Source organism: Conger conger, chromosome 3, assembly GCF_963514075.1.
Source record: "Conger conger chromosome 3, fConCon1.1, whole genome shotgun sequence".
NCBI classification, from domain to species: domain Eukaryota; kingdom Metazoa; phylum Chordata; class Actinopteri; order Anguilliformes; family Congridae; genus Conger; species Conger conger.
Genome location: NC_083762.1, coordinates 14,802,106 through 14,946,284, shown reverse-complemented (window position 1 = coordinate 14,946,284; position 144,179 = coordinate 14,802,106). Strand labels below are relative to the sequence as shown.

Sequence of the window (144,179 nt, the reverse complement as noted above, 5' to 3'; positions counted from 1 at the left end):
GGAATCTAAGGAATTCAGAAGCAAAGTTCAGAAAAGAGTTGAGTTGAGATTAAAGTCCTCTACTTCATCACTTTAGACTGTAGCTAAACAAAGTATGGGGGTTATCCTGATGATAGAAAACAAAATCTTTGCTTCAACTGATCATTCTGTGTGAGTCAATCCCCCAACCAATGACAAATACCAAGCACTCCCACTTGTCGACAGTGACCTATGCTACACAAACATTCCGCAGTTCCCTCGAGTTGTACAATTCACGTGCATCTGCCTGATGGCAATTTTGCTTTAGAGCAGGGGTGTCAAACCCCAGTTCCCAGGGGGCCACAGTGTCTGTGGGTTTTTGTGGCTTCCCTGCAATCAGCTTCCCATTGAGGCCTTTAGACAAAGGCGTGTGTATTCTTTAGGCAATCATTGACTTAAATAAGCCACTGCTGAGAGCACCACAAACAGCAGAGGATACCGCGGCCCTCCAGGCCTGTTTGACATCTGGGCTTTCCAGGCTCCATCTCTGCAGTAGCTTCTCCTTTATTCAGCAGAACTTCATGTACTTCAGAAAATATTCTATGTGTACATACCATCCATCCATCCATTATCTGAACCCGCTTATCCTGAATAGGGTTGCAGGGTGGCTGGAGCCTATCACAGCATACGGGGCGACAATGGCTTGGGTGGTAAGAGCAGTCGTCTGGCAGTCGGAGGGTTGCCGGTTCGAATCCCACCCTGGGTGTGTCAAGGTGTTCTTGAGCAAGACACCTAACCCCCAAATGCTCCTGACAAGCTGGTTGGTACCTTGCATGGCAGCCAATCGTCGTTGGTGTGCGAATGGGTGAATGAGAAGCATCAATTGTACAGCGCTTTGGATAAAGGTGCTATATAAATGCCAACCATTTACCTTTGGGTGAAAGGCAGGAATGCACCCTGGACAGGTCGCCAGTCCATCAAAGGGCACACACACCATTCACCCACACACTCATACCTACGGGCAATTTAGACTCTCCTGTTACCGGCTCAAAGTAACAAAGAAAACGGCAGGAGAGACTTTGCAACTGTTTCACTTTTAGGGTTTTAATTACGTGAAAACATATGTATTTCAAACTCCAATCGGCCTAACCTGCATGTCTTTGGACTGTGGGAGGAAACCGGAGTACCCGGAGGAAACCCACGCAAACACGGGGAGAATATGCAAACTCCACACAGAGAGGCCCTGGCCGACCAGGATTCGAACCCAGGACGTCCGTGCTGTGAGGCGATGTTTACAAACCAAACAACAACAAAAAAAACAGAATTTAAATGTTTAAAGCAATGCAAATTCAGGCTGAGAGATGTTTTACTTTAACGGACTAGGTTTACCCCCCAATGCAGGTCAGATTTAACCCAGATAATGTCCTATCTGGCTATGTCCTAGTTGTAGCCATGCTTTCACCTGAACACATAGGCATTTCTCTGACTTTTCATCATAAAAATATCCACTGGGTGGGTACACTAATGTCTTTCACCAGCCCTGGTGCAGAATATTTGTCATCTGGTCTAGCTGAGTATGAGCTGGTCAACCAGCATGGCCAAGCTGGTAATAAAGTCAGTCTAGCTGGGTCAGGCTGGGAACTGGTCAACCAGCTAAACCATGTCAAGCTGGGACCTGGACAACCAGGTACCAGCAGTTTCAAAGCCTAGTTTGAGCGGTCTTAATTTTTTTGCCAGCCAAACAACAAGTAAGCAGAGTTCAAAAGTTTAGTGCACATTTCTCCACAGACTCAATCAGGAACCTGCAGCGCAAACTCCCACAGTCAGCAAGGGACTGCTGAGCTGGAAAGGCCTTCTTCGGCGATACACCTCTTAAAGTATAACCTCTACTTTACAACGCATATTAAAAATATCCTCATATCTCCGCATATAGCCCTGAGCGGAGACAGCGGGAGGCCCGGCTGCCTCCCACCACCCAGGCTGAGGGGAGCTGGGGGGGTGGGGTGTGTAATGGCACCGCAGGGATTTCTGAGTAGCGCGTCGCTAATGCAGATGAGGATGTCTGGAGGATACGCTGGGGGGGGCTGGAGACTCTTCATCTCCTTCTTCCTCATGACACCTCAGCCGCACTCTTTTTTTTGGGGGGGGGGGCATCAGTTTTTTCCTTGCAGTGAAAGTATTACTGTTGCTCTGACATCTACTGACTGCATTTGTGTGTAACATACTGTAAACAAACACACACATACACACACACACACACACACATGCACACACACACATACATGCACACACACATGCACATGCATACGTGTGCACACACATGCACACACACACACACACATGCTCATACATGCACACACACACATGCACACACACACACATACATGCACACACACATGCACACACACGCTCACACACACACATGCACACACACATGCACATGCATATGTGTGCACACATGCTCACACACACACACACACACACATGCACACACACACGCTCACACACACACATGCACACACACATGCTCACACACACATGCATGTACACACACATGCTCACACACACACTTACATGCACACACACATGCACACCCACACACACACACACACATACATACACACATGCACATGCATATGTGTGCACACACACACACACACATGCACACACACATGCACATGCACACACACGCACACACACATACATGCACACACATGCACACACACACACACACTCACACACACATGCACACACACATGCACATGCACACATGTGCACACACATGCTCACACACACACATACATGCACACACACATGCACATGCATACGTGTGCAAACACATGCTCATACACACACACATGCATGTACACACACATGCTCACACACACATGCATGTACACACACATGCACACACACACATGCTCACACACACATGCACGCACACACACACATGCACACACACACACACATGCACACACACACACATACATGCACACACACATGCACATGCATACGTGTGCACACCCATGCTCACACACACATGCACACACACACATGCTCACACACACACATGCATGTACACACACATGCACGCACGCACACACACACACCCACACATACTGTCTCCGCATCACTGCATGGAACCCCCACAAACTGGCATTTCCATCACTGACCACTAGGGGGCTATGTCTCCCTCAGTTAAGTTCACTCCACTTATTTGCGCAGTGCTTTTTACAGAGACAGAAACATTTCACAGAAAGAAAAATGGTGACGTTAGAAATATAGGAAAGGCTGGGCTTCAGACAGAGTAAAGAAAACTGCAAGAGAGGAAACTGCTGAGTTTTGTACTCAACAGGTTTTTCAGAAGCTAAATTATGTGATCATTTCAACCAACCTGAGCTGAATGATGGTGGCCATTTAAAGGACTGCAACTTTTCCTAGATTTTTTTTTACCCTTTCAGCAGATGCTTTAATCCAGAGCAGCTTGCATACAGTCCATTTCCACAGCGGGATATCGTGTTTACTGCAGTGATTCAGGTTAAGTACCGCGCTGAAGGGTGGCCTGGCAGTACCCCACCTGGAAATCAAACCTACGCCAAAAGTCATACGTGTCAGGTTCGGTACACTCCCGCCATGGGCAGTGACCAAGGCACTGGCCTCAGAACTGGAGTCGGTCCCCAGGCACTGCACTGTGGCTGCCCACTGCTCCTAAGTAACTAAGGTGGGTCAAATGAAAATGCAGAGTCAATAAAGGCACAAGTTTACTTTACATATCTTGGCGTCACAACATCAGTAACGGCACAGCAGAGTAACAGCACAGCAGAGAGTAACAGCACAGCAGAGTAACAGCACAGCAGAGAGTAACAGCACAGCAGAGAGTAACAGCACAGCAGAGTAACAGCACAGCAGAGTAACAGCACAGCAGAGCCGGTTGGTTTGGAGGTTTCCGCAGGGGCTGGAAAGGGCAGCTGGTTTCTTCTCCACCAAAATGCCTCGTCTGCCAATATCCCTGGGTCAACATGTCCGTCACTCTGTTTCTGAGGTCCGTGTTTGTATTGTGCGCAGGTGCTCGGTGACCTGCTGTTCTGACTCTCCCCTCTCCTTCCCTGGGGGGGCATTTTTCCATCTTCCTTGCCCCCCCCCACCACCTTCATTTATCTGCCCTCCCACCAGAGCTGAATGCAATCATGTCTGAATTCTCTCTCCTCTCAAAAGGTCGGCCCAGTCCTAGCCAATGTGCTCAATTTACCACTGATGAGTAATGTTGCTCGATAGCATCCCTGTAAATGGTGTCTGTGTGTGTGTGTGTGTTTGTGCATGCAGAGCATATGTATTTGTCTGCACATAAATGCAGTACATAATCTCAGATTTATATAAGATATTGCATAATAATATATTGCATGCATGTGTGTAATAATAATGTCCTCATTTCGTCTTTGTTGTGTGTATCATTACATTACATAACATTTTATTTAGCAGACACTTTTATCCAAAGCAAAGTTCAAAAGGTCATACAACAAACAACAGAACATAAATCATAAACACGTAAAAGTGATTTTTCATTTGTATTTCCGTTCACATACAAGCATGCCAGATCGAGATTAAGTAAAAAATAAAATAATTGGCACTTATTCCAATAATACATTTTTGGTTTTCATCAAACCGTCAGGAAGCCCAACCAGTCATTCTTCAATTTCTCATCCCGTTATTTTTCCTTTAATTGCCTTCATTATAAGTATGGTTTGCGTGTTTAAATATTAATCCTAATTTCACTGATGTGATACTAGGCCCATTGTGTAATGAATACCATCATGAGGTTACGATTACACTGTGATGATTACACAGTCAGCGCTGTGATCGAGGAAGAAAGAGCATTCTGCTGTCTTTTCATATTCAAACTACAACTGTAATGAGCCCCTGTCTGCTTTTTGCAGATGACCTTACTTTAATTACTGGGATTGCTCAAAGGTGATGTGTTAACCCCCATTGGCCCATTGCCATCGGCTTCTAGCAATGTTCAAAGTTTTGTAAAACAAAAAAAAATGTGGTTTTGGAGATTGTGATAGATGGATTAAAAAACTGGCACCTATAATCTTGTAGAGTGCAAACCTGCGGGGCTTTGGTTGCTAATATATGAACAAAATATGTATTCAGCAGTATCCCTTTTATTCATTTTTGTAAAAACAAAAATCTAATACATTCGGTGCCCAATGTCTGCAGGCATTTGCTTCAACCGTGCACTACACCACCTGATTTCACTAATTAGCTTATCTGAACCAAGCAGGTAGAATAATTAGTGAAATCAGGTGTTGTGGCGCACGGTGGAATCAAATGCCTGCAGACACTGTGGCCCGCAGGCCGTGGAGCTGAGTAACGCTGCCCTGGCCAAAGCGATCGCCAATTGTGCGTCACCTACTGGAACTACCAGGCACAATTTCATCTCAGACCGCGGGGCTCATCCACACACCACTGTGTGGTGCCTCAACCCAATGAGCCGTCCAGCAGCCTCTGGACCCCTGCCTCTCCTTCCATATGTTCTGCATGTCATCCTGGCTGCAGGAAGCTCAATATATCTGTAGCTTACGTGCCTTTGCAACTGTAACTGTTATTAAAGTTCCACCCGGTGGGGGCTCTCAGCAAACGGTAAACGGTTGGCATGTATATAGCCCCTTCATCCAAAGCGCTGTACAATTTATGCTTCTCGTCCACCCACTCACACACACACTCACACACCGACGGTGATTGGCTGCCATGCAAGGCGCTGACCGGCTCGTCAGGAGGATTTACAGGTTAGGTCAGGGATACTTTGACAAACCCTGGGCGGGATCGAGCCGGCAACCCTCCGACTGGCAGACGAACCCTTCTTACCGCCTGAGCCAATATCGCCCCAGCAAGGCCTCTGGTGTCCCTCTCTGAGTGCACTACAGCACAAAAAGGATTATCTCCACTACAGACATTTTGTACTGTTTCTTGTAATTTCGGAAGAAACGCGGTCAGCTTCCTCCAAGTCCTCTCACCCTGCAGTCTGCCACGGGCTCAGCTCCATGGTTACTGTGCCGGAAGACTGCACAGCCATGTGTAGCTGCTTCGTGTCTTACGCCCGACCAAAGGCATCGATCACTATTGTCCAACGAGCCAGAAAAACACATTCCCTTTCCCTGCAGAAATGTAAGGTCAATTACCGCTTGATAGGAAGTATATTGCAGGAATCGTGACCGCAGCTGGCAGTAGTATAACAGTACGGCAAGGATGCAAGAATGTCCCCCTAGCTTTCGTCTAACACGCTGGATTGCATTTTCATTGCACCATCTGTGCGGCTGTGCTCGCACCCAATAATTTCTGACTAATGCCCTGATATCCTTGCGCTTCCTCTTGAGAATGCTCTTGAAATTGTGTTGTTTTTTTTTTTGTTCGTTCCAGGTTCTGCATCCCTAGCAACGGGCCGACGCTGTGTCCCGATCCACAATGTTCGCCGCCGTCTTCGGTGCTGTTACCAGGATTTGTCACTGAAGTGACGGGAAGGCCGTTGGTTAAATGGTGACCTCACCCCCCGCCGGGAATCTCTGAATCAAGCTTCCGGAACAAACCATCATCCAGAGGTGGGAAACAGCCTTAATAGTGTTTATAGCCACCAGCACCTGAAAATGAATGATATATACGGGTGACCGACTCAACAAATTGCCCCAAGGTAACAGCAGAGAGGCAACAGCCATTTTAAATACATCTCAGACAGGCCTTTTTGTAACCGAAGGATGCTCATTGCGGTTACATTGCGGTAATTTAGCTGACACTTTTAACCAAAGCAACTTGCAGTTGATTAGACTAACTAGGGGACAATCCCCCCAGCAGTGATGTGGGGTTAAGGGCCTTGCTCAAGGGCCCATCAGCTTGAACCATAAACTGTCCGGGGTCCCAGTCATGTAGCTTAGCCACTTCAGGCTGCCCCAATACTCAATGTGAAGGCCTTCACAAAATAAAGCTACCCTATTGCAGATGCATGCGCAATGCATGGGCTCATTGATTTTGCAGGTGAATGTCACATAGTTATCAGTGATAGTTTCGCTTTTTGACATCAGGACAACAAAAGTCATTACAGACAAGATTCCCCGCCAGCTATTGAAAAACTTTCTGCGAAACGAAATGCACAAAACCAATAAGTGTTTACCTGAGAGAGAAACAAATGAACCACGAATGGTTGGTTGAACTCTTATTGATCACTTGATCACTTGATACAACGCATTTGTGCAGATGGATAGACTCTGCGCACTTTCCCTCAATGGTTTTGCTTTGCTGCAAAGTGCTTCTTTGAGATGTCTGTATACCGATGAAAAGATATTGACAGAGTCGCTGACAGCTTAGCCCCGCATGAAAAATGTATGATTCTTTTCACTTTGAGAGTGCAGTGCTTTTCTGAACAACAAACCTCATTTACTTTGAAATTGCACACCTGGGATATTGATTTCACAATCATTCTGAGTGGTTTGATTGACACCAGAGTAATCAATCTATCATTCAAAAGGGTTGATGATTTTTTTTTGCTTGTGGAAATTTCCATTCGCGTGTAAAAAAAAAAAATTTCACGTGATTTTTTTCTTAATGGATGGCTGCTGTCCGATTGGTTTTATCTGTGTCCATATCTACAGACAGGGAAGCGACTGACGGCCCAGTTGGCGACTCACCCTTACATGACTGACTGAGCTGGCGAAGGCAACAACAAACCAGGAGCCAGCATGTCTGTGAGCAACGGGACGGACGAACCCCTGTTCCCGACGGGGGAGCCCCCAAACTCCTCGCTGGACTATGAGGACTTCGAGCTGGAGCACGACGCCAGCAAGATCGTCATCCCCTCCATCTACGCCCTGGTGTGCTGCGTGGGGCTGACGGGCAACGCCATGGTGATCTACGTCATCCTCAAGTACGCCAAGATGAAGACGGCCACCAACATCTACATCCTGAACCTGGCCATCGCCGACGAGCTCTTCATGCTGAGCGTGCCGTTCCTGGCCACCTCGGCCGCCGTGCGCCACTGGCCCTTCGGCTCGCTCATGTGCCGGCTGGTCCTCAGCGTGGACGGCATCAACATGTTCACCAGCATCTTCTGCCTGACCGTGCTGAGCGTGGACCGCTACATCGCCGTGGTCCACCCCATCAAGGCTGCCCGCTACCGCCGCCCGACCGTGGCCAAGGTGGTGAACGTGTGCGTGTGGGGGCTCTCGCTGGTGGTCATCCTGCCCATCATCGTCTTCGCCGACACCGTGCCGGCGCAGGACGGCGGCGTGGACTGCAACTTCCTGTGGCCGGAGTCGTCGTGGTCGGCCGCCTTCGTGGTCTACACCTTCCTGCTGGGCTTCCTGCTGCCCGTGGTGGCCATCTGCCTGTGCTACTGCCTGATCGTGGCGCGCATGAGAGCCGTGGGCCTGAAGGCCGGCTGGCTCCAGCGCCGGCGCTCGGAGAAGAAGATCACCCGCATGGTGCTGCTGGTGGTGGCCGTCTTCGTGGTGTGCTGGATGCCCTTCTACATCGTGCAGCTGGTCAGCGTCTTCCGCCGGCCGCCCGACCCCATGGTGACGCAGCTCTTCGTCATCCTCAGCTACGCCAACAGCGGCGCCAACCCCATCCTGTACGGCTTCGTCTCGGACAACTTCCGCCGCTCCTTCCAGCGGATCGTCTGCTTCCGCTGGCTGGAGAGCGGCCTGGAGGCGGAGCAGGTGGACTACTGCGCCGTGGCGCTCAAGCGCCAGGCCACCTGCGGCCCGCGGGACTTCCCCCGCGACTGCCTGGCCTCGGATGTGGCCTACCGAAACGGCACTTGCACCTCCCGCACCACCACGCTATGATCCCGGCCCCAGGTCGGGGGCAGGAGAGAGCAGACCTGGGTTGGATAATTACGTAATTGTGTTGGATTCAAATACTTGTCTTCTATTGAGCCGACCAAGAAGACCAGACGGCGGGGTTTGCCTCACTGCAATTTTTGAGAGTATTTCACGAGACAAGCTCAGAAAAGCGTTGGAGAGTATTTAAATCTAAAACATTTACATAATTGACCCAGTTCCAGAGAGAAACCCCACATCTTTTTAAGTGCACCTAGAAATAAGGAACATCAAGCATCGCAATGAACGAGGTTCATGTTTTATTCAGCGTGCAAGTTCAGTGCTATTATGAACAACTGACTTTTTATTTATTTCGGACTTACAAACCTAGTGTATACATTTGACATTTTCTTGACATGGGTGCAGCCCCTTAAGAACATTTTCAGTGATTTCAGAGTATAGCAGACTGTCTGAATGTCATCTATTTGAAAGGGTTGTTGATGATTCAATGTCCGCCCTCTAACAGAACTTATCAACGCTACTAGCCTGTTGATCAGCTTTTGTGACCATGTGCTGTAGTGTAATCTTGTTCACTGAAGTGGGGAACAACTTTTTTTGCACTCCAGCCCTTCTTTAAACCAAAGCGCAGCATCAAGGCCCCAAAACACCAGATTACATTTACAAAGTCATGAATCTCTGCATTTCCGTTGAGTTCCAGGAGGGACTGACTGACAGAACAGATCAATGATAACCAAATTCCCCAAAGAAGAAGCCCATGCCGCAACATTCGTCTACTTGTATATTCATTTATTCATTTATTTATTAATGTGCTTTTATGTGTTTGTTTATCTGGGTAGTTAACCAGCAGTTTGGAATATTCACAGTGAGTTTAATTGCCGTATGTTGACCCAGCGAACCAAGTCCATGAAGTTCAGATTTCTGGCTGAGGCTGGAGTGTGTCTGAGTTCATTAAATAGAAAACGAAAATTCCCGTGGCTGGGAGGCAGGTTGAGTGACAGCCACACTGTCCTTGAGCTGGGTCCCGAACCATAATTTGGCAAAGAACACCAAGTTCCTGGAGATCTACCATCATGGAGATCTTCATTTCAACAATAATTTGGCACAGCTGTTTCTACTAATTAGCAGCGCAAGCTGTTGAATTATGTGGGGTTTGTTAGGGTTGGAGTGAAAAGATGGTAGACCTCCAGGTACAGGGTTGGGCGGCCCTGTTCTAGCTGTTGAATGAGGTGTACTTTGTTAGGGTTGGAGTAGTAGTGGTAGTAGTAGTAATTTATTTTAAATTTATTTAGTCTTTATTAACAATTTTACAGAATGAATGCACTTAGAAATAATGAATATCAATATTGACCGAAAAGGTGTAGGCTGAAGCTTTAGCTTATTATACCTACCATTTTTACATAACATATTCTAATAGTCAACCCTTTCAAATAGTCGACCCTTTCCAGTGAAAACCTACAGGGTGGTAGACCTCCAGGTACAGGGTTGGGCAGCCCTGCTCTGTGTGCTTAGTTAGGGTTGCTTTGTTGAGGTTGCAGTGAAAGCCTACAGGATGGTAGACCTCCAGGAACAGGGTTGGGCAGCCCTGCCCTAAAGGGGCAGTACTGAGACGTGATAGCAATGCAACAGTCCGGCATGAAATAAACATCTGCTCTGCTGGTCCCTTCCCCTCACTGGCCAGGACATGTGTATTTCCTGCTGTAGAAATGTGCATTTTTACAGCATTACCTTCCTGCTGGTCTCACTAGGGCTGTGGCCTGCAACATATGGGACTGAAATTGCCTTCCTGAAAGGTACAATAGGTAGGATTCTTATGTTAAAACATTGTTACAAGACCACTGTAAATCCCTTCATATCATTGAAAAAGGCTCACTGACAAGTTGACTCACCCTCTGCCTGTGTTTATAGTACTTAAATTCGGGTTTAAAAATACCCAGTTGTCGTAGTGCATAGGTTTGTGCATAGGTTTGTACCAAAACATTATACTGCTGTACTATAATTCAAGCTCATTGGTTGAAAATGGGTTCTAATCGCCACAGCCAATGGCATTTCAATGTCAACACGTTCACAGAGAAGGGGGAGGGATAAACAGTGTTGTGTTTCAGGGTGTTTGTTGCTGCAGTTCCTCTCTTGACCATTAGGAGTCCGAAATGACCTATTGTACCTTTAAATCCTCTTGGATTATTGATTGTCATGTATTCTGTGTGCTATGTTTACAAGCAGAGGCCTGAACAGAAAGCACGCCTGGATTAAAATCTCACAAGCATTTTTATAAATTTGTTTTCTCACAATTCTCCCTGGGGTCCCCATCACCGACACCCTCTGCAAGCAAGTATTATCTGTGTCCAGACTGGTTCTTTTATTTCCGTTTACCGTGCTGTTTTTCAGGAAGCATCGGATCACCGTCTTATTTGGCAGATACACTATGATTTTGCTGGCCAAGTATTCTCCCTCAGACTCAAAAATTGCCTCTTCAGTTACTGTCGGAGACCCTAGAGAGGGTGTCTGTCCACAGGTATGTCCTTGAATAGCCCAGCTAAGCCTGGGACACTTGAAGTTCGAACACAAATCCAATATTTTCCTCTTTTCATCCTGATTAAGGGGGAAGACATCCTGGCAGTCTCATCCCCCCACCACCCCCACATACACACACATGCTAAAGAATAACCCAGTCTCATGCTCCAGCGCTTTGGATCCAGTCCTCCATCTGGCATAGCTTAGCTGCTGATTCAGCGAAATCGAGTTCAAAGCCTCGATTTAATGTACTTCAGAGATATTGCGCAAGGGCATCACACTAATATAAAGCACATGTTGCACTGCCTTACTCTGCATTATCACCTATCACCATGTAAGCAGGTGTTGACAGCGTGCCACATGTGGCTTGGTGTAGCGTCACATGGTACCTTTAACGCTTTTCCCCGTAAACTACACTGAACATTTGCAACATTGAATACAATAAAACAGGGCTGCCAAACCCTGTTTCTGGAGATCTACCATCCTCTAGGTTTGCACTCCAACCCCAACAAAGCACACCTAACAAACAACAATAACAAAAATGAGCAAGATTTCCACTACACGTTTAATTTCCATGGGAATATTGAAAACATGAGGGAATACAAAAACATTGCTGCTTATTCACCGGTCACAGTTTACAATAAGGTTCATGAATTGGCATTAACTAATACTAGTTGTCAACATGAATTATGTATGGGCAAAACATTCATTCAGTTTTTCATTTGTTCACTAATTTGTAACCACTAACTAATGTATTTGTTGCATGACATCGCACATTAGCAACAGAATTTACTTTTTTATTCCAATATGACTAATGTAGTTGTTAACATGAATTAATCATGTACAAATACATGAACAGAGCCGTACAGATTAACTTCTCAGTACTAGTTAGTTAACAGCTACACTAGTTCATGCCAATTCGCGAAACCTTATTGTGAAGTGTTACCTCTTTCCTTATACATCATTTCCTTGTTTTAAACAAGTGGCACTTAAATCCATTAGACAGCAGTGACTTTGAAGTGTTTGTCCTAAAATGCATTCCCCAGTAAAAGCAAAACTGTAATGTCTGTTGCTTTGTAATAATTGTTTGACATAAGTGTTTTTTAATGCCATTCTTATCTCAAAGCTTATTCTTGCGGGATCGTTTGGCTTCCATGGTGTCCCCTTAGAGTTTTATTCAATGCAACTCCTGTGGAATAGAATGAATTGTTCTGTTAATCTTTGCCTTCATTAAAGCAAACATTGAATGTCTCGACTGAGCATATGTCTGTTGTGTTGCCGACATTGGCTTGATCCCAGAATAGACTACTAACCATGTACTAATTATTGACTAAACATTACTTACAAATAATTTAATTTGAATCTGAGGATATTTATTAGCTGCACGATGTAGAAGGGCATAACAATGCCAACTGCTACCCATAGGCTACAGTGCAATTCCTTGAATTCGTTAGTCCCAATGTCTTTACAGGTGCCCAAGACAATATAGTGGAAAAATGTAGTTGTTAAATAAAACATTTGAAGTAGTTCCATTATTGATCACCACCATTAGAAATTATGGAATTCTTGAGAACAAAAAGTTTATAAAAGCAGTGTGAAGTTCTGTTTAGGACATTACAAAGCAGGCACTACAAGCAAAAAGTACACAAACTATTGCAGGCAGTAGTCCCATTCAGGACAAACCAAGCCACTATCAAAGTTTATCACTCATAACACTATCCCTCTTAACACTTCAAAGACAAGTAACACGAGCATTAATGTTCAAAGTTCCCCTCTGGACAAGGAACTCAATCAAACCCCATCCCAGATGAGCCACCATATACATTCAGTGAGCCCTTTATTAGGTATTTACTAGACTTATTTTTTAGACTGATTGGTATTCTGCTTAGAGGTTTGACACATTGTTTGTTCAGAGATGCTCTTCTGCATACCATGGTTGTAATGTGTGGTTATTTGCGTTACTCTCACCTTCCTGTCAGCTCTGACCAGTCTGGCCCTTCTCCTCTGACCTCTCTCATTAACAACATGTTCCCGCCCGCAGAACTGCTGCTCACCGGATATTTTTGTTTTCTTTGCACTATTCACTGAAAACTCACAGGAGATCAGCAGTTTATAAAAATACTCAAACCACACAATCATTCCACATATCACATTTCTTCCCCATTCTGACATTTGGTCTGAACAACAGCTAAACCTCTTGATGTTTGATGTTCCTTAATGTCTGCATGCTTTTATGCATTTTGTTGCTATCATATGGCAGATTAAATATTTGCATGAACAAGTTCTCACTGAGTGTTTACTCCCCTATACATTATGGCCAAAATGACAATGTCTGTTTGATCGTAGCTCTTTAGCTCAATTGGTGGTTGCCTGACAATGTTAAATGCACCATTTGTCAGTCACTGTGATTAAAAGAACCTGACAAAAAGTGCATTTTAGCAATGTTAAATGGTTTCTGCTGATTGTCTAAACTGTTAATTGAGGGTATTAAACCACTGTACAAAAACTGATAAAGTTTTACTGAAGCTCCAAGTGCCCTTGGGTTTGCATTTAGATTGCATTCACAGGGGAAATAAAAGCGCCCCAAATTGATTAAGAGAGCCCAAAAGGATTGCTTCAGATAACCTTAAGGTAAACATAAGGCTTTGGTCCATTTCTACGAAACTATTTCTGTAACGTTTCCTTAATACAAAATGTAAAGATTCATGGAGGGGGAACGGCGTAAGGACAAAGATCAAGCCAAAACCGGCTGAAACCAGTCAAGGACCAGGGCAGAGAATAACAGCAGGCACGTATCTGGAATGTTTGTAGGATTTCATAACATGCCATTATCTCATTGCCTCACGACAAATTATGTGTAGAATGGAGAATTTAATGGGGTTGCTGTGAGGGCCCCCTCCTTTTTTTGGTGGAGAATGGCCTGTAACAGAGTTTCAATGAGAGCATAATATAGAGCTTTTACCTGGCTCAGTATGCTTCTGAGCTAGGCTAATTAAACACCAGTACCTTCTCAGCTAGGCTAATGAAACACCAGGAGCATCTAAACTGTCCTAATGAAACATCAGTAGGTCCTGAGGTATTATTATCATTCAAGCAAATCTTCTCACAGGGGCCAACTTTTCCACAGGGTCACACTTTGTTTCTCCTTGTTTTAATTGGCCATTTTGTATTCAAAATAACACCAAGAGGCACAGTGCAGTGTAGACAATGCGGGCAGTTCACGTGATAACATTGTTGTTCCCCGAGGCTGGACTTTGACAATAAGACAATTTGACTATAAAAGAAAGCAGTTGATGCGCTGTCTAGAGAACCAGAAAATATTTGCTAATGCCCATGTTCTCCATCATCAGGTCTTTGCTGTGTTTATTGTACACAGTGGAGGTGAGCCTGGGTGCTGTGCTCAAAAATAACCACACTGTGTGTGATTGAGTGTCTCTGTGTATGTGTGTACGTTTTGCTTGCTTGAGAGTGTGTGTCTGAGTGCTTAGGGATATATATGTTGTATGTTGTGTGGATTTTGTACATATACGAGCATATGCTGTATGTTTTTGATTTCATGTTATGTGAATGTGTGTCTTTGTGCAGATTTTATGTGAGTTTGTAGGTGTTTATGTAGGTGTATTTGTGTTGGGAGCGATTTTGTGTCTGTGTGCATGCGTGCGTTCATGTGTATTGTGAAGTCAATTTTTCCTCACAGACACAATTGCGGGCTGCTTCAGTCAGTCAAGGAGCTAATGTATTTAAACTCTACTGCCGTTTGCTACTTCCCTTTCCTCAAATGGTTTAGTTTCAGTGGACATGTCCACACTTTTAGCAATTAGCATCTGATTTAAATCCATTAAAAATATAACTTCTTTTTATAGCCATACAGAATGTTAAATCAATGCATTAGTTCAACTGGCTGATGGAAATCCCAGGATGTGAATATTTATTTGTGGAATGTACAACTATTTCTGGTGTAAAGTCCTGTATGAATCATCCCACAGTGCCCATTAAAACTATATAATTAGGAACAATGAACAGCTCATTGTAATTAATTGGTTTTAAAATATTTGGTGGAACAATGACCAGTATACACATTCTAAGAAGAGATATATCATTCTTAGTGCACATATGCTGTGTCAAGAGTGCTTTGCTGCTTTGGTGTTCATTCACTGTGTTCAACACTTTTCACACACATGTGCAAGAATACTCACTTTTACATGGCCACTCAAAAAAAAATATATATATGCGAGTAATTCTTATGCATTTGTATTTAATGTGTACTTTGTGTGGGTGAAATCTATATTTTCCAATTAAAATATATATATTTTTTAAACGACAGACCTTGTGCTGTGTTGCCCAATCACAGTTGTTGAGCGCATTGAAACAAATGGCTTACATATTTACTGTCAACACAACATGTGTTACCCTGAGCACACTCTCTAGATGCGTCACAATTCTACACAACTACACAACACAACAACACAGCTCTTCTGAGAGTGCCCCAGGGGACCCCAGAGCAAAGAGTTATGGGAAGTGGAGCTGCGGTATTGTGTAGAATCAGGATCTTATTTTCTATTTGTACAGTAGAAAATGCTGCCTGTTTGCACAGGCCAGAGGAAAGGAATCCCCTCAGACAGTGTGCTGTAATAGTGTGGAATAGTGAAGTAGTGTAACAGTGTGATAGTGTGGAATAGTGAAATAGTGTAACAGTGTGATAGTGTGGAATAGTGAAATAGTGTAACAGTGTGATAGTGTGGAATAGTGAAATAGTGTAACAGTGTGATAGTGTGGAATAGTGTAACAGTGTGATAGTGTGGAATAGTGAAATAGTGTAACAGTGTGATAGTGTGGAATAGTGAAATAGTGTAACAGTGAGATAGTGTGGAATAGTGAAATAGTGTAACAGTGTGATAGCGTGGAATAGTGAAATAGTGTAACAGTGAGATAGTGTGGAATAGTGAAATAGTGTAACAGTGTAACAGTGTGATAGTGTGGAATAGTGAAATAGTGTAACAGTGTGATAGCGTGGAATAGTGAAATAGTGTAACAGTGAGATAGTGTGGAATAGTGAAATAGTGTAACAGTGTAACAGTGTGATAGTGTGGAATAGTGAAATAGTGTAACAGTGTGATAGTGTGGAATAGTGAAATAGTGTAACAGTGTGATAGTGTGATAGTGTGGAATAGTGGAATAGTGAAATAGTGTAATAGTGTGATAGTGTGATAGTGTGGAATAGTGAAATAGTATAATGTAAACGTGTGGAATAGTGAAATAGTGTAACAGTGTAATAGGGTGGAATAGCAAAATAGTGTAACAGTGTAAACATGTGGAATAGTGAAATAGTGGAATAGTGAAATAGTCTGAGAGTGTGATGTAAAAAGTGAAATAAAATGAAATATTGTAACACTGCAATAGCGTTTTAGTCGAACAGTTTGAAGGTATGAAATTGTGCTAAAGTGTGGTTGTGTTGCTCTACTGCTTGTGTTCATTTAGCAGGTAAGGATCTGGTCTTGCAACTTCAAGGTTTTTGGGTTGAGCCAGTGCCATTATATCCTTGAGAAAAACACAGCACAGTAGTTCAGTAGATATCCTGTTTAAATGGATTATACTGTATGAAAATTAACACAAGCTGTATAAATGGCTCTGGATAAGAATACGTGCTAAATGCCTGTAGTGAATGTTTCAGAAACCTCAATTGATCAAGAGGTTCACTGTAACAAAAAGCCCAAGAGAGCCCAAGAGAGTTAAAGCCTTGGAGCGTCCTCAAGTCTCTGCTTCCAGATGGCACAGTCCCATAATCCCGTCTCAACAGCGACAAAAAAATAAATAAAATAATAAAAAACACATGGCACCTCAAACAATGAAAGTTAGATTCACCAAGCACTTTATTATGAGCATTTTTACTTTATTACACCTACTTATTCATGTGATTATCTAATCAGCCAATTGAGTGGCAACAGTGCGATGCAGACAATCATATAGACACAGGAGCTTCAGTTAATGTTCACATCAACCATCAGAATGGGGGAAAAAAGGGACTTTGACCGTGGAATGGATGGCTGACAGGTGGTTTGAGTGTCTCTGCTGGTCTCCTGGGATTTTCACGCACTCTAGCCTTCAGAAGCTGGTGCAAAATAAATAAATGAATAATAATAATAATAATAATAATAATAATAATAATAATAATAATACTAAATCCAGTGAGCAGCAGTTCTGCAGACCGAAATGGCTTGTTAATGACGCATCATAATTCCAAGTGGATAGGCTACAGCAGCAGAAGTCGAATAAATACCTAATAAAGTGCTCACTGAGTCTATATTCCAATATTATGAATCACCTCAGGATGATGTGAGATGTCAGAGCTGCTCATCTGCAGTCTGAGAGTTTACACAGCAAAAGAGTTGCTTTTGCGGCGCAGTGGTTAATATAGCGTGTGTCTATAATGTCATGCGCTTCACGTAATGTGAAATGTGATTCGTCCTCTACAGCGGTTCTGTGCCGCAGGCTGCTAAGCAGTATCTCGGCGCTCGAGATATAAAATGGCTCCTCTGAAATCTTGGTTTAAAATGCTCATTTTCGTCGAGGTCTTATGCGACAGTTCCGTATATTTCTCAGTGCCCTCGGAGACTTGTCTGTCGAGCATGCTATTTTAAGGAGTCATTTCATTCATTAACTGTCAGCACTTTAACTCTCGACTCGACAGTCTTGCTTCTAGGACCGTAAATTAATGAAACATATGCCGATCCACATGTGTTTTACTGAGCATAACAAGAACGCAGCCGACTGCTGTTTTTGTCTGATTACGCCGGTCAATCACAAACTTCCTCCCCGCTGATTTTTTTTTTTACAAATGAAAATAATGTGACTCATTTCAGTTCAAAGCGCCGTTTTTTTGCTCCAGTGATAATGAAGCCAATACAGTATGTGTAGATTACTGCTGGGTTCAAACCCTGTTTGTTTGACCAGTCAGTTCATAAGTCAGAGGTACTGTACGTATCTCTGAGGTGCCATTATACGTCCTGATTTGCTTTAAATCATTTGACATTTCACACTGCTTTGTTTTTTAAACTGTGCCCATTTTATGCCAGTGGATGCTGCTGTTAGAATTGTGTGGAGATACACACATCAACCAGGGTGCAAGGTATACAGAGCACAATTACAGTTGAAGTGGAGCCTGAACTCAATAGAACTCAATAGAAATCTTTTATTGGTATCAAATAACATTTTTATCCAGAGTGGGTCTTCATTGGGTCAAGCGGTTTGACGTGTTTTTAATTATAGGTTATATACAATATTGTGGGTTGGCTGTGTTTTTGTGTAGCAGCCGGCCAGGTCAAATGTGCATTCATAAGAAACAAACATGCTATCTATGATGCCTTAATCTTAGTCTTAATTTTATAAACTCAAAGCAGTGTTGTGTGAGCATCTAATCTCACACAAATTGATGTTGGGCATTGGTTTAATCTCAATTAAACTAAATGAATGCACCATCTGAAGTAATGCTAACACTTCTGAGAATGTATAACTGCTGGAAGAACATGCGATTAGTGCACTTGTCCAGCCACCTTGGATTTGATGGGTGGTTTGAAAGTTGTTTTGCCCAACTGATGCAAACCCCCTCCTGTATATTTATATGGTATATACAGTGAGTTACGTATGTCTTGCTGCCTTGAAATGGTGAAACTAAAGTGTATAAAAATATCTTGTAATAAAAGTTTAGAATGTGCACTTTACCCACATGCGAATCGTTTGATTACAAATGTAAAATTGTGGAGCCGAATCCAGAAAAAAACTAGTTTTTGTCCCAATACATATGGAGCTCGCTGTATATATGTATGTTATCAGTTCATGTGTCTGAATTTGAATTCTGGAAAGAAAATAGCATTTCATGACCCCTTGGGAACATAAGTCAGAACTATAATATCCAGAATGCTAATCTAGGCTACTTCTGATAAGGCAGAAGCAATATAGTAGAGCTAATCTGACAGCGGATGATACATCCTCTAAGAGTGTCAGGACTGATAGATAACTCCAGTAATATCGGTCATGGAGAGGCCAGCAGATAACACCCCTGCCTGAGACAACACCTCGGATATTGAAAGGCCGGGAGGTTGAATGCAGAGCAGCCAAGCGGCTTTAATAAAGTGGCCACACCTGCACAGGGATCATGAATACTGATCTTAGACCCTGAGGAGAAACACATTTGAGAGTAATTCTGTTTTTCAAACGATTTTACTACCGGCGCTGAATTATCCACATCTGCCTCCACCTGGGGGTCGTTGTAATATGTAGTTGTTTTTATGCATGGTTCCCAAGGAGTCGTTCAGCAGGAATTGGTAAAGCAAATTAATTCCCCCCTCCAGTTCCACCAACTCCCCCCAAAACCCCCTTTGCTCATTAGTTACATTTCAAATTAATTGCCCAAAATACGAGACAGGGGGTAGACAATTTGAGTCCTGATCCTGGGACCACCTGCACCTCCTTGAAACGCAATTAGGTTCAAGCAAAATCACTGAATCACAAAATGAAATACAGCTCACTTGTCAATCATAGCACTTGAAAACTGTCATGGTGCCTGTAGTCATTCAGTGACTTGCTTTAGAGTACAACCTATTTATGTATTTACTACTACTACTATTCACACAATGGGAGCTTGTCCATTTAATTATTTTGTTGGAATAATTAAAGGGGCTGGCTATCATCTGAAAAAAAGATTAAAACGACAACTGAATCAACCTGAGCACCCTCATGCATGCTCAATATTATTTTTCACAATTCACATTCACGTTAGTAGTCTGATAACTTAAAGAAAGCATTTTCCTATCAATGAATACATCAAGAAAAAATGGCCAAACATTTTCCCATTTTCCAATTTTTAAAATTATTCTTCAACAGTATCTAGACTTGTGCCCTGCGATGGACTGGCAACCTGTCCAGGGTGTATTCCTGCCTTTCACCCAATGTATGCTGGGATAGGCTCCAGCCCCCTGTGACCCTGTTCAGGATAAGCGGGTTAGGATAATGAATGAATGAATTAATGAGTATCTAGACTTCTCATTTTCACTTTTCCAAGGGCAGTATTCACTTTTGAGGTTGGGGTATGCAAACTGGTGTACAGTATGGCAAGGCAACAGTATAGCTATCTATGGAATTTGTAAAATAATTTGTCAAATAGAAAATATTAAGATGCAAAAACATTTATTTTTATTTTTAAGGAATTACGCTGCAGTGTGTTTGTCAATGCTTCATTTTAAATTGGGTAACACTTTAAAATAAGGTCACAAGAATTTGAATTAACTAATGTCATTGAATTAATGTGAAGTAATTATTTACAAATGCATTAATTTAGCATGAAATTTATGTTTCATTTGTTAATGTATTTCTTAACTCGTAATGTATTAGTTACATTGATATTTATATTAGCTAACCAGAGAATAAAAGTATAATTAGTTAAACTAACAGATACATTCATTGGTTTTCTCATTCCAACATGAATTGGCATTAACTAATGTATTCATGATGTACAAATATATTATCAAAGCTGAACAGCTTAACATTTCAGCAGTTAGACTACATTAGTTCATGTCAATTCATGTAACATTATTGTAAAGTGCTACCTGAAAGTGTCGATAATAAAAGATTTTTTGGCAAGCAAACCGATATGCATGTGCCAAGAGCTCTGCAATAAAGTCTCCTGATTATACACATTTGCACATTCATGCATATTTTAACAGCCGTGATGAATTGGGACAGAAACCTCCTGAACACCAGTTCCACTTTGGTAAGCAGTGGCTCTTAAAAGTGCAATCAGTTGAACTGAAACTACTAACAACTCAAAACTGAATGTATCGTTTGATTCATGATATTTGGTAGGATAGTGTAATTTCTGAGCATGGGGATCCTGTGCAAAAAAAGTACTAGAGAAATAAAAAACCTGAAAATGTCATCAACTAGGGATTCTGGTGCTGAATTATTGCCTATACATGTTCATGAAGAGTGCCTGACAACTGAACGTTTATCAACAGAACACCTGATCCTTAATATATATATACCGTACATTCACGATGAAGAGTCATAGTACACAGTAAAATGTACAGTGTTAATTCAACTCACCAGTGGCAAATTTAAACATTAAGGACTAGTTTCGCATACGTAGATTAAGCCTAATCCCAGACTATATTCAATTTTGAATGGAGATTCTCCATACAAAACCTAATTTAGTCCAGGCCTAAGCTTAATCTGTGCCTGAAAAACCGGCCCCATGTGTACAGACCTGACCATCTTGTTTGTTTAAGAATTGTGGCACAACAACCCACTTCCCTAAGGCTTAATATCATTTTTGCTAAATGACATATCCTCTCCACCTCCAATGTATGTTTTCAGGCTTATAGTATAGTAGTGTACCGAAGATCCTGCTATAAAACAGTGTTAAATAAAAGAGCCACGATGGCGTGTTAAATGAGAACAGTGTGGTAAACGATGCCTTTTCACAAGACAACCCCAGGATCCCATTAACACTAGAATGAGACAGTCTGGAACCCAGCTGGTATCAGCCAAGTGCGAGGCAGAGTGTAAGAAGTGCGGGGGTGGGGGTTGGTGTGGGGTAGGGTGGGGTGGTAAATCATGGACCTGTTTTCAGGGGGCCCAGCCGTGAGAGAAATGCATCATGGGTGAAGTTATTATGGACATAAATTTGGGCTTTTTTGTTTGTTGTTGAAACCCCTCACCATATTCTGAAACCCCGTTGGGTTTTCCTGTCTACTCTTATCTCACTGTCACTTTTTTTTTACAAAAAATAATAGGTCACAAGCAGAATAGGTCACACTTTACAATAAGGTACAGCACATGAATTGTCATGAACTACTGTAGTTATTAACACAAATGAATGGACATACAAATACATGAATTAAGCATGAAATGAACTTTTCATTAATGTATTTGTTCACTTTCGTTAAGACCTTGAAGCAGAGGTGCCTCAACAAAAAGGGATGAAAGCAAGCAGGATTCAGGATGTAAATTCATGCCTAAATTCATTAGGCATGACCCCTCAGGGCCAACAGCGGGGGTTAGTCTAAGGCTACCAGATGGAGCGGACGTCAATGCAAGCATAAATATCAGTATACATGTACCTGTTTACCATTTAGAAACTTGGAACAAAGCATTCCAGTTCCCTCCCTTGTCTTCCACCGGGCCAATTCTCCTTCCCTCGGGGAAACTAGGTCCATTGTGGCTCTGGGGAACTCACAACTCACTCTAAAAAGCCTAGACCAGCACAGCAATGAGAGCGTGAGCCCCAATATTCCATGAGTTATGCAAGCAGAGCTGTCAGGCCTGGCTAACAACATTCCCGGAGCAGGGAATGTATGTACGCAACATCACTAAAGCACTAATGCAAGCTGACTCTGATAAGACCTCGGTCAAAATACGTAATTGTTTTGGATTCAATGACGTTTCTGTGCTCGATTGGCCTTGCCTGGTGTAATTGAGCCAACCAAGAGGACAAGAAGGCCGGGTTTGCACTTTTTGAGAGTTTAGGTTCCAATGCATCAGACAAAAGCGCAGAAAAAGTACTTGAATCCAAAACATGTACAGACTGTATTGACCCAGGTTGACTGTAATGTCCATATAAAAAATCTAAACCCCACCCAAGGTCAATGCTTGCCCAGTTGGGAGTGTCCTCTCACCTGGGGAAGCCTGACCATGCCTGCATTATTGGGCATTGCTTCTCCAAGGTCAAAGGTCATTACATAGCATTACTGCCATTTATCCAGAGCTGACCTGAGTCAAATACGCAACTGTTTTAGATTGAAATACTTTTCTACACTTTTCTAACAGCTTGCAAGCCCTGTCTTCTGGTCCTCTTGGTTGGCTCAATGGCACCAGGCCAAGATAAATAAGTACAGAAAAGTATTTGAATCCAGAAAAATTACATATTTGATCCAGGTCAGACTCTTATTCAGAGTGACATACACAACTTTTTACTTAGTATCTATTGTATTTTTCCACACAGTATTAATTTTTATTTATATTGAAGCTATTCAGGTTAGAAACCTTGCCGAAGGGTACAACCGCAGTGTTATACCTGGGAATCAAACCTGCAGTATGGGTTAAAAAGCCATGCCCATAAAAATTAAATATAATTTTTTTTCAGTTCCAAGATTCAAACTGTGTTTTTTTTTCCTATTACTTTTTTTTTTCATTTGAAATTCAGAGAAAATCACACAAATTCACTGTAATTGTCCAAGGACAGCTAATTTCCATATAATAATAACCAAGTGCCGGTGGATCAAGAGGAAAGCGATTGTTAATTTGTGTGCATGACTGCGGTTCTATTTTTTTTCCTCTCCAGGGTCAATTTAATCTCTGCAGCCATTTTGTGAAAAGAAAAAAAAGAAGAAGAAGAAAGCGATGCGTGGTTAGTGAGCTGAGACTGCTGGCCGAACCACTTCACATCTGTTTCCAATGTCTTCCTCGCTTTCCCCGGTCTGCTCTCTGTACCGGAGAGTCAAGTTTCCCAGGCCTGACTGCCCTTGCTGGTCTCCATCTCCAGTCTTCGGCCATGTCAGCCAGAAAACTCAAAACTCAAAACACCGCTCAGGTCCCTTTGTATGTTTACCTTGTATGGCTAATTTGATCTTTCGCAAAGTCAACAAGCCAGTCCTAGACCTTCAAAACGGTATTTTTCCAAAATGTTAAAAAAAAATGTGAACTGTTGAATTTTTTTATTGCCGCAAAATCCTTGCAAATGATTGTGATTGAGGGGAGGTTTTGGCAAACATAATGGCTTTGGATTTTAGATTAGATAGAGCACTTCACTTCCTGAAGGGGATAGGCGGGGGGGGGGGGGGTTGCTGCTTCAAATCCCAGTTGAGACGTTGCCATAGCAGTCTGGCGAAAGCAGGACACTTGACTGGTATTGCTATCACGCAGGCACATTCACTTAGAGGGAAGAGTGAAAAGCCCTGTAAGAACCTTGGATTATGAACGGATGGAGAATCAGACAGGGAGAATAAACATCCTTTACATTTATATAACACCCAGTTTAACGAAACAGAACTTGATTTGACTGGGGATTGTGCTAATTATTCTCTGTGACCTGGTATATTGAGTGGAATCCCAGCAACAGTCTGGTGAAATGGTAAATGGTTGGCATTTATATAGCGCCTTTATCCAAAGCGTTGTACAATTGATGCTTCTCAGTCACCCATTCAAACACACACTCACACACCAATGGCGATTGGCTGCCATGCAAGGCGCCGACCAGCTCGTCAGGAGCATTTAGGGGTTAGGTGTCGACACAGCCCGGACGTGGGATCGAACCGGCAACCCTCCGACTGGCAGACAACTGCTCTTACTGCCTGAGCCATGTCGCCGTGGTGAAGCGACGAAAGAATTCGGCCAGGTCAATTCGCTGCTGTCATATTAATGAGATATATTCGCTGTAATAAACTGCAGCAGGTCATTAACCTGTGTCACTGTGCAAATACATTGCTTAGTGTAATACCATAAAAAATATGTAAATTACCCAGTAGTTTTGTAAGTAAAAAAAGAAAAAATGTTTCTCAGAAAAAATAGTTCCAAAAGAAACCCTTTGATCCTATAGAAAAACCCTGTGTAGTTCAAAGATCATTTATCTGGGAGCTTTCACACTTCACACCTATGATAGAGAGCGCCATAAAGAACTCAAAAGGGTTCCTCTATGGAGATAAGCCATTTTTTGTGTGTAGAATTAAATATCACCATAGATTAAAAATGACTGAACAAATAAAATTTTGCCCCCTGTCATTTCCCCAATTATTAATAAATATTTTTTATGTACTGTGTCAGTCCTGATTGGAATGTAAACACTAATTAATTTGTAATTTCCACACTCAAGTCTTAGACATCCACACAAAAACACACACGCACATACACACAAACACACACACGCACACACACACACGCGCGCAAACATATACACATGCCCACACACACACACTCTACATACATACATACATACACACATTCACACGCGTACAGAGAGGTCTTTCAGTGCTGTAGATCACTAGTATGGGGCTCCAGGTGCAGTTCCGCTCAGTTGGTTTAAAATCGAATTAAACAAACATACTGTAAGCACCTGAAAACAGAAGCACACTCTTTGCTTGTGCCAAGATCACACACACTTAGGCATTGACGTCACTGCAATTGTAAGATCTACCCTGGAAGCTACTGATGAAAGAACAGTTTGTTCCTGAAGGTTGCGGGCCCCAGCTGTGAAGCTCTTTCTAGCTGGTGCCCGCAACTTCTTCCGGAAGTTTCCGCCATGCGATTGAAGGGAGATGTGACAGGTTGCCTGACAGGCTCCCTGCAGGAATTTCCTACCTTCATACCTGCGGCACCTCCGACAGTTCTGACTCAAGACCGCCCACCGCCAACCGGATATAAGGCTCCAGATTAATAAGGAGGCAAAAGGCAATGGGACATGTTGGTTTTTGTATGTGTGGGAAGGTGAATTTGTGTGTATGGCAAGGTATGTGTGTGTGTATACAATACGTGTGCACACACGTATTCCTCATGCATGTATTCTCTCGAATGTGAGGGCAACATCACATGCTTCAGAGGAGAATACGTGTTTATCTATATTCTCCATCATGGGGTTGTAGTATGAGCAGGACTAGGGCGGGAGGCGGGGGGTTAGGGTTAGGGCACTGTGTTCAATTTAAAATGGACATATGGACATGTAGTGTCTGGTTTCTGTATTTCTTTCTGGTTTTGTAGTGTTTTGGCTGTGGCGTGTTTCTAATCACTACAATAATCTGTATCCACTCAAAAACATATTTTCAGTGAATTCGAGCTTCTATAGCTTTGATTAAATAATACCTGGAGTAATAGACTCTTGAGAAACAAATAATGTTACCTGTAGTCAAAATGGTTGAAGAATAGTAGGCATTTTGTTTTGGGCATGTCATTTTCAACCTTCTGTTAAGAAAAGGGGTGATATTTAAGGGCTTAAATATGTCATTGCTTATTTGTGTGTGTATGTGTGTGGGCGTGTGTGTACATGTGTGTGAGTGGAGTGTGTGCCTGTGTGTTCTTATGTGTGTGTGTGAGTGCATATGTGCACATGTTTGTGAGTGGAGTGTGTGTGCATATGTGCTCTTGTATATATGTGTGTGTGTGCATGCGTGCACACGTGTGTGTGAGTGGAGTGTGTATCTGTGTGTGCTTGTGTATGTGTATGAATGTGAACGTGTGCACTTGCATGTGTGTGTGTGTGTGTGTGTGTGTGTGTGTTGAATGTGAGTGCACTCAATTTATTTGCAGGCCAATAATGTATGCTTTCCATGCCTCCCCTTCATCCAGAATGACTGTGCCATGTCGGGTGCACTCAAGCGGCAAACAGCTCGAGCTGCATCTGACTGTGACAAAGGTTAAATGATACATCAAAAAGCCACGGCTCTGGGAAAACATATCACACATGTGTACATCTGCCGGAGCACTTGTAAAAACAGATGAATTCACATCCCGTTTGATGTCTACATACACACACACAAATCAAAGAGAGGGCGTTCCCATTGTTTCCTGTACTCATCTAAACATGGAGAATGTGGGTTTTTTATGATGGGATAAGACCTCAGGAAGCTTGTGTCTCGTATTGAATAAGCAGATATGAGGATGTGTTATGACACAATTTTTTGTTATGACAAAAAGTCAAACATGAAAAATCTTATTATTCCACTGACAGAGGTCAGGAGACTAGTTTTTGGGTCACCTAGCTTGTCTTGTGTATTGTCCTTAATCTTGCAATACCATCATCTTTACCATAACCCTAACCTCAGCCATATTACATAATACATAAAGGCCATCTCCAAAAAGTTACATATTTTGAGTTATGCAAAAACAAAAACTGACTGAAATATTAACCTAAACCTTAACCCCTGAACATAGCCACATTTATACCTCAACCCTACCACTAACTGCATTAACTAACTGTACTGTGCTGTATTCTGGACATGAATTTGTTCAGATAATTTTCAAAATAAATTATTCATTGAAGTCTAGGATTATGGTTAGTATTAGGGTTAGGGTTAGAATAATGGTTAGGGTTAGTGCTAGGGTTAGGGTTAGGATTGGGCTTAAGGTTAGGCTTAGTGTTAGGGTCAGGGTTAGTATTAGGGTTAGGGTTATGGTTAGAAAAAGGTCTTGGTGGCTATACTAGTATTTATCTGGCCTGCAGGCCATGAGAGACCAGCACACACTGTTCTAATTACCCAAGAGGGAGGAATAAAAAAAAATAAAAAACTTGAATCATTCACAGTAACTAGATCCTCTCCCTGTATGGGGCCATCTCTTAAATCATGCACTAACCAGCATGGCCCACTACTCCCCCATCTCTCCCACCTCCAGTCACTTCACACCTGTCCTGTCGTCTGCAGGTCTTCTCAATGGGGGATCCATCACACCCATAAATGCCCTGTTCTGTGTTCTAAGAGATACTATAGCCTTTTCCTGCCATTTGGGCTGGGGCGTGGGGGGAGGTACATATGCTCAAAGTAATAAAAAAGGGCACCTGACATAAGCTGTACAGTATAAAATAGCTGCAGCCAAAATGGAACTTTTCCTATCTTAAGGCCGAGGACAGGGCACACACAATATGCTTCAGCCATGTTAGTGTCTACAGTGTGTGACCGTATGCCAGCTTGCTTTTAGGAGAGGAGAGGGGGGAGGGGGGGGGGGGGGGGGATGTGATCGATATGAACTGTGGCACCAGAACCCAGTAAACACACACAGCGAGATCCAGGCCACCCGCTGCAGGCCCAGTCGATACTGTGCGGGAGGCGGATCTCTCCCAAATAAAAAAAAAGTGAGCCTCACGTTCTTGACAATCGGTCCATAAAATTAATTTACAAAGCACCGCATCTGTCGTCGGAGGAGGTAGCATTTTTCAGACAGGCCTGTAAGCAGCAGCGTGGGTTTTCTCTCTGACCAGGAGAGAGGCAGCTCTGACGACTATTCCCAGAGTGAGGGCATTGAGCTTGACTGACAGCGCCCTCTCTGTTGAGCAGAGGAGTCATGCTGTACAATTATGAATCTTTAATCCGCTAAGACCCCACTGGTAATCAGCACTTGCTGGGTCTCTAATTGCAGCTTGCGTCCAGCGTCGACAAACTCCCGCAGCTCTGCTTTCACTGAAACAACGTGTTTTTCAATTAAACTTCCAACTGTCGTCGAGCCCCTCGTTTGGGATCTGATGATTCGAAAAAGTTCCAAATCCACGCCTTGATTTAAAATAATTCGGATGTCTGTGTATTCAGTGCGCTTTGCCTTGTTTTGTGGATCAAATACAGGTATATTTTTATAGCCTACGTGACCATGGAAACGGGCAGCCAGGTCAAGGTGACTAATATGTTCCGGCGATATGATAACTTGAGTGGAACATGAAGCAACACATTTTATTAATCGGACTAATTCATTGCGTCAGATCTTTTCATTGTTTTGCAGTGTTAAAATGAAAATGATTTTTGTTTTGCTATTGTGTCAGGGCATTAATTCTTAATGTATTTGTCCTAGTAAGCACTTGCAATTTGTTTCAAGCCCATTGAGTTCTGCACTTCCATTAATTATGTGTAAAGAATGCCGATACAGAAATGTAGGGAAAACATCCACAATGGACAGCTTGCCGAAAAGCACCCACCTCAGGTCAAAGACAGAAAAGTACATCATTCACTTATGGCTCAATAAGCACCATATGCAAGAATGAAATGCATGCATTTGATGCATTTGAAACATTCACATTTAACTTTTGTGTTCAATCTGGGTCAAATAGCACAATGACAGTTTTCAGAGATGTATTTCATAAACAGTAAATGAACCAGTATAAATAACTTTTTTATTTGTTGTTCATCATCTGTATTATTTGCTTTATTTCTTTTTTTGCCTATATGGTTTCTTTGAATGTAGGAAAATACATATTAAACATACCTGAGAATGTCAGTTCAAACCAATAAATATTACATTAATGGCATTTGGCAGGCGCTCTTATCTAGAGTTGATAGGGCCCAATAGCAGTGCAGATGTTATTGTGGCTGCACCGGGGATCGAACCACCGACCTTGCGTGTCCCAGTCACCTTAATCACTATGCTAAAGGCCACCCCAATATCAATAACCTACTGCATGAAAACGGTTTTATTCAAAGGTTTTCACAGATGAACACAATTAATGCTCCCCATGCCTTCTTTATAATGGATTCTTATGTTGATCACATGTTCACTGCTTTCATTGGTTTCACTGATCTCGAAGAGGCAAATGAAAGTATTAACCATATATACTCACTGAGCACTTTATTAGGAACATTTTTACTTTATTACACCTACTTATTCATGCGATTATCTAATCAGCCAATTGCAATGCATACAATAATGTAGATACGGGTCAGGAGCTTCAGTTAATGTTCACATCAACCATGAGAATGGGGAGAAAATGTGATCTAAGTGACTTTGACCGTGGAATGATTGTTGGTGGCAGACAGGGTAGTTTTTGTATCTCAGAAACTGCTGATCTCCTGGGATTTTCAAACTCTCTAGAGTTTGCAAAGAATGGTGCAAAAAAACAAAAATCCAGTGAGCAGCAGTTCTGCAGACAGAAATGCCTTGTTAATGAGAGACGTCAGAGGAGAATGGGCAGATTGATCAAAGCTGACAGTAACGCTAATAACCACACAAGGGGCGACATGGCTCAGGCAGTAAGAGCAGTTGTCTGGTAGTCGGAGGGTTGCCGGTTTGATCCCCCGCCCGGGCTGTGTCGATGTGTCCCTGAGCAAGACACCTAACCCCCAAATGCTCCCGACGAGCTGGTCTGTGCCTTGCATGGCAGCCAATCGCCGTCAGTGTGTGTGAGTGTGTGTATGAAGGGGTGAATGAGAAGCATCAATTGTACAGCGCTTTGGATAAAGGCCCTATATAAATGCCAACCATTTACCATTTACATTACATTACATTACATTATTGGCATTTGGCAGACGCTCTTATCCAGAGCGACGGTATGCAGAAGAGCATCTCTGAATACACAATGCATCATAACTCCAGGTGGATAGGATACAGCAGTAGAAGTCAACAGTACATTACATTACAAAGCATTTGGCAGACACTCATATCCAGAGTGACATACAACGAAGTGCAGATCGAACACAAGAACACAAATAAATCTAATAAATACCTAATAAAGTGCTTAATGAGTGTGTAGTTTACTATTGTTCGGAATTGGGATCAAGATAGGGCCAGTTTCACAGATACAGATTTAGCTTAGTCCTGGACTAAATGTAGTTTTGTATGGATAATCTTAAACTGGCCCAATTATTTTTTCTATATTGCTTTAATCTCAATAATGTTCTGGGTAGACCCAGGTTTCACAGGTGCTAATAAGTAAACAAAAGACAGGGGTTAAAATAACCATTTGAAGCAGTTTATTGAGGGGAATTCAATATCATTCCCCCAAGATCATCATTGTGTTGTCCTGTGATCATCAATGTTAATTAAGCATCTGCTTGAGTTCTGATGTCACCAAATACAGTAAGCAAGCAGCAACCATAGAAGAAGCATTCTGTAATTGTATTCACAAATCATTAAGGCTGGTTTCTGAAAATGACATTCTTTTCCTGTACACTTATCGCAGGGCCACTGTGTCACTTGTTTACAAATGCATTTCCTGATAAATTGTAATCATTTTAAATAAATTATTACACAAAATATTAGATGTCACCTCACTGTCGGAATCCATGATAGCATGATAACTGTATGGTTATTTACGTATTTGTCTCACCTTCTTTTTTTCCAACTCTTATTCCTCAAGTGTTTTTCGTCCACCATTTACAGTTCTTCAGTCTCATTTAAGCTCACCAATTTCACCAATGAAATACAATTAAAACTTTCTTTCATCATGCAGCTACTGTAATTACATGTGGTGTTTATTGCAGAATTATTGTAGGAATCAAAGGAATGGGAAGTGTACCATGTTCTTTCAATAGACATTTAATACATTTGAAACAAATTTGAATATATTGGACAAACTGTGACCCCACCACAACCTGATATTTCAATGCAATACTGATACCTCCCACCCCCTTCAAAAAAAGATAGAAAACAAAACAGTGAAAAGGAGAGTTTTGACTTTACATTTGCAGTGATATTCCTCAATACTTGTTTAACACAAAACTGTCTGATCTTCAGTCCTCCACAGTACACAAACTAACAAATGTGTGGATCAAGGCAATCAGTAATCACATTTGGCCTGTCGAAGTGTCCCTACAGATTTTGCAGGGTAAAGTCTGCTGCGAAGTACTAGCTGTAAGATATCTACACTGATATAAAAAATATCTACATCTGCAATTACCAATGTAAGGCCAGCGTGGTTCCAGCTGATCCCCCAACTTTGATTTTACTTGATATTCTTTTTTCTCTTTGAAAGTTTCATCCAGATTAGGGATGGCTCATTGATACTCTGCTGAAATGATATTATTTAGCCACTGTTATTGTAGGCTATGACAAAATACAATTATAATTAAATGCATCAAACGTTAAATTAAACATTCAGTAACAATGTTATAAATGTATTTACTTTGTTTCTGGTTACACTAACTGAAGATATAGCCACTGAAACCAAAAACAGGGTTTTTGTTTGCATTTTCTCAAATCATGTAAAACATAAAAGAAAATAAGCATATTTGGAGACAATTTCAGGGAGTAATCCAACTCAATTACATTCTTCTCAGGCAAACTCCCAAGAATTCCCAAGAGCCAATGCAATGAACAGCATCACCCCCTGTTTTGTGCACAGCTTGCAGTAACACATGAATGTTTCTAGGGGGCGCTGCTGCAGCATATCAGAAGGGCAAGCTCTCTCCAACGATGAGGGCATGGGAATAGAAGGATGCTATGAAAGTTTGTACATAACATTTAGACTCACTGCTGACCCCATAAAATGAAGTCCCTAAAGTACCATGAAATTCCAGGTCCGGTTGGAATTAGCTCCTTCTCTCCTAAGCCTTACAAACACAATGATAACTAGGGGGTATAATTTATTTTTCTTTGGCTTACAGTCTAATCACCAGCCATCAAATGACACTTCATAAAATCATGCATTGTAGGCTTTCATTCTGTTCAATCACAGAACACATGGCTCAATGACAATGTCTGTACACACTCTTGCACACACTCACAAACTCACTCTCCAACACTCATACATACATATATACAGTACATTTAGGAAGTTATGCATTATATACTGTATGGACACTTTTCCAATACAAGTGCATCAATCAGAAAGATGTACAAGACTACAAATAATCTCTGTAAAATAGAAATCAAGGCAACAGCCACAAGGCTTAAAATCCAATAGAAAAATATTTGGAATTTTAGTAAGACTCAAAGGGGTAAACTGATACATTAGATGTCCTCAAATCATTGTAACTGACGCCACATTTTTATGACGTTTTATATTCTCTGAGCGAAAATGGCCCTATTTAAATGTGCCGTTAGCAGAGAATCTATAAAGAACTTTACAGAATACAACTTTTAAGAGCTATCAACTCCGCTTTTAGCCCAATAACGCCGTTTCAACGGACGACAAAGCATCCAAAGACCAAAAGTGTCAGTGGTTTCTCTGGGAATCCTCCTGTAATACATTCCAATGCATGTTGAAGTGGCAGATGATCTGTCCAGGACTCCTTCCCCCCCTACCCCCCAATTTAAAAATACAGTTTTCTGAGCAACCTTCACCACCAGCCAGGCCTGGGCTATCTATACCTTGGCAGCTCCAGGGGAGCCTGCTTTGTCATTGGCACCGGAGATCCAGTGATAACAGTCTTTATTGTTCTTGCTGCGGGCCCGGGCAGAACAACGGGTACAATAGACAATCCCCAGCACCACCATCACCACCAGGAAGATGCAGAGGGGCACCAGGAGGGCTATGAGCAGCCACCTGTTGCCCTGCTGTTTGTTGCTGCCACTCTCTGGAGGGCCTTCGGTGCTGGGCTCTGGAGTGTGGGGGTCTGGGCCTGCTTCGTCTCCGTCTTTGTCTCCGTCTCCATCTCCATATCCCTCATCAGAGATAACCACGCCGTCCGTCTGGGGACTAGAGGTAGGGTCCCAGGAGGGTTCGGCTTCCTCGGGCAAAGGAGGTGGTGTCTCCAATTGGTCGATGCCCTCCTCTGAATACTCGTATGAATCAGGAGTGGAGGTGGCGCTCGGTGAAGTTGTGAGGGCCAGTTGATCCAGAGGGGCCCAGCTTTGCGCACCCTTGTCATCTGACCCATCAGGCCCTTCAAGTTCATGTTGCACCTCCTTCTCCTGCAAGATGTGAACTGTCTGTCTGTCATTGTCATCCTCTCTCTCCTGTTCCTCTGGTCTGTTGTGCTCCTGTGGTCTATCATGTCCATCTGCTCCATCCTCTTCCTCTGGTCTGTAGGGTTCCAGCGGTCTGTAATGTTTTTCCTCTGTATCCTCTAGCTCTGGTTTGTAGGGTTGCTGTCTGTCATTCTCATCCACTCTATCCTCTTCCTCTGGTCTGTAGGGCTCCTGTGGTCTGTAATGTTCTTCTTCTGTATCCTCTACCTCTGGTCTGTAGGGTTGCTGTCTGTCATTCTCATCCACTCTATCCTCTTCCTCTGGTCTGTAGGGCTCCTGTGGTCTGTAATGTTCTTCTTCTGTATCCTCTACCTCTGGTCTGTAGGGTTGCTGTCTGTCATTCTCATCCACTCTATCCTCTTCCTCTGGTCTGTAGGGTTCCTGTGGTCTGTAATGTTCTTCTTCTGTATCCTCTACCTCTGGTCTGTAGGGTTGCTGTCTGTCATTCTCATCCACTCTATCCTCTTCCTCTGGTCTGTAGGGCTCCTGTGGTCTGTAATGTTCTTCTTCTGTATCCTCTACCTCTGGTCTGTAGGGCTTCTGCTGTCTGTCATTCTCATCCATTCTATCCTCATCCTCTGGTCTGTAGGGTTCCTGTGGTCTGTAATGTTCTTCTTCTGTATCCTCTACCTCTGGTCTGTAGGGCTTCTGCTGTCTGTCATTCTCATCCATTCTATCCTCTTCCTCTGGTCTGTATGGCTCCTGTGGCCTGTCATGTCCATCCTCTCTATCCTCTTCCTCTGGTCTGTAGGGCTTCTGCTGTCTGTCATTCTCATCCACTCTATCCTCTTCCTCCGGTCTGTAGGGCTCCTGTGGTCTGTAATGTTCTTCTTCTGTATCCTCTACCTCTGGTCTGTAGGGCTTCTGCTGTCTGTCATTCTCATCCTCTCTCCCCTCTTCCTCCGGTCTGTACGGTTGCTCCCATCTGTCATGTTCGTCCGCTCTATCCCGGTCTTCTGTTCTGACCCCTTCTCCTGGCTCCTCCACGTTGACCGGCTCCCTCTCCTGTTCCGCAGGCACATCTGTGGGCCCTGTAAGGTCGGTCGGTAACCCCTCTAGATGAGGCCGATCAGTCAGCCATTCCCGAGGTATGGTCTCACTTGGCCAGTGACCCTCGGGGAGCTGTGGGAACCAGGAATTTTCTGGAAGATCGGTAACCCATGAGAAGGAGGGGGCGGCGGTCGGGGACTTATCGGTGTCGGGAACGGCCCTGCAGGAGGAGTAATCCGGCTGCAGCTCGTAGCCCTCCCGGCAGTGACACTGGAAGCCGCCGATGTAGTTAACGCACATCTGCTCGCAGGACTCCTCGAACTGGCACTCGTCCACATCCTGGCAGCGGGCGGGGTCCTCGGGCAAGGGGAAGAAGCCCAGGTGGCAGTGGCACGTGTAGGACCCGTGGCGGTTTTCGCAGGCCTGCTCGCACGGCGAGTCCAGGCACTCGTCTTCGTCCACGCACCCGATCCCGTCGGGGGCCAACTGGAACCCGCCCCGGCATGTGCAGCGGTACCCCTCCGTCAACTGGACACAGTCGTGCTCGCAGGGGGCGTCGCGGCAGGGGTTTAACGGAATGCAGCTGTGCCTGTCCTCCGCCAGCCGGAATTCCGGGGGGCATTCGCAGTAATAGTGGTCGTTGGCTTCGACGCAGAGGTGCTCACATCCGCCATTGTCCTCCTGGCACCAGCTCTTTGACGAGGGCTCAGTGCAAAAGGGGCCGTCCTGGTGCCACCCCGCCATCCCGTCCTCCTTCGCCACGCACAGCACCGACTGGTCGCCCATGGGGCCATCCGGGCAGGGCACGGTGGCCATGGAGCCGAAGGGGATGTGGGTCAACCGGGCGCTGAGCAGCTGGAAGGGGGTGTTGTACATCACGGGCCCGGGCCCGCCCTCGCCCGGGATCGGCTGGCACATCCCCTTTTCGTAGACGAATCGGCACAGGAAGCCGTCGACGGGGAGCGAGCAGGAGCCGTCCAGCCACTTGTAGTTGTCCCGCGCCTCGTGATTGGCCGTGCTGTGGGTCGTGACCACGCAGCGGGGGGCGGAGCAGGTACTGGGCGAGTCCTCCCGCAGCCAGTTGGTGTACTGGGTGTCCTGGTCGCCCGTGGTCCAGGAAAACCCTCTCAAGGGCCGGGTGGCCGAGCACTGCCGCGGCTGCCTCTGGAGCCCGATCCACACCCGCACCTTCGCCCGGGACCCCCTCCGCACTGCGCCCGCCAGCAGCTCCTCGACCTGCCGGGCCTCCGCCGGCAGCTTCATCGTGGCCAGGTTGCCCCCTTTCTCCTTGCAGCTCCGCCAGGCCTCCAGGAAGGTCTTGCGCTGGAAGTAGACCACGAAGCAGCCGTCCTCGCCGCAGAGGCCGTTCCTCTCCGGCAGGCTCTGGCTCCGTACCCCGGGGGTCCACAGGGCATGAAGAGCCGAGAGAAGGACACAGAGGAGCACCACAGAGCCCATCGTACAAATCCAGCCAGCTCTCTTCTGAACCGCCTCTCTCTCTCTCTCTCTCGACTCTGTGCCTGCTCACTTTTCAGTCAGACAGTGTCCTTTTTGTCTTTCCCCCTGACTCCTCAGCCTGAAATTCCTCCAAAGTTTTCTCTTAACTTTTTAGTCCCTTTGTTAAATTAACTCTGTCTCTCTTTCTCTCTCTCCTTCTTCCTCCTTCCCTGCTACTGGAGTTCTGTCTCTGAGTTAAAAGTCTGCAGCTTGTCCCCTGAATTTGGAGAGGGAGGGAGGGAGGGAGGGAAGAAGGGAGGGGAGGCAGGGATGAAGAGAGGGAGGGGAAAATGTATGTTTTTGGAGGAGGGGTGTGTTATGTATGTGTGCATGTGTGTGTGTGTGTGTGTGTGTGAGAGAGAGAGAGAGAGAGAGAGAGAGAGAGAAAGAGGGAGATGGGGGGTTGGGGGAGGCACCCTTGTCTCGTCTCGTTTGTTTCGTTCACAGTGTGTTGTAAGACTTTCTTGAGTCCGTTTATGGAAATAGTTTGGGACTGTGCCACCCATCAACCCCCCCACTAACTATCAACCCCCCAAGGCAAATCCAGCCATGACACTGTTAGACTGTTGCATTTTTTTTCTCCCCTTGTTCTCAAACCCAAAAAAAGGGGTGAAAACAGGTTTTTTAAATCTAGCCTTTCCTCCTGTTTTCTATCAAATGATTAATGGTGATTTTTTTTCCCACAGTCATTGTTTCACAATTCCATCCTGTTCTTAGCTGTTCTTTCAGAATATCTTGGCCTAAAATTATTCACTACTAAGAGGTTCCCTCCCACCTTTTGTACATTTTGTTCAAATTTAACCATCTTTTATTCTTGGTTATCCTATGTTTTATTTGTAAAACATAAAAAGAAAATGATAGGTCCAGAGATGAAAATGAAGCTTTTGTTCCAGGAAAACAAATGAGAAAATTTCTGAGGTCCTTTCAATGAATTTTGCAGTTGCAGTGAAACCCACTCCAAGACTCCGAGAATTCACCAGGTTTACTGATTTGTCTTGGTTTCATCAACAGTATTGAGACAGTGATGGCCGTTCTGTGGTAACTTCATCTGTCAAACATCACTTACATAATAGAATACGTCACATAAATTGAACAATTTATGGTTATGGTTATGGTTATGGCACACCAAAGGATCCTGCCCAGGGATGTGGTTAGAATGAATTTTAGGGCATAGTTTGAGGGGAATGGTTTGTTGGATGTGCAGTGCCTCTTTTATCCAATCAGAGGTTTTGATTAAAGGTGCACGTGGTGGATCGGTGTCGTTACCTGTGGAGCACTGTCCAGATGCTCATTGTGTCTGACATTTGTCACACGTCATGCCCTCTCTCCTGCTCACTCCCATTCTTCCTGTACCTCTCCACTGTACTGTCCAATAAAGCTAAAGCACTAAAAATATATTTAATTAAAAAAAGAGGTGCACATAGCACAATTAATATAGATTTGCCCAGTTATTTTGAGGTCATTCATTCGAATATTTCATTAATATTTTTTATATAACCATAAAAACAGCAGCAAAACATTTTAGTATAAAATATTTAACACTGGTGTTTTACTACTGTACATTAATAACATAATAATTGTGATTGATGCAACACTTTAGCCTTTTGTCATTTTTCTTTTTAAAAAGGGCATGCAAATGTTTCATTAAATTGTTAAAACAGCTTTTCTTACCTTACCTGACCTAAGGACAGTCCGATAATATATACCCTGATAAGAACGATAAGCATATTCACAATCATTCTCATAAGTACAATCGTAATTACAATCTAGGCTCAATGGACATTTTATTTTTGGGGCAGGAGAAGGTGGATGAGAAGGTGGGTGAAGTCAGACATGAGAGATATTGAATTTGTGATTTATTGGGATGGTGGTGATCGCAAGATATTGCTTCGAAAGATTAAAGATCACAGATTGCAGCTGACGGGATTGGCAGGGCGGCGATCTGGAGGGAAAAAAAACCAAGATTAATAATCAAAACTGCAGAAAGGCACAGTGTTCCTTCCCGCAACCCAGAGAGAGAAACTGACGTGACCTTTACAGTAAGCCAGCTGTCTCTCAGTACGAGCCCTGGAGACACATGCCCATAGCTTATTCTGGTTCTCATTCCTTAGGTTTAATGAAGTTGTTAATTATATTTTGCGGAGCTAATTGGGTTGGATAGATTACTGTTCCACAGATGTTAATACGCTCAGGGCCACATATAGGCCTGGCATTACTCATCGCACCCTGTGAATGCAAACCACATCTGCCGCATGGCAAACCATATGAATGCAGCTAAAGTGTCCCGAACGCAAAAAAAAACACAGAAGAAGTGTTCAGATGTCGGAGTGGAGTGAGCTTCGGTTTGGCCAGGGGTCCTCAGGTTGCCCTAGCAACCACAGACTACCAGTTGTCCCCTTACGGAAATGACACAATATAAACCTATAATCAAGATATCGCAGCACTTCACAATAAATGAGTGCATCTGGGTTTGTTATTGCCATGCAGTTACACTGCTGTGTAATACTGCATATGTATTATTACATTTTCACAAAAAAAAAGACCAAACATTAAGATATGAGAAGTGCCATCGGTGACAGAGGCACTTCTGAATTGAATATTACATTGCATTACAATTATTTAGCTGATGCTTTTATCCAACGCGACTTACAGTTGATTAGACTAAGGAATCTGTCAGCTAACAGATGGGAAATCTGTTACAGCAGTACAGCTGCTGTGGTTCGTACAGGTGTGGGTGGCACAGTGGCAGTTGCCCGCTGTTTAAGACGGTAAGGTTTCAATTCACTTAATTCTTTCATTTCGCTTGGAGATAAACAGCGCAAGGTACTACTGCAGAACCAGAACCTCTCTTTCTCTACATCTGTTTTGAGTTTTTTAAAGTTTGCTTTAATTGCGATCTTAGAGACAAGCCCACCGGACAATCGCGGGGTAGAATCGTTCTCTCTCTCTCTCTCTCAGTCGGTGTCCCGACCTGTGCTAACGTGCTATCGCTCCTGCGTGCACGTGCTACCGAGCGCGTCTTGGCACAAATACCAGACGGAAAGTCGAAGTGTCGAATTTCCATCTCTACCGGACATTAAAGATAGGGGAAGCGGTGTCGGGTGGGGGCGGTGAAGGGGGGTTTGCCATTTTATTATGAAGAATAAATAGACCTGCTGATTAAAACTTCTCCACTCGACTGCTTTAACGGTGAGGTGATGGAAATCTCGGCCCACGGTGGCTGCTGTGGAGGCCACTGAGGGTCCAGGTAGCTGTTTGAACCCAGGCCAGGGCCTGAGACACCCGTCCAGCAGCCTGTCAGCAAGGACTCTGAGAGCCCCCTCTGTGCCCTGTAATCCCCTTTAGTTCCTGGATGAAGTCTCTCTCTCCGTCTGCAAATCCCATTGACCAACCAACCCATACCATTCATCTTTAGCCACTAGTCCATAGGACCTGGGCCAAATTCTTTTCTTTTTTTTTCTGTGTTCTATTGATCTTGCCTGGTGCAATTGAGCCAGCTAAGAGGACCAGAAGGTGGGGTTCACATTTTCTGACCATATTTCAAAGTACACCAGAGAAGCTCAGCAAAGAGGAGAAAAGTATTTGAATCCAAAATAAATACATATTTGATCCAGGTTTGTAGCCCATATGGTATCTTAATCTGAAAGTACTGCACCTCATTAGTACACACCCCCCCACCCCCCACTCTAATCACCAACGCAACTCCCACTCCCTACCCCACAGTGCACAAATTGAACCTGTCAATTCACAAAAAAACCTTTACTTTGCCAATGTCCACATTTACACCCCTGTACATGATAGATTGAGGCATTTTTTACCAGCACATCTCAGTATAAAGGGTGTCATGGAAAAATACCCACACTTTGTTTGGGGGACAGTTATGGGTATGGCTAAGGCTTTTGTCTAGTTTCATAACGTTTCTCTTGGAGCAAAGAACATTCTAGTGTATATTGGCATGCAGTATCCATTAGCAGAACAAAACACAACAAGAAACATGCACATGTGAGCAAGTGTGTAAGGAAGTAAGAAGAAAAACTTGTTATTTTTGCGATCATATCTTGACAGAACTTCTGGTAGTTTATGGTCTTGAAATTTAGAGAAGAAGCAAAGAAATTCTAGACACTTCCACACTCCCCCATTTGTCCTTTTCTGCTTTTGCTCACTTTTGACCCCAAGTTTCATGTTGCCTAATCTTATCTTCAATTGTTTCTCATAAGTGAGAGAGGCTAGCCTGTACCATAATGTGGGCTGGCACAGCAGAATTCAACCATCTCATACATAGAAACTTGCAACTGGAAACAAAGCAAACTATTAACACAAATAAAAATAAAACAAACACTGCTGGAAAAAAACATCTCAAGCTAGGTTTTTGAAACAGCTGATAGCTGGTTGACCAGTTCAGACCAGCTCTATACTCAACATGCTTTGACCAGCTCATGCTATGTTTTGTAGCTAGTAATTTCAAACTGGTCACCAGGGATTTTACACCTGGGAATAGATTATATTGTGGTGAGGATTGAGCATTTTCAAACGACTACCCAGCGGCAAGCTCCAGATCAGTAAAAATGTAAAAAGGTCGGGCGATAGGGAATAAATCAGAAGCACACAGTACAGTACAGAGTAGCTGGAAAACCTTGCATGAAAATAAAGAATAGGAACTTTCTCCCCCGCCCCGCCCCCAGTAAACTGTACATTAGACCACATCCTGCTGGGATGAAGCAGTCTCAAGTTACTGGCTCTGTGCTGGTCACCAAACTCTCCTGGGCTCAGCCAGGGGTCCACACTGTTTTAGAGGCTTTCAGCCAATCAGAATCAGATCCTTCTCTGATGGGCAGGGTGGCGGGGAGGGGGAATTCTAGAAATGGTGGGCCGCATGGATGGTGCAGTGGGTAGCACTGCCGCCTCACAGCAAAGAGGTCCTGGGTTTGAATCCCTGGAGTTTGTATGTTCTCCCATTGTTCATGTGGGTTTCCTCCGGGTACTCCGGTTTTCTCCCACGGTCCAAAGACATGCAGGTTAGGCTGATTGGAGAGTCTAAATTGCCCGTGGGTATGAGTGTGTGGGTGAATGGTGTGTGTGCCCTTTGATGGACTGGCGACCTGTCCAGGGTGTATTCCTGCCTTTCACCCAATGTATGCTGGGATAGGCTCCAGCCCCCCTGCAACCCTGTTCAGGATAAGCGGGTTAATATAATGGATGGATGGAATTCTAGAAATGGACACTTTTCTCGAAACACGATTAATTTTAAAGAGAGGGCTGTCTATTTGAAACATGACCAGCAATCAGGCAAGTGATAAACAATAAAGCAAAAGTGCAGTGACAGACACAACAGACCTACATCCCGGCCCAGTATGAATGATTGTTCCTTTGCCTTCTCCAGGCATTGGCTGGCATGCAGTTCTTGCATTGTGAGTCTCCTGTCATAGGCATTCCGTCACCTGCAAACACACTTCAACAACCTTTGGTTTCATTGCAAACCTAGCTGCAGTCTGATAAATGTACTCTAGATAGATAGATGGATTGATCATTGCATTGATATTGCACTTTTCTTGACACTCAAAGCACTTTACAGTGATGAGGGTGGTGGTTTCAACCACCACCAATGTGTAGCATCCACCTGGGTGATGTATGGCTGCCATTTTGTACCAGAACGTTCACCACACACTAGCCGAGTTGAAGAGGGAATTATTTAGCCAATTGAATCAGGGGTGATTAGGTTGCAGGTTGAAGATGACCAATGATAGATACAGATACTGTAGATGTGCGGCATCGAGGACATAGACTTAGCTGCATATCACCAAGAAAACATCCCCTCTTGAAGAAGCACAGCGTATTCACAACATTTATTTTAAATAGCGATCGCATAAAATATTTATTTTCCGAGTTATCTCACCAAACTCTCATTGTCTTAAGGGGGACATGTCTCGATAAGAAAAAATAACTAGAGCAAATCTTTAGTTTTTTTGCAGCAAGGGGAAGGGTATTAAAGCCTGTCCAGTGACAATATAACACTTCAGAGATTAATGAAACCAGTTCCAAGATTAAGATTAATGCCTTTTGTCCACATATCTTTTCAAATAAAGATAAATGATCTCGGGGGTGGGGCATGAGGTCACCCCGTCAGTGAGCTAAAGCATTGTCACATACCCCCCCACCCCAACCCAAGCCCAATTTTAAACAAAACTGTTACTAAGTTTTCCTCTACTTTGGCTTGCAGCCCAGACACACTGCTTACGATCCATCTCCTTTCTTTCTAACCCCAACTTCTTCCAATGTTCTCTCGCTTTTCATTGAATTGTCATCTCTTCCATTATATTCCCCCTTTTCTCTCTCTCTATCCCTCTCTCACTCTCTCTCACTCTTCAGCCTGTTCCACTTAACGCCCCCCCCCCCCCCCCCCCACCCCACCCCAACTTTACAATGAAAGAAACATCCAATATATCTGCTGTTTTCTGGAAAGAAAACATATATCCCCCTTCTCCTCCTCCCCCTCCTCCTCTCCCCCTCTCCTCTCCCCAGTTCTTTATGTTCGGTGGAAGTAGCGATGGGTGGCTTGGCAATCTCCTGGCTGTGACCCTACCATAAGAACGCTGTTTAGTGCTCTCGTTGATCTTCTTGAACTACAGTTTCCCACACCCACACACAAACACACACACACTCACACACTCTCTCTCACATACATACTCTCCCTCACACACTCACACATACACAGACACACACACACACACACACACACTCTCTCTCTCACTCACACACACATACACATACACACACACACACACACACACACACTCTCTCACTCACACAGACATACACACACTCACACACACTCTCTCTCACACACTCACACATACACAGACACACACACACACACACACACACTCTCTCACTCACACAGACATACACACACTCACACTCACACACACTCACTCTCACTCAAACACACATACACACACACACACACCCTCTCACACACTCACACTCACACAGGCATACACACACTTTCTCTCACACACACACACACACACTCTCTCTCTCTCACGCTCACACACTCACACACACACACACTCTCTCTCTCACACTCACACACACACACACTCACATACACACACTCTCTCTCACTCACACACACACACACACACACTCACATACACACACTCTCTCTCACTCACACACACACACACACACACACACACACGCACACCATATTCCTTGTGTCCTTGCTGCCCTCCAGGCACCTGCAAGAGTTTAAAGGGTTAAGAACTTAAGAATTGAAAACACATTCCCTGTTAAACCATTACAAATTATATTACTATCCTTCCAGTGGGGGGTGCAGAGGTGGATATTTTGGGGTACGCAGCTACTTTTAAGAACTTCTGAGGGATTGAGAGGGGAGTCTGCCTCATACAGGTGTCATACACTTCATGCACTACAGTAAACACCAATTGTACATTAACAGTATGCTGTATTATTTAGTTTACTCACTGGAGCTGTTTGAATTCAAAGCGTTGTAGTGTTCACGCAATTTGCCGCTAATATAACAAGGATTGGATAGAGCACAATATAATGTGACATTGTGCACTCATTCTTCATTAAGTGCATGAAGTCACCTCAGAAAAAAACATTTGAGCTTTCAACTTTGGTTTCCAATGTTGAGTTAGACACAACGCTGAACTGACAAGACAAAACATCTCGCCATGAATTTCCAAGTTAACCCCGTTCCATTTGGAGTCATTACATTCAAAACTAAAACATAAAGTCACTTGATCAGATAAGGGTTCCCTGCATTTGGAGAAAAATTATATTTATTCAGTTTTGGATTGGTGGCAGGTTGCGGAGGAGAATGTTTGGCAGTTGGTTGGAGTTGTGTTACTCTCAAAAGAGAACTGATGTGACTTCAGCTGGCAGGGTATGGTTTGTTTATATCTTTTTCATAGTCCTCTAATTTCATCTTTGTAGGTAAGATCAGTAACCATGCCGACACTTGAGCTGCTGAATTTCTTGATTAAATATTTGAGGAACATATACCCTGCTGTAAGATACAGCTATGTCAGCTTGGCCAGCTCGAAGATTGAGCTGGTTAAGCTGGTCATAAGCTGGTCTAGCTGGGTGTGTGCTGGTCAACCAGCATTGCCAAACTGGTCATAAAGCTGGGCTGGCTGTGTATGAGCTCATCAACCAGCTAGTGCTGATAGCTAGTCAACCAGCTACCAGCTGTTTCAAAACATAGCTTGAGCCGGTCAAACCAAACCAGAGCTGGTCTGAACTGGTCAACCCGCTACCAGCTGTTTCAAAACCAACTTCAGTTGTTTTTTTCCGGCAGGGTTCCCTTGGACCTGTTACAACCCCCCTTTCCCCTTTCCCCTAAACTGGAATGCTGGGGTCATTGCCGCGACCTCCGCTGCCCGTTCAGGGGCGCGCAGGAGCGGACTCGCGTGTGCTCTGCGCTCTCTCCCCGGAGCTCGTGATTTTGAGCCGCTTCTTGTTTTCGCGAGCTGGAAGGAGACTCTTCATGCGCAGCTCTGAGCACGCATACCACATTACCCTGGGGGAGACTGCTGGCCACAGTCAGCACTGGCACGGCGTGGATTTGATATCAGCCCTGCCGAAAGTTACAACTAAAACTAGCTGGGATTCTCAGCTGGTTGTGACTGGATATAGCTTGTCCCTGGCTGGTCAAAGCTGGTTCAAGCTGGTGGGCTAAGCTAGTGACTAAACTGTTGGACTAGCAGACTACTGGTTGGTTTCAGCTGGTTTCACTGGTTGAAGTGTCAAAAACATACCTTAAACCAGCTTAGACTGGTTTTAGCTGGAATTCTCGGCAGGAAGACCACAGGGGCCCATCCAGACACCAGAACAGTTAACAGGGCAAGCGACCCGACAGCCCCTTCACTCACAGTAAATATGCTGTCACAAATGTTGCTTTGTGGGTTACTTTATTTTGCTTACACACATGGATTACGCTGCTGGGCAACAGAAGACTCACTGTTATCGGTTCATGCGGTTTGGGTAGAGTGTTAAAATGCAATTCTATTGGCCGCCTTACTAATTCTATTGTTGCATTACATTGTAGGCTGTGAGCAGAGGCTCTTGTCCGATCAACTTACTGTACACATATTTTTATTTTTACCGAGTAACCATTTATATAGCTGGGTATTTTACTGATGATGCTAATTAAGCACCTTGCTGAAGGATACAATGACACGGTCCTACCTGGAAATCAATCCTGCAACGAATGTGTTGCAGGCCAAGTTCTTCAGGCTTTGCTTGATTGCACTATTGGTGGCTGAGAATGATGCTACATTTTATTTATTTAAAATGTAATTATATACTGTGTTTCCTGTAGATGTTTGCTGGTCACTAGAAAAACAATTTATATTTGATTTATAAAAGTGACCAGCTTATACCCAGCTAGACCAGTTTTATGACCAGCTTGGCTTTACTGGTTGACCAGCTCAAACCCAGCTAGACCAGCTTATGACAAGCGAGCAAAATGATGCACTTTGGCTATTACTTAAACACCGCACATTGTGAAATCATTTCAGGAAAAATGTTTCTCAAACTGTTTTTCTTGGAACCTGTTCATCTCTGCGGCTCACTTAATGTACTAGACATAACGGTAGCTGCAAACTGCATTTGTAGGGCACTACACTCAGAGATAATTTAGGAAAGAATGGTAGTGTGCCTTTACTGTAATGGTCAAGGAATGTCCCCATTACACGTTTGAACTGCTGGGTATTTTCTTACACTACTGCCGATGTTCATTTTCACAGCTAAATCATCCATAGTGACCCACTCGATGATTTGTCGGCCCTCGACCCCACACTCCGAAGTCCCAGAATGCAATAACAGAGAATGACGACCCTTGACACATTCCTGGCCGTTCATTTTTACCGAACAGATACAGCCCTCTTGCGCTACACTAAAGTGTCCAAGGGGCAACACTTCAATCCATCTCGCCACGGAAAGCCCAACTATGAGATTCTCAGAAGTCCAAAACAGCCTCACTGCAAAAAACAAAACATAACAAGTCATTTATTCTTATATTGAGACTTAAAATCTTATTTATTTTACCTTTTTTCTAAGTAAGACCTAAACATTGCCAATGAGGTAAATGAGTTTGACTCATTTCAAGAAATATGATATATTAGAAAAATGAATCAATTTTACTTACTCAAGATTTGCCAGTGGAATAAAAAAATACTTAGTTGACAAATGAAATTTAACAAATGAAATTTACTTAAAATGAGCTATTATTTTCTACTTCAAAGAAAAGAAAAGATTACAATACAATTTATTGCAATACTAAAAAGTTAAGACATTCGCTTTCCCCGGTGCTCTGGAACAGAGGGGTTTTGGAGATTGTGTGCTCTGCTTAGTCTCCGCACGCTCTGGCCGGCTGCTGCTAGAATAAGTTATTGTTTTGCAAAAGTCAGAGTCCAGGGCCCCCCTTGGTGAATATCACGTCTCCGCTCAGGGTGACCCTGTCTCAGTTTAATCATTGTGGCTTCTTGCTCTAAAAGTGCGTTTTTTTCCCGTTGTTTTGTCATTGATTGTTGTCGTTGCAGGGTCTGGCAGCAAAGCTGTAGAGGGACATTAGTATCAGCCACAGACAGCCTTTAAGCCCATGGAGTGACCCCAAAATTCTGTGTCTCCTGTCTACTCTGATAAGAGGGTGAAGCAAACACGAATCATACTGACGCCCCCCGCCTGCCCCCACCCCCAGTAACATCAGCACAGCAACATGCCCCCCCACCCAATAAAAAAAAAAAACAGAAAGCCAGAACCATTTTATAGCCCTTCCCCAGATCCATACTCATCTCTCTCAGCCAGACCAAAGCTCACTGGTATGAAAGGGGCCAAGGCCTCCATCTTGGCAAGCTCTCTCTCCCCCCTCTCCTTTTTGTTGTTTGTTTCTGTCTTATACACAGAAAGTACCTGAAACTGTTTAGATCAAACCTTCCTCATTCCCCGACTCCCTTCCCTTCTCAATCTACGGAGCCAAGCAGCCTGATAGCTACAGCATATGTTCCTGCTCTCCCTGCAGTTCCTACAGGGATAGATTACTGCTACACAACACCTACTGGGAGCCCATGCCACACATACCTGAGGTCTTTAATCTGTAGGAGACAGGGGAGGGGGGGGGGGGCACCACTATCAGTGGCAGAGGTCACATTTTATGGCCAAATTGCTTCTATTCCAGACCACAAAAAAAAAAAAATGTCTTTGAGTGGTTGTGAGAGTTTACACTGGAAAGCAAGTGCGGAAATTCCAATAAGATACGGCTACTTCATCGATGTCATAGCAATGCCTCCCAACCCATGTTTATTTTGAAAAATTGAACTTTTCCATATGTGCCCTCATTTGAGAAATGTGCCCACTTGACAGGCCAGTTGAGTGTGTGTCTGAGGATTCATTTGATCCCCCAGCCAGCCTCGGCTTTGAAAAAAACACCCCCTCCCCGCTGTAAAGTCCAACTATACTAGCTTGACCAGCTTGAAAATTGAGCTGGTCAAGCTGGTTATACGTTCTAGCTGGGAATGAGCTGGTCAACCAGCATGGCCAAGCTGGTCATGAAGCTGGTCTAGCTGGGTATGAGCTGGTCAACCAGCTACAAGCTGTGTCAAAACAGCTGGTCAAACCAGGTCAAGCTGGGAGCTGGGGTGAACTGATCAATCAGCTAAGCCATATCAAGCTGAGAGCTAGTCTGAAGTGGTCAACCAGCTACCAGTTGTTTCAAACATAGTTTGAGCTGTTTTTTTCTGCTGAGCTAAAACTCTTCATCTGTGGGCGGAGTGGGCCCAGTACAGTCAGATTACAGGACTGATTACAAATATTTGTACTAGTTGAAATGTGCAGGCATGGTTGCTGTAAGGGTGTGTGTGAGTGTGTGTGTGTATATTGGGGGGGGGGGTTAGGTTTATTCCGAGGGAACATAGACCAGAGGATCTTCTGGGGTGGTGGGGGTCCAATATGAGATCTGTTCCTGGGGTTCAAAATCCCCTGCGGTTCCTCTTGACTGCAGGACTCAAAAAATGTTTTCTTCTACAACCAAAGGAATCCCAAAAGATGCTCAGTGATGATTAATCTCCGCTTTTACAGTAATGGTTACGAAACTTCCTGTGATCCGGATCCCACACTATTCTGTGCCCCCAGACTCAGGCTTATACAATAACCTGAGAGTGTATTGAAGAGGGAAAGTCAGCACACTGTATATGCTCCCAAATTAACGTGAATATAATATCAGAAACAGATGTTTTGAGCCTAAAGATTTAATCAGACTGATGAAGTGCCATTAGGCTCATTAGGCTTGTAAGCTGTTTATTTTTGTTCCTACATAATTGCATATCATTATTGAGTTGTATGAAAAAGGTTATATATATATATATATATACATATATAAATCCATTGTCATTTTAATCTCGACAGCCCAAGTCCTCATCGTGGTTGTATTCTTAGCACTTGAAACTGTACTTCCCTCTCGGGTCTTCCGGCACAATTGTAATGGATATGCACTGTTGTACGTCACTCTGGATAAGGACGCCTGCCAAATGCCTGTACTGTAATGTAAATAAAACATTACTGTCTGGTGTCATTAACTTAACTTCATGTATAATCAGTGTGCTCACCCTTTTTACTCAGACAGTTTTTCTGGCACCTGTCTGACTTTATGGATATGTGGGCACTTTCTCAAGATCTGAATAACAGCAGGGTGACGGAAGCAAAGTACAGTCGAGGGGACACATCCATTAGAAGAACATATCTAATAGCTGTGTCAGAAGGCCTTATCTGCAAAAAACACTTCTCCGAAACGGGGGCGACGGGGATGGGAATGACAACGCATGGATGTACATTCCTGGCATGTGACTCACGGAGCCTGGTGTTGCCATGGCGTCGTGGGGACGACCACTGGCCGCATGGGAACTGGGACTGGGTCTCCGAGAGGCTGGTGGCAATCTGTCAAAGGGACGTCATCGTCCATGGAGACTGTTCAGACTCACCACGCCGCTGACAGAGCGTTTCCATGACCTCCGCCGTTTGAACGGGGTGATGCGCTGGGTGGTGGAGCGGAGGTGCAGGCTCGACTGGAAGAGGGGGAGAGGAGAGGAAGAGAGGAGAGGAGGAGAGGAGAGGAGAGGACAGGAGGAGAGGACAGGAGGAGAGGAGAGGAGGAGAAGAGGACATCTCGCGCTTTGATGTCAGTGGGATGTGGGATTTAGTGGGCGGAATGCGTGGGGATGGAGACTGGGCCTAGAGACAAAGTGCAGATTCTGTTAAACTGAAACTGAAGTGTGTGGGTGCATGCATGTGTGTGTGTGTATGTGTGTGCGTATATGTTTGCTTACGTGCATGTGTGTGTGTGTGCGTGTGTATATGTGTACCTATGCGTGTATGTGTGTGTATATGTTTGCTTACGTGCATGTGTGTGTGTATGCATGTGTGTGTGCCTGCATGTGTGTGCGTGTGTATATGTGTACCTACACGCATGTGTATATGTGTTCTTACGTGCGTGTGTGTATGTGTGTGCTTACGTGTGTGTGCATGCATGCATGGTGGGCTACATTAGTCAGAGCCGGAGGAACAATGGCCGTTCCTGTGAACACTTTGTTAAAAAATAAATCCAGACCCACAGCACTGATAAGGTGATTGGGAGCTGGTACTGAGCGAGAGGTCACGACAAGATTGGACATTAGTAAACAGATAGACACGGCTGGAATTTCATGACCAGAGAAAGAGAGAAAGAGAGCAATATAAAAAAGCATTCTCCGCTCCATTGACGGTATTTATAGCGTGGCATTGAATAGTGAAATCCTGAATGCTGGCAGTCTTCAAACTTTTTCTCATTTCAGTATCACATGTATGAAGGTACATCTGATGCTGTTGGCTTTAATTTAAGGGTACACAAATCCATATACAGTGCTCCATGTAGGAAATACAGGCCATTGTATGCATTTGAGGGGACCAAAAGTAATTGGACAAATTTATACAGTCTTCAATAAAGTTGGTTGCACATCGTTTGCATTTGATTACTGCCATAAGTCTGCAAATAACAGACATCACCAGACACTGGATATTATCAGACGTCTTCTGCTGCTGTCGCATCATGGAGTGACAAATGAGCCAGATCTACCGGCAGCCATACGTACATGCCAAACCATAAGACTACTTCCACCATGTTTCAAACAAAGTCTGCTTCAGATCATGCTCAGTTCTTTTCTTTCTCCACACTCATCTGCCCATAAGAAAGAACTCTCAAGGTTCTTAATGTACTTTTTGGCAAACTAGCCTGGCCGTTCTGCTCCTGAGGTCTACCAGTGGTTTTCATCCGGCAGCGAGCTGTCTGTAGCAAATCTTTGCATCACACACACCCGCACACACACACACACACACACACACACACAAATACACAGACATACACACACGTGCACACACACACACACACACACACATATGCCAAGACACACACGCACACACTCTCACATATTTGCTTGACACTAAGAACACAGAGCAGCCAGTGGACCATGGAGAAGGCTGCCTCTACCCAGGAACGTGTTAACCGATTAATAGGTGCTGATTTCCTGATGTCAATCGACATGTCAGTCACACAGCAAGATTCTGTCTCCTCTTCATTTTTCCACCCTCCTATCCCTGTGGACCGCCCTGTGGAGTGTGTGTGTGTGTGTGTGTGTGTTAGTGAATGAGAGTGTGAGCTACTGAGAGAGAGAGAAGTATTTAATTTTACTGTTGCTTCTTCTAAAAATATTTTTTTTATCATTAAAATATCAAACCGTATCAGTTTGTGAAACTGTGAAGTCATATTTTTCTAAATATATAGACGGAGAGGGAGGGAGAGAGAGGGGAAAGCAAGAGAGCGAGAGAGTGAGTGAGAAAGAGGGAGGGAGAGAGAGAGAAGAGAAAGAGATAAATATTATACACTAATGCATTCTGTATGGGGCTGAAAGGTCTCTGGATTCCCCAACGAACCCTTTAACCTAATCCATCCATCTTCTCCTTCCATTCAAAGAGACTGCATGTATGACAGACGGTACATCATATGCACTCCAGTCGATCCAAAAAAAAAAAAAAAAAAAAACTGCACAGTGCTCCTATGATGAGTTGTACAAATAAACTGTCTCTCTCTCCCAAAGATTCTCCAGCACTGGTTTTGTATTTTCCATGGGAGGCTGAGTAAGCAGTGACAGAGGTCAGAGGTCAGAGGGCACGTGTTTTTCTTTTTTTTCTTTTCATGTGTACAGCTCTCTGCTCACTGTAATATTTCTGTGCTATTGACCCTCGTCGATTGCGTTGTGTAAGTAACGCAGGCACTGCTCTCCAGGGTTACCAGCGGTGGAATATTCTACCTGAAGAGAAAAAACCCTTGAACGAACATCTCAAACATCAACAACCCGGCCGGCATTCAATCTCGAGATTAAAACCATCTGGCAAGTGTGAGTCATCCGCCTTTGACTTTCTGCTAAATCTAACACCATTAGCACTGCATAGCCTAGTACCCGTAGCACATTCACTACTGCCCATAGTCTAGTACCCATAGTCTAGCACATCCACTACTGCCCTGTTTTCTGATACGTGTGTATGTTCCCCGGTGTAAAATACAGCTACGACCAGCTTGAAATACCCAGCTACCAGCTGTTTCAAAACATAGCTTGTGCTGGTCAAACCATGTTTGGTATGGAGCTGGTCTGAACTGGTAAACCAGCTACCAGCTGTTCCAAAACATATGCTTGTGCTGGTCAAACCATGTTTGGCATGGAGCTGGTCTACCAGCTGTTTCAAAACCTAGCTTGAGCTGTTTTTCCAGCAGGGCTCAACAATTACATTTTATTTATATAATGCATTAACAGAGGACTGTCACAAAGATGCTTTACAGAGTGATAGAACGGCAAACACCAAGCCTGAACCCTCAAATAGCAAGCAAATGAGGTTAAAAAAATAAATAAACCCTTAAACAGAGAACTCAGGCGGAGGCCATCCTCTGCAGGCCAGTGTGAAGGTAGAATGGATATAACAGAACTGTAAGAAGAAATCTATCACAGCAATTCAAATGGGCTGAACAGGTTACAGTTAAGGTAATAAACAAGCTGGAAAAGTACTTGTGTGCGCGCACGTGTGTTTAATATGCATTTAATACATACTTTTTGTTCATTTTCTATTTGTCATTTGTATTTATCAATAGCCTTACTTCAGAGATCATATTGAAGATAAAATGCTGGCTTTACCCAGTTTTATTCATGGTCCTCATTATACAATTCCCGTTTTATTTCAGATGTTGTAAGCTGAAGCCACCTGAAGTCACATTACAGCTGTGGTGAAATGCTGCTTCCGTCTAACCCGAGCAACTCAAACATTTTACAAGCAGGAGCTGCAGACGATATGCGCATATTGGGGGGCAGCATGTAGCTTAGTGACTAAGTTACATGACTTGGACCCCGGAAGGTTAGTGGTTCAAAGCCTACTGTAGCCATAATAAGATCAGTGCAGCTACTGGGCCCTGAGCAAGGCCAGTAACCCTAGATTGCTTCAGGGGGGGGGATTGTCTCCCGCTTAGTCTAATCAACTGTAAGTGGCTTTGGATAAAAGCTTCAGCTAAATAACTGTAATGTAAATACAGGTCACAGGCCACATCAGAGCAGGATGAGAGAGGAGAGGGGTGCAGCTGCAGCCCTACTGTTGAACTTTGAGAGACCTTCAGAGGTGTGAGTTTCTGCAGCTCAGCAGTCCGCCTGAACGCTGTAGAGCATCCCTATGTGTGGTTATGTAAGGCATTACGTAATTATAGATAGAAGAGAGAGGGCTACAGTCCTCAGAGAGACTGTAGACAGGTACAGGGATATACTTCACACTCTGAAGTGCATGACAAGGGCCGATCCCTTCTGGATTTTATGCCAACTTCTGTTCTTAATTATGAAAGGTATGAGGTGCCTAAAATGGTACACATGCTTGTCGCTGGGGCGGTACCCTATAGATGCAGAACATTTTTATATAGTGAGCATTATAGAACTAATTTCTACATTTTCTGCTTGGAAAATTTACTCAATTTGTACCCAAAGAGAACATTACTGCACTTGCAGGGTAAATTTTGAATGTACCTCCGCTGTCACTGTATTTCTGAGTGTGTACTTGAACTGTCGTTTTTCTTTAAACCATAAGCTCACAGTATACATGTGAGCTCACAGATTAAGTGTGCATGTATCCAGAACACAGGAGGGAACCAACACTGGTGTCTACGGCTGTTTAGAAAATTAACCCATGGCTAATTTCTTAGTACAATAATGATTCATTCATAATCAAGCATTCACGTGGGTCCTCTCGGACTGGGTTTACTGTCAGTGTCCCACTGCTATCTCTGGGACTGCTGGGAGACTTATCGTCTTGATTGGCTCTAGCGTCACCCAGGGAGGGAGGGATTCAGACTCCCGTAGAATTCTGAACTATAGAAACATTCCAAAGAACCTACTCTTCAAAGGGACTCTTTTCAGAAATATGATTTATGCTGAAATATGGTAACCTGCAAGCTCTCCTGTCCAGCTGCTAAAAAAAGAACAGAGAGCCTTTGTGGATTAAGCAACAGACCGAGCAAAAACACAGCAATCTGGAGCGAGGGTGGATGTGGGCGAAGGTTCGGTGTGGGTAGTGCCGTTGCCAAAAATCAGGTTTCAGTCCAGAGTCTCCACCCCTCCCTCACTCCTTCCAAACACTGATAGTCATCGCCGTAAGTCCCATTTTTAGTTTCCAGACACTGCTAAGCGACCACGAGCACAACACTCAAAACATCACATGAATAATTTGCACTGTCCTTTTCCTGCAGGCCTGCAAATTCCACGTAGAGGAACAAGAAGTGGCCCAAAAACGGCCCTGGCGAACGAGCGCGAGGGTCCACACAGATCCGACGAGGGCAGCGCGCGCTCCCAACGGGGAGAATATCGCAGAGAAAATATTAATGCCTTCCGCAAAAGCAGTTTCCTCTCAAAACAGATCGATCTGAAGTCTGGCCGACCTTCAGAGACAACAGGTTTTAGTTGGACAGGCTCCAGGCTGACTCCTGCACTGGATGCCAGTGAAAAAAAACGCCCTTATTCTATGTATTTAATCATTTACATACATAAATACATTCAGGTGGTTTTTCTGATCAGCAATTCGCTGCTTCTCTTGCATTAAATAGTTGGCCCACAGGTACGTATGTACAGACCCATGACAATCTGATTCAGCCTTTTCTTGTTTCGTTTTGTTTGCTTAAAGAACATTCTATGATGCGTTCCAGGCTTGTGTTTCTCGGCAGAGGTATAGCACTGTGGCTGCCAGGCGCCTCACATTCAGAAAAAGAGGTTTATTAACAGCATGACCTACTGGGGCTACAGAGTTATTTTCAGATCTCTGGACTGTTATATCAACTTTAATTAATTCAATCTGGACCCCCCCCCCCCCTCCTTCACCCAACCTAGATTTGTTTGCTTGTTTTCGTAGCTTGAGGCAGCTCTTTTACACCAACATAATAACGCAGCGCTGCTTCTGTGATCCGCCGTAATGAAGTTTCAGGTGGCGAAGAAAATAAACGGGGATATTCCAGTGTTCTAGTCGTTTAATGGGGCACTGGACCACCGCGGGTTTTCGTTCACACTGGTAGCTCTCCTTGCGAGTTTAACATTTTGCAGGCGATTGATCTGCGTTTGCTTTGCATCAATGCGTAGACTTCGCCAGCCCGATGCCTCAGCCGATGAACTCGGCGACTTCAGCCGAGCTCACGCAACTTTTTGCCTCGATTTCGAAGTCCCTGACCAATTCCCCACTAATTTTACAGATCATTTTGTGAGAGGTTACCTTGGACAGGATTTTGAAAAGATCTTAAAAGTTGTGTAGCGTACCCTGCTGAAAAAAAAACTGCTCTAGCTAGGTTTCGAAAAACAGCTGGTAGCTGGTATTTGGAGCTGGTCATAGCTGGACTTTACACCAGGGTCCGCTCGGCATTACACACTGTCGCCTATGAGAAATCAACAAGTTGAGTGGTCTTGGACATTGAAACTGTTGAAGAAAAAACTCCTACAGTACCCTCCTTGCCAAGCTCACACAACACAACTTTTTGCCTGACCAGATAGACCAGGTCAAGCTATGTTTTGAAACAGCTGGTAGCTGGTATTTGAAGCTGGTCATAGCTGAATTTTATATGAGGGTACACTGGCCAGCTTCAAATGACTTGAAATTACCAGCTACTAGCTACCAGGGGGTGGCCTGTAGCGTAGCGGCTAAGGTGAATGACTGGGACATGCAAGGTTGGTGGTTCTAATCCCAGTGTAGCCACAATAAGATGCCTGCATTGCTCCAGGGGAGGAGTGTCTCCTGCTTAGTCTAATCAACTATACGTCGCTCTGGATAAGAGCGTCTGCCAAATGCCAATAATGTAATGTTTCAAAACCTAGCTTGAGCTGTTTTTCTCAGCAGGGTGTCTTTCAGACTCAACAAGGTGCAGCCATGCAAATCATAGCTGTAGGCACCCAGGCCTGTGCTTGCTGGGAATTTATTTGTTAATTTGTGGATGGGCCACCTGTTCGGTAGCCTCTGTTTGCTTGTTGTTGTTTGTTTTGCTGTTTGTTGCTGGTAAACAGCTTAGCTGTCCTGCTTAATAAAGAGGAGGACAGTGGGGAGACGAGAGGCTACACTTAGCCAGCTGTTTGCCATTTTAAAATCCTCCTGGTAAATATTGTCTTTCACTACGAAAGAGTTGCTAATTGCTAATGCTAATTCACTGTGGAATCCCGTGGGCGCTTGTGTTCCGTGATGTATCCCATCACCCTTCACTAGCCTTTCCACCTTGCAAGCGGAAGACCAAGCCTGACAGCCAATCAGCTGTGTCGACACTCGTAGGTGTCTTTGCGTAAAGAGTTCGAGATTTGAGTCAGAGTTGGGATTTGAACCCCGGCCTCTCACTCGCCAAAGATTTAATCGAGGTATTACCAGTCAGCTAAAGGTGAAATCACCCCTTAGTCAAAGGCAACAATGTTATTTTGAATTTGAGGGTTATGGCATCAGGGAGTGTTGGCATGGTAACCTGCTACGAGCCTTTGCTTTCTCTGCACTTCACTGTGCTTTTACTAGCAAACTAGCTGAGCTAACCCCGCTACACTTACTAAAAGGAAAATCCATAAAAAGAATGCTATGTGTTGGAGGGGTTTAAAAAATGTTGCTCTTGATTTGCATTAAAAAACACAGTTAAACAAAGAAATAGCACACGGGAAGATGAGTAGGCAAGGGTAGATTAAATGAGAAGGGAGGAAGATTGACAGGGGAGGGAGGTGTACAGGTAGGGGCAGGGGTAGTCTGGGGTTTGAGTGGGGTGGCGTGGTTTTAATGAGATTGTAACGAGGCTCTCGCCTTGGGAACGTCTGCCTGTTAAAGAGAGTACATCCACAGGCCAGGAGGCGAAGGCTGGCCACACATTACATTACATTACATTACATTATTGGCATTTGGCAGACGCTCTTATCCAGAGCGACGTACAACAAAGTGCCCATAACCAGGGATAAGTGTGCCGAAAGACCCTAGAGGGAAGTACAATTTCAATTGCTACCCGTACAACAAAGATAAGGACCAGGGCCTACCTTTTTTTCTTTCTTTTTTTTCTTTTTTTTAAACAAACAAATAAACAAACAAACAACAAAGCAAAAGTGACCAAACCTAACTATCCAACTATCGAGATTTACTTTCCAAACACAAAGTAAATCTCAAAGACAACAATTAAGGTTCACAGGGAGGTAGGGAGGGATGGCCAAATCACCCAGTCCCCCCCACCACCACCACCACCCCCACCACCAACAATTACAGAACGACAACAGTGTAAGCTAAATACTGGTACTGGGGTGCAAAAATGTATCCCCTAGCCAGCAATATATAATGCATTTGTACCTTTTTTGCTTGGAAAATGTACTCATCTGGACCCAAAGAGAATATTATTGTAATATTTACACTGTAATTGACTGTAATATTTCTCCACTGTTGCTTTACTTCTGAGTGTAGATGCCTGTCATGTAGTGTAACTGGAATCATATATCATTTTAAAAGGTGTACACACTAGCTGTCATTGCCCCTACCAGAATGATGCAGAGGAGGACAGGTTATGATTCATCTGAAGAATGAAGTGTGACAAAGGCTGGAGTGGAACCGATCTATTACATGCACAGTTTTCCGCAACTGCAAATTCAGTGAGATGACAATTGAATCCAGCTGCTTTCAGGTTCTTAGAAATCGTAAAGCCCCTCTGCCCAGCTCTGCTCTCTCTCTCTCTCTCTCTCTCCCTCTCTCTCTCTCTCTATCTATCTATCTCTCTATCTGTGTGTGTGTGTGTGTGTGTGTGTGTGTGTGTGAGAAACAGACATCATTGCAATCAGACAGCTCACAGAAACTTTGGGCTGGAAGAGGGGTGCCAGGCTCAGACTTTGTGTGTGTCTCTACAAACCACTATTCACAAAAAGATGTGAGGTGACCTGTTTTGCAAGGGATCATAACAGTAAACAGTCCTGTAGCCAGCATTGACACCACTCAGTCTGTTATGGGATTCGAAAACTGTTGCATTGTTTCTGGGGGTGGTAGTACTTGAAAGGTTCTTGAAAATAAGAACATATTTTGAAGGTTGTTATTCTGGGAGAGGGAGTAGCACTGTCGCCTCACAGCGAGAAGGAACAATAGCTCAAATCTCGTGTGGAGTTTGCGTGCATACCCGTGTCCATGTGGATTTCCTCCGGGTACTCGAGTTTCCGCCCAAAGTCCAAAGACACGCAGGTTGGGTTAATTGGAGAGGCTAAATTGTCCTCAGGGTATGAGTGCGTGAGTGAATGGTGTGTGGGGCCCCGCGATGGATTGGTGACCTGTCCAGGGCCTATCCCAGCCTTTCACCTAATGCATGCTGGGATAGGCTCCAGCCTCCCCATGACCCTGCCCAGGAGTAAGCAGTTTAGGAAATGGATGGATGGATGTTTTTAATAACCATGTTTTTACTTATAGTATACTAATAATAAACAAAACAAGTGGCAAAGTGCAAGGAATTTTTCATTTTAGGACAGATCCCCTTCATTACCGCCCAAACCGCCCTGCCTCCATTACTATTGCAGAGCAGCAAAATGTAAAGCCTGTTTCAATGGAGGATGGTGGTTCAATAAAGCAATAAAGTTCTTCCCAAAACTTGAACATTTCACTATCTCTCTCTCTCTCATAGTAAAAACATGCAAGAAAATGCCTAATATAACAGCGTAAATGACACTAATAAAAGACGCATAAAGTTATACGACGTGAAATGTATCAGTGTTTATATGTATGTTAAATGTTTACTCACTGTCCCTCAGGTTGCGACTGGCAAACTCATATTTGGCTGTGACTGGGGCTGTTGGTCCTTCCCCTAAAATGACTCTCTCTCTTTCTGACACACACACACACTCCAAACCGGAGATGCATACCGTATGGGGTATAACACCGCATGTCGGTGGGGGGAGGGGGGGTGGTATTTCCAGATTCCAGGACCACTTATGCAAACTTGAACCCAGTTTGTTTTTGGGGAGGGGGGATGAGAGCTTGGGTCTTTTATCAACTGAATGATGATGAATGATTGGCGAGCTGGCCCTGTGATTGAGTCTAATGACTGCAACTACACCGGCTCGCTAACAGTAACCTTGCCTTCAGTCCCATCTGTGGCATATACACACTGAAACAATTAGCCAACGTCCTGCGGGCAAGTAACAGCAGAGAATCACATCCTATGGATGGTTCACCTTTGACCCTCCAGAGACATCTGCTGTTTCCCAATTTTTCTTCCTTGTTCTTTTTTGTTATGTTTGTATACACACATAAACTGGGTAGGGGATGGGGGTTGGTTAATATTTTGATTTAAGATTGTTTCAATATCTGTGCGTTCTGTTTTTAGTTGCCAGAATCCAGATATTCAGGCATTGAAGGGTGTGGCTAAAAAATGCCCTTGATCCACACTGAAATAAATGTTTTGGAGAAAAGAAGGTCTTTGATTGCGAGACGCTAATCTCATAAGTAATGTGATGAAGACACAGACTGTATTGTTGCATTTCCAGATCTGTAAAGGTCACTATTGGACTGAAAATATCTCAAGAAGCCGTGAAATCATACAGTGGGCAAAATGAACTTGTTGGGAAGAGTCTTTGTGTTTCTGGGGGATAGCGGACGAGCTGAATTTGGCGGATACTCCTCGCTCGTGAAGATGACTCAGAGCCGCCGCCGCCTCTCGCCCGCACCGCGCAGGAAGTGGAGCCGCCACTGGGGCACGTGACTCCGCAGCCCGCCTCTGCGCCCCGTCCGCACGGGACGACCTGCTCCCTTCTCACGACCCCAGAGAGCCTCCCAAAAATACAACAGGAAGCGGGGGGTCGGTCAGTGGAAAGAAGGGTGGGAGGCGGGGAGCTGGGGGTCGCCCGGGCGGTTTAAAGACCGGTGGGATTCCAGACTTGTGTGCGAAAACAGCCGAGCTTGGGGGCTCTGCATTTTTATATCCCTCCAAGGTTTCCGTATCAGTTTAAAAACACTGAACAAGGGCCCTAGCACGTCTCCAGTTCAGCCACGACGTGTCGAAGACTGTTTCATCACACCTCTGTCTATCATTCTGTGCTCTAGTTTTGTCATCGAAGGACACACTCGTGGCCCAGTACAATGTACTGTATGATGCAGGCAGGTAACATAACCTAAGCCTTCATGCCCAGTGAATAAAGGCAAACCCACAAGACGCACAATGCCACTGTAAAACAGCACACTGCAAATTCTGAAGCTGTGAAACGGGAGTGGGGAATATGCGGCACACCAGGTTGACTCAATGTTTTTTGTGTTAGTCATAGGTCACTTTACACAGACCCCTGCATGGTGCCGGATATCGTGGCATCTTCCTTTAATTAAAGGTGCGGTTCTGTTACGAAAAACATTTTTTAATTAAAGGTACTGATGGGAACATTAGAGAGCACACACATTACTTTTATGATCTTCTTGAAGTTTGTTTAAGAATGTTTTCCTTGTAAAAGTTCCCGCAGGTTGGAGGGCAATTAGTAACCAATCTCCTCTGTAGCCTAAGACGGGGACATTTCTGAGCAGATTTATGAATAAATCTTCATAATTTATGATGTTTGCCCGGGGAAACTCCCTTCCAAGTTGCAAAAGAGAATGTTGACTTGGCTGCTTTGAGATACTCAATCCAGATTTAGATGCTGAAATCCTGCTCCAACCATGCAGTGGCGCTATGAAAGGTGATGACTTCCTCCCAATCCTGTGTATGGGGTGAAGAGCTATATAACACCTTTACAAAAACTACAAAGCACATTCATAAGCATTCATAAGGGCTTATATCAACCAGAAATAGGCTGATGGTGTGTTATGGGGCGACATTGGCTCAGGCCGCTTTGGATAAAGGTGCTATATAAATTCATTCATTCATTCATTATCCTAACCCACTTATCCTGAACAGGGTCGCAGGGGGGCTGGAGCCTATCCCAGCATACATTGGGTGAGAGGCAGGAATACACCCTGGACAGGTCGCCAGTCCATCGCAGGGCACACACACCATTAACTCACACACACATACCTACGGGCAATTTATACTCTCCAATCAGCCTAACCTGCATGTCTTTGGACTGTGGGAGGAAACCGGAGTACCCGGAGGAAACCCACACAGACACGGGGAGAACATGCAAACTCCACACAGAGAGGCCCCGGCCGACGGGGATTCAAACCCAGGACCTCCTTGCTGTGAGGCGGCAGTGCTACCCACTGCACCATCCGTGCCACCCCCACTATGTAAATGCCAACCATTTACCATTATTTTAATATTGATGCAGCAAGTGACATTACCATGACATACAAAGTGAAATGACAAGATTCTTATGTAATTTCACTTGCTATGTCATGATAATGTCACTTCCTGCATCAATGTTGACATAACTTCATTAGCCTATTTGAGGTTAGAGACCAAACCACTTATATACGACCCTTCAAAGAAAAAATAATACATCTGAGACAAATAAAAATCTGCCATCACCAATCAAGGGGACTGAAGAACAAAGGCTTAGTTTGACAGTTGACTGGTTGGCAATGCCAAGTATTTAAAAGTTCAAATCTCTAAACAGCCAAATGACCCACCAAACTGTAGCCTTAAAAGGCTGTGAGAGGGAAGCCTAATTTCACCCCACCTCCAGCGAGAATATCGTGGGAATTTGCATAATGCACATCGTTCATCTCTAACGATGACCTCAGTCCTTCCAACGCAGATATAGACAGTATACGAAGAATCAGGGGAGCTTCCCATCGTGAGAAAATTTGCGGAATTCGTTTTTCCGGGTTCAAATGTTTTAGCGAAAAATAAATAAACAAATAAATAAAGGGAAAAAATGTGAGCCCTGGAGAGCGCGTACGATGGCGGTGAACCGTGTGCATTTCTCCGCTCTCAGATCGGAGCGAGGGAATAGAGAGGGGTAAGGAAGGGGGGGAGGGATGCCTGCACAACCACATCCACAGCGCCTTGTGAATAAAACCATCCCCACAGCACAGCCCTGGGATGAACACCCAGGAGGGATTTCTTTCTGGAGGGGTAACTATAAATAGTTGTTCAATCCTAAAAAAAAAAGGAACACAGTGTACTCTGAGACAACAAGGGCATGCAATCCAAAAACAAATTAAACAAAGGCAGACAGTGAAGATGACAGATGTGATGCGACTATGAATATGAACACTCAATGCTGCAGGTACCTGACTGACCAGCAGTGGGCGCTACTGAGCAAGATACCTTGAGAGACTATAACCCCTGTCAACTGAAAATGTCTGCATTTATATAACGCTGTACAATTGATGTTTCTCATTCACCCATTCACCCATTCACATACCAAAGGCGATTGACTGCCGTGCAATGCACCAACCAGCTCGTCAGGAGCGATTGGGGGTTAGGTGACACTTCGACACAGGGCGGAATCGAACCGGCAACCCTCTGACTTCCAGACGACTGCTCTTACCGCCTGAGCTACTGTGGCCCCTTTGCATCCCCCCCACCCTCCCTGGCCATTGTTACAGCCGATTATACGTCATCCTGCAGGGATGTTGGCTGCAGTTGGCACTGGCACCGTCTGAATCCCGTGCAACACAGTGGGGTTCTTCCACACACTGGAAAATAGCCGTCTGTAAATAATAATAGCGCTATTAACTTTATATATAGCTTTCCCAAGCAGACAAATGGATAAAATAAGCCAAAGTTAGCGTAAGCCACCCAGCAGTCCCCCGGGATAGAGTTTGTACTCTTCTGAAACAAAACACTTTTCAGTGATTAGACAGGTCCCCATATATGGTGGGGTATTCCAAAGCAAAAATAAACTTAATATTAGAGAAAAAATGAGTTATTAAAGGAAGCATAAATTATGTTGCTACGGTCATTTATTATTGTTGGAAAAGCAATATCAAACACTGATATGTTATATAGACATAATTTATACAAATGTATAATTTGTTGCACAAAATTGTTCAATTTCTGCTTATATTTACTTTTAATGAACTGTTGTGCAACTACTTATGTATGTGCGGCCTTTCTTCTTAATTGTAAAATGCATAAACAAATGCTCAAAATCACATTATTTATTCAAAAACTATGTGAATTATGTATGAATATGCCTTGCTACTATGAGAGTGTATTCCCCCATTAAGGTTCCATGTCGGGACTGTTATTTAATGATAACTTGACATAAAAAGTCATTTCCATTTGAATACAGAATGCATCAACAACATGTAACAGCACGAGACCGTCTATGTGAAAATTGGCTGCCACTTCTGTCTTGGGGAAAAAAAACACATACAAAAAATTACAGAAACATAATTAATTCTGCACATCATCCAAGCAGCTGCCGATGTGTACAGTTTTCATCATGCATTCAACACAAATAAAAGTGCACAATCTACACTCCACTTGGGAGGATCTGTCTTTTTTGACACCTTTGACGCACACTTTCAAGACACGAGTCCTGTGGACGTTGGGAGCCACTACCGCCCTACTGGGTGCTGTTCGCCCAATGCGATGCATTGATTTATCATCAGCGGCTGCTTGGGGAACTATATCTCTGAGGCTACTTAAATGCTCAGTGGGAGTACGTCGTCCAACAGAAGTGTCAGAAAAGCCCAGCGTCGGTGAAGTCTCACAGTGATCTACAGCGCTCACAAAAATTAGGGAGTCTAATAAATCCCAGACGGGGAAAAACAGGAAAATGGAGAAGCTTTTACGGGGGAGGGAGTGAAAAATTTGTCGTGGGTCATTCCAAAAAATTCCCAGGCCGCCCCAGCCAATCGGTTAGCGGCTCCGAGGGGCTTCGAGGAGGAGGCGTCTCTTCAGACGCAGGACGAGGGCTTTTTTAAGGCCCTAATCTAAACAAGTGACTAATAAGCTCTCTAATGGAGGAAGAGAGGGGGTGAGGGGTAGCCAATCAGTCACCGAAAAAAGCCGGGTTTATGTGGTTATCAGATCTTATACAAACACGCAACTTCACCACCGCGGGCCGGTCTGCGGTTACGCTCAAAAGGGCCCAAACCCATTGGGTCTGGGCTCCAGTGGCGTTCCAAGTTCCTGCTATCTCCTGTGGGAGAAGAGCGAGAGATCAGGGGTCAAAGACCAACACAGGGGGGAGACTACTGGGGTCTGACTACTGCTAGGGCAAGGGTGCACAGCAAGGGCAGAACCATTTCAGGATTTTGTGGCAACTTCTGTTCTTAACAATTAATTAGCTCACTCATACTGCATCGTGGCCATTTGTATTAGCACCAGCTACAGTCACAGACTGCAGGTGTATCCTAAAGATTTCACTGTGATCCAGTACAGGAGTGAACCAGTGTAATCTATAGAGCTGTCACAAGACTAAAATGAAAGTAATTGGATGGAACAAAAACCAACACGCAGAACAGCCCTCCAGGACCGGAGTTGTGCACCCCTGTGCTAGGGCCCAAAAAAAAAGGGACAGCACTGTCTGGAACAAGAGAATGGATGGCCATCTGGTTAACTGGTCTGAAATTGGAAAGGGAGAGAGGTACAAATTGAGCCGTGCCAACTCTTGTCCTCAGAGCTGGGAAGCCATGCATGTTAATCAGCACCGCGACCGCTGTTCCTCAGAAATAGCGGCTCTGGGAAATGTTCCTTTACGCATGTATTTATTTATTTATTTATTTATTTTAGGAGTGCCGGATGTGCTCTTTAAATAGCGATGCTGCTCTGTTAGAGAGAGCCATCCCAGGAGTGCCGGCAGGGGCTGCTCCACTACCCTTCCCCCAGACCCGCTACCCTTCCCCCAGACCCCCTACCCTTCCCCCAGGGCTGCTACCCTTCCCCCAGACCCCCTACCCTTCCCCCAGGGCTGCTACCCTTCCCCCAGACTCCCTACCCTTCCCCCAGGGCTGCTACCCTTCCCCCAGACCCCCTACCCTTCCCCCAGACCCCCTACCCTTCCCCCAGGGCTGCTACCCTTCCCCCAGACCCCCTACCCTTCCCCCAGGCCTGCTACCCTTCCCCCAGGCCCGCTACCCATCCCCCAGACCCCCTACCCTTCCCCCAGACCCGCTACCCTTCCCCCAGACCCCTTACCCTTCCCCCAGACCCCCTACCCTTTCCCCCAGACCCCCTACCCTTCCCCCAGGCCCGCTACCCTTCCTCCAGACCCCCTACCCTTTCCCCAGGGCTGCTACCCTTCCCCCAGACCCCCTACCCTTTCACCAGACCCCCTACCCTTCCCCCAGACCCCCTACCCTTTCCCCAAACCCCCTACCCTTCCCCCAGGGCTGCTACCCTTCCCCCAGACCCCCTACCCTTCCCCCAGACCCCCTACCCTTTCCCCAGACCCCCTACCCTTCCCCATACTAAAAATAATATTGTCTTTTAGCATACTCTGTCAGAAGACTGCATACCCATAAACAGTGCCCTAGTCTTTATTGCTTACTCTGCTCAGTGATGAGAACCAAAATCCCTCTGCTCAGAATCAAAGAGGCAAAGAATCACAGGGATGTTTCCCAGGCGAGAGCTTTCAACTCAGCTAAAATATTTACAAATGTGCTTCATATGTGATATGGGCTTTCACAACCTAAGAATTCTAAACGTACACAAGAAACATAATTAGGGCAAAAAGATGTGTGGTAATACTATGATATAAGTAAATACTGTATGTTCAACACTGAACAGTACTTTTCACCCATTACTACTGTGATCTACTAATGTTTATTCAGTAAAACGATTCTACTGTCAATTGGCTGTATAGACATGTTCAGTTTAAAATGATTTCCACTTTTTCATGCAGGGGTTTTAAGTCTGGACAGGAAGTTTGAAGAGATGAGACTGCGAGCAATGGAGGAAGAATTGAAGAAGCAAATAATTCAGAAATGAGTGTATTTGATTGATCTCGTAGAAGTAACACACCTTGACCTTCACAGCAGTTGACCGAAAATACTTATGGCGGCTTGTAGCGTAGTGGTTAAGGTATATGACTGGGACTCACAAGGTCGGTGCTTCGATCAACCTGGTATAGCCACAATGAGATCGGCACAGCCGTTTTGATTTTGATTTGATTTGAAAAAAGAACATACAGTATGTGTCTGCATTGTCAGGGATAAAACAAAAAGTCCCAGACTTATTTCCATTGTTGTCCCTGCTGTACCAAGAGTCCAAGTGGAGATAGGCATCTGTTTACAGTGCTTTGAGCAATGAGCAATTATACTATAAAATACGAGTGCAATAATACAGTAATACAAGTACAATAGTAATGAGTCATGAGTTCTCGGTGGAACCGAAGAGATAGAAATGCATCCACACATCATATTACATCATCGGACACATAGCTTATACATAAAGGTCGCTAAATAACAGTTTCCTGATCCTTGTTTTAAAAAAAAACCTTTTATGGAGAGAGGCAGTTTGCTCCACTCCACAGCACCAGCATAGATAAAAGATGCTCCTCCTCTGTCCTGTGCTTGTGGAGGGTTACATTTCCCACACTAGCGTTGTGTCCATGTGCTATTTTCTTAAAATAATTGTTAAAATAATTTGGGACTCTACTGTTTAGGATCCTGTGGACCACAGTGAGTTAGAGCTGTCTGGCTCTGACCTCGACTGGTAACCACTGGAGTTGTATAAACTGAGCCTTCCCCATGTGGCTTCTGTGGTTAAGGCCCAGGACTACTCTGATTACTTTATTCTGTGCTACCTGACGTTTCTGTTTCAGGGCTTTGTTGAGACTCCAATACCAGGAACTGATGGCATAGTCAAAGTGGCACTGAATGAAACATGAGGCTAAATTTTTTAGGCAATCTTTGTTTGACAGTGTGGTCTTCCAGGCTAAAAACCTAGTTCTGGCATTTATTTTGCCCAGAACTTTTAGAGCCATGGAGGCGCCTCCTAGAGTCCCATCTAGGATACAGCCAAGATACTTGACCGAAGGCTGAGATGTAATTGTTACCCCTCCTGTAGTTACAACAAGTTATAATAATGTTTTCTCAAACCTAATTTTAGTACCCAGTAATATAGATTCGGTCTTGCCTAGGTGCAGTAACAGCCTATTTCAGGTCTTGACTCTATCTAAAATTTCCTATATATTTTGTCTTTGTGTGATACAAAAATTGTTGAATCGTCCACAAATAAAAATAAAGGCCCTGGAGCAAGGCCCTTAACCCTGCATTGCTCCGGGGGGAGGATTGTCTCCTGCTTAGCCTAATCAACTGTATTTCGCTCTGGATAAGAGCGTCTGCCAAATGCCATTAATGTAAAAAAAGCTGAACACATGCAAGCAGAACCACAAACACTGCTGTCATAATATTGTGACCTTCGGATTACAAGGTTCTATCTGCGTTCTGAGAGTTTCTGAGATATTGAGCTTCAAAGATTCCAAAGTGAATGGGCTCCAAACAGATAGGACCATTTAAATGTTGCATTTTTTAATACTTTTAAACAGTATTTTTGGGTAAACCTTATATCTTTAGTGTCCCATAAACATCATATAATATCATATTTATAAACACTAATTCATTTTTGTCCAAAATGTCAGTCAGAACCATAGAATTCTAAGGTCTCGATATCTTGAACAAAGGTGATTAGCGCTGGGAAAGTAATGTGGGCAAAAACACTCCCAGACCAATCCAAATTCCGGCAGGAACGCTGCACGTTTTGACTGTTTTGCTGCATTGTGACTACTTTTCTGTGTGTTATTGTGTGTGTGTGTGTTCGTACTAACAGATGTTCTCCTCTTATGCGAGTGCCTGTTAAGCGTTACGTGTTTTTGTGCTAGCAAATGTTTATGTAGCGATGCTGAAGTGATCGCTGATAAAGAATAAATAATGAAATAATCCAACCCAACAACCCTCACAGTACCATAGAGACTCGAGTGGCTCTCCAGAGAGAACTTCCCGCCCAATCTATACCAGATGTTGACCCTTCCGACCCCGCGGGCATTGTGAGCCCGGGTAAAGAGTGCTATGTGGGAGTCTCATGTGCTCTACAGAACAAGACCCAGGCCCTCACAGGGCACTGTGCTTTCCATCAACTGGAGCTGAAGTATTCCTGTGCTTTGTACACTGGAGAAGAGACGTACTTCTCGCCCCTATTTGTTCCACACTGCAGACCCGTGCACAGTGAAGCAGCACAAATATTTACACATTTTCGCATTATGAATTTATTCATTTATTTGTGGCTTTTTTTGTTTGTTAGGTTTACAGAACTGGTGATTTTATACAATGACATGATTAAGACTCGACTGAAAACCGAAAAATTTAATGTATCCACAATGTAATATAAACAATGTATATATTCTTGAACAAATCATACATTTCTAACATTTGTAAAACACACTGAGCAAGGACTTCTATGATGTCTTTCTTAGAGTCAAAAGAGCAAAATTGAATTCAATTAAGTAAAAAATTATTAAGTATTTGGTTGGTTCACATGATATTTGGTTTGGAGAATCATAACCTGGTCCTGATTGTGAATGTAGTTATATAATAATAATATAGTAACATAATAGTTTGATACTATATAAACTAATAATAATAATAATTCCCAGACTGGATGAGAAAGGCAAAATGAGTATTTTGTGATTCAACTGAACAATGAATGATTCAGTTTCTCATTTCAATAATAGCTCCTCTCATCAATCCATTAAACAACGAAGAATACTGCAACTGTCATTTTTTTATTATCTTGATTGTATTATATTGTTCTTATGATATTATTATATTTGAATTTACTGGGGCGACATGGCTCAGGCAGTAAGAGCAGTCGTCTGGTAGTCGGAGGGTTGCCGGTCTGATCCCCCGCCCGGGCTGTGTCGAAGTGTCCCTGAGCAAGACACCTAACCCCCAAATGCTCCTGACGAGCTGGTCGGTGCCTTGCATGGCAGCCCATCGTCGTTGGTGTGAGTGTGAGCGTGAGTGTGTGTATGAATGGGTGAATGAGAAGCATCAATTGTACAGCGCTTTGGATAAAGGCGCTATATAAATGCCAACCATTTACCAATTAGCGACCTGCCAATATTCCAAACCTTCAATGGCAAACAAATACTGTCCAAACCCATTGAATATGAAACTCAATTCAACTGAACTGCCTAGAAAGATAAATAAACCTATGCAGAGGGCCATTAAAATAACCCTGTTCAGATGACTGACAGTGAATAATAAAATAAAAACGTATGTGGAAATATTGTGAAGTTCATCCCTTTAAAGTTCTTCTCTCTGCTGCTTCTCCATAAGGCAGGTTGGTCCACAGGTACACATGAAAGTGGTTTTAAGAGTCACCGTGGGACCAAGAGTATGCGCCTGCAATATTTATGGACTCTGCAAAGACCAGAACAAGAGCTTTCCTTCAAAACATATCCTTCATTACTTTTAGTGGTGTGGCCGACAGTTAAAGGGTTTGTGTTCTACCTTAATAATACATCAAAATACGTTTTTTTTTTTTAAACCAACGGCCCCTAACATTTGCACTTCAGAAGCTGTTACGTTTGTTCTCAATTGAAATGCTCGACTGCCCAATTACTGTACCTCAAATCAATTCCCCCTTTCCGGGCAACCTGCTGATGTCCCTTTGTACAGCCATTCTTTGACATATGCACACAAGATATAAAAACAGTGACTCTTTATTAAAAAGTACATGAAAGTACTCTGCACTGAGAAGCCAATTACCAACATTTTGCTTCCCCCACAAACTGCGGGAAAGAAAATCTTGACTATGTTAGCAAATGTTAGCAAAATAGCATCAGGACGGAGAATTCTATACTACATAAATGATCACAACAATAGCTGAAAAAGGCATCAGATAACCTTTGAAAAAAATGTTTAAAATTCTAGACAAAGAAGTTTTGACACAAACCCTTTGAATGTGCTACCACCAGGCAGCCAAAAGAACAGACTGTTTTATGAAATAATTATTATTTTCATCATTACCTTTCGGTCCATTAGAAGGAGGTGGATAGCAACACACCCAACACACGCATGCACGCACGCACGCACGCACACACGCACACACACACACGCACACACACACACACACACACACACACACACACACACACACACTTTTCACACCCCCACTTTTTTAGTTTCGAACTTCAGAAAATCTCTCAGTTCAGTGCAGTTATTTCAGTGCTGTAAATTAAAATGCCCTGGCTAACACTGCATCACTTTCAAAAATTAGTGAAATCTCACTCATTAGGATTTTCAAGACCTGAGAGCTTTCCTTGGTGGTGTTGCATTACAGCATGTCTAAAAAAAGGAATCTAGAGCACAGCAGAGAACAGCAGACACTGAAGATTTCTGCTATTTTTGGAGATATAATATTGCATACACTGAATCATGAGAACAACGTCTTGCAGAGGAGCAGTAAAATGAAATCGCTGTGCACAATAAAGGTTTTGTCAAGAGATCATTTGTTCTATTGTCATGAAGAAAAATAAATAATTTATTTAGAAATAGCACATCATCCTCTCCTCTAAGGAGAATGAACCAAAGTATTGTCAAAAGACATAAAAGACATAATAGAAGCACTGTGAGTACAGGCATTGGATGTCTGATGTAACCCAGAGCAAAACCGTTGCCCATATATGGATTTCCGAATCAAAGCACAATTTCCCTATGGGAAAAATGAATGGCCTTTTCACATAACTGTTTCTGTCACAGTCTGTGATTTAAGATTGCCTTTAATATTTTGACGTTTTTACCCAGACTCATTTCTCTCTTATGCGGCACTGGGTCCACTGAATCCCGATGTCGCTTTCCAACCAAAATAATTATTTTGTTAGCCAAATCTAGCAGCACAGCACATGTTCTATGTGTCACAATGTGCAGTTCTGTGAGAAGGGTTCCCAGGCTAGTCAATGTTACCATTAGCCAGCAAAGAAATTTAAATAAACAATGCAAATAACTTAAGGAATTACTAATGAGAACGCCAACTATAAAAAGAAGAAAGGCGCTTACAGTGATATATATAACCGTATTAAGTAAAAAAAAACAAAAAAAAACATTCATTACACAAACGAGTAATAGCCATTGGCAACACGCGTGAATGGTGACTGGAAATACAGGCAGATACAGCCCTATGTGTGATGCTGTTATTGCGCTATGAGTTGCTAACAACTTAGCCATAGCAATTCGCTTTTTTTTTTTTACTATAAAAATTGGATGAAAAGCATTCTTTTTTTCCAGATACAAACAAACGTCCAAATGACAAAGTATTTTAAAGGATTCCAAAAACCCATATTCATTTCTCCCATAGATTGTTGGATTTTTAAATCCGGAAGTCTAGAAAATGCTGACGAACCATAAATATTTCCAAAGGGAATGACGACACGACTTCTGAGGCCCATTACTTAGGCATTATTCCAAGGCAGTTTTTTTCGGGAAGGTGTCACCTGCTTGCTGTTGTTGTAACCCTTAAATTCCCAGCTTTGTGAGGCTTCAATACATTATACTACTCCAGGGGTCTGTTCCACAAAGCAGGATTACTGAGTTAGCCAGATAACGGAGTAAAACCCGGAACCCCTGCTAATCTGGAACATGGACTGAAGTAAAAAGAGCTGTTTCGGTTTTTACTTTACATCCAATTTGATTACGGTCAATTCACTTCAGTTGATGTAATTAATTTGCTCTAGCCGTCTATCATACCTCAAACACACATGCACGCATACACATACACAGAGTTGCTCACATACATGCCCACATACACACACAAACTACACAAGCACATGCACATACACAGACACACACATACACACACACAACTACACAAGTACACACATACACACACACAAATACACAAGTACACACACATACAGACACACACACACGTAAACACACATGCCCCTGCCGTACCGAAGCTCTGATCACCATTTACACCATGTCAGCAGTAATTAATCTGCATGTCGGGGGTCTGTGCTCAGAGGTGGGGGAAGTGCTTATGAAGCAGGGCTTTCTGCACTCTCTGTAACACATCAAGGCCAAGGGCAACACACCCCAGGCCCCCAGGACCCCAGCAGCATGCGCAATCACTGCAGCGTGAGCAGTGGGCAGAGCCGAACGCGCGCCGCTTCAGCGGAACAACCGCAACACCACGCAACTCATCTGCAAAATACGGCAAGACGTCCCCTCTGCATTCTGTGCGGAGCCCGCCTCGCTGAATCCGCTTATCTTCCGAGAGCCAGACAGCGGGAAGCTTTTATTCTTCATAATGTCAGGTTATTTTATATGCCTTTGCTTTTAATTTCTCCTTTAATTTCAATTTCACATTATTGGGTTGGCACGGGGGTGGGGGACATTGTACTTCGTATAATGCAGAGTGTAACAGACAAAGCATGACTCAGGCATGAATTACTTTGCGGACAGTAGCAGTGTCAAAACAAAGGAAAAACAAGAAAGGAGAGGAGAGAGACAAATAGATGGCTAGAGGGGAGAGGGAGCGGGGCAGGGGAAAGTGGAGAGCGGAGAAAAACAAGGGGATGTAGGAGAGGTAAAGGAGAAAGAGAGAGAACCGCGGGGTTAAAGTTGGCTGTGTCAGATTACTGCGTTGCTTCCTCTCGGATGCTAATTGAATTAGCGCTGAAACACGCATCGACTTAAAAGCGCCCGTATGGGGAATTGAAATGTTCCTCTGTGCTTGTTTTTGGGGCTTGTTTCCATTTCTAATTCCACAGGAATCTATTATTTGAGTTATTCTTTGGATAATAATAATAATAATAATAACAATAATAATAATAATACATGATAACAGCTGAATGTAATTATAGATATCACTTTTGGCTTCTGTATCGTTACACGCTGCAGAAGGAGTTTTATTGCACATAATCTGCATGCCCAGCACACGCGTGACGTGCAGAGCACACGCGTGACCAGATCGCATCAGCAAGGCGCATTCCCCTCTGCGCGGGAACACGCGTGTCTTGGCGCAGGCACTGAGAGCGCGAGGCTCTGTGTGCATGACAGGGCCCGGCGTCTGACAGCGAGGAACACTCACAGGAAGTATCTGCTTCGCACCGATTGGGCGAGCCTCTATCGAATCCCCCCTTTCCACTCCCCCAGCCCGGCTTGAGAGGTCGAACGCAGGTTTAGGAAAACAACCACACTTAGTCCAATTAGGTGGTGATATGCTATATATTATCTTTCAGTGGAGTGTTGGGTTAGGCTGGAATGACTCCCGTTAGGGGGACGAGGTGATTCCACAGGCATCACTGTGCTGAAAGAGCACTCGTGTGCGGCGGACAGCCGGATGCCCTGGCCCCATCGGAACAACTGTGCCCAAGAGTAGAATTCGCAATGTCAGAACGGCTGTGCAGAGTGTACAATTCAGAATGTTAGAATGGCAGGCAGTACACAGAGTAGAATTCGGAACGTCAGAATGGCTGTGCAGAGTGTAGAATTTGGAATGTCTGAATGGCTGGCAGTACACAGTGTAGAATTTGGAATGTCAGAATGGCTGTGCACAGTGTAGAATTTGGAATGTCAGAATGGCTGGCAGTACACAGTGTAGAATTCGGAACGTCAGAATGGCTGTGCACAGTGTAGAATTTGGATTGTCAGAAGGGCTGTGCAGTGTAGAATTCGAAATGTTAGAATGGCTGTACAGGGTTTAGAAGTCAGAATATTCTCAAATACATACCCCAGAAAGAGTACATTCCTTTTGTTTGAACCATGAGACAGTTGCTGTCCTACAGAACAGTGCTTGCTGCAAAAACAAAAAAATGAACAATGATTACAATATGACAGAATTAAGTGGCATGGAACTGAACAGCCTACAATTTTTAATCATTTGACCAGAAATGATTAAACAAATGTTCTCACTAGGAGTCACTGATATTTTTTGTCTGAGATGAAGGCATTGTCACTCGCAGATAAGAACTTGTTCATTTAAATCTGAAAAGCAATAAAAAACAGAATGGGACCGCACCTGTTTAATAAAATAAATCAATTCACACCTGTTCCATTTTTTGCCACTTTTTTAAAGACCCGGCCAGAGCTGTGTGAATGTAAATAGATGTATAAAGAGGAAAATATCGCAATTTCATTTCAAAATATGTCATTTCACAACAAGAGACCAGCCATATGCATATTTCAATCAAAAGATATTTCAAGTTCCCTTTTGATTGGCAGCTCAGTAAATGCGTGCAGATTAGTCAATTGCCTTGTTAGTTATGTAAGAAACATGGCCTTGAAATACTCTTGTTGTTACTGGTGTTATAAGAACTTTAGTGCCTTGGGGATTTAAAAAAGAATAAATTAAGACAAACATACCCTTAATATCAATGCATTATTTGGTTTTGGTGTTTTAATGCATAACACAACGATTAAAAAGAATTGTATTGAGTGCATACATCCTTTAACATGACACTATCTTTTTTTTTTGTTATTGGCTTGGCTTAAGCTAAGTACAGTTTCTCCTAAGTGGAACAACTTGCACTTTGTTCAAATTGGAACAACTTTGTTAAAATTCTCTGCCCTGTCTGGTACCCTGATTTATGACTGTTTTGGAGGAGTGTATGGAGAAGAGATTGCTTACTCTCTCTCTCTCTCTCTCTCACACACACACACACACTCACTCTCTCACAAACATACACACACACACACACACACACACACACGCTCCCACACATACACCACAGAAGCACACATACATATATACTCACACACACAAACACACACACACTCACTCTCTCGCAAACATACACTCTCACACACACACACACACACACACACACTCACTCTCACACACACACACACACGCTCCCACACATACACCACAGAAGCACACATACATATATACTCACACACACAATCACACACACACACTCACTCTCTCACAAACATACACTCTCACACGCACACACACACACACTCACTCTCTCACAAACATACACACACACACACACATGCTCCCACACATACACCACAGAAGCACACACACATATATACTCACACACACAAACTACCCCGACCACTAAAGGCTTCTGCCCAGGGGACAAATTGGGGATAGTAATGGTTGAAGCGAAGGAGACAGAAGATGTAGTTGACCCGTTTAAGAGGTCACTCACAGTCTCAGCGGAGGTGAAGGGTTGGGTGAGGTCAGCTGTGGATCCCTGTGTTCCGTTACCCAGCAGGCAGCGGGGGCCGAGGCAGGGAGGCCGGCCCAGGGACCGCTCGCACCGCGACTGTTTTGCACATTAATGGAGAACGTCCACCTTCTTCAGCGCTGTCCAGATTATCGGCCTGCCGAGGCCTTTAATGGCTTTACCAGCCCACGCTGGACACAGGCACTAACGCCGCGGACGAGGATTCCCTGCAGGTGAATGTGGAAAAACTACCGTAATCTGGACGAACCCCACAATGTCTGGTTAAACATGGACCTGAGTAGCGCTCGAATGCAACCGTAGCTCCATAGGGAGCTCAACCTCGCCCGGTGTGTGGGAGGGCTCAGTCGGTTCGGGGTCCACGTTTCATCGCTACCTAGTGACCCCCGTTGGTCGGCCCGTGAAAGCCACACCTGAAAGGTCCTCCTCCTACACCACTCTGTGCAAGCTCGGCTGCGGTATGCAAGGAAGCAGCTGGTGACACCGTGTGTTTCGGAGGAGAATCGTGGAGGCATGCGCTCTCACGAGATCAGCAGTGGGGTTTGTGCATTAAAGGCAGCTGCATTGTGCAGATAATTGCAGACATTCCAACTACTACAACGATGATTTTACTGATTTTTTTAGTGGAGGGATGAGTGTGAAAAAAAATTGCCTGACTATTCAATATGGGATGACTAACACACAGCATGCCACAGGCTGACCTTTCAGACTCCACTCCCATTACAGTACATTTCAGTTATTTAGCTGATGCTTTTTATCCAGAGCGACTTACAATTGATTAGTCTAATCCCTCTTGGAGGGTTAGGGGCCTTGCCCAAGGGCCCCACAGCTGCACAGATTTTATTGTGACTCACTTCACTCAGGCTTAAACCACCAACCTTCGGCTAACCCCCCCTTTCGATGAGTTTCTTCAGATGTCTCCAAGAAGACATTTCCTCAGTATCTTAAAACAGCTCCAGTGGGATTGCAGCCTCCAGGAGGATCAGTGAGGAGAGCCATCTATTCTAAACTGAGGTCCATAGCAGTTTGATTGCCACTGACCTTCAGTCTTCTCCATCAAGCACACTGAACACACCATCACTAAAATCATTGTGTACACCAATGAGTAAACTCCCAAATCGTCCCTGGTGTATGCTGTAACTGCAGTTCAATATTGCAGTAATTCCATTTTAATAATGTCAAATCGCATTTCCCATTGCTTGTAGCAAGCAATTATACAGCGGGGGTTATTATTTTAATTAATATACCCTCGTTGTTTTGAGTTAATAAAAGGTTCTGCAAAGCACAACAACAAACTTTAAAATGTAAAATATAATTGGATTCATTTCCTGACTTCAAAAAGTGATCGAAAAGTGACCTGTTCAGGGACAACAAACAGAATAGAAATCTTATGGCCGAATTACAGCCTTATTATCACCCTCCCACAACCATTTAAAAATAATCATATTCAAACTTTATGTAATGCTTTCTAAAGACAATGAACAGTTATTTCCCTTTTTCCTAAGTATGCCACATTATGTTCTAACAGGCCATGTCCTCAACAACCTGCATCCTAAACAGGAAAACACAGCCTTCCACATTCAATTCGGCTGCAGTGATTCACCTAACATTTCACATTAAAAAGAGACAAGAAAGGAGAACATTTAAATGCAATACACGCCTACACTATTTTGATATCGCATAGAAGTGATATTTTTCCTTGAGGTGCTGTTGAATTGCCCCTGGTCTGCACAAGGCCAGCTTCGGAGAAAGACATAAAAGCAAAGGCAGAGCCAAAATGTCAGAGCTCGGGGGCCTGTTACGGTAAACAGGGAGGTTTGTGCGATTCGGCAGAACAGCCCAGGGGATGCAATGAAATTACTGGCCACAAAAACATACATTTAATGGCATTAAACAGGCACTGGATCATCCTACTTGTCACCAGTATCGCGTTATTTCCCACGGCAACAAGCTGTCTCAAAAGAGCCCCCTGCGGGCCTGGGATTAATATCATCTTAAATATTCTTTCGAAAAAATAACTTTAAAAACACATACATATACCTGAACATGTAAAAAAAAAAAATTACATTTGCAATTTAAAATATCTGAAGTAACTGTTGATTAAAAATTATACTAATTACAAATATTTTAATATTTATAATGCAGCTGTAATATATTCTGGTACTGGAAACTTGTTAAATGACAGCATCTTACTGACAGCAAATAATAAATAAATATATATATATATATATATATATATATATATATATATATATTTATTTATTATTTGCTGTCAGTAAGATGCTGTCATTTAACAAGCACATTTAATTAAATGAAATACTGTAACTATTGGTCTATACTCAGTGACTTTATTAGGTAGACCTGTACACCAGCTTCTTAATGCAAATAAATAATCAGCCACTTATGAGGCAGCAAGAGGTTCAGCTGTTTTTCAGATCATATATATATATTTATTTATTATTTGCTGTCAGTAAGATGCTGTCATTTAACAAGTTTCCAGTACCAGAATATAGTACAGCTGCATTATAAATATTAAAATATTTGTAATTAGTATAATTTTATATATATATATATATATATATATATATATATATATATATATATATATATATATATATATATATATATATATATATATATATATATATATATATATATATATATATATATATATATATATATATATATATATATATATATATATATATGTAAGCTTTTTGTATTTGAACTTATTTATTAAAACAATGTTTTATTGAGGCGGCACGGATGGCGCAGTGGGTAGCACTGCCGCCTCACAGCAAGGAGGTCCTGGGTTCGAATCCCCGTCGGCCGGGGCCTCTCTTTGCATGTTCTCCCCGTGTCTGCGTGGGTTTCCTCCGGGTACTCCGGTTTCCTCCCACAGTCCAAAGACATGCAGGTTAGGCTGATTGGAGAGTCTAAATTGCCCGTAGGTATGAGTGTGTGAGTGAATGGTGTGTGTGCCCTGTGATGGACTGGCGACCTGTCCAGGGTGTATTCCTGCCTTTCGCCCAATGTATGCTGGGATAGGCTCCAGCCCCCTGCGACCCTGTTCAGGATAAGCAGGTTCAGATAATGGATGGATGGATGGATGTTTTATTGAATCAAAATGTTATGATTAAAACAAACAAAAAAACTCTTCAGCACATTTAATTAAATGAAATACTGTAACTATTGGTCTATACTCAGTGACTTTATTAGGTAGACCTGTACACCAGCTTCTTAATGCAAATAAATAATCAGCCACTTATGAGGCAGCAAGAGGTTCAGCTGTTTTTCAGATCAAATGTCAGAATGGGGAAGAAATGGGATCAAGTGGCTTTGACTGTGGAACGATTACTGGTGCCAGATTTTGAGTATCTCAGAAACTGCTGATCTCCTGGGTTTTTCGCGCACAACAGTCTCTAGAGTCTCTAACATCCAGTGAGCAGCAGTTCTGTGGGCAAAAATACCTTGTTAATGACAGAGATCAGAGGAAAAGGGCCCGACTGGTCAAAGCTGACAGGAAGTTGACAGACAAATGACTGCTATACAAGGCACCAACCAGCTGGTCAGGAGCATTTGGGGGTTAGGCGTCTTTCTCAGGGACACTTCAACTCACCCAGGGCGGGATGGAGCAGGCAGCTGCACTTACAAAAAAAATCAAAAAATCACATACTTATTGCTTCTGTCAGTCACGTTTAATTCAGAGTTAACAGCATAAAAGATTAGATTTACAGTGTAGATAAGGTATTGTCGCCAATGAATTCATACTTAGAAGAAACTTTTGTGTTGGCAAATATAGGAAACATCGCCATCTAGTGGTACAAATTATTGTACAGACTCTCATCCGGGTGAGTCAAATGTTATCAAAAAAGGGCTGGTGTAGGTTTAAGTTATTTAGCTGACACTTTTATCCAAAGCGACTTACAGTTGATTAGACAAAGCAGGAGACCCCCCCCCCCCCCCCCCGCCCCCGGACCTTGCGAGTCCCCATCATGTACCTTAACCACTACGCTACAGGCCTCGACAACACTTGGGCCGTGTTCCACTAAGCAGGATAACTGAATAAATGAAAACCCAGAACAGCTCTTTTTACTTCAGTCCATGTTCCAGATTTGCACACGGTCCAGGTTTTTACTTGTGCAGTTATCTGGCTATCTCAGTAATCCTGCTGGCACAGACCCATGACTCTAGTATCAACTCAGGGTGGACAAATCTGCACTCATGCCGGTCCTCTTAACATTGCACATAACTGTTCTAATCTATATGGGGCGGGACACCCAAGGTCGGTGGTTCTAATCCCGGTATAGCCGCAATAAGATCCGCACAGCCGTTGGGCCCTTGAGCAAGGCCCTTAACCCTGTATTGGTCCAGGGGAGGATTGTCTCCTGCTTAGTCTAATCAACTGTACGTCGCTCTGGATAAGAGCGTCTGCCGAATGCCAATAATGTAATGTAACGTAATGAAATATCACATGTTCAGTGTTGATACTTTGTTCAGCACTTGGAATATTTAGCATGTTTTACTGGACTATTCGAGCTGTGCGCTCTAAGATGTACCACAGAGCCTGTGACGTTCTCATTCCCTACACTGATAAAGCGGGGGTGGTCTACACTAAAGATTTAGACGAATCTATAGGACCCGAATATGGATGGACATTTCCATTGGGAGCACCTGTCATATCCAGAACGAACGTTCTTTTTGGAGTTTTTAAATTCGATTTTTTCCGTTTCTTTGAATTGCTCAGCCACGTCCGGTCTCTAACCTGCAGTGTCATCCTTCACACTGACAGAGAGCAAACGAGCGCACGGTCTCCTCCGATGGAAACCGCTGCCGTGCATTCACCCTGCAGTGTCTGTCCCAGCTGTGCAGTGGTTGGCCTTTGGAGAACTCTGGTGTGTGCAGTGCTCACAGCCGGATGAAGACGGGGTCAAAATCTCCCGCCATGTGCCACAATCAACACGTACGCGGCCAGGAGTCGTCATCAGGCCCCGATAGGACACACTCAACCCAAGCATCACAGCTCCAAAGACTTTCTGTGACTAAAGATAACTTTTTTTCGACTGCGGTTTAGGTGTAAAAGCCAAATGGTACTTGTATTCAATTTCAAGAGGAAAATTGTATATATTTTTCTGATGTGAAGAATGTCATCTAAATAGGAGTGCTATAGGTCTGACGCAACCTGTCCGTTCTGGCAGTGCGAGCTCACTCTTGTCTGAAATGTAACCTGTGAATTCTGTTGTGCAAGCACATTGTTGATTGGCTGAAATGTAACCTGTGAATTCTGTTGCGCAAGCACATTGTTTATTGGCTGAAATTTAACCTGTCAATTCTGGTAGGGCTAGCTCACTCATCGTTGACTTACATGTAACCAGTCTGTTTTGGCAATGCAAGCACACTGCTGATTGACTGAAATGTAACACGTGAATTCTGGTTGTGCAAGCGCATTACTGATCGGCTTACATGTAAGCTGTCCGTTTTGGAAATGCAAACACACTGCCGATTGGCTGAAATCCCCAGTTGATTGCATAAGCAACATAACAAAACCTCCTGTAGTGTTTAGTATAATCTTTGTTTCCATAGAAAAAATGTATAGGTTGAAGTTTGTAATTATATTTCAATAATTCATCTTCTTCTTACTACACAGTGCCAATAAACTGTAGGTTTGGCAGCTTTCTACTGATCATAGGTGGTAAATATATATTTAATATATGCATGCAGTATATTCATAAATAAGACCATGACCATGAATGTCACACCATTTATAGAAATTCAATCATATCATTTATTTATGCAAACTACAGTGACTTGGCAGTTCCATTTATCAACTATAATTCCATAGAGAACATGTAGATTGTCAAAATAACTGTAAATTCAATATTTTGTTTCCAAACATTGCATTGAACAAAGTAGCCAAGGGGAAAACGTGCACATCCCACAGTATGTCAGTTCAATAAAATAGATCTGATTATCAAATATAGTGCTCGCTAATATAAACATCTTCATATAGTTAATTTACAAGGTCAGTGGTTTGGATATACATACACCATGTAACTGTGTGCATAAAACTCTCCTTGAAATTCCAATGTTTAGAATACACATCAGTATACTTCAGCAAAATATTCTTCGATGCATTGTCATTTGCAAAAATATACTTCTATTTCTGTCAAATATATGTTCTTTATATGCAACAATAATGTTTTGGAATTTGGCAACAGATATGATAAAAGACCTAAATGCATTTCAAAGGTGCCTTCTAAAATGGCAGGTAAAAAAGAAAATCAGTTTTCTCAGCAGTTCGACTAACAAGGGAGAAACGGAGACAAATTTAGACGGTGGACACGGGGTGTGCCAGACTCTGCACTTTTCACAACTAACACAGCAGGGGTGTCTAATCTCAGCCCCCCACCCCTCTAGAAACCGATGAAATGGACGCTTTTGAAATGGCGGGGGCGGCGGGTGTGTTAGTGAGTTTTGGCTCAGATAAGATCCGAGCCTGGTCAATAATGACATCACCAGCCTGAAGAGAGTAATAACAAACACAAGGGCTCCTCCACAGCCAAGAGGATAAACAGGAATGGGCCATACTCTGCAGGGCATTGTGTCACTGATTATGGCCCTGATGGAAAGGTGGTTATGGACGCTGTTCCAGTAGGAAACACGGTATCAGACCCTGAGAGCTGCAGTGTCGCCACTGATCCCAGACATCGACCACTGGAACTCAGCGCGGTCAAATGGCGCCCCCTAGTGTAAACAAACGGTAACTTCCAATCAGCAGCGGAGTGTCTCAAAATCAAGGGTTCCTGATATGGCAGGATCTAGCCTCGGACCACAGCGTGATCCCCCCGTCCTCCAGCATAGATGACCTACATTCCCGTTTGAAAATCTTGCGGCAGAATGTCGTTTCAGCTCCGAGTGAATGACTGATGTGAACATGGCTGCTTGAAAACCTCAATTCTGTCCAATAAAATGCCTGGAACAAGGTCTTTACAGACTGACACTCTATTCCAATATTTTAGAAACTTCACCCACCGATAGATTTCTGTGCAAGGTTTACGGCAGTGGAAGCTGGGCCTTAAGTCACTGCACTGAACAATCTCTGGGATGAAAGCAGTTTTGGAGGGTGCAGGGATACTCTAATATATAGACATGTAGAGCTGTGCTCTTTAACACTTTCTACATTCAAAGAATCCCTGATAATTTAACCACAAGGCATTTTTTTCCCAGAACTTTTAGCAAGGAACTGAAACATTTTCTCGACTCGCGCTGAACACACTAACGAGCGGAGATGACAAAAGCGGTATTAAAAGCACATAACGAAGCCTTGCTATGGAACAGTACTGAAAGTTGAAGACGAAGCGCATTGTGGCTAGATTGGACAGATTATTATTGCTATGGTTCTCAGTGCCGTTTCATTCCTGCTGCTCCCTCTACAGTGACTTTCCCTCCACTACCCTGGAGCAGAATTACGTGGTCCACTTTGCGATAGCAAGTAGGATCCTGCCATCAACTGGAGTGTCAATACTAAAGTTCAAAACATTCATGCCTTTTGAGGACCTGACAAAGATTGCCATCTATTACATTGCGGCCCAGTCCCAGTCCCAGTCCCAGTCCCAGTCTCCAATCCCAAGACTCCAGTCCCCAGTCTCCAGTCCCAGTGTCCAGTCCCAGTCTCAGTCCCCAATCTCTAGACCCTTAAAGTCACAGCACACTGTCCTTTCCCAGTCATCCACTCCATGTTTGCATCCACTTAAAGTGGAAACCATTTGGCTAGATTTGGAATGTAATTGAGAGGGCTGAGATTTTTTTGGGCCCAAAACGAGGAGCCAAAGAGGCCCCACTACTCAGCGGAGCATATGTAAAGAATCAATACTGAAATTTAAACATCGGCACCAAATACTGTCATCTAATGAGTGTAATGGACGAAGGCCCCAAAGTCAAAACGGACGACGAAACAAAAAACGTTTCCAACCGGACGTTGCAAGTTACTCCCTACTTTGTATTAGTGAGCTCTTCAAAAACAGAGATCCTTTCACTAGTTAAACATGGTGTCTGAGTCATGGGGTCAGAAATAGAAACCCTTTAAAAAAACGTCCGCCACAGCCAAGTCCATGCACTGCCACCCAGTGGGTCCGGCTATCATGTTATTTTGTGGCAGTGTCTGACCTGTAGGTTGTGGGTTCGAATCCCCTGTGGGATATTCTGACAGTACTTATGAGAAAGCTGCTCTGCCTCAGGTTGCAAATGCAGTAACAGTTAGCATTTGTTAGCATTTAGCATTGCAAGCTGCTCTGTCCTCCATTCCTCAAGCTAACAATCAATGCTACTAAACTAGATCGCGAAGAAGAAAAGCAATATACTAAAAAAACCTTTTTCTCTTTTTTAAAGCCAATAACAGATGAATGATTACCACTGCAGCAGGAGAGAGTAGTTGTTGGTTTCATAAGATGTCGCCACTGCTAAGAAGGAGAGGCGAAGGAATGACAGGCGTCTAGAGACGGAGAGACATGAGGAGTGCGAGTCACCCCCCCTCTTTCAGAGCACCCTGAGCAATGTGCCTGAACATATACACCGGGCATTACGGTACCTTCCCTGAACTGGGAAAACAGGAAATGCAGGTAAGGATTGGCATGGTTACCAAAAGAGAGGGAGATGGAATGCTGGGAAAGTGAGTGTTTTGTGCCGGCGTGCACTGTTGGCCCGCGCAGTGAGTCTGTGTACAGTCTACCCCCAACACTGAGCACCTGAAGCCTTATAACAGCACACTGAGGCCTTGGCTGCACAGCATGCTGGAGGAACCTGCTTTGGTACTGTTGCTGTAGTCCCTGTATTTATGCGTGTCTTTGCATGTGTGCTAGCCTGTGCATGCATGTCTGGGCCCATACATTCTTATTCATATGTGGGTGTATCTGTGCATGTGTGTGGGTGCATCTGTATGAATGTGTGTGTGTGTGTATGTGCGTGTGTGTGAGTGTGTATATGAGGGTACGTGTTTGTATGTGATTGTCTATGAGTGAGAGTGAGTGAGAGTGTGTGTATATGAGGGTACGTGTTTGTGATTGTCTATGAGTGAGAGTAAGAGTAAGAGTGAGAGAGTGTGTGTGTGTGAGCGTGTGTACGTGTTTGTGTGTGATTGTCTATGAGAGTGAGTGAGTGTGTGTAAGTGTGTGTGTGTGTGTGTATGAGTGTACGTGTTTGTGTGTGTGTGTGATTGTCTATGAGTGAGAGTGAGTGTGTGTGTGTGTGTCTGTGTGTGTGTACGTGTTTGTGTGTGATTGTCTGTGAGTGAGAGTGAGTGGGTGTGAGTGTGTGTGTGTATATGAGGGTACGTGTTTGTGTGTGATTGTCTGAGTGAGAGTAAGAGTAAGAGTGAGAGAGTGTGAGTGTGTGAGCGTGTGTGTGTGTATGAGTGTACGTGTGTGTGTGTGATTGTCTATGAGTGAGAGTGAGTGTGTGAGTGTGTGTGTGTGTGTGTGTGTGTGTGTGTGTATTAGTGTACGTGTTTGTGTGTGATTGTCTGTGAGTGAGAGTGTGTGTGTGTGTGAGTGTACGTGCACCCCGGGGCCGGTCAGGAGCACACAGACCCCGGGACAGTGCTCAGGCTGCAGACGGGTGTGGGGGGGCTGTAGTAGGAGGGATCAGTCAGGGGAAACAGCAGCAGGAGGAACAGCAGCACCCCCAGCAGGTAGCAGCACAGCAGAGTGAGGCGGCGGGGGTGCTCCAGGGCCGTGCTCAGGGCCGGGAACCCCATCAGGTTACAGAAGGAGTGGCACAGCACCGGGCCCACCAGGTGACCTGCACACAGAGACACGTCATACAGGGCGACCTGCACACAGAGACAAGTCATACAGGGCGACCTGCACACAGAGACACGTCATACAGGGCGACCTGCACACAGAGACACGTCATACAGGGCGACCTGCACACAGAGACACGTCATACAGGGCGACCTGCACACAGAGACACGTCATACAGGGCGACCTGCACACAGAGACACGTCATACAGGGTGACCTGCACACCGAGACACGTCATACAGGGCGAGCTGCACACAGAGACACGTCATACAGGGCGACCTGCACACAGAGACACGTCATACAGGGCGACCTGCACACAGAGACACGTCATACAGGGTGACCTGCACACAGAGACACGTCATACAGGGTGACCTGCACACAGAGACACGTTATACAGGGCGAGCTGCACACAGAGACACGTCATACAGGGCGACCTGCACACAGAGACACGTCATACAGGGTGACCTGCACACAGAGACACACTCTCCAACACACACACACACACAGACACACAGACACACAGACACAGACACAGGCACAGACACACTCTCCAACACACAGTCTTTACTCACTCTACACACTCAACTCACCAGTTCTGATGAAGATGAAGGCAGTGTAGGCTCCAAAGACACCCGTGTAGGAGAACTGGAAAACTGCAAAACAGGAACACCCACATACCTCCTTCTCATCACTTACCACTCGCAAATGAATAATAGAAATCTGAGAAATCTGAGAAGAATTATACAACAGAATTTCTTTGGGCAAGTGGATGTGCATTTGGTTATAACTTAGTTACCCCAAGAGCTCTCCCATCTAACAAAAACAGGCTCAACACTAAAATGTGAATGGCTACTCAGTCCCCTGCACTCTCAACACACACAGCTTGTCCGGGTCACTGCAGGAGAGGACTGAGGTCTCAGTTCAGCAAAGAGGTGACATAAAGTGGTAAAAAGAGTCTACTGTGAGGGGGGGGAAGGCTCACCGGCAGAGAGGAAGATGGCCGACACAGTGGCCTGTCTGAAGCGGAGCTGCTCAATCACGTGGTGGAAGTGAGCTGCAGTAACAGAGACGTGCTGTCAGCAAGGACACACACACGCACACGCACACGCGCACACGCACACGCACGCACACGCACGCGCGCACACGCACACGCACGCACACGCACACGCACACACACGCACACACGCACACACACGCACGCACACGCACGCACACACACGCATACGCACACACACACACAAGCACAGACGCACAAGCACAGACGCACACACACTCACTGATTCTCATACACACACACACGCACACACACGCACGCACACACACGCACGCACACGCACGCACGCACACACACGCACACACACGCACACACACGCACACATAAACACAAACACACACACGCTCACTGATTTTCTCACACACACACACACGCGCGCACTGATTCACACACACATACACACGCTGACTGATTCACACACACACACACACACACACACAAAAGACCTCAACACTGGTCCTTGTGTACTCCCTGAAATGTGCAAATTTTCCTTCCAAAGAATATTTATAATAAATACATGTTTTATAAATAATTAATTGTACAACGAGACAGGTACAGTCACTGGCACACAAACAAGAGTCTCAAGACGAAAACAAAACTGAGTATTTTTACCGTAGCATACTCATAGTTTTACACCCAGTCCCTACACTTCACTATACTGGACCTTTATTAATTACATCTGTTCTCCCCTCTTTTCCTCTCTTATTCTTTTTATTTTGGTCTATGTGTCCTTTCCCTCGCCTTGTTTTGTCCTATGTCTGCATTTCTGCCTTCCTGTCCCAACTCTGTAACATGTCCTCGAGTTTCTGGAAAGGCACAGGTAAATAAAAGGCAGTAGCAGTAGTCGTCGTCCCGCACCCAGACAGACAGGCCTGCGCAGTACTGACGCAGAGCGGGTTATCGACACACTGAGCGGTCAGCGACTCACCGACGCCGAAGAAGAGCGGGCAGGTGAGCACGGCGGTGTTGGGCCCGGCGCAGGGCACCAGCATGGGCAGCATACTGGCGCGGAACACCAGCTCCTCCGTCAGCGGCGCCACCACCTGGTTCCTGAGCCAGCGCATGTCGCTCACGCACAGGGCCCAGAACGACGGGTCTGCAGGGGGGGGAGAGACGCCGCCTCCTGTCAGAAAACTAAGGTAACTGGTGGGAATGAATAATAGCACACAGACCAGCCCTCCAGGGTCGGTGTTGTGCACCCCTGGTATGCGGGGGCCATGCCTATAGCCTAGTGGCAGCCTGTAGCCTAGTGCCTAAGGGGCCTGGACGGTTGGTGGTTCAAGCCCCAGTGTGGCCCACAGTAAGATCAGAGCAACTGTTGGGCCCTTGAGCAAGGCCCTTAACCCCATTTTGCTCCAGGGAGGATTGGCCCCTGCCTAGTCAGCTAAATAACTGTATAGTACTGTATAGTATCTGTGTGTGAGCTTGTGGCAGTCACAAAAGGCACAACAGCAAGAAATACAAATGGAAAAACATTGACTGGCTATAGTACCATAAAAGGTTTGCTTTTGCGTAGAAAAATCATTTCTACCCATTTTTGCTCTATGCTCTTCACTTTAACTTGGCTGCTTTCTCAACGGAATTGGAATACAGGAACTGTAACCTAGGTGTTAAAATGATTTCATAAAGCAATTTCCAACAGTCCTGTGACGGACTGGCGACTGGACAGGATGCATTCCTGCCTCTCACCCATGGCATGCTGGGATAGGGTCCAGCACCTTCCACAACCCCGACCAAGAGTAAGCAGGTTTCACAATGGATGGATAAATAGAATTTACCTCATTTAACTGGATTCAATACATTGCAAAACATTTCCCAAAAGTTGCTATTCAAATAAAAAAAAATTGCTTGCAAAGTATTTGTACCAATCAAGAGTGTAATTTAGGCAAGTGTTTGCACCAATCAAGAGTGTAATAATGTAATGTAATCACACAAAAAACAGTTCTACAAGGAGACATAAAATTAACACACAAACCTTTGTCCTCACATTTACAAACACACACAGTTTGTACACACAGGACCACACAGGGAGAGAGACCATTAGACACGTACGCACACGCACACGCACACACACACACACACACACACACACACACACACACACACTCACGGACGCAAACAAAAGTATGTATTAGTGACATGCTGCACAAACTGACTCACCGATCCACACTTTGATTGTATCAATAAAACTCCAGGGGCAGTCGATCGCTAACTGGATCAGGGGGCCCAGAAACAGCGCCTGGAAGGTGGTGGAAGCAATGTCACTGCCTTTAAGAGAGATATCACTCCCGCATACATCACTCTGGAAAATACATAATTCATTCTCCGCTCGGATAACTGTGACTTCAAAGCCAATGTAATTCCTTTATGATCGATCACAGCAAATTAGGTACTCTAATAATAAGATCAATGTTCGGTTTTTGAATGCAGTATCAGAAGAAAAAAACGCACCCAGCATCGACCCACTGAGCCTGTTCACTTTCCTTTGATAACAATGTGAGACCAGACAACTACTGCCGCTGCTCTGTAACTGAACTGAAGGCCGTCTGGTTTCAGACAAACACGTACACATTTAGAACATTCACAATTGGATACCTTGTGGGGACTGATAGCCACAATCCTCTTAACATCTGCCAACAAACTGTGAAAATTGCCTAATTCACTGATCTTCATTCCTGGTCCAGGAGACCTGCAGAACTGCTGTTTTTCTTATTATTACTGTGCACTTAAATACTCAATTAACAGTCAATTACACAGTTGACTCACCTCAGCAGGTTCCTTGGGTCTGAATTGGTTGCTGATATTGAGGCAATAGTACAAAGTAGTAGACCCAGTGGCTCACCAGAACTAGGAATTAAGATCGCTAGGCTACATGAAGAAATGTGACCAACGCAGACCAGAAAAACTTGCAACATGATGTCTAGAGAGATAGAGAGAAAAACATGACATTTTTATTTACCATGGTGAGCAGCAGGGGTAAAATGGCAGCTGGCACCACTCCCTCCAGACGAATGCCCATCAGGGCCAGCAAGGAGTGCCCAGGCTATGGACAGAAAGACACGGTAATAGTCCTAGGATGTGAATGTGGATTTATCACACGGCTTTGTTGAATACTCGATTCTGACTGGCAAATTATGGCATTCTACGGTCTGTCATTTCTGAATACCATATTTCGCAATAATTACCGGCTCGCTGTACATTATCCCTTAGATAATGTGCCCTTAAGGGATGAAAACATCCTTCAGTAAACATTAAGTGTCTCGTTAGGAGCAATTGAATGCCCATTACAATTGAGAACGAGCACATCTAGTAGGAAGAAAAAGATATGTATACACAATGGTCCCTGGGACAGAAGTGGAAAACCACATATTATTCTTCATCGTATGTTTTTCTCTGTGACCCATGAAAATGCAGTGCTAAATTATCTTAATCATTACATTAAAATATGTAAAGTTTGTGTAGTGCAGCGACTAGTCGTACAGTGCTCAGCTGATATGCAGTATTGCACACTATACCATTCTAATATGTACCCTGCCATGCTATACTCACCCTCACACCAGTAACCTCCTTCCATGTCCAGACGAAGACAGGCGACAGGGCAGAGACGACTAGCACACTGGTGAAGCGCCGCTTTATCACAGACGGGTGATCCCTAGTGCACACAGACACACATCAATAAGGAGCGACTTAAAACTATGGGTTTTGAACTCCTGCCAACTGAATCATCTGTTCCGAACAGCAGGAGCTCAAGGACCTCAGAATATGAGGCAGGAGCTCTAGTTACAAATCTGCGAGATTGATCTGTCTTACGAGCTGTATTTAGGATGTCACTGCATAATTATGTGCCGATTTGCTTATCTTAATTTGTGGTATGGACGATATCAAGGCACAGAGATCAGAACGAGACATCCACAAATTCAATGCAAAATATGAAACGGAAAGTATCCCTCAACAAAATATAAAGCTAAGAAACTGCTAGCTGCCCGTCTAACGCTATTCGTGAGAATATGATGAGCATAACGAAAAATATTATATTTCATAGAGGCTTTATTCTACCTTAATAGTTACATGAAGTTGGTTCACAGACTGCTTATATACTGGCTCTGTCTATAGTCATTAATCTAAATCCCATTACATGGATACCGATTTTCTAACGACTTGAATTATGATATGTGGAGATATCAGATCATTGTAATGCAATGAACCAAAAGATATCGCTACCTTGGTAAATCGCTGCGCCAAACGTATAAACTTCCGACGTAAGAGCAGGCAAGTACTAAACAGGACAGGACAGACAACCAGCAAAGTCCGTCCGGAGGCACGAAAGCGCTATCGCGATTTATTTCATGGGAAAATGTTGACTTGTCATCTGACATGGCGCGGGGGGCAGGGATGAGGGCTGCGTTTAACGGCGAAACCAAATTCTAACTCTTATCCTACTTTTACAATTTAACTCTTGACAATTACAATGAGAGCATGTTGCGATTATATTCTAAGTAAACAGAAAATGCCGGCGCCGAAATTTAACGTCATCGTCTGCGGTGTTCCCCATTGGCGGACACCCTATGTATAAAACATAAAGGGGGTACTGATAAATCCTGTAATCACGGACACGTTGGTTACATAATACTAACGAAGCTAATAAACGCGTAAACCTTTCCCCTAAAAAAACCTTAGTTTTGTCCACAGTGTTCTAAAAAAAAAAAACGTAATGACGCCATCAACTTGCGCTTCAGCTAATGAAAGCCCCATATGTTTAGGTTCAATTTATTGCCAGAATAAGATAGTTATGATAAACTGTAAAGTACTGCCACCTACTGTGCAGGAGTTTGTCAGACATGCTTGTAAACATTCTTATTTCCGTTACCAGTCTTTTCTGCTGCTGAATTAATTTTACACTACAGTATTTTCATTTCCTATACAGTTTTCATATAAAATGTACACTAAAGTCAGGAAGATGTAATAACAAGTAGTCCTGTTCAGTGAACTGCAGCAAGGTGTAATGTGAATGTCACATTTTTGCATACATGTTATAGGGCTGTGTCTAAATAAAAGGCAAGTTTTTCAAAGTCATGACAAGTCATATCTTGTAAGGAACTTGGAATGCGTGCGTTCACAACTAGAGGTGAGTCACAACGGATGGTGTTTTGTAATTTGTCATTACGGCAGACAAAAACACTGGCATGTGCAAATGGAGAAAACATTCTTACACAAGCACCTTTTAAACAAGGATTACACATAATGTCGTAATGCAAGTATCTCAAAATATATGATCTTTTCATGTTTACAGTACTGGGTATCATAGATTCAACTCAGCCCAGAGGGTAATTGTTGGTAGGTTTTTCATCAGTATTGACAACGCGCCTCTTTTAACACAGCTCTGAGAGTTTCATGGGCATAGATCACACAGTTCTCAAGTTTTCGACCCTGATCCTGGTAGGCCACAGGGTCTGCTGGTTGACATTACGCAGCTCTTGATTGAATTCATAATTGTTTATTGTTTCTCAGCACAAAATTTAATTCATTAATTATAAAAAATAATCAGTTTAAGTAGATTACTCCTGTTCACTCAACTCACCTGATTTCTTGTGTCTGAATTAGCCAAGGTTTTAGTAAAGAAAAATACAAAAATGAGCAGACCCAATAGGACTCTAGGAACAGAGCTGAGAATCCACACTGTAGTTGAACCAGGTTTAAAATTCCCCAATCTGAACCCATACCTGGTGTGACGATACTGGTCCCGTCTTGTCTCTGCTCGGCCCGTGGAAAGGGTGAAAATGTACGCTCTCTACTTCTTGGCCTTGAGTTGGAGGCCGTAAGCCTATGGTCCCAAGACAAAAGACAAAGGGAGGGCTCTGCGAATCTCAGACAATTGTCTAACTGCCAACTGAGAGCTACAAGCACTTTTCTTTTTTTAATTATTCATCCTGATTTAATCAAGCTTGATTCATTATTAAGGTCTTATCCAGCCTCAGCATGTCAAAGACTACCGCAGTCTTCACACTCTCCAGGATTACAGTTGGCTATTAGAGAAGTACATTTCCTTCTCTCTATTTACATTGCATTACATTAAAATTCTCTCTCTCTCTCTTTCTCTCTCTCTGCACACACACACACACACACACACACACAGGGCTGCAGATAGGGGGGACAACTGGGACACTTTATCCCGAGCCCAGGCCAGAGGGGATCCCAGGATATGGGGTGTAAATATTTTTAATTAGTTACAAAATATATTGAGGGAGGGGCTCCCAATATATTTTGTCCTGGGCCTGATAATTCATAGTTGTGGCCCCATGCACGCACACACACACATACACACACACAATTGCCAAAACACCTATAAGTTAATCATAGTCACACAACAAACTATAAGCTACATATCCAAAATACTCCAGAGGAACGAAGAAATTTGGAACAGTACTTCTAGCACAATGTACATAGCGAATCAAAGCTAACTGCCATCTATTTTGATAAGTGTATTGCTGTGCTGGTATGAAGGCTGCTGTTTTTGCTGCCAGTTATCATTGGTTTACAATTTGAAACAGTCAGGACTTCATGTTACAGGTTTTGTCACTTGACTTTGTCATGCCTATTTTAACTTTCAGGTTATGTTTTATGTTCGTGGGATGTATAACATATACATATGTTTTTTTATTATTTGCATGCCATTAGAAACTCTGGCGTAATGAACATGGAACGACGAATCTACTTATAGGCATACATTCAAAATGTTCACATTTTCACAACAGCGGTGGATCGGTTCCGCACAAAACAAAACCCAATTTTGAGCTATCCACATTTATCTTTTCTCGCTTAATTGCACTGTTCATGAGAGTAGGCTACCTTAAAGAGAGGGAGAGATGGGGAGATGGGCGTGACGGGCGTGACGACAGATTGCCTGAACCACTACTCGTCTCCTGGAAAACGAACGAACGTGCCGTTTCCAATATAAGCGATGACAACGCAGAAGCAATGCAGAAGGTGTTGTTCTTAGCGATACCGCAATCAGACCTAACACAGCCGAGGGAACGGTAACATCTCAGCGCCCGTATCTCAGACTACATCACAGCGGGGGGCGGACATCAAACGGACTTAAAAGCAGACGGTTCTCCATCGTCAGACGTCACCGGGTATTTATTTATAGATTAATCTACCTGTTATATTTGTTCATACCATAATATGGCCAACACATATCCACAGCGCTTCGGTGATGTGCGTCAGCTGTGTTATGAGCAAGTTATTCTCGCATTGCAGTCTGGCTGCCATAAAAACTAGATGTAGCCTATTCTGCGTTGTATTTATTCGCTATTGTCGCCCCTCTTCTTTTCGGCGTGTCTGTACGCGTGACGACGATTGCCTTTAGGCTACTGAAGAATTTGTTAACCTGTCTGTTCTTACCTCAGAGATTGTTGTACTGTTAAGTCGAAAGCATTGGGATGAAGTAAAAAAAAAAAAAACATACGGACCGTTTGAGACGTTCGATGTGAAATTGATGCCACGCAGATTTCAGCATGAATAACATTCACTCACCATCATGAGTAAAAATCAATAGGCTATCAATCCCGATCCTTGATTCAGTTGAATTACCCCAGTCGGCTATAGCCTACCTGGCATTATCGATATGTTGTTTAGTTCAATGTGACGTGAAGAATAAGGTGTCTCTTGTGTGCCTACCCAGCTTTCTTTTATTGTTATTCGATGCCAATGACAAGGCCAGTTTGCGATTTCGCTGGCGACTGCAACCACAACCATATCCCGTGGGATGGAGCAATAGTAGCCGACAGTTTGAATGTGACAGCGGGACACGCAATACACTGCAATACAGCAGGTGAAGGGACTAAGGACAGTGGAACAGAAAGAGTCGTAATATGTAATATTTAAAAAGTAAAAAAAACTACACCTAAAACAGTGAACGATAAACTGCCTCAAAGTTATTTATTTCAAAGTATACTTTCAATTTAATTCTATATACATTTTTGAAGGGCAAGATATTAAACCTCATATTTGTTTAGGCATAATAGGCTATAGTTTTATGGGGAAAAAATCACATTAGGTACTGCTCATATTTTATGAAACTTCTGTTGGTTTGCAAAAGATCTTATCAGATTTGTGTGCGGTTAGTTGTTGCTTCGGTAACTGAAACTTTTAGAGAAAAAAAAAAAGCTTCAAAAAAAGCATCTCGTATGTGAGTGGGTGCTTATGAGGTGAACTCTTTTTTTTTTTTTTTTTTGCTAAATGTAGCGCACTCTAGATTTATTCCTTGTATTGATAACTCCTCTGTTGCCCTTTGTGTTCAGTCTAAACATCCTTTGATTCCGTAGAAACTTTCACTGCTCCGGCCTCTGCTGCTGTGTCATTGCTGTGCCCTTTCTACGGTTGTAATGAGGTCATGCTGTCAACCTGCTGTGTCATAACTGGCAGCTGCTCGGCTTTTTCTGGGATGCTTCTCACATCCATTTTTAAATGAACAATTATTATTACGCCCGCTACTGTAATGATTATTGTGATCATTACAATAATAATCATCGTCATCATCATTGTCACACAATCCAGTTACAGTTAGGCCTACGTGCAGTAATAGCTAATCTGTAAAGCAGAATCCCATTCAAATATTTAGTCAATTTCTGTTTTAGAGGACTGGCAGACGTAGTGTAGAATTTTTGCAGTTTTTAAATCTTTTTTTTTTTCGGTCGGCATGTTTTAAAATAAGGAAACGGCATCATCAGCGATACTCAGCGGGATGCCAGTTGTCTGTCACTGATGGTGGTGGGTTGAGCTGGAATCGGTGAGTCAGCGATGCTGTCCGTAGGTGGAGGAGCTGATATTACGGTACTGCCCACTTGCACACTCTCTCCGTGAGTCCCGGGTGGAGGCGGAGGGGGCGGCTGTGTGCAGAAAGATCTCATGATGGCATGCAGCATGAGAAAGAGAAAGTAACTTTTTTCCCCCCATACACTTCCTGTTGAAGTGTGCCATCTGCACAAATATCTGATTAGATCGTTCTTATCTGAACATTCTAATGGCGATGTAACAATCACTACCGGTAATTGAAAGCAGTGGAGTTCTAGAGTGCTGACTTAACAAAATAACATTCCACAAAAACCTACAGTGCATTTCAAAAGGTTTAAACAGAGTCTCTCACTGCACGGATGGTGCAGTGGGTAGCACTGCCGCCTCACAGCAAGGAGGTCCTGGGTTCGAATCCCCGTTGGCCGGGGCCTCTCTGTGCGGAGTTTGCATGTTCTCCCCGTGTCTGCGTGGGTTTCCTCTGGACACTCCAGTTTACTCCCACAGTCCAACGACATACAGGCTAGGCTATTTGCAGAGTCTAAATTGCCCATAAGTATGAGTGAGTGTGTGAGTGATTTGTGTGTGTGCCCAGTGATGGACTGGCGACCTGTCCAGGGTGTATTCCTGCCTTTCGCCCAATGTATGGGATGGTGGGATAGGCTCCAGCCCCCCTGCAACCCTGTTCAGGATAAGCGGGTTAGGATAATGAATTAATGAATGAATGAATTTCCAACAGAAAGGGATGGAAAGGCACTTTGTGGTCATAAGAGAACAGCAGATTTTCGTAAGTGGAAGTGACCGTAGAGCAGGGGTCGGCAACCCTGGTCCTGGAGAGCCGCAGGGTGTGCTGGCTTTCGTCTCCACCTTAAAATAAGCAACCGATTCAGACCCAAGAAACCAGGTGAGGTGAGTTAACTGTGCAATCAACGGCTTTCATTGATCAATTAATGCCAAGTAACAACGAAAGCCAGCACACCCTGCGGCTCTCCAGGACCAGGGTTGCCGACCCCTGCCGTAGAGCGATCCTTCAGGTTTATGTACCTAAGGACAAGTGATCTGTGATCTACACCAAATGGGGCCGATGATGCAACCGAAACTGCAGCGTTGCGACTTGTCTTGGGATGTGAGTAATTCCACTCGACTGTCACTGTCATAACGGAGTGCCGGAAACAGAATTTAAAAGCTTCGTTTTGAGCCGGGAGCCCTTCTGTAAGAGGAAGAGAGTCGGAAAGGTGCGCTTCCAGCTGGAAGACCCTTGAAGGAATCGAGGGAGGAAGGGTTATTAGGCATTCAGATATAGGTAGTTACTTAAGCGCTGTATAATAATGAGTAGAATAGAATATCACCTCCTGTTTTCACCTCACACTGACCTCTGCAGTGGAGGAGACTGCTTCAGCTATGTAGATTTATGCAAATGCTGTGCGAAAGAGAGATGTAATAATTACAGTGATTATTTGTTTTACTGCAGCAAACGTCGTATTTCTGTCTGATGTACGGGCGTCATGGAGTGTGGCATACCACCGCTGTGCAGTGTAATCCAGAGAAGAGCATATAATGTAGTTTTACTTAATATTGGATGATGTAGTTTACTGAAGTGTCATTATCTGAACAGAGATCATACTTTTCCCTCAGGTGCCTGTACCTACCGCTCTGCTGAATCTCATTTAGTCTCTGTTTGTACTCTCTCTATTTGGGCTGTCATTTTCTTTATTTTAAAATAATCTGTTATCTTCACTCGTATACTATATAAAAACCAATTGTTTTGAAGTCTGTGTTTGTGCTGTTATGCTAAAATATGTGTTTAAGCTCATTAAATAACTACGTTTTCCACATCAGTGACGCTAGAAGTATGTTATGTGACTGTGCCTTTCCCTCAAAATTGGCAGTGAATGAAGCTATAACAGTCATGTATAATTTACGATCCCTGTTCGATCGATCGATTGATTGATTGATTGATTGGCCTAAATCTTAGGCTTCCTCACACTCATCCAGCAGGGTTCTATGCCCTGTACCCCCAAAGACCAAAACCTGGCTCACACTCATAGAAATGCGAAAAGCCATTTTTCCACTTTCTCCATCAGGCTCCAAAATTAGATTCCCGTCCTCGTGGCTTTTCGACGGGCGGATCCAGCTACCCCGCCGGCTTCACGCTAGACGGTGCAAATCCAACGAAAAATAAATAAAGAAGAAGATAAATTAAAGGTGAATATGCTGTGCTTGCCGACATCCAGAGGGGGGTCCAGATTTTGTCAGGGGGGAAAGTCAGCCCTGCTATGGTAGACATGCATCTTCTTCTTCTGTTGTCCAGCGGTGGTTGCAGGGGATGATGGGAAGGGAGCGTACTGTAGATGAGAATAATAGCCCACCTCTCCGGGTGGTGGGATGATTAAATAGCATGTCGTCGTTTCGCCCACGTTCAGCCAGACCAGGCCTGTGGACACTCACCAGTCATCACTGACCAGCCCCAGAATGGGGTGATTACCCACACTACTGCAAGGCAGGAGAGCAGCCTGTTCTTCATCTGTTTTCCCCATAGTCACTGCTAATGAAATGTCAATGATTTTTTTAATATTAAAAAACATTAACATTAATATTTAGTAAACACTGAGTAGAGAGAATGAAGTATTTTAATGGTTCAGATGAGTAATTGATGTACCCTTCCATGCAGTCACAGAACTAATAGGGCCACTGTGACTTTGTGGCCAATGGCAGCTTGGATATCTTCAAGTGCTGAGGTCACATGACCTCCAGCATGGATGTCTTCAAGCACTCAGGTCACATGACCTGCACTGGGATGATTGACAGCAGGGACTTTGCCCTTGACCAGTCTTTTAACCAGGTGCTTTCTGATTAATGGGATGGGGCAGGACAGTGTTTTCTTCTCAGATACCGTGGTAAAAGACTGCACTCATGAATCGGCACCAAGCTGCCAAAAAAATAAATTTTTAGATAATTTTAGTTCTTCTCATGCCACAGACCGGGCACCAGCCTCATGGCCCTGAAAGGGCACATAAGGGAAGGGGTATTTGTAAGGTGATGGCGGAGGGTCTGAGTATGTCCCCAAGATGGTTTGAACCACGTAACCGCACATTTTCTGAAAGGACAGGCCTGCCCTCGTCTGGTTCTCCATCCCCCCCCACCTTTGGCCTGATTTTTCCTGCATCTGAAGTTTGTGACGGGGACAAAAATAAACATGCAGCATGGTACATCAGGAGTAATCTGCCCAGGGGTGTTGCCGTGGGGACAGGCTCAGTAGGCCAGTCCGTACAGAAATGGAACATGATGCAATGCGCAGTGTGGGGCATTTTGTAGGACTGTAACGTAGTGCAATATATTGCAATACTGCAGTGTAGTGACGACCTGTCCGAGGTATATTCCTGCCTTGCGCCCAATGCATGCTGGGATATGCTCCAGCCCAGCAACGCCCCCCACCCCCTGTGACCTCAACCAGGAATAACTGGATCGGGATAGATCGATGGATGTTGTAATATCTTAATGTGGTAATAATGTGTATGTTTGTTTCACTATATTGCGATGTGTTGCTATACGTATATCGGTAACATATTTCTCAGTGTATTTTCGAATGTGTGCTGTTTGCATTAGGAAGAGGGGGAGGGAGCTGGCTCTTCCTGTCTTGCACCTGTGTAAGGTGCAAACTGGGTCTGCACAGGTATTTCAGCCACTAAACCACTTCCTGGGCTGGATGTTCAGTGCTTCCTGCTCAGTGATGGGAAGTACCCAAACTGCACTAGTGAGCTGGGGTTGTGTGTACTACTGGGGGAGAGATTTAGGATGGCAGTGCCCTGGTTTAAAATCCATCATCCTATCATCAGCTTGAAATTCCCGCCCGCTGTGAGCTGTGTTTCAAAAACACAGCTCAAGCTGGTCAAACCGTGTTGAGTATGGAGCTGGTGTGAATTGGCCAACCAACTACGAGATGTTTCAAAACTTAGCTTGAGCTGCTGTTTTCAGCAGGGTGCAATATAAAGGTTAGGGACCTTCCCAGGTGGGGTCTTGCCATTGTACCCTTGAGAACGGTACTTAACATGAATTGCGTCAGTCCATATTCAAATTATGTAAGCTGTGTAGATCACTGGATAATGAAAATGCCTAAATGTTGTATCGCGTTAACAGCTGAATGCACTTAGGGGGCAGTGCTCTGTTTTAAACAAAAGAGAGTGGGGTTGTGTGTCCAATATTCAGAGCACATCTCTACTTTAAACAGGAAGTCCATTGTTTGTTTCCCTGTTCAGCGTGATTTGAATGTTCTTTGAACGGTATGCATTAATCAAATTTGCATTGTATTGTGTGTGTGTGAGAGAGAGAGAGAGAGAGAGAGAGGGAGAGAGAGAGAGAGAGAGAGAGAGAGAGAGAGAGAGAGAGAGAGAGAGAGAGAGAGAGAGAGAGAGCTTCACCAGCAGCATTTGTTAATTTGTTACAGGATGAATCCATGGGGGTACACATGTACACACACACATGCAAAAACATGCAGTCAAACACACACACACATACACACACTCTGGAGGGAAGGTAGAGAGAAAGAATGTAGAGTGATTAAGAGAGGGAGGAGAGGAGAGGTCTGAAAAGGGAGAGAGAGGCCAGAGGGGAGGGAGGCAGAAAACAGGAAATGGAGGAGAAATGTTCCATCCGGTGCTGAGCAGTTACATGCAGTGCAGTATTTCTCAGCTTTTAGTTTCATTATTTTGTTTCTCTCCACCTCTCTGTGCTCTCTCTCCCTCTCTTCTCTTCCTCTTCTCTTTCTCTCCCTCCTTTCTCTCTCCCTCTCACTACCTCTTGCTCTCTCTCCCTCTCTCTACCTCTTGCTCTCTCTCCTTTTCTCTCCCTCTCTCTGCCTCGACTCCCCCAGGTTGATTAGAAAGTGCCATGCACAGAGCGAGCGATCCATCACCCTGTCAAAAGCCTGCACATGCGCACACACACACACACAAACACACACACACACACATCCACACGCACGCACACAGACACATGCACACACAGACATGCACACACGTGTACACTTGTACACACAAACACACATCCACACACGCACACAGACACATGCACACACGTGCACGCATGTACACACACACGTGCGCACACACACACAGATTCAGAGACACACAGGCACAGACATGTAGACATGTGCATGCTCACAGACACACATATGCATGAATGCTCCCTTGTAGACACATATACACATGCGCACATGCGCACATGCACACATCTAGACACACACACCCTCCCCCAACACACACACACACACACACCCACACACCCCTAACACACGTGATCTCCCCATTATTGACTTCCTCTCTTTGTCTCGTTCTGGTTGCCTCTTTCTCAGCTTCACACTCTCCCCCCCCCCACCCCCACCCCATCCCACCACACACACCCCCACCCACCCTCAGCCCACGCCCCCCTCTTTGTGTCTGATACCCTCTTCCCCACCTTCCTTTGTTCTCTCTTCACATCCCCATCCCTCTTTCTCTGGATCCCCCACTCTTATCCCAAGCTGCAATGCCTTCTCTTCCTCTGTCCCCTCCCTCCCTCCCTCACATACCGCCCCTGTGTTCTCCATTACAGCAGAGAACATGCAAGATAACTGACATCTGAGTCCAGTCGTTTTTACACTCCTTCATTTTGTGCAGAGAGACCACATCATATGCACATACAGTATACGTATGTGCAGTATTTATAGAGATTGGTTTTCATTACTGTCTCTAGTATATGGGTTATGTGTTATTATATGTAGTAGATGTGTTACCATATGGAAATTATACTGTACTCAAATCAATACACGTACACTCAGTGAGCACTTTATTAGGTATTTATTTGACTTGTGTTTTAGAATTATTGCTGTAGCCTATCCACATAAGTGGTTTGACCCATTGTGTGTTTAGAGATGCTCTTCTGCATACAACTGTTGTAATGTGTGGTGTTAGTCACCTACATGTCTGGCCCCATTCTGACATTTGGTCTGAAAAACAGGTGAACCTATTGACCATGTCTGCATACTTTTATGCATTTAATTTCTGCCACATGATTACCAGATTAAATATATGCATTAACAAGCTGGTGTAGGTATACCTAATAAAGTGCTCAGTGAGTATATATAAATACTTTATGTTATGTTTATTTCTTTGGTCTGGTCTGTAATTCAGTTTATGATTTCTGTAAATTAACACATGTCTGTTACGCACACACAGACTGTATTTGTAGACATGTTCGCATTTTTTTTTTTAAAGTAAGTTGTGAGTGTATCTTGTTCATGTACTTTAGCTAGCTCTGTCAAAATCGTTAAACACACCTGGGCATTTTTCCCCAGCGTCTGTGTGATCATGGAAAGCGTTGGTAAATAATCTGCAGCTTTGGAGTGAATTTGGCTTCTTCAACAGCATGTGCCAAAATGAAATTTTTAATTTTTAATTAAATATATATTTTTTTTTTTACTGTTTTACATCAAATGTTGGCTGAGGGCCCCTGCCTGTGTCACTATCCACATGGTTGCATGTCTGGGATTGGACTTTATTAGCATTTCTAAATGCTAAGCCTACACCTCCCTCATGGCTGCTTCCTCTTAAAAATGAAAAGCCTCAAACGTGACTTCATTATGAGTTCATTAGGTTTGAGTTCTGTATTAAACCAGCCCTTCCCTCCCAGGATGCACCAGAGTATGTTCCACTGCTCCTAATTGGCTAACGACACCCCAGACTCTAATGCAGGGGTGCACTACTCCGGTCCTCTAGGGCCGGTCTGCGTATTGGTTTTTGTTCCAACCAACTGCCTTGTTTTGAATTGCCTGGCAGCTCTATAAATGACTGAACCTGTACTTGAGCACAGCGAAGTCATTCGTTTACACTTGCAGGCTGCAGTTGTAGCTGGTACTCATAAACTTGTCAGATAAGATAACATTGAGTCAATTAATTCATTAAGACCAGAAGGCACAACATCCTAAAACAGATCAGCCGTCGTTGGGCACACCTGCTCTAATGGTACCCTAGAGTGTATCAGAGTATTCCAGTCTTCGTTTGTAGATGGCAAGCAGATATGGTGAACATAAAAAAAACCTCTTTCAGATCATTTCACATGTACTGTCCCCAGGATTACACTACATTTAGAATTTTCTGTATGACAGTGACTCATTTTACTAGATGAAATGGGAGTCTATATCTGTGCTTTCACTGTATTTTTGGGGGGTGAGGAGAGAGTCATAAAATTATCTTTGTTTGCTTTGATGTACTCTCATTGTCTTGTTTGATTCCTCGAAAAAGCCTTCAGAGGAAAAGCAGTGATTAAACTGAAATTTACATCGCGGTGAGTGTATGTGTATGGGCTGGCCTGATTTTTATTGGAAACCGCAAATACCAGCGTGGCATTTCTTAACAAGACACGCCGCATAGTCAATCGGTTGCCTCACTGCTTTGCCCCTTTAATATTACGGGCTTGCTCCGAAAACGCCTCTGCAGCAACAGACAATTTCAAAGTGAGATTAGTGTAAACGCACAATAGCTGAACACGGAGTCACCGTATGACTGAAACAGGTGAACATGGCGTGGGCGGGCATGGTGTGGGTGAACCCTGCTCTCTAATTCTCTGTCTCAATATGGATTTCCTTCCCTCTTTAACTCTCCCTGTGTTTATCTTCTTTCTCTCTCTCTCTCTCTCTCTCTCTCTCTCTCTTTCACACGCTCTCTCTCTCTCTCACTCTCTCAATTCAAGACATACAGTATTGAAGAAAACTTGCATTTAACACAAATTATCTCTCTCTCTCTCTCTCTCTCTCATTTCAATTCAATTTGCTTTAGTGGCATGACAAAACATTACATTGTATATTACCAAATCATAGAGTATTGAAGAAACCATGCATTTAAAACACACACTCTCTCTCTCTGTTTGTCTTTCATGGTCTCACTTTGTCTCTCTTTCACTCTTCATCTCTGATTCGCTCAATTCAATTTGCTTTAGTGGCATGACAAAGCACTACATTTTATATTGCCAAAGTATACAGTTTTGAAGAGAACATACATTTCACACTGAATAATACTAAATAACAGTACTCCCCCCCCCCCCCCCCCCCCAGCTGTGCGCCCGGTTTTGGCCGGCGGGCATGGTTTTGGAGGGCAGCACGGAGGCCCTGTGTCCCCCCTCGTCTCTGGAGCTGCGCCCCTCTTGCAACAAGAGCCAGCACTCCTCCCCAGTGGGGCCGGGGTCCCAGCCCCAGGACAGCCTCTGCCCGGGGGAGAAGGAGCCGGTGGTGTACGGGGAGCTGATCGTGTTGGGGTGAGTAGCCTCCCCTGCAGCCACAAAACCACAGGCACATGGTAAATGGTAAATGGTAAATGGTAAATGGTGAATGGTGAATGGTAAATGGTAAATGGTAAATGGTAAATGGTAAATGGTGAATGGTAAATGGTAAATGGTGAATGGTGAATGGTGAATGGTAAATAGTGAATGGTGAACGGTAAATGGTAAATGGTGAATGTGAATGGTGAATGGTGAATGGTAAATGGTGAATGGTAAATAGTGAATGGTGAACGGTAAATGGTAAATGGTGAATGGTGAATGGTAAATAGTGAATGGTAAATGGTGAATGGTAAATTGTGACTGGTAAATGGTAAATGGTAAATGGTTGGAATTTATATAGCGCCTTTATCCTTCATCTCATTTACCCATTCACACACCAACGGCGATTAGCTGCCATGCAAGGCACCAACCAGCTTGTCAGGAGCATTTGGGGGGTTAGGTGTCTTGCTCAGGGACACTTTGACAGACCTAGGGCAGGATCAAAATATCCAGTAAAATATCCAGCTGCATTAAAGTACCCTTTGTAAATCGCTCTGGGTAAGCGTGTCCACTGGACGGCTGAAATGTACATGTTATGTAAAAAATGGCTGATAGCACATCAGACAGAGGTGCAATATTTACAGCTGACAGACAGTGTGCAGGTCACTGACCAAGGGGCCAATATTGGTCAATCTTTTCTGAAGCTCACTTCCTGGTCATGTTTAGAGATGGTGCTCTCTAGTGCCCGTGCACTTGCCTCCAGTATAGGCCTTCAGTCGCCCCTGTCAGTGTAAGTCAATGATAACAATACGATCAAAATTCAATTCAAGTCAGTAGTTTATTTGGCAATAGGTGTTTCTTCTCTGTCTATGGTTCCCAATGTGCCAGCAATTGTTCCCAATGTGCACATAAATTAAGTGATTGTGCCATTTGGACAATATTTGAGTACGTGTCACTGGAAGGGGGTAGAGGGGAGTCGAGGGAGAGAGAGAGACACACACAAAGAGAGAGAAAGGAGAGAGCGGGAGTTGGAGAGAGAGGGGAAATGAGAGCACAGAGAGGTGGAGAAACAAAATAATGAAACGAAAAGCTGAGAAATACTGCACTGCATGTAACTGCTCAGCACCGGATGGAACATTTCTCCTCCATTTCCTGTTTTCTGCCTCCCTCCCCTCTGGCCTTTCTCTCCCTTTTCAGACCTCTCTCCCTCTTCATCACTAGATAAGAGTCCCCCCCCCCCCTGTGCCCTACTGTGCAGTTTCTGAGTCAAATTTGCATAAAATGGCGGCATAAAAACAGCACTTGTGAAACTCTTTTCACCAGCCCATGGAAGGGCAAAGGTAGAGAGGTGGTCTGTTTGGGTAACTGGAAAGCGGAAGTTTACTCTGGGGGACAGAGGGACAGGTCGGACTGGTGGACATGGCGTCTCTGTGCCCGCCAGGTACAACGGCTCGCTGGCCAATGGGGACAAAGGCCGGAGGAGGAGCCGTCTGGCCCTACATCGGAGGACGAAAGCCAACGGGGTCAAGCCTGATGTCATCCACAACATCTCAACCCCCCTGGTGTCAAAGGTCAGAGGTCACTCGTTCAAGAGCACCCCAGCTTGAATGATACTTAACCAAAACTTTGATTTAGCATGTGGATCCACTTTAAGCTTTAGATGAAACCTGAATTCTCTATGAAACGGGGGGAAAAAAGGATCAATTATTTGATGTAGCAACCAGACCAAACACAGTGCTATTTTCAGAGACCGATCGTATTGATCTGTGGTAGCCTGTAGCTCATTAGCTTATCTCTATAGCTGCACCTCAGAATGTGTCATTAAATGCAAGCTCAGGGGTCCACTTAGTGCAGATCATCAATGCAAGTCTGGCCTGAAAACAGATGCTTCCTGTGCTGAGAGCACTGGCCAAATCAATCCCAATTTCTGATTTTGTGTGTGTGTGTGTGTGTGTGTGTGTGTTACAGGCGCTTAGCAACAAAAGCCAGCACAGCATCTCGTACACCCTGTCCAGGAGTCACTCGGTTATTGTGGAGTACACACATGATACCAATACAGACATGTTCCAGGTGAGATTCACACACCCCCCTCTCTCTCTCTCTCTCTCTCTCTCTCTCACACACACACACAGGCACACACACAAACACACACACACACACACAGGCACACACACATGTGCACACACACAAGCACACATGATACCAATACAGACATGTTCCAGGTGAGATTCACACACCCCCCTCTCTCTCTCTCTCTCTCTCTCTCACACACACACACAGGCACACACACAAACACACAGGCACACACACACATGTGCACACACACAAGCACACATGATACCAATACAGACATGTTCCAGGTGAGATTCACACACCCCCTCTCGCTCTCTCTCTCTCTCTCTCTCTCTCTCTCACACACACACACACAGGCACACACACACACACACACACACACACGTGCACACACACAAACACACACACACACACACACACACACACACATGTGCACACACACAAGCACACATGATACCAATACAGACATGTTCCAGGTGAGCTTCACACACCCTCTCTCTCTCACACACTCACACTCACACACATGCACACACACACACACATACACACACTCACACAAACATGTACACACACACACACGCATGCATGCGCATAGACACACACGCATGCACGCGCATAGACACACACGCACACACACACACACACACGTATGCACGCACACACGCACACACACACACACACACACACATGTACACACACACGCATGCACGCGCATAGACACACACGCACACACACACACACACACACACGCACAGTCGCAGCAGAGACATTGTGTGTGCGTGTCTCCTGCAGATCGGCCGCTCCACGGAGAGCATGATTGACTTCGTGGTGACGGACACGTCGCCCAGCGCGCAGAGCCACGGGGGCGGGGGGGAGGGGGGGCAGTCGGCCCAGAGCACCATCTCCCGCTACGCCTGCCGCATCCTGTGTGAGCGCGCGCCCCCCTACACCGCCCGCATCTACGCCGCAGGGTTCGACTCCTCCAAGAACATCTTCCTGGGGGTGAGTGAACCCGCGGCAGGGCTGCACAGCCCGGGCCCGTCCGCTTCAGGATTTTCAGCCAACCTCTCCGCTCATCGTTACTCAGCTAGCTCGATCACGTCGCGATCCGACATTTGCGAAAGCACCAGCTACAGCCGCAGACTGCAAATGCGCGTACAGGAAGGAACCAGCGTGGTTTACAGTATAGGGCTGTCAGAAAGCTCAGTCATGTACCTTAGCCACTAGGCTACAGGCTTATACAGTAGAGTACATTCATACAGCAAGATATTCAGAAGCTACTCTGGCTAAATAACTCACTCGCGGGCACAGCAGCAGCACCCCAGATGGGAATAAAACCTGCAACCTAGCCTTAGCAGCCCAGTTCTGTAACCATGGCACTGCACTGGCACCCCACATACAGTAGCAGTACAGTAGGCCTGGATCCCCGTGTAGCTGGCACACACACTATGTCCCTGGCACCGAGCGCCTGTTCTAGTGGCATCATTTCCATACAGGGAAGATGGAGATAACTGTGTACACAGGGTGTGCGAAATTAAATTCTGGTAAATGTTATCCGTGCCTGGTGAGTTCGTTTACTCTTACCAGACATTTTAGAAATGTAAGCACCCATCCCTTGGAGGTCCTGCTCTATTCTGAATATCGAGTTGTCTGGAGAAATGGTGAAATTGGCTGGGGATATTTTTTTGGGATGTGCCTGACACTGTATCCAGTGGATTTTTTTTTCTGCCTGGCCGTGTAGAATCCTCCTCCACAGTAAAGAGAGGGGGAGAACGAAACCTTACTCACACTTTAAATCCAAAACCCTGAAGGTGCAGATGGTCTGTCTCCCCACTGCTGTCAGTGAGAATCAGGGGGTTCAGGAGCATTCATTCAGCATTCATTAAAGCTCCGCATTAGCCTGTTACATACAGTGGATTTGTGTTATAAAGATCCTTGTTGTCACTAAAGACTGGAAATGCCTGTGAAACCTGTTGGCTGTCAATCACACACTTGTCATAACCAGTCTTTTTTGCGGTACACAGTAAACTCTGACTCACTGAATAACACAGGATGTCTCAACCCTTGGGTACATAAAGGTGTGAATTTATTCCCTGAGACTTCAGGGAGGATAGCATGCATTACTGTAGGTGTGCTGAAAATAAATAACAGTGGACATATCCTGGTTTTCATACTCTCCCCTTGTCTTTTGGTTGTGTGTGTGTGTGTGTGCGTGCATGTTTGTGTATCTGTGTGCGTGTTCATGGTTTGTGTGTGTTTGTGTGTGTGTTTGTGTGTTGTGTGTGTATGTGCGTGTCTGTGTGTGTGTGTGTGTGTGTGTGTTGTGTGTTTGTGTGTTGTGTGTGTATGTGCATGTCTGTGCGTGTGTGTGTGTGCGTGTGTGCGTGTCCGTGTGGTTGTGGGCGGGTCCATCAGGAGCGGGCGGCCAAATGGCGGACCTCTGACGGTTTGATGGACGGGCTGACCACCAATGGGGTGCTGGTGATGCACCCGGCGGGAGAGTTTGTGTCGGAGCCGGCCCCGGGTCTGTGGCGGGAGATTTCGGTGTGCGGGAACGTCTACGCCCTCCGGGAGACGCGCTCCGCCCAGCAGAGGGGGAAGCTGGTGAGAGGGGCGGGGATGGGGCGGGGCGGTGGCCAGCTCCCAGCTCCTTTGTCAGGGAGACAAACAGAAACCTCCGCCGAACCCATCAGTGTGTGTGAAACCTTGTTTAAACTGGGCCTTGGGCTTCCATGCTCGGAAACAAATCTCAACAGAAACGCACACTGACTGGAGTCGATGGAGGTGCGGTACAGACCAAAGCTAAATGGGCAAAAATCGAATAAACTACAAAAAACCCTGGTGTTTTACCTGACGCACCTCCAAGTGGGGTGCTCAGAGAGGCAGAGAGTAGGGGAATGACTCCGGGGCTAAAAAAAACCTGTCCTGTTAATTCAATCCGAGATCTTGCCCTTAAATTAAATTATTACTGGGAGGAGAGACAATAAGAGCAAATAAGGGATAAGTCTGGGTAGGCTGACTGTTTTTTACAAAGCTGTGATAGAGCCACCTAGTGTTGACAAGCGAAATTACACTAGGGTACAAACAACAACAAAGGCATTAGCAATGGTGGGGAAACACACAGGGACTTTGGGAAACAAAGGACTCTTTCTAGAGCAGTGCTTACCCAGCATTACTCAACGTTACTCTAAAAACAGGCTCCATTGCTGTCTTCTCTTTTACTCACTCTCTCTCCACTTCTCTTTTCAACAGTCCTCTTCTCCCCCTTTTTCTAGATTTGGTACCTAAATATTAAGGGAGGAAAAGGAATCTTTTGTGCAGCACAGGAAACCAAAAATGCCTGGATAATCCATTCAGTGTGAAGACATTTGATGAATTAAAAAAGGCAATTGAAAATTGAATTTAAAAGTGTAATTTAGCCAGGGTAAATTCATAGTTTAGACTTCAATGGGGAAATTAGCTTTATAAAATGTAGGTTTATTTAATACAAGCTTTGCAAGCTGCTGGGGGATGGTCCATCCTTGGTTCCCTCAGTGCATGTAAAGGGTTCTGTCCTCCTAGTCTGAATAAAGAGCCACCAAAGGTCAAACTTTTGATGCCTTGTCTTTCCTCAGTAGCATCAGACCCATTTTTCTCCCCTGGTTTCCTCGCGGCTGCGCCCGTCACATTTTAATAAAGATGCATCAAAGGTCGAGCGTTCCATGCCCTTTCTCTCTGCGGCCGCACAAGTCCCCCGTTTCTCTCCTCTCCGTTTCCAGACCCCCCCCCCGTCTCACAACACGGAAAACTGTCGTTGACTCTGCCCTTCCCGTTTTAATAAAATGAAAACGGCATGAAAGGTCAAAGGTCTCCCCCACTGACGTGGCCCGCCCCTCCCTCCCCAGGTGGAGAACGAGTCCAACGCGCTGCAGGACGGCTCTCTGATCGACCTGTGCGGGGCCACGCTGCTGTGGCGGACCCCCGGGGGCCTGCGGCGCACGCCCACGCTGAAGCAGCTGGAGTCCCTGCGGCAGGAGCTGAACGCGGCGCGGCCGCAGTGCCCCGTGGGCTTCAACACGCTGGCCTTCCCCGCGCTCGCCCAGCGTCAGACCGTGGACAAGAAGCAGCCCTGGGTCTACGTCAACTGCGGCCACGTGCACGGCTACCACAACTGGGGCTTCCGGCGGGAGAGGGGCCCCGGCACGGCCCCGGCCTCCGGCGGGGACAGGGAGTGCCCCATGTGCAGACGGGTGGGGCCCTACGTGCCCCTGTGGATGGGCTGCGAGGGAGGGCTGTACCTGGACTCCGGACCCCCCACCCACGCCTTCTGCCCCTGCGGCCACGTCTGCTCCGAAAGGACAGTGCGGGGGTGGAGCCAGATCCCCCTGCCCCACGGGACGCACGCCTTCCACGCGGCCTGCCCCTTCTGCGGCACCTGGCTGAGCGGGGAGCAGGGCTACATCAAGCTCATCTTCCAGGGCCCGCTGGACTGAGGGGGGCGGAGGGGCGTGTGTGTGTGTGTGTGTGTGTGTGGGGGGAGGGGGGGGTGGGGTGTGGGGGTGGATGAGAGGTGTGTGTGAGTGGGGAGGGGGGGGTTGGATGAGGGGTGTGTGTGTGTGTGTAGGGAGGGGGTGGCGGGGGTGGATATGGGGTGTGTGTGTGTGTAGGGAGGGGGTGGCGGGGGTGGATACGGGGTGGTGTTGATGTTGAAGATGGACTGGTCGGGTTTGGGGGGGGTGGGTGGTTCGATGGGGGTGGGGGGCAGTTGGTGGGTAGGGGTTGTAAATAAAAAAAAGAAAATTGGGAAAAAATGAAATTGAAGCCACTGCGTGTTTCTTCTTGTGGGTGGAATCTGTGTTTTAGGTGGAAGCACCAATGATTTAAACAAATGCATCAGTCAGTCAGTCTTATGGTTTGTCTTGTTATAGCATTAGCGGTTTGAAGGAATTTTAACCAACATTTTTCAAATTTGCTAACTCAAAACTTCATTAGCCCAGGTGTCTGGGCTATGTTTTTCCACACGCAGAGCTGGTTTTCAGCATCACGCTGAAGGGCACAAAATCCAGGAGCCTCTCAGGGTTCGTAGCAGGTTCAAATCTGGGTCACACACCTGCTGTAACTCCCGCAGCCAACTGCCCACACGGAGCTTGGCCCACCAAAGCGTGGCTTCAGCGGTCAGAAACCTGCGAGTGCGTCACCTGACACAGAGATAGATGACCTGACGGGCCCGATCTCAAGGTGGGCCCACGAGGGCACAGGGAGCCGCCGCCATCTTGTTTTATTGCCCCTGAACGCACCTGTCTGCCCCTTCTGGAGCGAGAACACACCTGATATTAATCTTGCCTCTGCCTGGGCTTTTGGCACAGAGGTTTGCACGGTGTCTGGGTCAGTAATTAAGATCCCGAGCGGACTTGAGGAAAGCACTCCCATCTCTGGCCTATATAATACAGGCCATTGTGTGTGTGTGGGGGTGCGTGCGCACATCTGTTTGAGAGAAAGTGTGTGTGCGCACGCAAGTATCAGTGTGAGAAAGTGCTTGTGCGAGCACTTGTCAGTATGAGAACATGTGAGAAAGTGTGTGAGAGAGCGTGTGTATGCACAAAGCACACAGGTTTTTATACACACACACATACACACACACACACACACACACACACACACAGGGCTTAGAACCCTGTGTCTGCAGTGCACACTGCCACCAGCCTCCCAGCAGAGCAGGAGATATAAATAACTCAAGGTGACCGAAGGCCTCCCAGCAGACACCCAGGAGACCAGCACGGAGAGCAGAGCAGAGGAGAGGAGGAGAGGATAGGAGCAGAGGAGAGAGGAGAGGATAGGAGCAGAGGAGAGGAGGAGAGGATAGGAGCAGAGGAGAGAAAAGTGGAGCAGAGGAGAGGATAGGAGCAGAGGAGAGAGGAGTGGAGCAGAGGAGAGGAGAGAGGAGAGGAGAGGAGGAGAGGAGCAGATGAGAGGAGCAGAGAGGAAGAACGGAGGAGAGGAGCAAACGAGAGGAGCAGAGGAGTGGAGCAGAGGAGAGGAGGAGAGGATAGGAGCAGAGGAGAGAGGAGTGGAGCAGAGGAGAGGATAGGAGCAGAGGAGTGGAGGAGAGGACAGGAGCAGAGGAGTAGAGCAGAGAAGAGGAGCAGAGGAGAGAGGAGTGGAGCAGAGGAGAGGAACGGATGAGGAGCAGAGGAGTGAGGAGAGGAGCAGAGAGAGGAGCAGATGAAGGGAGCAGAGGATAGGAGGTGAAGAGCGGAGGAGCAGAGGAGAGGGGGCATCTCCACATGTACAGCAGCTCAAACTGTAGTTACAGTTAGCACTTAAATTAGCGCACTTTAAAACTACAGTTTGACATTAAACATCTTGCAGTTTATGTAAATAAGTTCATAATTAAGATATAGGTTCAGCTGAGCGACAAAATTAATAAGAATATTTTCAACCCACTACTTGTGCAGTTGGTGCAGGAAGGCTGCAGTTGCTCAGCTTACCAGAGGGGTGACTGTTTCACAACAATGTAGGAAATTGGTGTAAATGGTAAATGGCTGTCATTTATATAGTGCCTTTATCCAAAGCACTGCTCAACTGATGCTTCCCCCATTCACACTCACACACCACAGCAATTGGCTGCCATGCATGACACCAACCAGCTAGTCAGAAGTAATTGGGAGTAAGTCGTCTTGCTCAGGGACACTTCGACACACCCGGGGCGGGATTGAACCAGCAACGCTCCAACTGCCAGACGACTGCTCTTATCAACTGAGCCTGAATGTCTGTTGTTGTAGCGTACCCCGATACCTTCCCTCCCCGATTGGCTCTTTCGGCAATTATGACACACAGCGCGCACACACACGCAAACGCACACGCACACTAAGCAAGTCACACACCAAACCAAAAAGATATTTAGAAGAAAACTATAACACAAAATCAACCAGCGTGACTTTTGTAGATCAACATTGAATATTGTTTTTATTTTAATTATATATAATATTTATAATATATACAGAGAACAATCAGGAACAAATTCAGCAGTGACTGCAAGAGAAGCAGTACAAACAGGCATAGAGAACAAAAATTTAAATAAAAAATATTGAAAAAAACCAAACAGACAGGAGGAAGGAGAAAGTACCAGCTCAGTGCTCAGTATTGGAGAACTCGTGTGTGTCTTTATTTTGCAAAAGAAAAAGCAGTAAAGTCGGGCACAAACATGAGTACACGTGAACATCTCCCCCTTTTTTCCACAATCAGATTTAAAAACGGGGCAAAGTAAACAGGATTATAGCAAAGTTTTAATTTTCATAATCATAATAATAACAGTATTGACTCCACCCAGCCTGGTCCGTTCAGTCCCACCCACAATACCCGCTTCCCCCCCCCCCCCCCCCCGACCTCCTTCCGCAAACGGCCAGGACACAATGTTACCACAGAATATATTAATATATTAAAATTAGTATTATCTCAAGACGTCTTTGTGGAAAGGAACAGTGTTCAGAATTGTTCGGTTTGGAGCGGTGTGGCCAGGTATTCGGTCCACAGGTAAGCGGAGTGCGAGTGTGTGGGTCGTGTGTGTGTGTGTGCGTGCATGACAGAACGTGCAAATCCGTGCACGTCTACAAGAGAAATTGGCCTTGAGAGAGTTGAAGGACAACCTAGAAAGCCAGGCCGTACTGAATAAATAGGAATGTTGAAATCAACATCATCACTGACCCCGAACCCCCCTCCACTATAATAACCAGATACTGTTCCCTCCACTCAAAGACAGCCTGCTAAAAACTAAACTACATTTCCCATGAACCTCGGAGGGAACCTGCGATCATAACCACCCACTAAACACACCTAATATAGCCGACATAAACCGCCTCGTTCCCTTGGAGACATGAGGCCCCTGTCCCACACTGGACTACAGGGCCTATAGACTACAAGAATAACCTTTGTTTTCCCCAAGTTTCAAACAAGGGTGGACCGACGTGTGTGTGCCTTCTACACAGATAACATTAAATTGGTGAAGACCTACTTTTAGTCTTGTGGAATTTCCATGACACTGTGAACAGCACACCCGTTCACGGCTACCATTCAGCCCGTTGGGACGGTCTCGACCAACCACCCAGCAGCTTGGCAAAACCGCACAGATACAACACTTTCAGGTCTGGCTCTAAGGCTAGTGCGGGACTCTGACCGAATAACTGTGAGGTTATTATAACATGATCAGCACCGCTCCGCTTGGTCTGTCTGATCTACACATTACGTGTGTGTGTGTGTGTGTGTGTGTGTGTGTGTATGAGCGTGCGTGCGTGCGTGCAAGGGTTGGCACTCTTCATTTGACGCCTTTTTCCTGTCAATGCCACCTCTTTTAGACGAAAGGCTAAACAGAGTCCGTGTGTAACCGTACACTCACGCACCGTGTCCCAGGATGCAGGATGGTGACAGCCGGACGTTCCTACAAACTGAAGGTACGGCAGCAACAAAAAATCACATTCTGCCTCAAATGCAGGGCGGAGAGAGCAGGCAGCCAGAGCTGTGTCACCCCTGGAGCTGAGGAGCTCACTGGTCTACACCAAGGACATGGATCCCATATCAGAACAACACAATTCATAAGAGCCTCTGTGGTTGCCATGGAGATGTCCAGAATGGATTTGTTATTGTGTACTTTTTTTTGGAGAGGGGTGTTTGGGAGATCATTTCCGGCCTTCTTGTTCAGACCAGTCCATCCCTGTGTCCCCTCTGGGTCATCCCCAAATGTGCCCCACCCCCACCCCCACCCCCCCTTTACCCAGTTAGTCTATCCCATCTGAGAGAGTAGAAATGCACTGTTAGGAATCTGCCCAGTTGTCTCTGGTGATAAGGCATGCTGCAACATGCTGGGAAAAGCTGCCTCGCATGGTTTTGGCAGGCTAGCTGCATGTATCATTATTATACAACTGCTAAGGAAAAGTGCTCTCAAAATGACAGAACAGCACATGTAACATAAAAATAAGCCAATCAGTCTTCTAAAAGTCAGAAAGGAAAAGACAAAAAAAAGAAAACCACCATTGATGTTTTCACCGGGTAGAGAACAGACCAAAGTGAAATACAGATTTGTTTGACCACTTTCCTCAGCTGGTCTGGCATACTGGAACCTACGAAATACTCTGAAAACAATGCAAGCCCTGTCTTCTGGTCCCCTTGACAGGTTCACTCGTCTCCAGTGATGAGCAGTCAGAAGAGTGAGAGAGGTGTGGAAGTAAAAGGCTCCTTTATGGAGGATCTAGATCAGTGGTGACCAGCCCTGCTCCGGGACATCTACCCTCCGACAGGTTTTCATTTCAACCCTTATTTAGCACAACCGACTACGAGCTAGCTGAGCTACCGAGTGTGCGGGGCGCTTTGTTAGGGTTGGAATGAAAACCAACAGGACGGTGGATCTCCAGGAACAGGGTTGGCTACCGCTGATCTAGAAGATCTAACGACCCCGACCCCGACACGCCCCTTTCACAAAGAGCAGAGAAGTCAGTCATTGGGGGGGGGCGGGATCAATCTTTAGGTGCTGTCAAGTCATCATGGTGCGGTTTAAATTTAGCCATTGCAGTACGTTGAGCGGGCCGGGATAGTTTTTTTTTTTAATAACCGTTTCATGAGAGCATAGTAAAAAAAAACAGCACGTGTGTCTGACAACATGACAAAGCAGCCTCGTGAAAGGACACTCGCGACACCACCCAGAGCAGCAGAGAGTGAGAGGGAGAGGGAGAGGGAGAGGGAGAGGGAGAGGGAGAGGGAGAGGGAGAGAGGGGCGTAGGAAGCAGGGGCTGCAGATTCCCCACTCGCCTGACACATCAGAGGAATGCTTTAGAGCAGGGGTGTCAAACTGAATCCCAAAGGGGCCGCAGTATCTGCTGGTTTTTGAGGTTTCCTTTCAATCAGCTGTCAATTAAGGCCTCCAGAACAAGGAGTGTCGATTCTTTAGCCAATCAATGACTTAAATGCACCACAGGTTCTGAGAACAACCCGAAAACCAGCGGACACTGCGGCCCTCCAGGACTGGAGTTGGACACCTGTGCTTTAGAGGAATGACACACGGCCACGAGAGCTAGAGAAGGCCCGAGACCCGCACAGGAGGAACAACGCTCGAGGAAGGTGGGGGGGGGGGGGGCAGACGCCCAGAGGTCAAAATGCCACGAGCACATTCCATTTCACCCCTCCCTACATTCACAATCTCAGACTGCAGACCGGTGATTAAAGACAGAAACTCTTAACCGTGTTCCAGGAATACAAATCTAACAGAAGAAATCAGGTAGCCTGAGGTAAATAAAAAAAAAATAAAAAAAAAGGGAAAAGGCCAAAAAAGAAATGAAGAAGAAGCCAAGCTCACTCAAATAGCCTGCGGTTGCCAGCTATTGGTCAGGCAAACAGATCTGAAGAACCCACGGTCTTGTCTTGAAGGTGAACTCCAGCGCATTTTCCGAGCAGGTATCAGAACGAGAGGGAGACCTTGTGCTGACCCAGGCAGAAGAATACCCAGAATTCAGTGCAGCCCTTTAAAAGTGAAAACTTGGGTCAGGCGTGCACTTGGCCACACCTCCGCAGCACAACCGCTTCACCCCGAGATTTGCGCGCCTGCGGTCGAGTGGACCGGCGACCGCCGACGCGAGGGACCGGGAAACGGGCGTGAAGGACGAGCGGTACCGCGGGAGAGAAAACCCGAAAACCACAGACGGCCGCGGAACCAAGGTGCCATCAGTCCAACCGACCGACTAATGCCGTTTAAACCGGACTCAAAGGCAGGTTTCAGCTGTGGGAGCCATTCCCCACGGTTGGGTGGAGGTCTGGTCCTTATGAAGACATACACGGCGTAGCACCAGCAGGAGCAGGGCACGGTGGTCACGCTCTATCTGCACAAGACTCCGGAGAGAACTCAGATACTGGAGAGAATAGCATATCCTTCACTTACAACCCTCATCCAGAATAACCTCTCCATAACACCCAAAAAAAAAAAAAAAAAAAAAAAAAAAAAAAGACAAAAACAAAAAGCCTGAAGAATCAAACCTCCAATGTCAATGTTTGTTTGTGAGCTGTACAAGCATTCTAGATTAAAAAGAAAAATCAGACAATAAAAATAAAAAAAACACCACTGTGATAACAATAATAACGATAAAAACCTGACAGTTATGATGAGAATGCTGAATATTGCCAATATCTTCTTTAACAGTTTTCTTTAATGCGGGTGACATGTTCTCTACCTCTGACAAATACAAATTTATTTTCTGTCACCCAAAAATGTATGCCTGTGTGTGTGTGGGCCCGTGTGTGTGTGTGTGTGTGTGTGTGTGTGTGAGAGATGTAAACTGTAATCTGAAACTAATGGCATTGCCCCTCTCCCACTAACAAGTCCAATCTGTTTCTTCTCTTCCCTCTGTAAAGGGGAGTGGGGGCAGGTCCAAAATGGCTGAAATGTGTGCCCTCTCATGTCCTCCCTCCCTCTCTCTCTCTCTCTCTCAGTCCGTCTCTAGCTCTGTATAAGGGGGACAATAATAGAGCTGGAGGGCCAGTGAGTCAGGAGTCCTTACCCATGCCCTCCACTCTTCCTCCTCTCATCCCTCTCTCCAGGAGAAGAAAGGGCAGATGAGGGAGAGAAGAGGAGGGGGAGGAGAGTGGAGAGTGGAGAGGACGGGTCAGGGCAGGGCGAGCGGGGAGGGGGGGAGAGTCCTTAGCAGCAGCCGCCCCCGGACTGTCTCACTGGGGTGCTGTCGAATTTGAGGTTGGGCTTGTCCCCCGCGGCCGTGGCCCCGGGGCCCATGCGCTTCTTGATCTCGGCAGCCATGGTCATGAAGGCCTGCTCCACGTTGGTGGCGTTCTTAGCGCTGGTCTCCAGGAAGGGGATGGACAGGGAGTCCGCAAACTCCTGCAGAGGAGCACAGCAGAGCGGAGCGGGTGAGGCCAACGGGACCGAACTAGGGCTGCACTACATGACCAAGACGTGCCATATATGGTTGTTGAATATTGCGCTGACGGTGTCAGTTGTGACAAATAAACACATATTGAAGCGTGCACAGTTGTAATGTCTTTCTGCTTTAGGTACACTGCTAACATAGACCCCAGACAATCAACAGCCAAAGCCCACTGGAAGTAGGGAAGAATACATTTCCTGCGTCAGCGTTCTTGGATGGTCACCGTCAACACCTCGACCAGACTCTTGCTGTAGTAAAAAATAGTTATTGACCAGAATCTTATAAGATAGTTTTTGCTTCACAAAGGACCAGATTCCTACACTGGGGATGGTGAGCGGCTCACCTTGGCTGTTGTGTAGTCCACCACTTTCTTGGTGGTGAGGTCACACTTGTTCCCCACCAGCAGCTTGTTGACGTTCTCGCTGGCGTAGCGATCGATCTCCTGCAGCCACTGCTTCACGTTGTTATAGGACTCCTGCAGGGGGAGGAAGAACCAGCCAGCCTTCAGCATCACATACACACTCACTCAACACCTGACCGCCAGCCTTCAGCATCACATACACACTCACTCAACACCTGACCGCTGGCCCTCAGCATCACATACACACTCACTCAACACCTGACCGCTGGCCTTCAGCATCACATACACACTCACTCAACACCTGACCACTGGCCTTCAGCATCACATACACACTCACTCAACACCTGACCACTGGCCTTCTGCATCACATACACACTCACTCAACACCTGACCACTGGCCTTCAGCATCACGGACACACTCACTCAACACCTGACTACTGGCCTTCAGCATCACATACACACTCACTCAACACCTGACCACTGGCCTTCAGCATCACATACACACTCACTCAACACCTGGCCGCTGGCCTTCAGCATCACGGACACACTCACTCAACACCTGACCGCCAGCCTTCAGCATCACATACACACTCACTCAACACCTGACTACTGGCCTTCAGCATCACATACACACTCACTCAACACCTGACCACTGGCCTTCAGCATCACATACACACTCACTCAACACCTGACCGCTGGCCCTCAGCCTTCAGCATCACATACACACTCACTCAACACCTGGTCGCTGGCCTTCAGCATCACGGACACAATCACTCAACACCTGACCGCTGGCCTTCAGCATCACGGACACACTCACTCAACACCTGGCCGCTGGCCTTCAGCATCACGGACACACTCACTCAACACCTGACCACTGGCCCTCAGCCTTCAGCATCACGGACACACTCACTCAACACCTGACCACTGGCTTTCAGGGATTTTAGGCATGTCAGAGGACCTGGGGTGGAGATAAGCGGGCACTAAGGGAAAGCTTTCCTGGACACTAGTGGCTCCAGGAGGCCCATAGAGTTGTGTCTGCATGTTTGCATGTGTGTCTGTGTGTGTGTGTGTGTGTGTGTGTGTGTGAGAGAGAGTGTGAGTGTCTGCGTGTGTGCGCTACACATGCAGTGGGGGCCCCATCTCATATTTCTCCCCTGCAGATATACTGTAGATGCGTCCCTGCTGGGGACCGTTGAGTGTCGCCCTCTCCTGGTCCAGCAGGCTGTGCCACTCACCTGGTCTGTGACGTCGTACACCACGATGATGCCGTGGGCCCCCCTGTAGTAGCTGGAGGTGATGGTGCGGAACCGCTCCTGGCCGGCGGTGTCCCACTAGAGAGAGGAGGAACCCAGCATTGAGCGAGGCAAACACTGCACACACACGATTGGCCGGACTTTTCTATACGACATCCAGCAGAGACGCAGGTGAGCACTGCACATATTCTGATTGGCTGGACTTTTCTAAAAGACATGCAGCAGTGAGGCAGGTAAGCACTGCACACATTCCGATTGGCTGAACTTTTCTATAGGAAAGCTGGCAGTCAGGGAAGTAAACACTGCACACAGCGGTTCTCCACAAACACTCTCCCCATTTGCCAGTACGCTCCCTTTAGTATGCGCTTTACACAACCTGATCGCGGACTGCAGAACCCTTCACACTGCACCTCACAAACAAACATTTTTTGTAACGTCCAGGTGAGACTGCCAGGTAAACCACCTTTACAATGTATGCAAAGCGACATGGAAAGTGAGCTGGCCTCGTCAACTTCCGCCACACCAGGCCACCTGCCCTCTGCAGTCTCGTGATGTTGACTTCACCACCAAAGGTCTTGTGCAACGGAGGCATGCCAGGTTCTGTACAACGAAGGGATACGGGTTCAAATCAAGGAGTGACACAGCCGGGTACTTGCCATAAATTACCTGGCTACTACCTTGGTGTCACTCATAGTAATTTCGTAATTTACCAGTGATTGCACATTTTCCCCCCCCACGTAAGGGGAAAAAAACTTTAAAAATCAACATGTCACCAGTATTCACAAACTAGCCGTGATCTACCGTTGTATACAAGAAGAAAATTGGTGTTTTTATACATTTGTCACCTATTAAGGGACTATACATATCCAATTCCCATTCTAATGCCGCAGATGTGTTCATGCAGAAACCCCACTGCGGATTTGGGAGAGGATAGATGTCCCCCCTGCAAATTTGGGAGAGGGTAGACATCCGCTGTTCTCCTCCGGAACATGTGGTGTCATGAGCTGCTTCTTTTCACACCACAGACTACAGCTAAACTCGCATAGAGTAGAGTCGGAGGAGGACCTTTCATATGGGGCTTTAACATAAAGTTTGCGGGGGCTCAGTCGACCAGCGGGAGTTGCTAGATAGGGATCTGCATTTCATCGCCGCTAACTAACAATAATTGATTTATTTATTATTTGTCTATTTGGGGCAGCCTGTAGCGGCTAAGGTACACGACAGGGACCCCAGAAGGTTGATGGACCGAGCCCCGACGCAGCCACGATAAGATCAGTGCAGCTGTTGGGCCCTTAACCCCCGTATTGCTCCACGGGGGATTGGCCCCTGCTTAATCAACTGGAAGGCTTTGGATAAACGCATCAGCTAAATCAACAAATGTTACAAATCATACATGGTACAGTAAACAAACATTACATCATACAAAACTGAAACAATTATGCAAAATATGTATTCCATCGTACAAAATAGCCCTTTGTCCAGTCACATTCAGCACTGGCATGGTCTGGATTCGATCCTCGATGATGGGGCTCATCCATGCACCACGGCATGCTACCTTCACCAAAAGAGCCACCCACGGTTAAACACTTGACAAAGGAGCTGAAGTGTGACCTTGTCGCCGTTAGATACTCATACACAGCAACAAGGACACCTCTCTACTCCAGGCAAGGAAGCTCTTTGGTTTTAGGGTATGTTCGACAGGAGTCTATATGACTCGGCATCTGTGAAAGAAATAGGCCTTCTCTTGGCTAGGGACTCACTAATCTGATTGGACATGCCCTAATTCAGGCTCATGATAATTCAGCCAATGGGCGTTGCAACAACCAAAATCTAGCCACAGACATCAAAGCAGAAAGCACCATTATGTTCTGGTTTGAGGCTGGGGAAATGCCACACTAATCCAGCCAGGCTGACCAGGCTACCTAAATAGACACCTGACTTGGATATCTAGCTAGTAATCAAACCAAGATATCCAACCAGTTTATTGACAGGGATTTAGCTAATATTTAGTTATCTAGCTGTGTGTGATATAAAGCTATTTAGCTGTGTGCAATATCAAGCTATTTAGCGGTGTGAGATATCTAGCTATTTAGCAGTGTGGGATAGCTATCCATTTAGCGGTGTGAGATATCTAGCTATTTAGCGGTCTAGGATATCTAGCGATTTAGCCATTTGGGATATCTAGCAATTTAGCCATGTGGGATATCTAACTAATTAACGGTCTGGGATATCTAGCCATTTAGCAGCCTAAGATATCTAGACATTTAGCAGCCTAGGATATCTAGCCATTTAGCAGCCTAGGATATCTAGCCATTTAGCGGCCTAGGATATCTAGCCATTTAACGGCCTAGGATATCTAGCCATTTAGCGGCCTAGGATATCTAGCCATTTAGCGGCCTAGGATATCTAGCCATTTAGCGGCCTAGGATATCCCTTGTAGGCGGATAGTGAAGTGCTGCATGCCTGCAAATGGAGGCTACTTTGGGTTTATTATGTGGAAGATGAATGCAACAGTTGATTTCCATTATGTTTAAAAACAACCAATTCCAATACTGTCAATATTTGCAAAACAACTCAATGCCTCTAAATCCCTTTACAAAACATGCAGGCAACAGGCATATTCTCATCAGTGAACTTTGGTTTGGGAGGCACAGGCACATAACTCCACTCACAATCTGCAGTTTGATGGTCTTTCCATCCAGCTCAATGGTGCGGATCTTGAAGTCGACCCCAATGGTACTAATGTAGCTCTCTGTGTAGGTGTCATCCTGGAAACAGGCACAAACAATCAGGATTAAGTGGGCACAACTAACCCCAGTCTAAATCTATGAGGTGCCATAATGTGTACTTATGATATACAATACAGTAAAAAAAAAACCTGATCGTGAAGCCAACTGGACAAAGAATAAACAGCCCATTGGCACGACGGCCATGACTGACAAGACTTACAGCAAATCGGAGCAGGAGGCAGGACTTGCCCACACCAGAATCACCAATCAGGAGGAGCTTGAATAGATAGTCACTGCAGGAGAAAAAAATTTGTGAGAAGAATAAGCAAATGCACAAGTGTGAGTGTTCATGGCGAAGAGAACAATAACATTATGAGTTTGACAAACAAGACAATGGCTTTAACCAGGCTGAACTTTGGAAAAATAACTTACTTTAACAACAGACCGATGTCACACTTTTCTCAAACTAAAGATGACACTAAAACTAGTCACAAGCCTTCCTACTACCCACCATTCTTATGGAAAACCTTACAAAGCTTTTATTTTACATGTAAAATTTTGTAACTTGCATATTCCCAGACCTGGACACATGCAAGCTTCTCTAAACCTCTCCCTCTATGTTCACCAGTCCGGATGCGGGGGACAGTGTGAATGTTAGGTCTGTGTTCTCGCTGACCTAAATTAATTAAGTCAAAAGAGGTTAAATTAAGGACGGCAAATAAAATAAGCAATTAAATAAATCTAGTTTTCCCTTTAATCCAATTTTTGTTGTTGTGGTGGTCGTGTTTCCATTAATTTTTCATTCCACAGAGGCGCAGAAATCTAAAGGATACTTATGGAAGCTATTAAATTATGTAAAATACATTTGTATAAAATATCTGGATACATTGCGATTAGCAATTAGTTAATACCAGCATATGCCAGGGGCCTGGAATGACACGGTACGCTTCTCGGATGCCAGGGTCACGTGGGATGTTTGTAATTCTTATAAAGCGTCTTTATTATCCCGAGGGGGCAGAATCCTCAGTTCACACCATATTTTAAAAACTTGGTAAAACCCCCTTTCCTGCGACTTGGGGGCAGGGCTGTCTTATGAGGTACTGTTTTCCAGCTGAAGCACAAGTCATGAAAAATAACAGAAACCAGAATTTCCTGCAAGGTAAATGGCAGGTCAACAGCTTTCTTTACACAGTTATCTAGTCTAGTTAGGCCAGGAAATGAACTCGACCATTTAGCTAACGTTAGCAGATTGCTGACGAGCTGCTCCTCGCATCATGCGCTATCAATAAAACACACGGCCTCTATGTCACTAGAGCTGAATTACTTAATTAATTCAGACGGTGGGTCTGGCTTCTGGATCTTCCCAACACAATGGCTGCAGATTAGACTATCAAAGCCACTGCCATCTGTTCAACATGCATATCCATCAAACTAGCTAGCTAGCTAGCTAGCTAACGTTAGCTTCATAAAAAAATGACAGGTACTCACGGTCTTCCAAGTAAAATTGACTAACTCGTCAAAGGAAAATCAAACTAGGTAAATGCAGCCAACATAGCTCATACCCACAACAAAATCGGTTAGCTAACGTTATAACATTAGCTACCGCTATCGTGTAGCTAATTTACTAGATCAAGCGGACATATTTCGCAATTTACAATAGTCTACGTTAACATAAGCTAGTTGGCTAACGGTAGTTAGCTAGGCTTTAGCTAAGTTATCAGTAACTTTAATCTATGTGAGCTAGCTAGCTAGTTGGCTGGTGGTCCTAGGTAGTCATTGTACCCTTCCAGACGCCAGATGTTCAAGGTTTATGACATTTGGTGGCGTTAACTAGTTAGCTAGTCTAGTAGTAATGTTAACGTCAGCTATTGTAATTTTGCAACATCGGGATTATTAAGCACTACATTCGCGTTGTTGGCTGGCTAACAACTCTCTGAAATTACATTTCTACTGAACCACCCGCTTTCGTTAACGTTAGAGACATCGCTAAAACAGGTTGACACTATCAGCAGCAGGTGACACATATGTCCAGGCGCTGGAAGAGTCTACTCACTATTCGGGATTCATGGCGTGTCCTCCGGTCAGACTCAGTTTTTTTCAGTCGATGGTTCGTCTCCTCAGTTCCTCTCTTTCTCTCCTGTTGGAAGCAAATCAGTCGAATGGACGCGATACGTTTAGATTCGGTAGATAGCTAGTTAATAGTATACTTATCTTACTCTCTTCACCCGTCCTGTTAACGTTTTACTGACATTTATTTACAAAAATACGTTTTTATTTCTGTTCTTATCAGACAGGTTTATTTTTCTTTTTTCTTCCACTCGCTTAGAATACAAGATGGCTGCGCAGGTGCGGCAGTGACGAAAAATGACGTGGAATTACGCCACGGAGACGCCAAAGATATTGCGGGATATGACAAGAAGGAAACGTAAGTGAGCGGAGACAAAATTCTTAGCCTGAATGTGAGACTGAACAATATTAAGTGTATACATATGAACGTGATATTAAAGCAGCAGGTGTGTGTTCAGCAAAATAATTTAAAGTTTTCTATTGTGAAGAAAGCCTGACTGCATCAATTCATTATTAATTCGTCATGATGTTTTATTAATTAAAACTATAATTCATAATGAAGATAACTTCCATAAAATAAAGCGTTTAGGCTACTTCGTGAATATGGTTACGGAAGCGGGTTTCTACTAAATGTCAAGTTATTTTAACTAACTAGTAGTGTTAAAGTTACTGTTAAAGTTATTATCTAGTCCTGTGACACTGTCACGTTCACATTTCTAGCACAATAATGCATTAGCGGTCAGTCATTCAGAAATATTACTCATTTTAAAAAATTGTTAAACGCTTGAGGAAAAATCTATGTTGCGTCCATAGACTAAAAATCCAATCAGTTTCAACTCTCTGCACCTGGTTTTAATCTCTGGGGACGCCTAAAGTCAACACGGATGTTGTAGTGCGGAATCTGGGAGTACTGAGCGTAAACAGTTGGCTACTGTCAAATGTACATGTAGCCGACTGTGTTTACCATGGTAAAGATGCTGTGTTTTTCAGTGGTATTTCCACGCGTTGTACTGACAATAAGCTACTACAGCACCAGCCCATCCTTGATGCAGTTTTCCATTTATATTCTACAAATTCGTAACTAATTTATATTGTTCCCAACGGCACGGCATTAAATGTTTTTGGTTTCATATAAATTTAGATAAAAACAAAAACTAATCAAATTAGAATAAAAAGACGGAACAACAGTTGGGTAGCAAAAAGTTTATTTTAATTAATTGATATATACAAATGAATCTTTAACAGTCATTGCAATTTTATCTTAATAAAATCTAAAAATAAATCTAAAATATCTCAAATAAAATTGACGATCATTACAGATCTATAGAAAGGAGCGAACGTCTTGGTATTTTAGTTTATTCAGCAGACTATGAGAAGTAGGCTACCTGTGGGGTGTGACACACCTTGAAAGACAACATAACGTTTGCAATCCAAACGAATAAAACTTTAATTCATGTGAACTACTGGAGGCCTATGTCTTCCAGATGACAACACCTTGCTTTTTATGAATGACTTTCTCCTGCAGGTCTAGCTATATATTAATTTATAGGTAAATTAGGAAATGGATATCCACATTTACGAGGATTACAATATTATTTTTTAAATGCCAAAGTTAATTCAGTGCTTTGGGTTTCTCTTCCCATAATTTATTACAACATGGACACATATACACAAATGCATACATACAGACACAACCCATGAAACTGGCTTCTCTTCTAACATTTCTCTGAGCTCACTTGGCATTAATGTCAGACACTGACTGGGCCCTGCGCCACACATACATTTGTTAATTTACTCTCATGACGTTCCCTCAGGGTCTGTATAAACTACTGTACAGAACTCTAGGGTACAGTCTGTATGCACTGCCCCAAACTCAAATATCCGTCAAAGGCATGTAAAAGGAAATCAGAGTGTAATCACCAAGGGTCCAAAAGTAACACAAAACTATGTACAGTTGTTAATATCACAAAAAAAGACAGCCGAGGAGGCTGTGTGGTATGTATATTGGTCATTGAAAAAAACAAAAAAACACTGACCCTGACGGTTCAGTTTGGTAATGCCTTATTTGCACAACTTTCTACATAAATTAAGTCTTTTAAAATGTAATCTTAAGCGCATTTAGCCTTCTATACATAACTCAAATTGTGAGGTTTTCAAGTTTATTTGCACTTGGATTTTATATTGCACATTTAACTTCACTGTTGGTCTTTTGCCTTTAAAACATCATAGATATCCACTGGACATTGGATAAAAGTTTTTTTCAGTGATTAGTCAAATATCGCTGTATGCGATGTGATCTAATTGGCTGGCATTTTTAAATAAAGATGTTCCCAGAAAATTGACTCTTGTTAGAGACCCCACCAAGATGAGGTCATGATGATTCATCAAAGGACGTAATTGACCTTAGATTTTTTAAAAGCACATCGTTGCAAGCTCGGTAGATTTACCTTACATCAGAGGGCCAACGTGTCCAGGCTAATAGTACCATAACGACAGCTGAAGCTATCACCATCCTAACCTATTTTGGTATTCTGGTTGGAAGACATATTGGGGCTGTTTTATGATCCGAGGCATTTCATGAAAACGGAAATGTGAAATGTCAAGGCCAGTCAACAGGTCTTCTCTGTCTGATTGTTCCTCCACAACAGGTAGCCATCTTCCTCCTCCATGGGGGGGCTGACAGCCACAGGGCCGGCGAGGTAGATGTTGCCCGTTGCCCCCTCCTCAAACTCTCGGTCCTCCTCTTCAGGTGTCATTTGGCTGGCCATCACCAGGCCCTGGTTGATGTAATGCACCTCTTCGCTGGCCTCCAGGGGCGGCAGTTTTGACAGAATAGCCTTGAGCTTTTCCCCCAGCTCCCCAAAACCTGGCCTCTGCACAGGGTCTCTGCTCCAGCAACTCAGCATTACCTTATAACTGACAAGTTAAGTGGGGGATTAAATACAGTGAGCCACTATTTTTAAACTACATGTTTGCCTATTAAGTTGTTTTCTGGAACAGCACTTCCTCAAATTAACATACCCAAAACTGACTTTGCTTCTATCTTTCATAGCAAAAGTCAGTTTACCTCCCTCCCCGCACAAAGATGCACTCATCCATGCATGTACGCACTTTCACACACAGATACACACACTGCTGCCAACCTACTGCAATGATCCTGTTCACAGTTTACAAAAGCTCCCTGCTCACTTTTTGCTGTCATTTATTAAAAATATTGAGAATGATTGATAGTATATGGCACATGGCCCGGGAATCTTGCTACACAAATTGTGAATCATTGGCTTAACTCTGTGATTTGCATTCAGGAGGTGAACTCACAGGTCCTGTTCAAAATCGAGCTGTTTCAGTCGATGACCAGACTCCAGGAGGTCCAGAAGCTCATGGTTGTGGACCCCAGGATAGGGTGTCCTTCCGCGGGTGGCAATCTCCCACATGGTCACTCCAAAAGACCACTGGTACAGACGCAACACATAGAGTTTATTTCAATTTTTTGTTTTGAGATTTGGGAGGAAAAACATTTTTTAACTGAATATTTATTGTATTTCTTGTCCCTGAGTCCCCCACCCCCCCAACAAAAAGGTAACGCACCACATCACTTTTCACAGAATAGATGGACTCTGAAAGACTCTCGATTGCCATCCACTTTATTGGCATACGGACAGCAGCATTCTGCCGATAGTAGTCGGTGCTGCAGATTTTCTTGGAGAGGCCAAAATCAGCCACAGACACCCTCAGGTCGTCCCCCAGCCTGTGGGTGTCAGACATTGCATTACATTCACACAACAGCCATTCTCATCCAGAGCAGCTCACAAAAGTGGGCAAAACCAGTGCTAGTCTCAGGGGTACAAAAGTGCAATATCACCAAAAACGGCCCATCTATAATCAATACATTTATGGTTAGTCAAACAGACCAGCAATTAGTCTTGTTAACAGAAACTAGATCTCACAATACAGCTAAAACTGTGTGTACACAGCTATACCTCTAACATTATGAAAGGAAATTAAAAGAGATTATTTATGTACTGTAAGGTGGGTATGTTAAATGTAGAACATGCTCACTACAAAAACTGGTAACACTTTATAATAAGTTCACATGAATTGGCATGAACTAATGTCATTGTAAACAAGCAAATGAGAAGTCAATCTGTACAGCTTTGTTTATGTATTTGTACATCATTAATGTATGTTAACGACTACATTAGTTAATGCCAATTCATATTTGAATTTTTTTTTTAACTGTTATTTGGTCATTGTTAACTGACTGTACGTTTATCCTATGGTTTGCTAATGTATAAATAGTCTGGTAACTAATACATTAGTGGGTAGTTAACACATATATTACCAGTTAATTTCAAACTTAATAAATGCATTTGTACGTCAATTAATTAATGTTAATGACAGCAGTAGTTAATGCCGATTCATGCACGTCATTGAAAGGTGTGACCCAAAAACATAAAAGGGAGAGCTACTCCTAATACAGAGCCTGTTTAATCTTGGCTGACTCAGTGGCGCCACCTGCGGGACTCACATGCAGTTGCGTGCAGCCAGATCCCGGTGGACGAAGCTGTGAGAGCTGAGGTACTGCATTCCAGCTGCGATGTCAATCATGAAGCGCAGCAGGCTCTGATAGGGCACAAACTGAGACAGGGACAGAGTCAGCCAATCACATCTCTGACTTATGAGAAAAGCTAGCTTTATTCATCTAAAAGGTTAAAAAGTGCTTCAAAGAACCAATAACATGAATAAGTGCAAATACCGTGGATAATCAATAATGCATACAAACCCAAATACACACAAACAAAAACATGTAGGCAAACAGAATAAAGTAGACATTTAACATGACACAAGATCATAAATACCAGAATTATTACCACACTTGGGTCAATTAATTAATAAATGTATTTGTGGTACATCTGATAATCAAATATCAAATGTGTGTGTCTGCCTGTGTGTGTGTGTGTGTGTGTGTGTGCACATATAAGAGGGAGAGAGCATGTAGACCCAAGTGTGTTACCATGGGTACGTCGTTGTAGCGCGTGGCGATGAGAAAACGTCGCAGGTCTCCGTGTTTCATGAAGGGAAGGATCAGCATCGGCGTGGGGACAGAGGCATCCTGCTCCTGCTCCAGGGTGACACCTGCAGGACACACACGCTCATTACAGCCACTCTGGAACACAGCAGTGTGAGTGTACCCTGTGGGGTACGGCAATATCCAAAGCACATATTTCCTGTTTGGGAATATTTCACTTTCCCCCATAGTTTATCAATTAAATATTCAGATTTTCAGATAAAACTCAATGTCTGTTTACACGTCATTGAAGATGACATTATAATGGTAATGGTTAAATATTTAGATAGCACACTAATTAGCTAAATTACTTATTGACATATGCTTCAGCCAATGAGCATCACCCTGTAGAACTTCTGGATTTCAGGAAGTTAGAGTGAACACAAAGATGGGCTTATCATACCAAGTAGTTTGACCACATTATCATGATCAAAGCCTTGCATGATCTCTGCTTCTTTTAGGAACGAGTCCAGGTCATCTTGGCTGTGTATTCCCACTGAGAATAAAACACAGGGAAACCAATTAGGGATTGTCATTATTAAATGGATTTTTTTTTTTTTTTTTTTAACTAGCTACTTTTAAGTCAATGGAAATGCCTATGCCAAAACAATAAACGTGGTGGTTAAAAATAACAAAGGTCAAACCTCATGACCTAGTGCACACCTTTCATTGTCTTCACTGCAACTTTGATGTCATCTCCTTCCTGTGGGGCAAAGGCTCCTTCATAGACCGACCCAAACTCTCCTGCAAACACACAAACAAATCAAACTCTTTGTGACTGGATGTGACTGGATGGATGTGATGGGATGGGATGTGATTGGATGTGACAGTATGACAGAATGTGACTTGATATCACTGGGTGTGATTGGATGTGACTGGATATGATAGGATAAAGCTGGATGGGACTGGAAGGGACTTGATATGATTGGATGTCACAGGATGTGCCTGGATGTGACTGGGTGTGACTGAATGTGTGGGGTCAGAGTTGGGCAAGACCCACCTACACCCAGTGGCTTTCCCACGGTCAGACACCCACGATCCACTAGCATGTCCCTCAGACTGGTCTGCAGTCGGCCACATAGGCCTTCCAGAAGCTGGCCGGCTGAGGGAGGGATGGAGGGTGGAAAAATGAAAAGAAAGGATAAGCGAGACGGGGAGGAGTAGAGAAGACAGGATGATGAGGGGAAGCGTAAGGAGAAGTGAAAGACAGGACCGAGGAGGAGAGAGGGAAAAGAAGAAGGAATTGAGAGATGCCAGAAGAAGTAAAGAAAAAAGAACAATGATGGGGTAATAAAGAGGATAAGCCCAGAGGATGGGAAGTCAATGACCAGACCGAAGTAAACACAAGCATGTGTACGAGAACAGGAAAAGGAAACTGAACACTGACAACATCAACATAAAAGGCTGTGTTTAATGTGGAGGAGTTATCTCTGTAATGAGACAAATCTCTAAACAAATGCTTACACTAAATCTCAGTGTTTATCCTGGCAATACGATAATGCAAATTATTGATAATTGCAATTTATCCAAGTTTCCTTAAATACTTTTCCTGAAACAGAACCAAGGAGTGAAAAAAAAAATGTGAATGTTAAAATGAGTTTTTGTATTCACAAAGAAGTTGAAAACTAGTACTTGTTTTGAACTATTGCCTAATAAGCTTCGGTTTTTTCCACTCACTGCTGATTGGCTGGGGGCCAGGTGTGATGTCATGTTGCTCTGATCGACGGTAAATCATCTGTGTTGTTGTGGGCAGAAGAGCCAGCTCTAGGTCTGGACTTGAGTGAGAAGAAACAAACAAACAAAACAGCAAGACAGTGATTACAACATCTCATCCTGGGGAGTTGTTCTCACCTCTAGAGTTTTTGTTTTTAGTTATTTTGGGGGTTCAGGTTTGGCGTTTGCCTTTCTGCCACTCTGTAAAGTGTCTTTGTGACAGTCTGCTGTAAAAAGCACGACACAAATAAAACTGAATCGGACTGTTCCCTCCCCTTTAACTGTCGCATGTTTTGTTGTTTTAAGCCTCCCACGCCCTGTGACACTGGACTGCGCCTAACTGCACTGTAATGTGACTCTAAATCGACTCTAAATTGCTCACTGGAATGAGGGAGAGCCCGGGTTTCAGATCCCAGGTGGGAATTTGTGACCTACTTTGAGACATTTGGCTGAGGGGCTGAATGAGAGTGTGTTTACCTGAGCTTGGCGTAACTGCGTCGCTTATAACAAACGCCCGTGATGACCAGAATCAGCAGCAGTGCTCCGCCACCAATCCCGCCAGCTAATATCCAAACAGGCAGAGAATCATCCTTGATGTGGGCAGGGGGGGCAGGGGTGTGGATGACATCAGGTTTCCCTGCAAAAATGCGTTATTACTGAGAGAGATCAGAGGAGAGGGGACTGGTCAAAACCGACAGAAAGGTGACAGTAACATAAATAACTGAAGACTACAACAGTGGTCTGCAGAAGAGCACACAGCGCATCACACCTCTAAGTGGATAGGCAACAGCAGCAGAAGTCTAATAAATACCTTATAAAGTGCTCACTGAGTGTATGTTTTGTGTGGGTTGTTTAAAGGGGGAAACCACAAGAATACTACAACTGATTGCATCGATTGAACCGCAACAGCAAGGAAAACAAAACGAAAGCAATGAGACCCTGTCCCCCTCACATCTGTGGATGTTAACGGACTCAGCCGAGCCTGCTCTGCCTTGCACCGCGGATATGGCGTTAGCTGCCTCCACTGAGAGCCGGTAGTCCGTGCGAGGGTCCACCCCGGTGACGTTGACCGCCGTGTCGCTCAGTTTGCGGCGGTTTGGGTAAAAACGCACGGCGTCCCCACACGGCTGCCACTCTTCCCCGGAGTACTGCTCCGTCTCCCAGCACTGCACATCATACCACACCTCCGCCCGCCCACCGAGGTCAAAGGGCGGGTCCCAGCGCAGCTCCAAAGAGGAGTCGCTCACACGATGCACTCTCACCTTCTGTGGAGATGAGGGGGGCTCTGCAATGTCAATCAAACGCGTGTGGTTATACACTTGCAGACGGTGGACAGTTCTTCAGGGATCAAACTTCCGAAATGTACCCAGAAAGTACAGTAATGTTTTCTTTGGGTACAAATCAATTATATATTGCTGACTAGGAGTGAAATTTTATCTAGTTATATGGTACCGCCCCGGCGACAAGCATTTTTAGGCACTTTTATCAGCTATTTCTGCCAAATAACATGAAAGGGACTAAAATAAAGTTTACTATTTTCGTCAGACCAGCCTATAATCAACAGTTTTTTCTTGCTGACTGCAATACCTTGTTGAAACGCGCATGTTCCTTCCAAACCCCAAAATAACACACTGTTTGTGTTTTTAGTTTGACATTTTATTGCACAACCCTGGGCATACCTTGGCCTCATCCTTGGTCCTGCCACAATATAAGCACACCGACAGCTGAAATATAAATGTTTGGACATTATGTATACTGAACACTTACTTGTACACCCCATTTCAGTGGGGTCGCCGGACACACGAGAGTATCCCCGCATACACTCACACTCCACTGCATCCTCTCCATCTGTTCTGCTATTGGGGGGGCACGGGCTACAGCCCCCACTCCCATTAGCTGATTTGTAGGTTCCAGCTCTGCAAACTGACGGAGGATCCTCCTTAGGGGGGGCAGGGGTGTGGATGACATCATATTTCCCTGCATACACATATATTCACGGTCATGAACGCACACAGGTACACACCCACACGCACAGGCAAGTGTACACACACAAGCATGCATGCAAAAATACATACATGGAAGGACACATTCAAATAAAGGAAAAGAAACAGACATGAAAAAAAGACAAAATGATTCCATTAAATACGTTTTAACAAGAAAAACAACATTTGTTTTTTTCAGTGGGGTAGATTAAAAACAGGCATGTTCTCCTCAGGACTAAGCATATCTTCCACCCAGCAAATCTTATAGGATGTTCCCTTTAAAATACTGTGCAAGAACATCCTTCCCACAGAGAAAAATATATACAGGATATTGCCATATATTTCAAATAGATTGCAAATATATGTCTGTCCTTCCTCAAATATATTCTTATATCTTATCTTTAAAATATATGAAGTTAAATTGTTTTATATTTAGTGCAAATGTTTAATATCTTGCATATATTCATTCATTCATTCATTCATTCATTATCCTAACCCGCTTATCCTGAACAGGGTCGCAGGGGGCTGGAGCCTATCCCAGCATACATTGGGCTAAAGGCAGGAACACACCCTGGACAGGTCGCCAGTCCATTGCAGGGCACACACACCATTCACTCACACACTCATACCTATGGGCAATTTAGACTCTCCAATCAGCCTAACCTGCATGTCTTTGGACTGTGGGAGGAAACCGGAGTACCCGGAGGAAACCTACGCAAACACGGGGAGAACATGCAAACTCCGCACAGAGAGGCCCCGGCCGATAGGGATTCAAACCCAGGACCTCCTTGCTGTGAGGAGGCAGTGCTACCCACTGCACCATCTGTGCCGCCCTGTCTTGCATATATTGCGAAATACATTTCACATATATTTTTTTAAGTTTTTTTTTCTGTGCGGGTTGTTTAAAGGGGGAAACCACAACCGATTGCATCGATTGAACCGCCACAGCAAGGAAAACAAAACGAAAGCAATGAGACCCTGTCCCCCTCACATCTGTGGATGTTAACGGACTCAGCCGAGCCTGCTCTGCCTTGCACCGCGGATATGGCGTTAGCTGCCTCCACTGAGAGCCGGTAGTCCGTGCGAGGGTCCACCCCGGTGACACTGACCGCCGTGTCGCTCAGTTTGCGGCGGTTTGGGTAAAAACGCACGGCGTCCCCGCACGGCTGCCACTCCTCCCCGGAGTCCTGTTCCGTCTCCCAGCACTGCACATCGTACCACACCTCCGCCCGCCCGCCGAGGTCAAAGGGCGGGTCCCAGCGCAGCTCCAAAGAGGAGTCGCTCACACGATGCACTCTCACCTTCTGTGGAGATGAGGGGGGCTCTGCAATGTCAATCAAACACGTGTGGTTATACACTTGCAGACGGTGGACAGTTCTTCAGGGATGAAACTTCCGAAATGTACCCAGAAAGTACAGTAATGTTTTTTTTGGGTACAAATCAATTATATATTGCTGACTAGGGGTGAAATTTTATCCAGCTATATGGTACCGCCCCAGCGACAAGCATTTGTACATTTTTAGGCACTTTTATCAGCTATTTCTGCCAAATAACATGAAAGGGACTGAAATAAAGTTTACTATTTTTGTCGGACTCAGTACAGACCAGCCTACAATCGACAGTTTTTGCTGACTGCAATACCTTGTTGAAACGCACATGTGCGCTTCAGATTTGTAACAAGATAGATCCAGTCAGCAAGAGCGGACATGCCCACAAAAACATCATCTCTCCAGGCTCACCCTCACCCAAGGGAAGTCTTTAAATGAGCACAAAATGTATTAATATATTAAAATAATAGCCATTTTCAAAATTCCAGGAAGCCGTTTGCCTTACCGCACAGAATACAGGTTTAAAACCCGGATTTGCACATTTATTTAATTGCCAAGAAGCCCATGGCTAACAACAGCTAAGGGCATTAGGCTATATAAATGGTTGGCATTCATATAGCGCTTTTATCCAAAGCGCTGTACAATTGATGCTTGTCATTCACCCATCCACGCACACCATCCAGCGATTGGCTGCCATTGGCTGCCATGCCAAAGCACCAACCAGCTTGTCAGGGGCAATTTGGGGTTAGGTGTCTTGCTCAGGGACACTTTGACACACCCAGGGCGGGATCGAACCGGCAACCATCTGTCTGCCAGACGTCTGCTCTTACCTCCTCAGCTAATGTCGCCCCCATTGCATTATTGTTTTTCCCCCTTCGGAAGGCTCCGCCTACATACCTATGACACATTACCGACTGGACCTATGGCAGACCAAACGGCTATGTAGAGCCGGCTTACACTTCAGGTCCATGTTAGCTAACTAGACGAAAGCCAGCTATTCACACGTTTCAGACGCTCCTTTATTCCCTCTGCCATTCGTTTGTATAATGCTTGCCATGGTGATTCCTCAGGTTGGCATGGCGGTTCCTGAGGCCCACACTGGTCACCTCTAAATGGACTATTTATTATTATGGACACCTTGCACTATTTATTTTTATGGACTATTTATTATTATGGACACCTTGCACTTTTATACTTTTATACTCTCATATGTTGACACACATAACTGTTCTTAACATACTCTATTAGTATTTTTAGTATTTAAATAAAGAGCTATCTATCGATCGCAATAAAACATATCGGTGTCTCAGTTCAATAGCGGTGTTTTCATTTGAACACCGCAAGTAGCTTCTCTTTATAAGTAACTGGCAGTTTTTCCCGGTAGTCCACAGGTAGCTTGGTTAACAGAAACTTTGAAAATATTTGCTTGCTATTGAGCTTGCTTTGGCAAACTTTGGCTAGCTAGCTTGCTTCTTAGGTTTTATCAGACTTCAATTAATATAACGTTAGCTATTCGTTATCTTCTATAGTTAGCACGTTTGGATTCCATGTTACCTGGGTATAAGTTACAGTAGCTTTGTCAGTTAAACGGGGTAGCTTAGTTGGCCATCGCTTGGTCAGGCAGCAATGTGAGCTACCTCTGCTCAAAAAACTAAAATGCTCTTGTTATTATATGCATTTTACATTAAATTTTAGTTGACTGAATAATCAGGATCTTACAACATGGGGCAGGTTCTGATTTGATCAAATCACTAGGTAACATGAGACTGCAAAAATACAGGGCAGCCTGTAGCGTGGTGGTTAAGGTACATGAATGGCACCTGTAGGGTAGGTGGTTCAATCCCCGATGTAGCCACTTTAAGATCCGTAAAGCGAGGCCCTTAACCCTGCATTGCTCCAGGGGAGGACTGCCTCCTGCTTAGTCTAATTAACTGTACATCGCTCTGGATAAGAGCATCTGCCAAATGCCATTAATGTAACGTAATGAAAAAGCCCAATTTTTTGTATCTATTCAGAGTTCAGTGAATTAAATTAAGAACAAATATATTGTGGCAGAACCAAGGCATTGGTCTTTGAGTGACGGTATGATGTCTCTCCTCTGATCAACTGGGGGTACAGCACAACACTCCTGGGGAAGAATGCGGTAGTTAGGCAATCAACTGCCAATAACAGGCGGCAGATCATTCTCTGGTGTGAGTATCAGTGTGGGAATGTGTGGAGGGCCAGTGGAAAAAGAGAAGACAAAGAGTCTTGTTGACTTTTGGTCCAGACTGTTTTTGGACTGGGATTATGATTCATTTGGATTATGGATTTGGCTTTTATTTGTGCTGTGGTAACCAGTTCAGCTGGTCACTTATAGAGAAGGGACATACTAAGGGAAGGTAGGCTCTGCAACCAAGCTATTTTTTTTATCTGAATTTGTTTGCACTCTTTGTGGATCCCTGTCCAAATCGTGCATTCCATATTTTTGTGTTTTTTTCCTTTTTTTTTGTGTTCCTTCCAAACCCCAAAATAACACAGTTTGTGTTTTTAGTTTGACATTTTATTGCACAACCCTAGACATACCTTGGCCTCATCCTTGGTCCTGCCACAATATAAGCACACCGACAGCTGACATATGAATGTTTGGACATTATGTATACTGAACACTTACTTGTACACCCCATTTCAGTGGGGTCGCCGGACACACGAGAGAATCCCCGCATACACTCACACTCCACTGCATCCTCTCCATCTGTTCTGCTATTGGGGGGGCACGGGCTACAGCCCCCACTCCCATTAGCTGATTTGTAGGTTCCAGCTCTGCAAACTGACGGAGGATCCTCCTTAGGGGGGGCAGGGGTGTGGATGACATCATATTTCCCTGCATACACATATATTCACGGACATGAACGCACACAGTTACACACCCACACGCACAGGCAAGAGTACACACACAAGCATGCATGCAAAAATACATGGAAGGACACATTCAAATAAAGGAAAAGAAACAGACATGAAAAAAAACATTAAATAAGTTTTAACAAGAAAAACAACATTTGTTTTTTTCAGTGGGGTAGATTAAAATCAGGCATGTTCTCCTCAGGACTAAGCATATCTTCCACCCAGCAAATCTTATAGGATGTTCCCTTTAAAATACTGTGCAAGAACATCCTTCCCACAGAGAAAAATATATACAGGATATTGCCATATATTTCAAATAGATTGCAAATATATGTCTGTCCTTCCTCAAATATATTCTTATATCTTATCTTTAAAATATATGAAGTTAAATTGTTTTATATTTAGTGCAAATGTTTAATATCTTGCATATATTCATTCATTCATTCATTATCCTAACCCGCTTATGCTGAACAGGGTCACAGGGGGCTGGGGCCTATCCCAGCATACATTAGACGAAAGGCAGGAATACACCCTGGACAGATCACCAGTCCATCGCAGGGCACACACACCATTCACTCACACACTCATACCTATGGGCAATTTAGACTCTCCAATCAGCCTAACCTGCATGTCTTTGGACTGTGGGAGGAAACCGGAGTACCCGGAGGAAACCCACGCAAACACGGGGAGAACATGCAGGCTCTGCACAGAAAGGCCCCGGCCGACGGGGATTCAAACCCAGGACCTCCTTGCTGTGAGGAGGCAGTGCTACCCACTGCACCATCCGTGCCACCCTGTCTTGCATATATTGCGAAATACATTTCACATATATGTTTTTTATATGTTTTTTCTGTGCGGGTTGTTTAAAGGGGGAAACCACAACTGATTGCATCAATTGAACAGCAACAGCAAGGAAAACAAAACGAAAGCAATGAGACCCTGTCCCCCTCACATCTGTGGATGGTAACGGACTCAGCCGAGCCTGCTCTGCCTTGCACCGCGGATATGGCGTTAGCTGCCTCCACTGAGAGCCGGTAGTCCACGCGAGGGTCCACCCCGGTGACGTTGACCGCTGTGTCGCTCAGTTTGCGGCGGTTTGGGTAAAAACGCACGGCGTCCCCGCACGGCTGCCACTCCTCCCCGGAGTCCTGCTCCGTCTCCCAGCACTGCACATCGTACCACACCTCCGCCCGCCCGCCGAGGTCAAAGGGCGGGTCCCAGCGCAGCTCCAAAGAGGAGTCGCTCACACGATTCACTCTCACCTTCTGTGGAGATGAGGGGGGCTCTGCAATGTCAATCAAACGCATGTGGTTATACAACATGAGAGCGGGAAATAGCACTGCAACTGAACAAAAGACATGGCCATTATTGTTTTTGTTTTTTTTACAGATGTTCAGAATGGTCAGAATTCACAGATGTTGACAGATATTAACATGTCTACCTCTGACATTTTCAAAATATTGTTTTAAAAATGTAAACACTTACTTGAACACCCCATTTCAGTGGGGTCACCAGACACACGAGAGTATCCCAGCATACACTCACACTCCACTGCCCCCTCTCCATCTGTTTTGCTATTGGGGGGGCATGGGCTACAGCCCCCACTCCCAATAGCTGATTTGTAGGTTCCAGCTCTGCAAGCTGAGTAAAAAAAAATCATTAATAAGGTGCATAAGGATGACTGTCTGAAATGTCTCAATTGGGGACTGAGGAGCCCCCATGTATGTGTGTGTGTGCATTGATGTCCCACTTACCAACACAAAGTTCTCTGGCCTCCTGGTGCCCAGGTAGGCAGTCACACTGGCCCTGCAGAGGACCCCAGAAACCGTTGGTGTTACACTCCCTCCTGGGTGGTGAAATCTCCACCGAATTCTCCACACAGGCTCCGCTCACCAGCTCTGACCCTCCGTCTGCTCTCTCAAAACTGGCCTGGTGTTCCACAAAGCCTGGGCATTTCCAATAGTACAGCCTGATGGAAGCGATGAACAGGCAGGGGCCGGAGTAAGAAAATCCCAGGTGGAGGCCTTTCTGGAGGCGACGGCCTAGTGGTAGGCCCTGGTTGACGTTGAGGTTTTGTTTGTCAGGTAAGCTGGCTGTTTCGTGAAAAGGATGTGGAGCTCGAAGTTCAAGAAGATTGATTTCATTCATACTGGAAAAACGCCTAATAGGGCGAGGTGACTCTTGGACAAACACCAACAAGGGACTCAACTGAGAAGAGGCCTCATCTTCCTGAGCGAAGGTCAGATCCAGGAAGAGCGTGTGGCCCCCGGCATCTTTCTGTGAGATCCAGCCACTCCACAGGGTCCTAGGGCCACTCTTCGAACTGCAAGCTTGGTTGACAGGGTGCTCGGTCTCTGACCCCAGTTTCATTCTCACCTCACTCCACTGCAATGAAATCCCAGGAACACTTTGGTACATTGCAGACGGACGTAGTTTTCAGAATGCAGAAGTGTGATCAGGATAAAAGAAGAAGGAAGGAAACTTCTGGTTCCTATTACTCTAGCTTCTAATATTAGAATGTTAGTGAAGACAAAAAAAGTTGTTTTTTTCTCTTAGGATGGAAAAAGTTGTCAGAGCTTTTTTTTTTTTTTTTTACAATCTGTTCTTTGACTCTACTTCTGTTTTAACAGCAGAATCCTTTACCACATTGTGAAATCAATGTATCATTTTATATTTTCATAATGAATCATTTAACAATTCAGTCTTCTATAATTTACCCATTCATAACCGGGGCCTTGTTACTTCCCATTCACAGTAAGACTTAAAATCCTGGTCCATTACTTTTACAGTCAGGTCCATAAATATTGGGACATCGACACAATTCTCCTCTTTTTGACTCTATACACCACCACAATAGATTTGAAATGAAACGAACAAGATATGCTTTAACTGCAGACTTTCAGCTTTAATTTGAGGGTATTTACATCCAAATCAGGTGAACGGTGTAGGAATGACAACAGTTTCTATATGTGCCTCCCACTTTTTAAGGGACCAAAAGTAATGGGACAATTGGCTGCTCAGCTGTTCCATGGCCGGGTGTGTGTTATTCCCTCATTATCTAATTTACAAGGAGCAGATAAAAGGTCTAGAGTTCATTTCAAGTGTGCTATTTGCATTTGGAATCTGTTGCTGTCAACTCTCAATATGAGATCCAAAGAGCTGTCACTATCAGTGTTCTTAAAAACAACATTCTTAGCAACATCAAAAGACTTGGAAGACCACGGAAAACAACTGTGGTGGATGACAGAAAATTCTTTCCCTGGTGAAGAAAAACCCCTTCACAACAGTTGGCCAGATCAAGAACACTCTCCAGGAGGTAGGTGTATGTGTGTCAAAGTCAACAATCAAGAGAAGACTTCACCAGAGTGAATACAGAGGGTTCACCACAAGATGTAAACCATTGGTGAGCCTCAAAAACAGGAAGACCAGATTAGAGTTTGCCAAACAACATCTAAAAAGGCCTTTACAGTTCTGGAACATCCTATGGACAGATGAGACAAAGATCAACTTGTACCAGAATGATGGGAAGAGAAGAGTATGGAGAAGGAAAGGAACTGCTCATGATCCAAAACATACCACCTCATCAGTGAAGCATGGTGGTGGTAGTGTCATGGTGTGGGCATGTATGGCTGCCAATGGAACTGGTTCCCCTGTATTTATTGATGATGTGACTGCGCACAAAAGCAGCAGGATGAATTCTGAAGTGTTTCGGGCAATATTATCTGCTCATATTCAGCCAAATGCTTCAGAACTCATTGGACAGCACTTCACAGTGCATACTGCGAAAGCAACCAAAGAGTTTTTTAAGGCAAAGAAGTGGAATGTTATGCAATGGCCAAGTCAATCACCTGACCTGAATCCGATTCTGAACATGCATTTCACTTGCTGAAGACAAAACTGAAGGGAAAACAAGCAGGAACTGAAGACAGTTGCAGTAGAGGCCTGGCAGAGCATCACCAGGGATGAAACCCAGCGTCTGGTGATGTCTATGCGTTCCAGACTTCAGGCTGTAATTGACTGCAAAGGATTTGCAACCAAGTATTAAAAAGTGAAAGTTTGATTTATGATTGTTAGTTTGTCCCATTACTTTTGGTCCCTTAAAAAGTGGGAGGCACATATACAAACTGTTGTAATTCCTACACCGTTCACCTAATTTGGATGTAAATACCCTCAAATTAAAGCTGAAAGTCTGCAGTTAAAGCACATCTTGTTCGTTTCATTTCAAATCCATTGTGGTGGTGTATAGAGCCAAAAAGATGAGAATTGTGTCGATTTCCCAATATTTATGGACCTGACTGTATATTACTCCTGCTTATTTTATAACTGCCCCCGGAATTATATGTTTTAGGTGCCACCTGTAATGCACCTGTACAGCTTTTAAAGGAGTCACCAACCATGGCTACTTCAGAGAATTCCTTGTGCATTCCTGGTATGAACCGTACAATATGACACAGGGTTATCTTTCGACTGACTGAGGATTCAAAGCACGGTCACAAGAGCCACTTTCTGAACAGCTGTACACAGTAAAATGTTCTGTGTTAAATTTCCCAATTGGACTCATGTGTTCTTTGCTAGAGTTAGAGTTGAATTAACACTGAACATTTTACTCTGTAAGATCCCAGCAGTGTTTCCAAGTACAGATCAATAAGCTCTCTATGGTGTAGAAGGGATGTCTGCAAATGAATGCTTACGGCCTTTGCTGGGGTAGAACTCCACTCCAGTTTTGTCTGTTTAACAGTACTGAACAGCTCCTCTAGAATGAGAAGAGAGGCAGAAGATGGAGAAAGAGAGAGATGGGTTGGAAGTAGTGATAGAGGGAGATTTTTATCAGTCAGTTAGCAAAAACTTGTATATACTGTATTCCCATGTACTTTTATCATATTGGGTATTTGGTGATGTATCTTTCATATAGTTTCAAAAAATAAACATTCAACAGTTGGCTTATAAAAATATATATTTTTACAAATGTGTGCTACTTTTCCTGCCCTACTTTTTTCTGCCAGACTATACTATGAATATATTGTGCAAAATCCACAATATTATAAATAACCCATTTTCGTTAGGCATTCGTGAATATATTTTTTTCAACATGAATTAAGAGGAATTAAAATAGTTGATTGTATTGGGCGTTATTGTGTAGTGCAGTACTGCCGTCTGATTTGCAGAAAAAAATACGATGAAAACGATACGAAGTTAATAAAGTAGGTCAAAACACCTAAAACACGTACCTTCCTCTGGCGACGGTTGCTCGCATGTTATGGACAAGCACATCCATAGACATAGAGAGAAACGCAGTATAGCAGTGGACACAGCAGTCATTCCCATATTCAACAACGCCAACGATTAATCGGAGGAGAAAAGACCATTAGCCTATTTGTAACATGGAATCATACCAAACATGAGATCCCTCAAGTTAGATCACGCCACTTCGCTATATGCCTTTTTATCGTGCGTTATGAATCGTAGTTCCCAAAACTGTGTGTTTACTAAAGCCAACAATCCGTCAGTTAGTCCAACTGTGAGGAATGTTGATGTGCCATTCTTAACTTACTCGGAAGTCCCCTCCCACATCCGACAGGGTTGTAATAGATTGCGTTTAAGCAGACCCGGTTTGCATACATTTACAACGATTTACAAATCAAATCAAAACAAAAACACGCTTTTTAATGGGTGCGTTATATTATTCATGCATAGGCCTATCATCTGTATAGCCATGCTTTATTTGGTGTATTAACATTAAGATCACTTTATTGGTATTCACAATCAACTGAAATTTGTTTTTCAGTAAATATAAATATATACATGGTCCCCCTACACCAGGGGTCAGCAACCCTGGTCCTGGAGAGCTCCAGGGTGTGCTGGTTTTTATTTTCGCCTTAATACCAGCAACCGATTCAGACCCAAGAAACCAGGTGAGGCGAGTTAACTGTGTGATCGATTGCATTAATTGATGAATTAAGTGCAGAGTAACAACAGAGCCAGCGTACCCTGCGGCTCTCCAGGACCAGGGTTGCCGACCCCTGCCCTACACCATGCGCTGTTTCATCAGTGCTTTCATTGCTCTCCGGAACACAAAAATGCGACTCATGGTCTTGTTTTTAACCAATAAGTATCATATAAACCTGAGAAATAACACTGTATTGTAACTAAAGAAAGCACTATTAGACAGATAAGATATGTACGCTCTATTTGAATTGTCCTTATCTGCACCGAAGGAAAATGCTTCATTGCATAAACCTAAATTGATTTAAAATGTATATAAAATTATTATTTGTCACACCTTCATTCAAATGAACCCAGCATTTTTTATTGAGTAAACAATTGCAAATTGGATTAATTAGGTTTATCCAATGACATATACACTCACTGAGCACTTTATTAGGCAGACCTGTACACCAACTTGTTAATGCAAATATTTAATCTGCCAATCATGTGGCAGCAACTAAATGCATAAAAGCATGCAGACGTGGTCAAGAGGTTCAGCTGTTTTTCTGACCAAATGTCAGAATGGGGAAGAAGAATGTGATCTAAGTGACTTTGACCATGGATTGATTGTTGTCGCCAGACAGGGTGGTTTGAGTATGGTGCGAAAAACAAAAAACATCCAGTGAGCAGAAGTTCTGTGGGCAGAAACGTGTTGTTAATGAGAGAGGTCAGAGGAGAAATACACATGCATCAAATACACAATGCATCAAACCTCTAAGTGGATAGGCTATGGGAGCAGAAGACTTAATAAGTCTAAGAAATAAGTCCAATAAATACCTAATAAAGTGCCCACTGAGTGTATATGTTTTTCAGTTTGGGGTTCTGTCTCAATAATTTACATAGACAGGACTTTATTATATATCTATTAAATATGGCTTAGCTTTGCACATGGCTTAGCATTGCCCTAAAGTAATTATAATGGGAGCATCTGGGAGCTGAACAAGCACCCTTTAGATCTGCACGTCCTACTGTTTGTCATCTGGGGTCATATGACTTCCTCCACTGCTAGCTTCTGTTATGCACATTTTATTTTCAGAAGGAAATGTTTCACAACATTACAACATCTTTTAAAATAAATTATTCATAACCAACCATGATTTCTAAAAGTGGGAAATTCTAATTTAGCTATGCCTGCAAGAATAGCCTGAGCAAAATGTCAAAATGCAAACTAAAAAGAAAATGTATTGATAGTAATATGTTAATACAACAATACATTATCTCATACCGCTATACGTACTACTTGACAGATTGTATGATTTGTATGATTGGTCCATTACTATTGTTCAAATCTGTTTCTCTTCGTCTTTAAATAAATAATTATAATATAATAATTATTGTGCTGACTTTTCATCCAAAGCAACTTACAGTTGATTAGACTAATCAGGGGGCAATCCCCCCAGATCCATTTTTGGGTTAGGGGCCTTGCTCAAGGGCCCAACACCTATGCAAATCTCAACCTTTCGGGTCCCAGTCATGTACCTTAGCCACATATAACAGTGTCTTGGTGCTGCTGGTGTATTTCATCCTGACCATTTTTAATCACTGAAAACAATGCATTGCCCTATGCATTTATCAACGCTCAGACCAATTTAATGATGCAATGCCCGATTTATCAGTGCACAGCTTGTTGTGCCCAATGCAGTCTTTGATTTCTAGAAATAGGCAAATCAGTAGCACTAATTGTTCAGCTCATCACCCAGGAGGAAAGAAAACCAGGGCCAGATTTGGATTCAAGGTCTAGATTTCATGACTGCTCGTGTACATCCATCCATCCATCCATCCATTAGCTTAACCCACTTATCCTGAACAGGGTCGCAGGGGGGCTGGAGCCTATCCTAGCAAACTCCACACAGAGAGGCCCCGGCCGACGGGGATTTGAACCCAGGACCTCCTTGCTGTGAGGCAGCAGTGCTACCCACAGCACCATCCATGCTACCTGTTCGTGTACAGTATATGTAATGATAAAAAAATAATAATAATAAAAAATAAAAAAATAAAATAAAATTCTCACAAGATTGCCATTCATCTTGTTTATCCATCCATCCATCCATTATCTTAACCCGCTTATCCTGAACAGGGTCGCAGGTGGGCTGGAGCCTATCCCAGCATACATTTGGCGAAAGGCAGGAATACACCCTGGAC

The 144,179-nt window shown here is 44.4% G+C and overlaps 7 protein-coding genes and 1 long non-coding RNA gene across 13 annotated transcripts in view; 4 read left to right on the top strand and 4 right to left on the bottom strand.

Annotated features, from left to right (window-relative positions):
- The window catches only part of sstr1b (somatostatin receptor 1b), a 13,079-nt gene extending 4,284 nt beyond the window's left edge, over window positions 1-8,795 (top strand). The window contains exons 2-3 of the mRNA XM_061235754.1: window positions 6,379-6,557; window positions 7,602-8,795. Of these exons, the coding sequence (XP_061091738.1) occupies window positions 7,689-8,795 (1,107 nt within the window). The 5' untranslated portion in view covers window positions 6,379-6,557; window positions 7,602-7,688. The remainder of the gene's footprint in view (window positions 1-6,378; window positions 6,558-7,601) is intronic.
- Window positions 8,796-30,704: 21,909 nt separating this feature from the next.
- Window positions 30,705-36,331, bottom strand: cd248a (CD248 molecule, endosialin a). Its single transcript, XM_061236947.1, has one exon. It carries the CDS (start codon window positions 36,111-36,113, stop codon window positions 33,060-33,062), a length of 3,054 nt encoding a protein of 1,017 aa, XP_061092931.1. The 5' UTR covers window positions 36,114-36,331; the 3' UTR covers window positions 30,705-33,059.
- Window positions 36,332-59,382: 23,051 nt separating this feature from the next.
- LOC133123410 (uncharacterized) lies at window positions 59,383-65,043 on the top strand. The gene is made up of 3 exons (XM_061233874.1): window positions 59,383-59,443; window positions 61,610-61,633; window positions 64,499-65,043. Exons 1-3 carry the CDS (start codon window positions 59,383-59,385, stop codon window positions 65,041-65,043), a joined length of 630 nt encoding a protein of 209 aa, XP_061089858.1.
- Window positions 65,044-80,531: 15,488 nt separating this feature from the next.
- rce1a (Ras converting CAAX endopeptidase 1a) lies at window positions 80,532-91,362 on the bottom strand. Of its 3 annotated transcripts, none has more exons than XM_061234754.1 (8): window positions 91,340-91,362; window positions 89,169-89,271; window positions 88,579-88,662; window positions 87,780-87,858; window positions 86,548-86,742; window positions 85,548-85,619; window positions 85,156-85,218; window positions 80,532-84,565 (listed from the first exon to the last, which is right to left on the bottom strand). In XM_061234754.1, the coding sequence occupies exons 3-8, from the start codon at window positions 88,636-88,638 to the stop codon at window positions 84,339-84,341; spliced, it is 696 nt and encodes a 231-aa protein (XP_061090738.1). In that variant the 5' UTR covers window positions 88,639-88,662; window positions 89,169-89,271; window positions 91,340-91,362; the 3' UTR covers window positions 80,532-84,338. The 3 variants fall into 3 exon arrangements, with proteins under 3 accessions (XP_061090738.1, XP_061090735.1, XP_061090737.1); XM_061234751.1 differs by lacking the exon at window positions 91,340-91,362 and adding an exon at window positions 89,841-90,300; XM_061234753.1 differs by lacking the exon at window positions 91,340-91,362 and adding an exon at window positions 89,841-90,300 and having other exon boundaries at window positions 86,548-86,715.
- A 1,175-nt stretch (window positions 91,363-92,537) lies between these two features.
- Window positions 92,538-109,273, top strand: peli3 (pellino E3 ubiquitin protein ligase family member 3). Of its 3 annotated transcripts, none has more exons than XM_061234749.1 (8): window positions 92,538-92,752; window positions 96,494-96,614; window positions 102,496-102,695; window positions 104,140-104,269; window positions 104,667-104,768; window positions 105,564-105,773; window positions 107,187-107,375; window positions 108,656-109,273. In XM_061234749.1, the coding sequence occupies exons 3-8, from the start codon at window positions 102,523-102,525 to the stop codon at window positions 109,241-109,243; spliced, it is 1,392 nt and encodes a 463-aa protein (XP_061090733.1). In that variant the 5' UTR covers window positions 92,538-92,752; window positions 96,494-96,614; window positions 102,496-102,522; the 3' UTR covers window positions 109,244-109,273. The 3 variants fall into 3 exon arrangements, with proteins under 3 accessions (XP_061090733.1, XP_061090732.1, XP_061090734.1); XM_061234750.1 differs by lacking the exon at window positions 92,538-92,752 and adding an exon at window positions 95,490-95,535; XM_061234748.1 differs by lacking the exon at window positions 96,494-96,614.
- A 5,058-nt stretch (window positions 109,274-114,331) lies between these two features.
- On the bottom strand, window positions 114,332-123,351 carry rab1ba (zRAB1B, member RAS oncogene family a). Its single transcript, XM_061234755.1, has 6 exons — window positions 123,065-123,351; window positions 121,232-121,304; window positions 120,955-121,050; window positions 118,265-118,360; window positions 117,012-117,143; window positions 114,332-116,622 (listed from the first exon to the last, which is right to left on the bottom strand). Exons 1-6 carry the CDS (start codon window positions 123,076-123,078, stop codon window positions 116,428-116,430), a joined length of 606 nt encoding a protein of 201 aa, XP_061090739.1. The 5' UTR covers window positions 123,079-123,351; the 3' UTR covers window positions 114,332-116,427.
- Window positions 123,061-126,257, top strand: LOC133123988 (uncharacterized). Its single transcript, XR_009708278.1, has 3 exons — window positions 123,061-123,194; window positions 123,338-123,436; window positions 125,727-126,257. It is a non-coding gene; the product is annotated as an uncharacterized LOC133123988 (long non-coding RNA).
- On the bottom strand, window positions 124,267-141,553 carry si:ch73-40a2.1 (tyrosine-protein kinase receptor TYRO3). Of its 2 annotated transcripts, XM_061234746.1 has the most exons (19): window positions 141,281-141,553; window positions 140,744-140,805; window positions 137,807-138,437; window positions 137,538-137,693; window positions 137,005-137,337; window positions 135,823-136,032; window positions 132,833-133,165; window positions 131,627-131,836; window positions 130,812-131,144; window positions 130,337-130,496; window positions 129,824-129,921; window positions 129,147-129,248; window positions 128,810-128,890; window positions 128,550-128,642; window positions 128,093-128,214; window positions 127,607-127,716; window positions 126,667-126,826; window positions 126,397-126,530; window positions 124,267-125,994 (listed from the first exon to the last, which is right to left on the bottom strand). In XM_061234746.1, the coding sequence occupies exons 1-19, from the start codon at window positions 141,375-141,377 to the stop codon at window positions 125,688-125,690; spliced, it is 3,732 nt and encodes a 1,243-aa protein (XP_061090730.1). In that variant the 5' UTR covers window positions 141,378-141,553; the 3' UTR covers window positions 124,267-125,687. The 2 variants fall into 2 exon arrangements, with proteins under 2 accessions (XP_061090730.1, XP_061090731.1); XM_061234747.1 differs by lacking the exons at window positions 135,823-136,032; window positions 137,005-137,337.
- Window positions 141,554-144,179: the final 2,626 nt, after the last annotated feature.

Coding starts and splice junctions, on each gene's coding strand:
- LOC133123410 (XM_061233874.1), top strand. CDS start 59,383: ATGACTCAGAGCCGCCGCCGCCTCTCGCCCGCACCGCGCAGGAAGTGG. Junction 59,444..61,609: donor GAAGTGGAGCCGCCACTGGG/GCACGTGACTCC, acceptor CTCCGCTCTCAG/ATCGGAGCGAGGGAATAGAG. Junction 61,634..64,498: donor GAGCGAGGGAATAGAGAGGG/GTAAGGAAGGGG, acceptor CCCTTCCCCCAG/GGCTGCTACCCTTCCCCCAG.
- rab1ba (XM_061234755.1), bottom strand. Junction 117,144..118,264: donor TGTACGACGTCACAGACCAG/GTGAGTGGCACA, acceptor CTCCCCCTGCAG/GAGTCCTATAACAACGTGAA. Junction 116,623..117,011: donor TGGACTACACAACAGCCAAG/GTGAGCCGCTCA, acceptor GCTCCTCTGCAG/GAGTTTGCGGACTCCCTGTC.
- peli3 (XM_061234748.1), top strand. CDS start 102,523: ATGGTTTTGGAGGGCAGCACGGAGGCCCTGTGTCCCCCCTCGTCTCTG. Junction 104,769..105,563: donor CCAATACAGACATGTTCCAG/GTGAGATTCACA, acceptor TGTCTCCTGCAG/ATCGGCCGCTCCACGGAGAG. Junction 105,774..107,186: donor CCAAGAACATCTTCCTGGGG/GTGAGTGAACCC, acceptor CGGGTCCATCAG/GAGCGGGCGGCCAAATGGCG.
- si:ch73-40a2.1 (XM_061234746.1), bottom strand. CDS start 141,377: ATGGGAATGACTGCTGTGTCCACTGCTATACTGCGTTTCTCTCTATGT. Junction 136,033..137,004: donor GTCCGTTACCATCCACAGAT/GTGAGGGGGACA, acceptor ATGTGTATGCAG/GGAAATATGATGTCATCCAC. Junction 126,531..126,666: donor ATTCTGTGAAAAGTGATGTG/GTGCGTTACCTT, acceptor CGTCTGTACCAG/TGGTCTTTTGGAGTGACCAT.
- cd248a (XM_061236947.1), bottom strand. CDS start 36,113: ATGGGCTCTGTGGTGCTCCTCTGTGTCCTTCTCTCGGCTCTTCATGCC.
- rce1a (XM_061234751.1), bottom strand. CDS start 89,995: ATGTCAGATGACAAGTCAACATTTTCCCATGAAATAAATCGCGATAGC. Junction 89,272..89,840: donor TGGCGCAGCGATTTACCAAG/GTAGCGATATCT, acceptor TGTGTGCACTAG/GGATCACCCGTCTGTGATAA. Junction 85,620..86,547: donor CCCGCTCTTCTTCGGCGTCG/GTGAGTCGCTGA, acceptor CTGTTACTGCAG/CTCACTTCCACCACGTGATT.